Source organism: Erpetoichthys calabaricus, chromosome 9, assembly GCF_900747795.2.
Source record: "Erpetoichthys calabaricus chromosome 9, fErpCal1.3, whole genome shotgun sequence".
Lineage (NCBI taxonomy): Eukaryota > Metazoa > Chordata > Cladistia > Polypteriformes > Polypteridae > Erpetoichthys > Erpetoichthys calabaricus.
Window position 1 is genome coordinate 69,913,277 of NC_041402.2, and position 144,179 is coordinate 70,057,455.

At 39.2% G+C, this 144,179-nt stretch overlaps 3 protein-coding genes across 4 annotated transcripts; 1 reads left to right on the forward strand and 2 right to left on the reverse strand.

Annotated features, from left to right (window-relative positions):
• Positions 1 to 3,694: 3,694 nt before the first annotated feature.
• slc7a6os (solute carrier family 7 member 6 opposite strand) lies at positions 3,695 to 14,967 on the reverse strand. The gene is made up of 5 exons (XM_028809702.2): positions 14,725 to 14,967; positions 11,683 to 12,012; positions 9,948 to 10,160; positions 4,639 to 4,765; positions 3,695 to 4,411 (listed from the first exon to the last, which is right to left on the reverse strand). The coding sequence occupies exons 1-5, from the start codon at positions 14,899 to 14,901 to the stop codon at positions 4,275 to 4,277; spliced, it is 984 nt and encodes a 327-aa protein (XP_028665535.2). The 5' UTR covers positions 14,902 to 14,967; the 3' UTR covers positions 3,695 to 4,274.
• Positions 14,957 to 43,742, forward strand: zpd (zona pellucida glycoprotein d). 2 transcript variants are annotated; one of them, XM_051932133.1, is made up of 9 exons: positions 14,957 to 14,976; positions 23,854 to 23,905; positions 37,867 to 37,965; positions 38,916 to 39,124; positions 40,731 to 40,891; positions 41,139 to 41,372; positions 42,262 to 42,424; positions 43,183 to 43,285; positions 43,572 to 43,742. In XM_051932133.1, exons 3-9 carry the CDS (start codon positions 37,908 to 37,910, stop codon positions 43,715 to 43,717), a joined length of 1,074 nt encoding a protein of 357 aa, XP_051788093.1. In that variant the 5' UTR covers positions 14,957 to 14,976; positions 23,854 to 23,905; positions 37,867 to 37,907; the 3' UTR covers positions 43,718 to 43,742. The 2 variants fall into 2 exon arrangements, with proteins under 2 accessions (XP_051788093.1, XP_028664742.1); XM_028808909.2 differs by lacking the exon at positions 14,957 to 14,976 and adding an exon at positions 23,471 to 23,636.
• A 13,349-nt stretch (positions 43,743 to 57,091) lies between these two features.
• LOC114657800 (adhesion G-protein coupled receptor G2) lies at positions 57,092 to 102,939 on the reverse strand. Its single transcript, XM_051932132.1, has 11 exons — positions 102,795 to 102,939; positions 99,938 to 100,085; positions 85,396 to 85,506; positions 85,084 to 85,203; positions 84,952 to 84,997; positions 77,660 to 77,754; positions 74,705 to 74,820; positions 71,799 to 72,067; positions 70,546 to 70,645; positions 60,627 to 60,910; positions 57,092 to 58,401 (listed from the first exon to the last, which is right to left on the reverse strand). The coding sequence occupies exons 2-11, from the start codon at positions 100,061 to 100,063 to the stop codon at positions 58,265 to 58,267; spliced, it is 1,404 nt and encodes a 467-aa protein (XP_051788092.1). The 5' UTR covers positions 100,064 to 100,085; positions 102,795 to 102,939; the 3' UTR covers positions 57,092 to 58,264.
• Positions 102,940 to 144,179: the final 41,240 nt, after the last annotated feature.

Below are 144,179 nucleotides of genomic sequence, written 5' to 3' on the forward strand. Positions count from 1 at the left end.
ACAGAAATATATATTTTATTTTTACTTGCTTAACTTGTGGAGGGTGTATCCTGTAGCAAAGCCCTAACTTTTTTCGTGAAAGCCCGTTTCAGTAAATAAGTGTTAAAAACAGGTGTAAAGATATTGACAATAAGCTACGCAAACCCAGGAAGATATGGAATCGTTTAAATCAAGTATCATTACATCTTCCTTTCTTAAAGAGAAGTAAGGCAGTACTTATAAGCTTACATATTTATATATAGACATACATATATATATATATATCTATATCCGAAGCCGTGCAAGCACACTCTTGAGAATGCAACGTATAGTTGTACAGAAGAAAAGCAATCTTGCCTCAAATGAATGGCAACCTTTTGTAGGTCTATGAACTTAATTTAAACTTTAGGTTTACACGGTGCTTTCTTTCCGAAGTACCTGCACTCATGAATATGTCTGTATGTGTCAGTCGGTCAAATCCACGCGCTTCGCACCGGCGAAGTACCGCTTTTAAATTTTATTAAGAAGAAAATAAAACGTTTTTAAATTGAGGGAAAATATACTAATAACAGTTTGTTAAGGATCTGTTTTTTTGTGAAGCTGCCTTTACTCGAGTGATCACTTCGACCTGACTTGGTGGCCAAGTATAAGCGTTACCTGGTAGGTAACCACCCATACAATCAGACTACGAATGCCGTGAATGTAATTACACACTCACTGCACTTGCTTACGGTAATCGAACCTGGGACGTCAGCGCTAGAGGGGCTTAGCAGGGGTGAAGTATTGCTTTTAAATTTTAATTAAGAACAAAAGAAAACCTCAGAGGTTCGATTCCCGAAAGGGAGTGAAGAGAGTGTCCGGTTACCTACCAGGTAACGCTTATGGTTGGACAGCAAGTGACGTAACATCAGCCACGGTGCCTTCAGTTGTGAGAAGCAGATCATAGAATGATTGAAAATAGTTTTGCATTTACCTTTTTAGTACAAGGCGAGCTTTTAAGCCTGAGAAATCACCCCGTAAATGCACACGTTTAATTGCACATGTGTTAATATGTATGGTTACACAGTATTAAAAGACAGTGAAGAACGTGATTTACCTTTGTTCCCGCGTTTGATAAAAGGCGAGCTTTTAAGCCTGAGAAATCACCCCGTAAATGCACACGTTTAATTGCACGTGTTAATATGTATGCTTACACAGTATTAAAAGACACTCAAAAATTAACGTCATTTACCATCAGCCACGGTGCCTTCAGTTGTGAGAAGCAGATCATAGAATGATTGAAAATAGTTTTGCATTTACCTTTTTAGTAAAAGACGAGCTTTTAAGCCTGAGAAATCACCCCGTAAATGCACACGTTTAATTGCACGTGTTAATATGTATGGTTACACAGTATTAAAAGACAGTGAACAACGTCAGTTACCTTTGTTCCCGCGTTTGATAAAAGGCGTGCTTTTAAGCCTGAGAAATCACCCCGTAAATGCACACGTTTAATTGCACGTGTTAATATGTATGCTTACACAGTATTAAAAGACAGTCAAAAATTAACGTCATTTACCTTCGTTCCCGCGTTTGACTCGTGCTGTAAATCTCTTCCTTGTTTTTAGTTCACGTGATTACGTAGGAGGCGTGATGACGTGATACGTGACTCTGCCTCCTCCATTAGAGTATATGGACAAAAAATATGTTCCAGTTATGACCATTACGCGTAGAATTTCGAAATGAAACCTGCCTAACTTTTGTAAGTAAGCTGTAAGGAATGAGCCTGCCAAATTTCAGCCTTCTACCTACACGGGAAGTTCGAGAATTAGTGATGAGTGAGTCAGTCAGTCAGTCAGTGAGTGAGTCAGTGAGGGCTTTGCCTTTTATTAATATGTATATATATATATATATATATATATATATATATATATATATATATATTATATATATACAGGTGCTGGTCATAAAATTAGAATATCATGACAAAGTTGATTTATTTCAGTAATTCCATTCAAAAAGTGAAACTTGTATATTAGATTCATTCATTAGACACAGACTGATGTATTTCAAATGTTTATTTCTTTTAATGTTGATGATTATAACTGACAACTAATGAAAGTCCCAAATTCAGTATCTCGGAAAATTGTGAAAAGGTTCAATATTGAAGACACCTGGTGCCACACTCTAATCAGCTAATTAACTCAAAACACCTGCAAAAGCCTTTAAGTGGTCTCTCAGTCTAGTTCTGTAGGCTACACAATCATGAGGAAGACTGCTGACTTGACAGTTGTCCAAAAGACGACCATTGACACCTTGCACAAGGAGTGCAAGACACAAAAGGTCATTGCTAAAGTTTCTGGCTGTTCACAGAGCTCTGTGTCCAAGCACATTAATAGAGAGGCGAAGGGAAGGACAAGATGTGGTAGAAAAAAGTGTACAAGCAATAGGGAGAACCGCACCCTGGAGAGGATTGTGAAACAAAACCCATTCAAAAATGTGGAGGAGATTCACAAAGAGTGGACTGCAGCTGGAGTCAGTGCTTCAAGGACCACCACGCACAGACGTATGCAAGACATGGGTTTCAGCTGTCGCATTCCTTGTGTCAAGCCACTCTTGAACAAGAGACAGCGTCAGAAGCGTCTCGCCTGGGCTAAAGACAAAAAGGACTGGACTGCTGCTGAGTGTTCCAAAGTTATGTTCTCTTATGAAAGTAAATTTTGCATTTCCTTTGGAAATCAAGGTCCCAGAGTCTGGAGGAAGAGGAGAGGCACAGAATCTACGTTGCATGAGGTCCAGTGTAAAGTTTCCACAGTCAGTGATGGTTTGGGGTGCCATGTCATCTACTGGTGTTGGTCCATTGTGTTTTCTGAGGTCCAAGGTCAACACAGCCGTCTACCAGGAAGTTTTAGAGCACTTCATGCTTCCCACTGCTGACGAACTTTATGGAGATGCAGATTTCATTTTCCAACAGGACCTGGCACCTGCACACAGTGCCAAAGCTACCAGTACCTGGTTTATGGACCATGGTATCCCTGTTCTTGATTGGCCAGCAAACTCACCTGACCTTAACCCCATAGAAAATCTATGGGGTATTGTGAAGAGGAAGATGCAATACGCCAAACCCAACAATTCAGAAGAGCTGAAGGCCACTATCAGAGCAACATGGGCTCTCATAACACCTGAGCAGTGCCACAGACTGATCGACTCCATGCCACGCCACATTGCTGCAGTAGTCCAGGCCAAAGGAGCCCCAACTAAATATTGAGTGCTGTACATGCTCATACTTTTCATGTTCATACCGTTTCAGTTGGCCAACATTTCTAAAAATCCTTTTTTTTGCATTGGTCTTAATTGATATTCTAATTTTCCGAGATACTGAATTTGGGACTTTCATTAGTTGTCAGTTATAACCATCAACATTAAAAGAAATAAACATTTGAAATACATCAGTCTGTGTGTAATGAATGAATCTAATATACAAGTTTCACTTTTTGAATGGAATTACTGAAATAAATCAACTTTGTCATGATATTCTAATTTTATGACCAGCACCTGTATATAAACGTTGTCTGTGCTGTTTCAGCTTACATTAGTGATTAACTGCTAAGATTATCTTACAACTTTGAGAATCTACATGTCCTTCCCTTAACATTGTGGGTAACATTCAAGTAGTTTAACTACTACACAGCCAATTGATAGTCAAAGGAGAATGAAGCTGAACTACCTGCATTCCATATCATGTGGGGAATATAGTTTATAAAAAGCTGCCTTTTGTGTAGTCAACTAAACATCAAATTTTTGTGCAGACTTCCAAGCATTTAGCATACTGTAACAGCTGATTTTCATGTCACTGTATTGCTATTACAAAAATAAAGAATAAATTGTTTACATTAATGCTTGGTAAAAAGTGTTAAATGGCATTACAATTCCTACAACTTTATTAAATAGTACATTCAGAATATACATAACTACATACAATACATGTACAGGTATTTACAGTAAAAGTTCTGGCTGAATTCATTTTCAAACATTTTAAGGTAGTGCAATAAAAACTTCAAACTTCCACCATCCAGTGTTTGTGCAATGGGTATATGCCAAGTGCAGAAGTGTTCCCCATGACATCAGAGTTGCCAGCTTTATGCACAGAAGTACTCTGATTAAAAGAGCAATTGTATTAACAAGATCTTTAGCATCAAATTACAAAGGCAATTGTTTACCAAATGCTTAAAACTTGTAGAGACCATCCAAAAAAATAAAAAAAAGGGTGAAATGTTCCAGGTAGGGCAGGGAAATTTGGAGATCCAGTTGAATTATTTTCAGTCTGATTCATATGTGCCTCCTTCATCAAGGTGTTTTAGGTCCTGCATTATGTCATTCTGGTATTTATCCCATGACCTCCAGCCATATCTGTAGTGCCGGTTGCCATCCTCATCAAAACTGCTGTCACTGAAATCTTCACAGAAGGGAAGAAAAAGTCAGTTTGATGATACTTGACCAGTATACACTTAAACTGGAGAATATTTAAAATCACTTATAAGCTTGTCTAATGCTAGTCTGAAACACAAATGTTCTGTAATTACTGATGGCCAGGCCTTAACCACACTAATTTTAAGCTTTGTTACTATTCTGACTTAACTGAAGACATATACAGTACATACATATGTATATATTTTGCAGTACCTGAATACCTTTCTTCACCTTCACTATATTCTTCCTCATCAGGATAGTCATTTCTCCAGTTTCCCTCATCATTTTCATCATCTTCATCTTCGTACACTTCCAAAATTTGTGGATCCTCTTCAGGGACCTGAGTAAACAAACAAAAACACACTCTAGAGAATAACTGTGCATTCAGTGATGACTACAGCCACGCTGACAGGGCTTAAATTCAACCCCCTCTTTTTACTGTCCACAAAACAAAAGCAGATCACCAGAAAAGGTACTAACAAAAAATTAAAGAGCACTGAAGAAGGTTACTGTTCACAGTGGATTAAGTAAACAGCAGGGGGAAATGGAGGTGACTTATGTTTTGGGCTATGCTTTCCCTCCAAGTAACTCTGCACTCCAGTTCCTCTTCAAATTTCAAGATGTTGACACACACTTGAACAATCTGAATGTATGAGAAATGTGTGTTGTGATGAGCATGCATTCCATCCACATATTTGCTTAAACATTCAATGACCTTGTATGGGTAAAAAAAATGAAACACACACAAGTACTGTGATGTCAAAATCATTAACAGTGATATGTTTCAAATAAAAGGTGCATTAAGCAGAATTAAATCACGCCGGACAAAAATTCTCTCATAAAAACAATATTTCACAAATTTGCAGCATCTCTACTTTAAAGACAATTTCTGAGTACACTGTCAAAGCTCCTAGTTAAATCTACAATCAACCTGAAGAACATGCTTACCAGGAAAATATTGCTTTGCTATAAATAGTGTTTCATCTGGGGTTGTGGAATTTGTTTGCCATTTCAGCTACAAGCTAAATAAAAAGTATTTAACCTCAGGCAGGGTGTTTAGATTGATTCATTCTCCTGGGGTCAGGAAAGAAAGCTACCTGACTAATGTTGAGAAGCACATTTCATAATCCTGTTGTGAGACACGTGCACCTTGTACCTCTGTACTGCCCAGGCAGATGCTGTAATAAATCCTTTTACTTCAGAAAAAAGTTCTTACTTGGAAAAAGCAGCTGAGGTTTAACGTACGTCCTCCTCAAGTTTACAGCAAAACAAAAATATAACAAGTAAATAAAGGTTAGAATGTACTTCTCATAATTGTTGGGTGCCTGAACAAACAGCATTACAAGGCACTTGTTACGTTCTGAAGATGATTTGATATCTGACAGGTGAGCCTACAAATAGGCAAAGCAGATCAATATTCTGAGAGAAGCATTTTGAACTTCCTGATAGTCTGTACAGGAAGACCACAAGAACACTACAGAAAAAGTACTGCAGCAGACCAACAATCTACATACTACAACATTAAAGAAGTGTGAGATCAGAGCTGTTTGCCTTCTTACATTTCAGAGTTTATTGATACTACGTTATTTGAAAATGTTATCATCTGAAACCATGCATAAAAGTATCAGAATCTGAATTGTCTTAATATTACTAAATGCAATAAAAATACTATGTAAACATGACTCTTGGCATCCATATATGATCTATGGCTATGAAAAATTACATTTCATGGATAACTCAAATGAATCAGCTGGTCAAACACTAGGCCTTTGAAATGGTACAAAAATTAAGATATGAACACTCCTCTTAATGTGTTTTTTTCCCCTTGCTTAGCATTTTCTTTGTGTAGAAAGTGAAGTGTTCACTGAGAAGTGTGAAACCAGGACACCTTATGCATATATAAAACTCAGACAAAAATGACTCATGATTACATAACACAATTAATCACAATCATTTTATTTCCTCTCCTAGGTGTCTTTTTGATCCTTGAGTTCAGAAGCTATAAGCTCACTGTTAATCTCAGTACTCTAAGTATTTTCTGAAGCACACTACATGATGAAATGCATACACAATATATTGAAACCCAGACACTATATTTTAAGACGCATATGCACTCTGTAGTGAAACGCATACATTATACAGTATATTGAAACTTTGACATTGCACACAAACACTTATAAACTGAAATTAGGGATGCTGTAATCAGGTTCTTTTATGACTGATACTGCCCAGCAATTCCATGTAAACAGAATCAACCGATACCAATTAAAAATGTTCTTACACTAAGTTTCTACATAACCAGCCTTGTATAAGCTTCATGTTCCATGTTAAGTCTTATCCTTGGTATTTTTTTTCAAATAAACTGTAGACCACAAGTGTTTATTTTTTAGCAAAACAAAGAATTGTATGTTTATTGTTCAGTCACCATAAAATAAAATTTTCTAAAATACCTCGAATCCCTGAATCCTATGAAAAAAGTCATAATGACGGGCCACCTTAAATTCCTTCGCACCTCTTCATCAGCATCTTTGATTTGCAAAAGTGTCAATCAGCCTGCTATCCCATCCCACACCAACTCAGCTGAGGTTTTTCCAGCTCAAGTCTCTTTATCATGGTGTGAGGTGGGCCTTGAGTTGTATAGGATAAAAAAATATATTGTTATTTAGAATACATGCATTTCATGTGTGTTCCGTGTCTACAACGATCTGTGTAAGTGTAGGATGACAGGAAATGCGAGGCAAAAAATGCTGAACATATAACTAAAACAAACTTTTTCCATGTTATAGTAATAATGACATGATGTGTATAATGTGTGAAGACTTTAGTCCAAGTATCAAATAAACACTTTCACAAAACGTATACCTTTACCCTATACAATTACTAGACCTCACACCCAGATAAAGAGACTTGAGCTGGGAGAACTTCAGCTGCGTCAGTGGAGGATGGGATAGCAGGCTGCTTGGGCTGATTGACACTTTTGCAAAACAAAGACGCTGATGAAGAGGTGCGAAGGAATTTAAGGTGCCCTGGCATTATAACTTTATTCGTAGGCTTCAGGGATTCTAGTGCTAAAACAAACATTTTTTTAAACTAATGAATCATATAAATAAAAAGTATCTATAATACATATGCATTTGGCATATGTCATTAAAAAACTAAAACAAAATTCAATTATCTTCATAATACAGTATATTTACCAAAAAGATAAATAGCAAATGGCTTAGCAACTTGATAAATAAACTCTTAAACTAACAAGCCTGTCGTCTACTACGTAAATAGGGTACATTCTAATTTATTAATACACTGCTGTATTTTTAAGGCACTATGTTCCTGCACTAATTGAAAAAGTGAGTTGCTGTATTAAACAGAAGCTTGGAGTGTCGTTTTATCATAGGATAAAATAAAAAGTTCTGAACCTATCAAAGTACTTCTCTTAAATTCAGTGGAACATGTACATTTCCGTCAGCAGTCTTCTTCCAGTCAGTTGTGGGTTCCTTTTCCTCCACTTTAAGTTTATTTAGTTAGACAGTTTAGTTAGATTTGTCGGTCCTTTCTATGATTCCTGGTTTTCATCTTATTTTTCCACTTTCCTTAATCTGAAAGATAATACTTTGGTCTTCCCTACTGTAAACACTGAGAGATTACTTTTGCTTACAGCCCACTTCCAACTGCACAAACACACACCTACATTCTGAAATACTGTAATACTTGTCCTAAAGCAGCAGTACAACTTCATTCCCATAATGCTCAGAAAACCAGAGCTACCCATCCTCTCATCTATGATCGACTCATCTAGAAATGAAAATAGGCTAATTTTAATCGGTGGGAGAAAAAAAACTGTTTTCTTGATGGTGCAGGTGATATGCAAAAACAGATTGCAAAATACAGCAATATTATAAAGCATGTATGGAGTGCTACAATTTGGAAATTTGTGATAGGTGAACTAAAAATCAAGTGTCGGCTATTGCCCTTGAGTAAGGATTTCTTTTTTCCCCCAAATACACTTAAATTATATTCTAATAGTGACATTTGCCCAGGCAGATGCCAATATCTAGGATGGAAACATCAAAAACATGTCAATGATGTTCCCCTAAAGCATCACTGCTGGTTTCATACAGCAAAGTTATTTTAAAACTTCTCTCTTTCTGAGGTTTTGTTTCACATGCAAGAAAAAAAAAAAACACCCATATGCATTTCAAAGTAGAGTTTTTTTTCTACTTTGAATTATCCAGCCATCCATCCATCCATTTTCCAACCTGCTGAATCCAAACATAGGGTCACGGGGGTCTGCTGGAGCCAATCCCAGCCAACACAGGGCACAAGGCAGGAACCAATCCCGGGCAGGGTGCCAACCCACCGACTTTGAATTATTTTAAGGTAAATCACTTAAAGTGAATATTTTGTTCAATTAAAAAAAAAAGTAACTTTCAACATTTGCTCACCATCTGTGGGCAACAGTGAAAATGACAGTTGCTTACTCTGGTGCCAAACGAAGATACTTGAAATGGGCAAGAAAAAATAAATTGAAACAATTTGTGTTACTTGCAAAATAAAGATGAAGAGCTGGAAATTTTGTCATTTTTTCTTATAACCTAACCAATGGAATCATATCAAGCACTTACTTATTTGATAAGAATTCAGTCTGTGTAAAGAAATTAATTTAGCACAGCAAGAAATGAACAGTGATCTAAACACATGGATATTATTTTCTTTAATGTGGTGCAATAATCATTTCTTCACAACTGTACTTTTAATTATTGTATATGCTAAATTTTTGTACTGGTACTGTGCTTATAGCATTTTCTCTTGCCATGATATAAGTTGTGTATGTTGCTGGTAATTCACAAGGCAGAGCTTATGACTTCTAATTTCCAATAAGACACTCTGAAATTTTTCTTAATAAAATGTCACTATGGTTAAGTGAGTGTCAAATGTTGAGCATACTGACGTGTGTCTTTCCCTACTCATGTTTCACACAAACAGCCTTACGTGCTCCCTGAGGTTTTATTTAATCAAAAGCGTACATGATTATGCATGGAAATAATTAGCACAAAATTAAAAGAAAACAATTTCAAGTCTGCATTAAACAAAAAACAGTTTATGCATTTAATTTTCAATATTTGTTGCTGTGATACAGAAAAGACTATTGTGGTGAGAAACTCTCACTGGGTTCATGTTAGTAAAAAAAATAATAAAACATACAACGAAGAATTTAAGGGTCAGAGCGTGTAATATTTCAGTCAATGCTGAAAATCGATCATTTGCAAACAACTGTACTTCAAGCTGGTGCCAGAGAGCATTTTTACGACTCAACTTTTTTTCTTTTTTTTTTTTTTTTAATTTAATTATTATTTTCATAGCCAAAGTTCTATCAAATTCTGAACCACACATTATATTGGAATGTCACTTTATGTTGAATATTCTAAATAAGTACATAAATTACTCTAATATTTTTCTTTGAAATGCAGCTGGTTAAAACACCTATTTGCTCAACTAATTAGTGAAACCATAGTAACACTTACCAATTCATTCTCTTCATAGTAGGGCCTAACAGACAAGATATCCTGAATCCATCCTGGGGCGGTAGATTCTTGGTAATAAATATCATACACATATTCGTCTTCTTTCACATTATCCCCCGTCTCTTTTTTTGTGTTTTCATCAGACAGAGTCAGTTTTTCACGAATCATTTTCACTGAATTACAGAGGATAGTCTCAGGGTCAGTTGAGAATGGCTGCAAGAACAATTACAAAAATGGACCAGGTATTTGACAAGTATCATAAGCACATTTTCAAAACCATTAAAATGCATGTAACTTTTTAGTAGCTTGTGATTTACAAAGTAGTAAGAAAAAAGCAGATGTGTAGGTGTAACCAGTTATTTTTACCAGGTTCACAGTAAAGATTACAAATTTAAAAATGCAATTACATTATGTTCCTGAAGCACAGACATGGAAATACCTTTCACAATGTGGAATTTATCATGTACAGATTTACAAAATTTCATCATAATGCAGTTTGATTTTTCCACCACAGTGGATAAACTGACTGTGTTTCACAAATACAACAATATCTGCCACTTGTCCTTTTGTGGATTAAGCACATTTTAAGGTGCTCAAAATCATCAGCAGGAGTGGTTGGATTACTTAATGTTTGAAAAAAAAAATAAGAGGAGCAAAATAAGTAAACCATATTAAAAATATCACAATATTATAGTGCAAGGCCCAGTACCTCACACAATGACACTTGCTCATACTAGGTCAATTTATCTATAGGTTTCCCACTTCTTTGACCCCCAAAAAGGAGGGCACTATGAACAGCAATGAATGAAAAAGAATGAAAACCATAACAATACAACAGCCAAGATTAATCTGAAGTGAAATTTGCTTATAATCTGAGAGACAAAATGAAGCTCTACCTTAACCAAACGCACACCTTGTTATCTTTGAGCCCTTTACTTACTATCTACAAGTGTTTCCTATTGGCCATGAATATGTAGCGGTGACAGAGTAGTTTCTAATATCTACACCACAAAGGTATGTGGTCCTGTGCTCTGTACACTTTGCTTATGCCTGCCTGTAGTAGTATGTTGTTCGACATCACCCCTTCCTTTTCTGCAAATATTCACATCACATCTGCAAAGTGTGCAGAATGCACAGAATTAATCTTTTCCACCCATCCATCCATCCATCCATTCTCTAACCCGCTGAATCCGAACACAGGGTCACGGGGGTCTGCTGGAGCCAATCCTAGCCAACACAGGGCACAAGGCAGGAAACAATCCTGGGCAGGGTGCCACACACTAGGGCCAATTTAGAATCGCCAATCCACCTAACCTTTTTCCACTCTTTGAATTTAGTCTTTGCTCTATGAACCACTCTGAATTATAAGAGATTTTCTGCTTTGACATTTTTGAATGACAATGTGCAGTGCAGCTAAGGCTGAGTTAACCAAGAGCTAAACTGACTTTGCATTCAATTTGCACCAACCAGTTTATCGCCCTTATAAGATGATGGTATAGAAAAATAGTTTTAAGAAATTGAAGATAAATGAAACTTTTAAAATGAAAGCAAAACTGGGGAAAATACAAAGTGATGTCAGCAAAAAAAGAACAAGCTTACGAATATAAACAAAGAGAAAACCTAGGCTGTCAAGGGGAACACAGAAAACAAATATGACTTATGACCAAATAAGATAGGCCTAAAATATAAGACTTGCTCATTAATTTTTCACAGAAGTTCTTCAAATGAGACTCACAACTGATGTGTCCTCTTCATCCCCTTCTTGGACAATATCAAAGATCTGGAAATCTGGTTTGTCTTGAACTGGGTCATCAGCTTTCCTAGAAGACTTCTCTGCCTTTGCGTCTGTTTCTTCAGCTTTATCATCATAATGTTTAAGTTCTTCTGACACGATACCAGTTCGATGATTTGCCAACACAAGATACCTGCTCTCTTGCCGTGCATTTCTTTTTGCAATGCGTGCTTGTTCTAGGATTCTTTGGGAACTCTGCAGGGAGGGACGTAGGGCCTGAGCTGCACGTTCCCTCGACAAAGCTTCTCGAATTTGCTTTTGTACTGAAGCATCCTGGAAGAGAAGCATGCAGTAAAGTTAGATGGAGGGTAAAAAGATAGCACCCACACCAGAACAGCCTTTCGCAATGCCCAAATTTTAGCATCTTAATTATGTCAATTCATTAACAGACTCACTTTGCCACACATTTAGTAGGAGTTAGTAATATTATCTAATGCTTGACTGTCAACTAATGAAACTTTTAGTACAATATAATAACACAACATTCTGAATCTCACTTAATCCAAATCAACATTGCAATTGGACAGAGCCTATTCGTGCAGCAATGGAAAAAATGCAGGAAACTGTCCTGTTGTTCTAGTTTAAATTTTTTTTTTTAACATTTTTCATTGAACTGTTTTAGTTTTTATTTTGTTTAATATTTCTCAGTAATTATGCTTTAGTTTTCATCACGCTTTATTAATTAGTTTTTCTCACTAAAAAATTAAGTTATGGAATGTAATGGATTACAAATATTTTTTTGTATATAAATACTACAATTTTTGCAGAAATTTACACACATGGGGAATGGACTAAATGTAACACACTAGTACTAGTTATTGAAAGTTACCCTTTGACACACAAAAGTCTTGTAATTCTAAGATGGATGTGCTGATGTTTTAATTTAGGCAGTTCAGATTGAATACATTTACCCTGGAAGAAGCACGATGCAAAGTTCATAATTTACTTAACAAGTTTTTGTAAAACGAGAAAAGCACTGTAGAACACCGGTCCATCAGCATGTGCATTTACATGCGCTTTAACAACCCAGTTATTCACAGGAACTTGGTTTCTAAAAACCCATGTAAACCCATTCACTGGTTAGAGAAACTAAGGTACTTGTGTACTAAACGGACGGCACGTCCTACCCATTCTAGTGTTGGGCTCCGCGGGGGAGGCGCCCCAGTTGCTTAATTTTTGAAGTTTACATTATTAGACTGACCTACCCCAACCACAAATACTAACCTTAAAATTAGTGGGGGTGCAGCATAGTTGCCTATAGTCTATAATGTTAATGTAGAAAATCCGATTTGCGTCACGATAATAGAAAAGGGTACTAGCCAACCATTTAGTAGAGAAGTACTGAAACTAGATTAACACATTAGATTTCTCCGCAAGTAACCGGACTTTTTGGCCATACAAACCCATTAACTGGATCAGAATTTAAGTATTTTGTAGTCTATACTGTACATGTCTGTTGTGCTCTGTTCACCTGTACACGTGCTAAATTAGCACCTGCTTTCAGGAGAACCAGAAATGTCCACAAGATAAATGCCATGAAGCAAATGCTGAGGCAATTGCATTATTTCTTCTTTTGGTTGAAATGATCTGTCTCAATATTTCAGAAATCACTGAATTTACATTGATAAGCTGAACATACAGCGCTTAGCTCAGCAACATAATCTCGGGGGCAGTATTGGAAGGAATGCATTAAAAAGTAACAGTCTAAATATTTTATGTATCATTACTATCCCAGCAGCACTGGGTGTTAAGAGCAGAAGCACAGATACCAGTAAGGTAGTCCTTTACAGGGCTCAGCCGCACAGCCAAGCAGAAAAGAGTGTGCAGTGTACTATCCAGTAACAGAAACCTATAAATAAAGTGTTAGTTTAGTTTTAATCCTGCTTTTTGCTATAGATGTGCTGAAAGAGTGGGACACAGTGGCCAGTATTCACACTGCAAATTCATTGGCGATTCAGGTCAAGGATATGAAAAGGGGATATGTGTTATTTACAGCATATGAAGGGCTAAATGTGTTTATAAAACACAAGAAAATTATTACAGGTTTCATGCTTGTTTTCGGATTCACTATGGCAAATGACGGGCAACTCTTTTTTGCACAGTTTAAGGACGTTTTGAGCATTTTACCAAAGGAGAACTCCAAATGCATAAGGACGTGGGTTTTTAAGAAATATGGCTTCTGCCTTAACCAAGTTTTGTGTGTGCATATAAACACACGCTGTGTGAGCACTCCTACACTGACCTATACTCCTACTGAACATGCACAGTTTGTAGATGTGGATGGGAAAACCCACACAGACACAGGCAGAACATGCAAACTCCATACGGACAAATCTGGGCTCAAGATTCAAAACCAGAACACTGATCTGTAAAGCAACAGTATAAAATACAAGAAAGCACATGTCTCTCTAATTTCTTTTTCCATCTTACATTAGGCATGTCCTTAATATTACTCTGATGCCGAAGGCTTCTATGCTGACAGCATGAGAGTCAATCTCTTATAAAAGATTTGAACAATTTTTAACTATTAGTATTGTCTTACAAGGCAATGCACACAACGGAATTAAATTAAGACTTATATTTGGTCATAAGCGGGCAAAAACAAAAGATGAAAATATGGCTGTTGCAATCAGAACATAAAATCAACCTGTGTATATGAATATTTTTGTTTACACTGCATGCTGTTTCTTTGGTTCATATTTTAATGTGTTTAATGGTCCACCTACATTAATAAAGCAATTAATAAAAACACAATCAAACTGAAATGAATTCCTTTATAATAGCATACGTTACTCTAACTTGGAAGTAACACGGGCCCAATTAAATGTATGTACGGGAAACACAGCAGCTTACGCAAACTGTCAACATTTTGTTTTCCTTCACAAGCAACTATTCAAGTCCACCTTCGTAAAGAGAGCTCTGATATCCCCTGCCTGCCTGGGGTTCCCTCATTACTTGAGGCCCTGGCTTCTTTAAGGCCCATACCTTTGAAGCGACGGTGGCGGCGAGTTTAAAAACTGCACTCTGGATATCGGCGCCTACAGCGTCCGCGCCTGCGATCTCTGCGTCAGACTCTGGCCGAACACGCTTACATGCAAGCACCAAGGCGTCAACCGGGTCTGCAGCCCTTTTTCTCTTCACTCTTAGAATAGTCGGAGCCATTGGCGACCGTCACACATGCGTTGCAGTCTGAGAGTTCGACAATCCGAGCAGAATGGAGGCGTGTCTCACTGATAGGTCAGAGGGCGTGAGGGGCGGGGCATTCGCTTTGTTTATTCTAGGCTTATGGAAATTTTCGGAGTTTCCCCTCGTAACAACACCTTTTCCATTTTTTTTGTTTCGCGAATTACCAGTTGGTGTTTTGGGAGAATCATAACGCCAGTTTTACTTTTCTGCTTCATCCACACGATCATTCTGTTTTTGTAATAGTATACAAAGCAAACTAAACGCATTGTCGGCGTATCACATCGCTCCATATACAGTACTACAAAGTGCATTTGAAGTGTCAGCATAACAGCACAACTCAACTAACTTTAGTTAACATTATATTTGAAAATTACGTAAAAAGAATTGTCTCAGCAATTAGATAATGGTCTTTTTAAAATATTCATGTAATACATCAGGTAAGAAACGTGAGAGCACGATTTATGAAAGATGATGGGAAGCATGTGTTCTGTAAAACTGGAGGAATATCTCTCGGGACAGGATTGAGTGAACAACAACATTTATTTATATAGCAAATTTTCATACAAAAAGTAGCTCAAAGTGCTTTACATAATGGAGAGAAGAAAAATAAAAGACAAAATAAGAAATTAAAATAAGACAACATTAATTAACATAGAAAGGAGTAAGGTCCGATGGCCAGGGTGGACAGAAAAAACAAAAAAAAACTCCAGAAGGCTGGAGAAAAAAATAAAATCTGTAGGGGTTCCAGGCCACGAGACCGCCCTGTCCCCTCTGGGCATTCTACCTAACATAAATGAAATAGTCCTCTTTGTAGTTCGGGTTTTTCACGGAGTCACTTGATGCTGATGGTCATACAGATTTCTGGCTTTTAATCCATCCATCATTGTTGGAACATCATGGTGCTTTGGGTAGATGGTGGTGGCGCACGCCACCACCAACAGGGCACCGGAAAAGGAAACAGAAGAGAGAGTAGGGGTTAGTACAGATTTTGAATGAATAGTTATTATAATGAATTAGATATACAGAGTATCAGGATTAAATTACAGTGAAGTTATGAGAAGGTCATTCTAATCACACAGTTTAACTGAGACTTGTCTCACAATTTTAAATAAACTCATTGTTTAATTATGTTCCTCATTAACCTTTTTTAATGTTATTTGCTATAATACTTGTTAGAGGTACTTAATTTCATAAATATTTTCCAGGTTATCGTGGTGTTCAGACAGGGGATGCAAGTCAGTGTCGTCTTCCAGAAAGACAGACAATAAGTATGTGGCTGTGACACTGGCTGTACAGTATTGTAGGGAACAACAGTAGCAAAAAGAATATAGTTGCCCCTTACTGAAAACACTGACAGGACACAGTGTTTTTGCGGAGCCCAGAATTATAAGGATAAAATGTAACCGATTTTAACCCCTCTTTCTTCTGTATTCAGGAACAGGGAGACTTAATTCAGAGATTCAAAGAGCCCATTTTAGGACCACGTTATATTTCTGTCACTCATTCATTTTCCCAAACCACTTACAGTCGTGGCCAAAAGTTTTGAGAATGGCACAAATACTAATTTTCACTAAGTTTGCTGCCAGGACCATCTCCTAAAGTTGATTCAGCTGCTGGATCAAGGCACCACCAGTGCAGAGCTTGCTCAGGAATGGCAGCAGGCAGCTGTGAGTGCATCTGTAAACACAATGATGCGAAGAATTTTGGAGGATGGCCTGGTGTCAAGAAGGGAAGCAAAGAAGCCATTTCTCTCCAAGAAAAACATCAGGGACAGAGTGATATTCTGCAAAAGGTATAGGGATTGGAATGCTGACAATTGGGGTAAAGTCATTTTCACTGATGAATCCCCTTTCCGATTTTTTGGGGCAGCTGGAAAAAAAGATTGTCCGGAGAAGAAAAGGTGAGCGCTACCATCAGTCCTGTGTCATGCCAACAGTAAACCATCCTGAGACCATTCATGTGTGTGGTTGCTTCTCAGCCAAGGGAGTAGACTCACTCGCAATTTTGCCTAAGAGCACAGCCATAAACAAAGAATGGTACCAATACCTCCAAAACTTCTCCCAACCATCCAAGAACAGTTTGGTGACGAACAATGCCTTTTCCAACATGATGGAGCACCGTGCCATAAGGCAAAAGTGATAACTAAGTGGCTCAGGGAACAAAACATCAAAATTTTGGATCCATGGCCAGGAAACTCCCCAGACCTTAATCCCACTGAGAAGTTGTGGTCAATCCTCAAGAGGCGAGTGGACAAACAAAAACCCACAAATTCTGACAAACACAGAGCATTGATTATGCAAGAATGGGCTTCCATCAGTAAGGATTTGACCCAGAAGTTGATTAACAGCATGCCAGGGCGAATTGCAGAGGTCTTGAAAAAGAAGGACCAACACTGCAAATGTTGACTCTTTGCATAAACTTAATGTAATTATCAATAAAAGCCTTTGAAACTTATGAAATGCTTGTAGTTATACTTCAATTTACCCTAGAAACATCTGACAAAAAGATCTAAAAACACCGAAGCAGCAAAAGTTGTGAAAACCAATACTTGTGTCATTCTCAAAACTTCTGGCCACGACTGTACTTGGGGGAGCATCATGGAACAGATGGAGCCTATCCAAACAACCACTGGGAACAATACCTCGGCAGGGCACCAGTTCATGTCAGGGTGAACACACACACACTAAGCCACTTTATAATTATTTTTAAATCAATGCATACCGTACTTGCCAGTTACTTGGATACACTTAAAGCTGGGCAGGTTTCTTGTGATATTTAATCTAAGGAGGTGTATCTCTCTCTTTCTTCATTTTTTATTGTTCCTTTAGTGAGGCAGTGATGCTCCTGGAGAAATATCTGCACTAGTATTTATTTGTGGTGTATTTTCCTGACTACAAATAAGGACATTTATTACATGAGGAAGCGTATTTCAGTATTATCATCTTGTTAAAAAAACAATTTCCCCTCAAATTTCAAAGTGAGCATTACAACAAAGTACGCATGCAAAATGATTTTTAAAAATTTCTGTGCAGTGAAAAGTGTTTGACAGTCCCATTACATACTTGACCTTGATGCATGTGTTGATCTATATACACATTTTTGGACAGCTTTTTTGTGCATTAGTTTTGTGAACCTGCTTTTTCCAATATGTGCCCATATTTATCAAGCATCTTAGTATTACTTCTACAAATTACACTAAAAGTCATGCAAAAATAAGAACTTATCCTATCTCAGACTAGAACATGAGACGTATTTACGAAATGTCCAAGTTTCAGTTCCAGCAAGCAGTAGGAGGCCATGTCTGTTATTTTACTGCACACCTTGCTGTAAATGTGCAATTTTCTTATACTAACATTGGGACTTCACCACAATAATAATCATCAAAGAAGAAGGGAAACATAAGGTAGATTATATTGCCCTAAGCTGCAAATAATTGTCATGCATATTGTGAAAAACATTGTACTGAACAGTGAGATGGAAAGACCAAGACACACACACCAAGTGAGAGTTAAGCCCAATAATAGGAACCTTTATTTAACAAAGAATTATCCACAGCAGTACTCCCAGAAGAATCACCTTCCTGCTGTTACTGCATACTGGAAACTCCTAGTAAAGTATACAGTAACACTGACTCTAGCCACGGCTATTCTTGGGCTGATACTGGTTACATTCATTCTCACTCTTCCTGATTGTCCTCCACTGTGGCGAGCCATGCCTCTTTCCATGACCCACCTTTATCTTCTGTGAGGCTCTATTTATCTAGTACCCAGGGAGTCTCCACCTGTCTTCTTGAACCTTCCAGGCTAGTACTCAGCTCAGCTCAACTTTTATTGTCAGTCATCCACATACTGTACATAGTATATGTTTGAACAAAATTTTATTCCTTGCAACACAACATACATTCATCATACACCAAAACATTACCAAAACCAGTACAACAATACAATGTAACAAAACAAAAGACGCAGGACTATGAAGCTCAAGACATGTTCAATATCCATAGTAAAGTGCAAAATTAGAATGACAGTGCATAATTGAGGGACTGTTATAGAGATATGGTACTGGGTGACATGTAGGAGTTAAAAAGTCTGACAACATGGGGAAGGAAGCTATTATAGGACCTGGGTGTGCTGGTCCTAATGCTGTGGTATCTTCTACCTGACGGCAGGAGGTCAAACATTATGTGTGACAGGTGAGAGACGTCTTTCACAATGGCAGAGGCTCTATACAGACAGTGTGTCTGAAAAATGCCCTGGATCAAGGAGAGGGAGAACCCTTGAGCGGCAGAGTCTTGTTCTCATGGGCTTTGCTTTTCCTAAACCATACATTGATGTCATTTGTCAGGACACTCTCCACAGTTCCTTTGTAAAAGTTGGTAAGAACGGGATGTGCCGTGCTGATTCCCTTCAGTTTCTGCAGAAAATAAAGACATTGTTCTCCCTTCTTGATAGCAAAGGTGGTATTGATTGTCCAGGAGAGGTCATCAGAAAAATACACACCAAGAAGCTTGTTGCTACTGACTCTCTCCACAGCATAGCCATTGATGAGTGGGAAATAGTCAGACGATGTCCTCCTGAAGGTAAGATATAAAGGAAATGTTTCATGGGTTTGTGGACATTTCGCTGTAAATCACTCATCCAGCTCCACTTATATTCTCGGTTATATGCTGACTACTACAATTCAGTTTGTATCCAAAACCAACTGGGGTAATGATCTTTATGAGTGTGGCAATTTTTTTGAAGGCAGCCTGCTTTAACAACAGGGGGATACAATTGATGATCCACAGCATGAGGTTATGGGAAAGAGTAGTGGAAGCTTGTTTAAGAAAGGAGGTGATGATTAGTGAGCAGCAGTATGGTTTCATGCCAAGAAAGAGCACCACAGATGTGATGTTTGCTCTGAGGGTGTCAATGGAGAAGTATAGAGAAGGCCAGAAGGAGTTGCATTGCGTCTTTGTGGACCTGGAGAAAGCATATGACAGGGTGCTTTGAGAGGAGCTGTGGTATTGTATGAAGAAGTCAGGAGTGGCAGAGAAATACTTAAGAGTTGTACAGGATATGTACGAGAGAAGTGTGACCATGGTGAGGTCTGCAGTGGGAGTGACGGATGCATTCAAGGTGGAGGTGGGATTACATCAGGGATCAGCTCTGAGCCCTTTCTTATTTGCGATGGTGATGGACAGGTTGACAGACGAGTTTCGGCAGGTATGCCCGTGGACTGAGATGTTTGCTGATGACATTGTGATCTGTAGCAATAGTAGGGAGCAAGTTGAGGAGACCCTGCAGAGGAGGAGATATGCTCTAGAGAGGATAGGAATGAAGGTCAGTGGGAACAAGACAGAATACATGTGTGTAAATTAAAAGGATGACAGTGGAATGGTGAGGATGCAAGGAGTAGAGCTGGCGAAGGTGGATGAGTTTAAATACTTGGGATCAACAGTGCAGAGTAATGGGGATTGTGGAAGAGAGGTGAAAAAGAGAGTGCAGGCAGGGTGGAATAGGTGGAGAAGAGTGTCAGGAGTAATTTGTGACAGACAGGTATCAGCAAGAGTGAAAGGGAAGGTCTACAGGATGGCAGTGAGACCAGCTATGTTATATGGGTTGGAGACGGTGGCACTGACCAGAAAGCAGGAGACAGAGCTGGAGGTGGCAGAGTTAAAGATGCTAAGATTTGCATTGGGTGTGACGAGGATGGATAGGATTAGAAAAGAGTACATTAGAGGGTCAGCTCAAGTTGGACCGTTGGGAGACAAAGTCAGAGAGGCGAGATTGCGTTGGTTTGGACATGTGCAGAGAAGAGATGCTGAGTGTATTGGGAGAAGGATGCTAAGGATAGAGCTGCCAGTCAAGAGAAAAAGAGGAAGGCCTAAGCGAAGGTTTATGGATGTGGTGAGAGAGGACATGCAGGTGATGGGTGTAACAGAACAAGATGCAAAAGACAGAAAGATATGGAAGAAGATGATCCAGTGTGGCAACCCTTAATGGGAGCAGCCGAAAGAAGAAGAAGAAGAAACGTGCTTTAACATTTCCTTACTTGGAGCTGTGGTAAAATGTATAAATCTTCAATTTACCTAATGCATAGTAAGTAGTTTCCTAACTTAGGAAAATTGCTAAAATGCTTTTATTCCTAGGACCAAATTTGTGTCACTCTGGGATTTTTGAGACAGTTAGGACCGTTTTCCTACTCGGAGGCACTTGATAAATATGGGCTCTGGTGTCATCTGTGCCTAGATGGATCACAGGCACACTCATTCACACACAACCATGTTCTCTCATGTCAGCCCAGTTTTGAATCTCAAACTGACTTGACATCCATCCATCCATCCATCCATTTTCCAACCCGCTGAATCCGAACACAGGGGTCTGCTGGAGCCAATCCCAGCCTACACAGGGCACAAGGCTGGAACCAATCCTGGGCAGGGTGCCAACCCACCTCAGGACACACACAAACACACCCACACACCAAGCACACACTAGGGCCAATTTAGAATCGCCAATCCACCTAACCTGCATGTCTTTGGACCGTGGGAGGAAACCGGAGCGCCCGGAGGAAACCCACGCAGACACGGGGAGAACATGCAAACTCCACGCAGGGAGGACCTGGGAAGCGAACCCAGGTCCCCAGGTCTCCCAACTGCGAGGCAGCAGCGCTACCCACTGCGCCACCGTGCCGCCCCTTGACATCCATTCAGTCTTAAAATTTAGAGGAAACTGACAGTAATGTGCTGAAAGCAAGAAGCCTGAAGTTGTGAGGCATTGATCCCAACTACTGTTCCACTTCAGTAGCAATTATTTTTTTCCTTATGCGCTGACATTCCTAGGGGGAAGATTTAGCATATTTAATAGACTTAAAAATACATTACCATTTAATTTCATAACAATACAACAAAATACCATGTGTTGTGCATATTATTTCTATATGTATAGACATTTTTTATATTCTTCGAATATGGGTAGCTAGTATTAGAGAATTGGGAAGCCAAATTAAAAAAAATAGCAGAGTTGAAGCAAAACATGATTTGTCCTAAATAGAAAATATACTAAAATAATAAGTCCTAAATCAACTGGAAAGTTTAAAAAGATTGTGTTATCTGACAAACCTAATGATTAAGATAAACAGATTAACCTTTTAATACAGCCTCATCAGTGATATAAATAACATAAGAATGGCATGCCAGTTTGTTCTTCACCTTGGAGCTATTGGCGGTTCACACTTAACTGGACGTTGTGTGATCATCACCTACTGTACTGGAATGTGAAACAAAAGCCACTGATTCAGATTTAACTCCAACAAAGTTTTCATTATAAGCTTAGTCAAAGCCAAGCACCTCCTTACTGGCCCTTCTTTGTCTCCAAAATATCCTTTAGTGTAACCACTGCTGAGCTCTTTTGATCTCCTTCATTCTTCTACTTATAAACTCTATTAGCAATCTAAGGAAATACATTTAATTTGTAATAAGTTCTTTTTCAGGCTAATATTCTGCCAGTTGTTCTGTAACTATTCCATCAGTATTTTTAATAAACCCATTCTGCTTTCATGTTTACCAATAATTACCATATTAGACATTCACGCACAAATTTGAGTTTTATCCACCATACTTCCTTGTTATAGTTTCACCAGTAAAAAGCCTAATTTGTTCCAATTTACATCATCCATGAAACCACTTTTCATTTCTATCCATAACTCTTGCCATTTCCTAATCCCAATCATATTAATTGTAGTATTCATTAAGCAGTCAACAGAACTGGATTACTGTGCCCAAACTAAAGCGGTTTCCATTTATCAGTAAAGTGTAATGACTGCATGGCTGATTCTTAGTTATTAGGGCAGACCCTGAACAGATCGTCACTATATACTCCGTCGGTTTTAACTTCTTCCATCCACTGCAGTGCATTTGGCATTGCCGTAATTTCCGCTATGTATACAAACCATCACTCGATTCTATAATACACAAAGGCATTCAACAGTCATTAGTATCATCAAAGATGAAACAACTGAATATTTTCTGCACTTATTTATCAAGCAATGGCTTATTCAGACACTCTTGCGTAAATACATCCTCCCCCCGCTCCACAGTTATATGTACTCCCTGTTAAGCATCACCTGCTGTGATTTAATATACAGGGAAAAGTCAAATTAGAATTGATGCATTTGACTTTTGTTTCCGTATTCAAATATCTTAGGGACTGTTTAAAACGTATTAAAATATCTCAAGGGATTGACTTGATTTTAATTGTAGGAATACTGCCTTGTGCCCTGTGTTGGCTGGGATTGGCTCCAGCAGACCCCCGTGATCCTGTGTTCGGATTCAGCGGGTTGGAAAATGGATGGATGGATGGAATACAAATACATTTTTGATTTTTAAAGACTGCTCTAGCGTTTCGTTTGAAAAAAGTCACGATTATTTGCAGTTTTAAAAGTCAGCATTTTTTGGGGAATCCGACAGACTGGGATATTTTGTGTTTTCCTGACCTTAACCAAACTATATTGGCGCGAGCGCTTAACTTTCCAACCAATCCGATCACGAGAATGTCATTAAGCGTCCGGAAAACAGACTCAGCTTTATCCAATTCATCTATAAATTGCTTAATATCAGCTTCACTTACACCCTGCAAAGCTGTATACATCTAAGTGCATGAAATTAAAACAAAAAACAGCAAAAAAAGTTACAAGGAATTAAAAAAAATAAATTATTAAAAATGAGGAAAACGGTATGTTTGGTTCTCATTATTAGGTTATAGTATTTCTGAATCATTAAGATTTATTTTTAACTTTCCTGATAGTTTTAAAGTATAGGTGCTATGCTTCTGTGTTGTACTAGCCGGCCAATCTCTCCTGGGGTTTGGCTCACACCGCCACCGGTCATTTTAGCGTCTTTTAGTTGTTAACAAATTATTTGTAACTGGCTGATACTTCTTTTATTTGTAGGTGTCCGTCGTTGGAATTCTCCTGCTTGTTGCCGTCCTTCACTACGCATACAGTAAGTAACCGTTTTACTGTGGCATTAGAGCAAGGAAACGAGAGAGCTACACAGCTTTGTATACATTAAGGTAACATTACCAGACAAATGATAAGTACCGAAGGAGAACCCCCTTATCTCAAGATTTCCGATTATGTCTGTTGGGGATAAACGTGATACGTTTGCGGCATAGCAGACCTTCTGTTCGGATATGCGCTCCCCATAAGTGGGTATACACTTTCGGATTTTACAACTGCTGCGTTTTTGAACTCGACTTTTGTACCCGATGCTGCTGCTGCTACTGCTGCTATGGGCCATCAGATAAACGAATTGGCTTTGAGAATGTAATGTGCAGATCCAGGGAAAGCCTTTTTGTAAAACTTTTTATTTTATACTTGGATGTTTTATACTTTTGATGTGCTCCAAGAAAATGACTGTCGGAAGAATCTTTATGGTTAGTTTTATGGAATATAACTTATACACGTTTATGCATTTATGCTACTATAAATGACCAAAGTAATTTCGGTGTTTTTAAGATTTAGTTATAAATTGGCCCAGTACAGTATTACTCTTTTAGCTTAGAGGTTTCCCAGGTCTGCTCTGGAGCCATATTGTGGCTGCTGTTTTTTGCTCCAGCTCAAGGATCCAGGAGCTGATCTTTCCTGAATAAAGTGTTGGTATATCTTTTATGTGAAGTCTGAATTACAATTAACATTTATTGAAAACGAGCTGTATATACCCGGCGTTGCCCGGGGCAGAAGTAACGTAATCGGTCAAACACTTACATATATACCAAAGTAAACCTAATCGGTCAAACAGTTACATATATAAAAAAACCGAACCTAATCGGACAAACAGCTTCATATATACAGAAGCGAACCTAATCGGACAAACAGCTATTCTATATACATAAGCAAACCTAATTGGTCAAACAGTTACATAAATACAAAAGCAAACCTAATCGATCAAACAGCTTCATATATACAGAAGCGAACCTAATTGGTCAAACAGTTATGCATGTGCAGAATGATTTTACAAACATTATGCGTGTTAACAATCATTAAAAAGAAAAGATTGAGGAACTGTTCTTCTATATGTGATGAAGCCACTAATAAGACAGATTTTTTTCAGGACCCAGCTGTTTCATAACTAAACTACTGCCACCCCAAAGTAATGCCTAATAGTGGTTTTTGGGGTAGCTGTGGTATAAAAAGGGTGTTTTTTAGTCAGTAAGAATCTGACACTACCCTTCAGTACGGGCTGAAGGGTGCCTATGTAAGGTTTTACATCCTTCCCGTATGGAAAAAAAAACATAGTAAACTTTTTTTTCATCATTACAGATAATCTCAGTCAAATCGAAGTAGGCATTGTCAATTTATTTTTATCTAATTTTTACTTTTTCACAAAGCCATCCCATGGCAATTTGTATGAATAAACTTTTGCTAGAGAGTTAGCAAAAGTTTATTCATGCACATATTTTAATACGGATAATCTATCTCTAATCAAGGTTCTCATTTTCATTCTAATTTAAAATAATAATAGATACTCATTTTTTTCTTCTGTTTTAGAAAAACCAATCTATGCCACCTACGTCTTCGTCAAGTCAGCTTTATCCAGCTTCATCACATATAGAAGAAAAGTTCCTCAATCTTTTCTTTTTAATGATTGTTAACACGCATAATCTTTGTAAAATTATTCTGCACATGCATAACTGTTTGACCAATTAGGTTCGCTTCTGTATATATGAAGCTGTTTCATCGATTAGGTTTGCTTTTGTATTTATGTAACTGTTTGACCAATTAGGTTTGCTTATGTATATAGATTAGCTGTTTGTCCGATTAGGTTCGCTTCTGTATATATGAAGCTGTTTGTCCGATTAGGTTCGGTTTTTTTTATATATGTAACTGTTTGACCGATTAGGTTTACTTTGGTATATATGTAAGTGTTTGACCGATTACGTTACTTCTGCCCCGGGCAACGCCGGGTATATACAGCTCGTTTCATATAAATATAAATTATTAAACAGTAAAATCTTCTTCTGTAATTTGCTACCGTGGCAATTTGTGTGTCTGTCCAGGATTTTAAATGACCTGTAGCTCGCAAACCGTTGCACCTATACACTTGAAATGTGGTACACATATAGTACGTCACGTCTACTATCCGCTTTATGGGTGATGATTGTTTTAGTCTTTTTATCTTTTTATTTTATTGTACAATCAAGTCCTATCTGCGCACAGCAGGGCAGCCGTGGGCGGATGCGTATGGTGTATTCACTCCGTGTTATCGTGCATTGCGCTGTCAGTGGTATTTTGATAAAAGAATTTGAACAACATATAAGAAGCGTATAAATTATTAAACAGTAAAACATTAACATTTAAGAAGTAAAGTTACATTAAGTACTACTGCTGTGCCTTCGGGTATACCTCATTTTTTGTTTGCCCATTACATGCTTAAATGTATACATTTTTTGGTGCACCTACCCGAGAACACGCGACATATAACCGAGTGTGGGAGAAGCATGGATTTTAAACACGCGTTGAGTTGATGTGCTGGTCTCCCTCGTGAAATAACTGGTAATGTTTGACTAAAATCTACAGCGAGTAAAACGACATTAGCTCCTATTTTTTTTTTTTTTTTTACGATCTCTGAGATGTTGCTTTTTTCGGTTCAAGGCTTCATAAGCTCTTTTATGTTGTATGGTGTACTTATCCCAAACCATCATCTTTGAATGTTGCAAGACTTTTATGAGGGGCCAAACAGGCCAAAAATCATATATTTTTGTACGTAAAGTATTGGTTTACGCATGAACATTATTGGTTTATGGATGATTACCATCGGTTTGCGTGCATACTTAATTGGTTTGCGTGCAAACAATACTGGTTTCCTTCATATGAACCATATTGGTTCGTGTCCGTATATTATCGGTTTGTGCGTGAACTATATCCGTTTGTATATGCATAGCACTGGTTTGCATATGAACTATATTGAATTGAACTTTATTACTGGTTCACGTGCGTTTGCTATCGGTTTGTGAGGGAATTGCATTGGTTTGCGTGCGTATGCAATCGGTTTGCGTATCAGCTATATTGGTTTGTGTTCGTATACTACTGGTTTGCTTACGTATAGCACTGGTTTTTCATATGCACTATACTGGTTTCACGTGGGTAATATATCGGTTTCGCATATGAACGCTATTGGTTTTGTGTATGCACTACATTGAGTCCTTGTCAGTCTTCTACCGGTTTTATGTGTGCGTACTATGCCGGCTTTGTGAAAGTAACATGCTGGATTTATGTGTGCACTATATCGGTTTTGCGTATGAAACATACTGGTTTGCAAACGCACACTATCGGAATGTTGTGTATGAACTATATCGGTTCTGCGTGCGAACTATATTGGTTGTTCACGTGATCTTCAGTGGAAATGGGCGGGGCAAGAAACAGGAACTCAGGGGCAGGTAGTGTCATGGAGCGTGTAGAGAAGCTGACAGGAGACGGATCTGGGCTTGCTTTAAACAGCGCCGTATTTTTTTCCACACGATAGGTTTGGGAAAGGACTTGGTGGTAATTATTACTATTTAATAGAATCGGCCATTAAGTGTGTAATGAACACAAAGCTGAAGTTAAGTACGTATTTGGTCGTCTTTTTATTCACTTCCAGCTACATGCTCGCTTGCAACCCGCGACTGTACTTTTTCACACAGCTTTTGCAAACTAGTTACTTATTCTAAAGGCAAAATATTCTACATTTACGACTGACGCCTTTATCCAGTATAACATTTAGTTACTACTGGTTACATTTCTGATGCTCAGCGATCCCGCACCGTGCCGCCTAGACAGGTGAAGTGACATGCTCATGGTCACACAGTGTCACTATCAGGACTTGAACCGACAAATGTAGGGTTTAGAGGACAAAGCCCTAACCACAATGCCCCACTGCTTGCACATCTGCAACGTGCATATCATTTGACATGATATGATCGTGTCCATTCTTTGAAAAGCTAAATGTTCCATATTTAGGACCAGTATATGTGAGTTACATCATATTGGGCCACCTTACCTTTCACAGTTTTGTGACAAGGCATATGCGTTTTTTAAGATGCAGCCGATTTTTGCCCTGCCAGGTACGAGTACCTGCGTATTTCCACTCCAATATCTGATAAATAGGATTTACTGTGCTATCATGGGCACTGTAAAGTGTTAAATCACGTTCAGCCACCTTAATTTTCACAGTTTTGTGACAAGACAGATTCCTTTGTTAAATTAAAGTTGTGTTTAACATTTTTGACCTGTGCAGAACCAAAATGTGGAATATTTATTTTTTCAAATAATTGATCGGTTTGTAATGATTCTGATTAATGTACATGCTGTAGAATATTTTGCCATGCTGTTAGAATAAGAAGCTGGTGTGCAAAAGCTGTATGAATAAGTAGCTGACTGCAAGCATATACTGGATGTAGCTAGGATTGAATAAAAAGCCAGCAGAATGTGCACCTCACGTCAGCCCCGTGAATATTTGAGAATTACGGGAAAATACTGTTAAAAATAATAACCACCAAGCCCTTTCAGAAACAAACAGTGACATGCAAAAGTATTCAATCACTTTAAAAGTCATCCTAATTTTCTGTATGACAAAAGATTTTTCCACGTTTATTTATTCATTTTTTTTTTAATGTGAACTCTTGTGCTGTACCAATACATTTCTAAATAAACCATTTTCTGTAGATATTTAACTGAAGAAGAAAAACTCCAAAGTTGATGTTTGCATTAAGTATTCAAGCCCAACACATTCATACTTTGTCAAGAAACCTTTTGCTGCCGTAACAGCCTTCGTTCTTTTGTAAGTAGGCCCCAGTTCTGCACACTGCTCAGGAGTGATTCTGCCCCTTTCTTCTTGGCAGGATTTCTAGAGACCCTCTATGTCGGTGAGATGGCACCTCTGAACAGCAGTTTTCAAACAGTTGCACAGATTCTCAACAGGGTTAAGCTTAGGGCATTTTACTTGGCCTCTCCAAAACATTCACCTTTCTGTTTTTGAGCTATCCCAGTGTCACATTGTCCTAATGCTTAAGGTCATTATCATGTTGAAAGATGAATCTTCTCCTGAGCTTTCATAGCAGACTGGAACAAGTTCTCTTGCAAAATTGTGCAGTATGTGTCCATCCATTGTCCCTTCAACTCTGACAAGATTGTCAGACCCAGCACATGAAAAACATCCCCATAGCATGAGACTGCCACCACCATATTCCACTGTAGGAATGTTGTTTCTTGAGGCCTGGGCAATGTTAGTGTTACACTTCACATACCTCTTACGTCTGTCCAAAAACTTCTATTTTGGTCTCATATGACCATAAAACCTTCTCCCACATTTTAACTGGGTCTTTCTCATGCTTTGTGGCAAACGCCATACATTGTTTTATGTGGACCTTCTTAAGGAATGGCTTCTTTCATGCTACCCCCCCATAGAAGCCTGTTTTATGGAGAACTCTTGAAATTGTGGACCCCAGCACCTTTACTCCAGCTAAAGATCGTCGCAGACATCTGAGAGTGACAGTTGGATTTCTAGTCGCCTCTCTCACCAGTTGATGTCTCACTCTGATGTTGAGTTTTGAGGGACAGCCTGTTCTAGTCAGAGTCTGTGTACTTTGATGAACCTTCCACTTTCTGGTGATGAATGCAACAGTGCGCAATGGGACATTCAAACTCTTTTGATATTTTTATAGTCATTCCCAGTCTTGTGCGTTTCAATAACTTTGTTTCTCACATCAGTAGAATGCTCCTTTGTTTTCATTTTTGCAGTGACTGTCCACCAAAGATTACGGCCCTTACAAAGGGGGCTGTTTATATCCAGAGAGACAGAAAGGACTCACAAGTAGCACCTCATCATGTTTAATTATGACTGTTAAACGACTGTCACCTTTGTAATTAATTTGTCATTGGTGTAATGATGGAGCTTCCAAAGCACAAAGGTTTAAATACCTATGCAAACATTAACTTTGGAGTTTTTCTTCTTCAGTTAAACGTCTACAGAAAATGGTTTATTTTGTCTTTGGAAATCTTTTGTCACAGCATAAGAAAAATACTGAATGAATAAATGTGTATAAATCTTTTGTCTTGCAGAAAATTATGACTTTCAAGGGGATTGAATACTTTTGTATGCCACTTAATGTTTGTGAAAGGGCTTGGTGATTAACGTTTAACATCTGAAATGATCACGGGACTTAAGTTAGGTACACATTCAGGTGGCTTTTTATTCACTCCTAGCTACACATATGCTTGTAGTCAACTACTTATTCACAAACCAGCTTCTTCTTCAATGTTAAGTGCATGGTAAAATATTATACAACGTGTACATTAATCTGCAAACTGATACATTATTTGAAAGAATAAATATCCCAGATTTAGCTCTTGAACGGGTTGAAAATGTTACACTCAACTTTAACAAAGGAATCTGTCCTGGACAAGATTATATTATGTCAAATAATATACACATTGCAGATGTGCAAGCATTGGGGCATTGTGGTAAGGGCTTTGCCCTCTAAATCCTACATTTCTCGGTTAAAGTCCTGATAGTGACACTGTGTGACCATGAGCATGTCACTTCACCTGAATAGGCGGCACGGTGCGGGATCGCTGGGCATAAGAAATGTAACCAGTAGTAACTAAATGTTATACTGGATAAAGGCGTCTGTCGTAAATGTAGAATATTTTGCCTTTAGAATAAGTAACTAGCTTGCAAAAGCTGTGTGAAAAAGTACAGTCCGTGGGTTGCAAGCGAGCATGTAGCTGGAAGCGAATAAAAAGACGACCAAATACGTACTTCAGCTTTGTGTTCATTACACACTCAATGGCAGATTCTATTAAATAGTAATAATTACCACCAAGTCCTTTCCCAAACCTATTGTGTGGAAAAAAAATACTGCACTGTTTAAAGTAAACCCAGATCCGTCTCCTGTCGGCTTCTCTACACGCTCCATGACACTACCGGCCCCTGAGTTCCTGTTTCTTGCCCCGCCCATTTTCACTGAAGATCACGTGAACAACCAATATACAGTAATCCCTCCTCCATCGCGGGGGTTGCGTTCCAGAGCCACCCGCGAAATAAGAAAATCCGCGAAGTAGAAACCATATGTTTATATGGTTATTTTTATATTGTCATGCTTGGGTCACAGATTTGCGCAGAAACACAGGAGGTTGTAGAGAGACAGGAACGTTATTCAAACACTGCAAACAAACATTTGTCTCTTTTTCAAAAGTTTAAACTGTGCTCCATGACAAGACAGAGATGACAGTTCCGTCTCACAATTAAAAATGCAAACATATCTTACCTCTTCAAAGGAGTGCTTGTCAGGAGCAGATCAAGTCACAGAGATAGAAAAAAGCAAACAGATCAATAGGGCTGTTTTTCTTTTAAGTATGTGAAGCACCGCGGCACAAAGCTGTTGAAGGCGGCAGCTCACACCCCCTCCGTCAGGAGCAGACAAAGTGAGACAGTTTGTTTTTCAATCAAAAATCAATACGTGCCCTTCGAGCTTTTAAGTATGCGAAGCTCCGTGCAGCATGTCATTTCAGGAAGCAGCTGCACAAAAGATCACAACATGAAGATAATCTTTCAGCATTTTTAGACGAGGGTCCTTATCGTCTAGGTGTGCAAACAGCCCCCCTGCTCAATCCCCCTACGTCAGGATCAGAGAAAGTCAGCGCAAAAGAAAGAGAAAAGTAAAGAGAAAAGTAAGCCGGGTAGCTTCTCAGCCATCTGCCAATAGCGTCCGTTGTATGAAATCAACTGGGCAAACCAACTGAGGAAGCATGTACCAGAAATTAAAAGACCCATTGTCCACAGAAACCCGCGAAGCAGCGAAAAATCCGCGATATATATTTAAATATGCTTACATATAAAATCCGCGATGGAGTGAAGCCGCGAAAGGCGAAGCGCGATATAGCGAGGGATGACTGTAGTTCGTACGCAGAACCGATATAGTTCATACACAGAGTTGCAATAGTGTTCGTTTGCAAACCAGTATGTTTCGTACGAGAAACCGACATGGCACACACATACAACCAATAGAGTTCAAGCGCAAAACCGATATGTTACCCACATGAAACCAGTATAAGACGTGCATGAAACCAATATAGTGCGTACACAAATCCATCGTTAGACCGGCACAGAACGCAAGCCAATATAGTTCATACGCAAACCGATAACATACAACCGAAAACCAATAACAAACGTACTGGAACCACTGATATACACACGCAAATCAATATAGTTCATATGCAAACCAGTGCTATGCATATACAAACGGATATAGTTCACGCACAAACCGATAATATACGGACACGAACCAATATACAGTGGTGTGAAAAACTATTTGCCCCCTTCCTGATTTCTTATTCTTTTGCATGTTTGTCACACAATGTTTCTGATCATCAAACACATTTAACCATTAGTCAAATATAACACAAGTAAACACAAAATGCAGTTTGTAAATGGTGGTTTTTATTATATAGGGAGAAAAAAAAATCCAAACCTACATGGCCCTGTGTTAAAAAGTAATTGCCCCCTGAACCTAATAACTGGTTGGGCCACCCTTAGCAGCAATAACTGCAATCAAGCGTTTGCGATAACTTGCAATGAGTCTTTTACAGTGCTCTGGAGGAATTTTGGCCCACTCATCTTTGCAAAATTGTTGTAATTCAGCTTTATTTGAGGGTTTTCTAGCATGAACCGCCTTTTTAAGGTCATGCCATAGCATCTCAATTGGATTCAGGTCAGGACTTTGACTAGGCCACTCCAAAGTCTTCATTTTGTTTTTCTTCAGCCATTCAGAGGTGTATTTGCTGGTGTGTTTTGGGTCATTGTCCTGTTGCAGCACCCAAGATCGCTTCAGCTTGAGTTGACGAACAGATGGCCGGACATTCTCCTTCAGGATTTTTTGGTAGACAGTAGAATTCATGGTTCCATCTATCACAGCAAGCCTTCCAGGTCCTGAAGCAGCAAAACAACCCCAGACCATCACACTACCACCACCATATTTTACTGTTGGTATGATGTTCTTTTTCTGAAATGCTGTGTTCCTTTTATGCCAGATGTAACGGGACATTTGCCTTCCAAAAAGTTCAACTTTTGACTCCTCAGTCCACAAGGTATTTTCCCAAAAGTCTTGGCAATCATTGAGATGTTTCTTAGCAAAATTGAGACGAGCCCTAATGTTCTTTTTGCTTAACAGTGGTTTGCGTCTTGGAAATCTGCCATGCAGGCCATTTTTGCCCAGTCTCTTTCTTATGGTGGAGTCGTGAACACTGACCTTAATTGAGGCAAGTGAGGCCTGCAGTTCTTTAGACGTTGTCCTGGGGTCTTTTGTGATCTCTCGGATGAGTCGTCTCTGCGCTCTTGGGGTAATTTTGGTCGGCCGGCCACTCCTGGGAAGGTTCACCACTGTTCCATGTTTTTGCCATTTGTGGATAATGGCTCTCACTGTGGTTCGCTGGAGTCCCAAAGCTTTAGAAATGGCTTTATAACCTTTACCAGACTGATAGATCTCAATTACTTCTGTTCTCATTTGTTCCTGAATTTCTTTGGATCTTGGCATGATGTCTAGCTTTTGAGGTGCTTTTGGTCTACTTCTCTGTGTCAGGCAGCTCCTATTTAAGTGATTTCTTGATTGAAACAGGTGTGGCAGTAATCAGGCCTGGGGGTGGCTACGGAAATTGAACTCAGGTGTGATACACCACAGGTTATTTTTTAACAAGGGGGCAATTACTTTTTCACACAGGGCCATGTAGGTTTGGATTTTTTTTCTCCCTAAATAATAAAAACCATCATTTAAAAACTGCATTTTGTGGTTAAATGTGTTTGATGATCAGAAACATTTTGTGTGACAAACATGCAAAAGAATAAGAAATCAGGAAGGGGGCAAATAGTTTTTCACACCACTGTAGTTCATATGAATGAAACCAGTATTATACGCACGCAAACCAATTAAGTATGCACGCAAACCGATAGTAAATATTCATAAACCAATAGTGTTGATATGTAAACCAATAGATTACACACAGAAATATATGATTTATGGCCTGTTTGGCCCCTCATAGACTTTCGCCTTGTATGTAGATCGGGGTAATTACATTCATTGCATTCCTAGTCTGAATCACAATGTGATTGTATGGGTGGTTACCTGGCACTGTAGGGTTGCCACCCGTCCTTTAAAATACGGAATCGTGCTGCGTTTGAGAATGAAATTGCGCGTCCCGTTTTGAATCAATACTGGACGGGATTTATCCCGTATTTTTTTTATCATTTTTTTTTTAAAGCAGCGTCTCATGCAAATCATCCCACACGCATTTTATGAAGATGCCTCCTTTCCTACTTTTGATTGGGTAATACTTGATGTCATCGTTAGTTTGATTGGTGTTTTTAACTGTCCAGTGAGTAGGGCGTGTCTTTCAACCGTAAGCAGATTTTTTGCACTGGTATCACTGACCTCGACTACGGCGACGTTATACGTCAAAAATAAATTATGATAAATGACGATTTTAGCGATACTTTATTACGACGGCGGCTACATAGACACGATCAAATAAAAACAAAAAAATCAAATAATCATTCTACATTTTGAAAACGTCAAAAACGACGGAATGAAAAAAAGGCCCACCCGACGACCCACCCATTCCATTTTTATATATATAGATTAAGACCAGTGATTTGTGGTGTGCCACCTTGCCCAGCCAGACTGATTCAAGTTTGGTAGTGGGCAGTAGTGACTTTGTTCAACACAACAAGGAAAAAAAAAAAAAAAAAAAGTCTGCAGGTCTTCAAAACGTGTGTGTGTGTTTTTTTTTTTTTTAATTGTCCGATAATAAAACAATGCAATGTTTAATTCAAAATTTTTATCCTTTTGTTTCCAAAGTTGGATTGGAGCTGGGTAGATTTAAGGCAGTTACCATTCCTTTTTGTAGACGACTCTTACTCGCACACTCTTCCCATAGCATATATAGTCAATGGAATGTGGAAGTGATGATTGGGACCACCCTTAGGCATGGAGTGAACATGCACTCTCCAGATTTAGCAAGCTCTGTTTAGCTTGAATTTTCTCTTCCAAAGGGAGAATGAACGGGAATCAAAAGTGCAATTGTAAATCTGGCCTGTGTAGCAAGGGAGTGACTCATTTAGTTGAGACAGTCTTGCTCATTTCAAAGCATTTACTTTTAAAACATTTTCACCAATGAATGTTTCTCTATTACATTAGAGCTGGTGTCCCAAACCACTAAAAATAGTGTACCTTTTTGTTCAATATTATACTACATATTAATTGTATATCCGCATTTTAAAAAGTGGTGTAAGCAAGTGTGTGTGTGCTGTTACCTCTCCATAAGGAAAATTGGGTTAAATTCTCTAGTGCTTACTGTGGATGTGGTGTTTCCTCCTGGTATATATAGGTATAGAGAGATTGATCCTTTAATATTTTTGATAGAACACTTTTTTCTTTTTTTTTTTTTTTTTTTTTTAATCGGAGCATAGCATCAAGTCAATGACACATCTGGGATATTGATCTGCTCAGTTAAGTAGCAGAGGGGCTTGTTAATCAGTTTCTGTTGCTTTGGTGTTAATGAAATTTAACAGGTGCACTAGAGGGGCAACAATGAGATGACCTCCAAAACAGGAATGAATGGTTTAACAGGTGCAGGCCACTGAGATTTTTCCCTCCATCTTGTTTTTCCACTAGTTTTTGCATTTGGCTACGGTCAGTGTCACTACTGGTAGCATGAGTTGATGCCTGTACCCTACAGGGGTTGCACAGGCAGTCCAACTTCTCCAGGATTGCACATCAATTCCTGCCATTGCCTGAAGGCTTGCTGTGTCACTTGGCACAGAGACGGGCAGTTACCCTAGGAGAGCTGGACAGGGCCGTAAAAGGTGCTTAACCCATCAGCAGGACCGGTATCTGCTCCTTTGGGCAAGAAGGAACAGGATGAGCACTGCCAGAGCCCTACAAAATGACCTCCAGCAGGCCACTGATGTGAATGTCTGACCAAACAATCAGAAACAGACTTCATGAGAGTGGCCTGTGGGCCCTGTGCTCACTGCCCAGCACTGTGGAGCTCGATTGGCATTTGCCATAGAATACCAGTATTGCCAGGTCCTCCACTGGTGCCCTGTGCTTTTCACAGATTAGAGTAGGTCACCCTGAGCACATGTGACAGACATGAAAAGGTCTGGAGAAGCCGTGAAGAATGTTATGTTGCCTGGAACATCATTCAGCATGACCGGTTTGGTGGTGGATCAGTGATGGTCTGGGGAGGCATATCCATGGGAGGACGCACAGATCTCTACAGGCTAGACAATGGCACCTTGACTGCTATTGGGTGAAATCCTTGGACCCGTTGTCAGACCCTATGCTGGTGCAGTAGGTCCTGGGTTCCTCCTTGTGCACGATAATGCCCGGCTTCATGTGGTGAGAGTATGCAGGCAATTTCTGGAGGATGAAGGAATTGATACCTTTGACTGACCTCCACGCTCCCCTGACCTAAATGCATCCGAACACCTCTGGGACATTGTTTCGGTCCACCAGACACCACCAGGTTTCACCTCAGACTGCCCAGGAGCTCGGCGATTTCCCTGGCCCAGATCTGGGAGGAGATTGTCCGACACTAACCCCAAACACCATCTGTTGTCTGCTTTAGGAGCATGCCCCAACATTGTCAGGCAGGCATACAAGCATGTGGGGGCGATTCAATCTACTGAATAAATCTGGAGTTACTGCAATGAATTTTCAGCAAAATGGACTAGCCTGACACATTTTTTCACTTTGATTTTCGGGGTGTCTTTTAATTCAGCCCTCTGTAGCTTGATTTTATATATACTCCTGTAGATATAGATATAAATTCCCCACCTCCCATAGTCTAAAGACATGCGGGTTAGGTGGATTAGTGATGTTAAATGGACTGAGTGTGTGTTCGTTCATCCTGTGATGGGCTGGCACCTATTCCTGAGAGTTTTTGCCTTGTATTAAATGTTTAATGGTGTAAGATTCAGCTTCCCTGCAGCCCTTCAGATAAGGCTTAGACAGTGAACGGATGGATGGGTGCAGTGGTGTAAGAGCAAAAAAATAGATGGATTAAACACCCTGCAACCTTCCATGACTGGAATTTGGCATGTTTATTGTAAACTCCATTGTGGAGTCTGAATGGGCTGTCTAAATTTTGTTTCCTACATTGCAAGGGTCTATTTTTTCCATAGTTGGTGTTTTTTTTTTTTTAAATTTTTTTTATTTTTAGCTTAAACAAAAAATACTGCTCTTGTACTATAATTTTGCAACACAGTTGATATTGTTTCATACCATCTTTCTTTGCACTGCAATTTTTCATGTCCGGACTTGGATGAGCTACTATGACAAGAGTTGATCAATATGTTGTGCTAGTTTGTGGTTTTGCTTTATGAATTTACTTTTAATATTTTATATATAAAGGGGACATCTAACAGACATCAGGCATTGGTACAAATGATAGCTTCAAACTGGAACTGATAATTCAGTTCATATCATGCCATCTTGTGCTTTTAAGTGATGGACTTAGTCTCCAAAAATATTGTCCTCGGTTCTTTCAAGGTTGATTTAAACTCGGGGAAGCTTCTCTGCATTGTCTAAAACTGATGTTGGTGAAATTCATTAGGGGAGAAAATTTTTAAATGACTTAAGTGGGTGACAGGCTGACACATTAAATGTAAAAGCAAGGCTATGAAGGTTGTCTTGGTTTGAGTAAATTTAGTTTTTGGTAGAATGTGAGGATTAAAAAAAATTTTTGTCCTGCACTGTTTTTTAGTTTAAGGAGCCACAAGGTTAGGGGCTCACATGCAGTGCAACTTGAAACGGTTGCATTAAAGTAGTGTCCAAGTGAGCGTCTTTTAAAAGTGGTTTTTCTGCAGCATAGAACTAAATTGGAGTTTGCTGATAATTTACTGTTTTAAGCTTGGTTTGTCTATAGCCTGTAACCCGGAGTTCTGCAAAGACCCTGGAACGTGTCGGATGGAGGATGATGGCAACTGCACTTGTTTAGGAGGATTCACGGGTGACAAGTGTCATGGTAAGCTATAAATTGCCTGTTGAGGCACTTTAGATTCACGATCTTTAAATTATACACTAAAGGATCTGGGCAATCCAGAGCACATCAGTTATACTCAAAAAGGCCACTTTTTATCTTTGACTCTATTCAACAAACTAAGTTGGCTTAATCTTTCACCTCTACATTTCTTAAAGATGCATTTTTACAAACCAGGAGAACTCTGTCTATTAAGAGCAATAGGTCCCTTTAATGAAGCCCCTTCTGGATCTAGGTCAGGTGGTGGTGATGGCATGTGTGGTGGTGAGGTTTTTGTCATTTCCTCTTTTTGACCCAATTATTTGGTAGTTTGTTTACACCAAAAGGTGTAAGAATCAGGAGCAGTCATTAAATGTGCTTGCCCTTGTTTTCAGCACGTCATAGAGAATGTGATTCTTTGTTTAACCTGAATGCCTTCGGCTACATCAACATTATTGGTATCCTTGTGGAAAATCCCTGGGTGCACGAGTACATAATCCTGTCCTGGAGTAAGGCTTTTCTGTTAAGTGAAAAGCAAGTAGATCTCTGGTCTTTTTTTTTTTTTTTTTTTTTTTAATAGAAACCAGACGAATAAGAGCTTCTCATTGTACTGTTGCAGCTGGGATTTTTGGCTTAATGGCCAACTGTTCTGTTGCTTTATAGAAGTGTAGACAACTAAAAATCTTACTGTGATTCTAACCATGAGTTTTCATTCAGGATGCCTTGATGCAAGTAACTTATAATTAACTTACGTTAATTATCTTCCAGAATCCAAATTGAACTGTTTGTAAATGTTATAGTGCTTTAAGCAACTTGCAATATTGTACTCCAGTCAGATTTATGTAGTGTTTTGTAGGTGGTGTCATTGTGTGGGGTTGGTTTTTTGTTTTTAAATCTGTTCTTCAGCACTCCAAATAGGATGTACAGCATCTTTTACTTGTTTTCTTTATCTCCAGATCTCATAATGAAAGTTATTTGTGACACAAGCTTCATGAAGGTGATGGTGATTAAAGAGTTTTTTCAGCACCACGATGTTTCCCTTCACTCATTGAGTCTAAACAACCCTTCATGTCTCCTTTATGAGGAAAAACAATGGCACGTACGTTACTATGCTGCAATCCTCACAGGCACTAACTATACTTCATGTGGTGGTACAGATCCAGAGGTATGCATTTAGAAGTTTCCTGTACCTAGTGTAATAAATAGGAGATTAATATTAATGAAACATGAACTCTGTGTGGTGAAAGATACCTGGTGTATTTCAAAGGTCTGTGTTGTGATTTAATGCTTGTGCATAGGTACATATTTAGCTTGCTATAGAAACTGGACATTGAAATTTTACTAAATTACAGTTTAGTGGAGACAGTGAAGATTTTTATCGTAATGGATTGGAATAGCACCAATTTTGCTGTTACTGTATAATTGTTTTATTTCAGATTGAAATGGATTACAAGAATGAGTGCATAAATTCAGAGGTTCAAATGAGACCAGTATATTGAATGTCTAATATTGTAAACTTTGTGTAATATAAACCCATTACAATGTTTGTAGGAGGGGCTCCACTAAAGTTTACATACAGTGCCTATAAAGTAGATTGAAAGTTTTTCATTTGTGTTATAGCAGTGGGTTTCGTTTCTACTTTTTTGATACTGATCATTCGAGACTCTTAATGTCTGTGCAAACTGATCTCTGCAAGGTGGTCTAAAATGCAATTATCTGTAAAAATATTCAATCCCATTAATGATGCACCCAGATGTCATTTGATGTATCCAAAAAGTTTCAGAACCAATATAATGGAAACCACATGTTTGTAGTGAAGGGGTTTCAATTGACTGTAATATAAATGCACTTTAGGTGGAAGGTCTAACTTGTGGCGAGTCAATATTATGGCCTAACCTACACAATAACGGAACACTCCAAGAAATTGTTAAAATCGCAAGTCTAGGAGTAGAAGCAAGAAAATCGCAAAACTGTAAATCTGTCTAGAGTAGGCCATCCCCCAAAATCTGAGTGATTTTATATGAGAAGATGACTAGTTCGAGGTCATTTGGTGGTCTCCCTAACTCTGAAGGAGTTAGTTCAAGCTACAGTGACTGAGATTGGAGCAAATGTGCATACATCTTTTGCCTAGGTGCTTCAGCTGTCGCATCTTTCTGGGAGAATGTTGAAGTCACCATGTGGTGTGGGGATTAATAGAAAAACTTTACTCCAAGTCTGTCTCATCCAAGACCACAATTGAGTTTTGTGTGGTTTTTGTTTTCCAGTAACCGTGATCCCAGGCATAAAGCCAAAGAAAGCTACTCAGGAATTGCTTAAAATAACAATGTAAATGTTCTATATTGGCCCAGTCGGAGTCTAGATCTCCATTAAACTGAGAATTTGTGGTGGAACTTGAAAGAGGCTGTGTACTCGTGATCCTCGTGGAACCTGACAGTTTGAGCAACTTTTCAGAGTGGTGGGGAAGGGGGTGTTGATGGCCGATTACAGCCTCAAGGCTTTAACAGCTAGCAAATGTTCATCTAATGAACTGAAGGGTGTAAATGCTTAATTTGTGTGTGGTTTTATATATATATATATATATATATATATATATATATATATATATAATATATATATAATATATAATCTGTCAAATATGGAGCCTATAGGTTCCTGAGCCTACTGTATGTTTGATATTTCCTGTACATTTTTGAGTTTCTAAGATTGTCGGGTCAGTTGAATTAAAATTCTCTTCTCTTCCACCCCCCCACCCCCCTTCATCTTCTTTCAAGAATAATGGGACTCATGTTACATTTTCAAATAAAGTGATTTCCAGGTATGACCAAATGGGTGAAAAAATTATAAGAGATTCCCACTTAGAAGTGATCTTCAAATGCGTTTACCAGCTTCAGCAGCTGGTTAGCCTTAAATTTCCCATCCATCCTTCTGTCAGGTGAGTATGGTGTCTGATTTCTAGAATGGTCAAAGCCCACCCAAATTGTTATTGGAATTTAGAATAGCTATTTGTGTGTGTGTGTGTGTGTGTGTGGTATGTTTCCCCTTCACTCTCCAATTGAACAGCTTGTCATTAGTTGGATTTACAGCAAAGAAATTTTGTACAGTTGTTTTGTTACTGTTCTGCAGACAGTTTGCAGAGGTAATGGCATACTAATTGATTCCCTCCCCCCCTCTCTGTACAGAGAAGCAATTCTGCGAGTAAATCATCAAGAAGTATTAATTGTAATGGAAGCCTTTAAGGACCACACATATAAAGAAATGTACTCAAAATCTCTTTCTTTGAAGCTTCGGGAGAGAGTTAATATACAGATTCGAATGGTGAACGTAGATGCTTTCTTAATGCTCACTGTGCTTGATTGTTGGGCAACACAAACCATGAACTACAAAGGCCTCAATCACACGCTTATTCTTCATGGGTAAGTACTTCTAAATGTAAGCAGTCCATTAGTAAAAACTGCTGTGCTTTTTGCAAGCTGGATGTTGGGGGGTTTTGGCACTTTTTTAAATAATAGAAATTCTCTAACATTAAACAGTGCAATGTGTGGGTGCTGCAGTAGCCTTTGTTTTTTACCTGCAGAAATGAATGATGTCCTTGTGTTAGATATTAACTGACATGTTAAGGGCTATGTTAGCTAAAGAGTACAAACGCAGTCTAAGCAATGTTGCTGGAGAATAATTAATAATAAAAAAAAAAATAAAAAAATTTATATAGACCTTTTGACAAACTGGTGGATACAATATACAGTATATAGTCCAAGCTCTTTTGATAATGCGGCATTACAATAGATTTCAATCCATTAACTTATGGGATAAGGACCCCACATGTTTCAGCTGTGCTGTGTTTCTTAGTTTCTCTTGTGGGGGGGGAATAAAAAGGTGCTAACTGGACCACTTTCTGTACGGTTTCTCAGTTTGTTCAAAACTGATATAAAAATAAGACTCTTCTGTGGTGGGAGGAGGTGAAGGAGCTGAAGCCTTGACGTTTAGAGTGGAAAACCTTGTCTGTCGCATGGAGTGAACATACTAAGTGTAACACCATAAGATGTTGGTGGCAAAACCAGTAGATTTTAAGCATATACTATTTAACTGCGGTCTTTGAATGAAAACTGACATGCACAGTGGGTGTAGCTGTGTAAATGTTTAGTGCTTTAGTTAGTGGTAGAGATGTGCAGTTAACTTTGTTTAATGACTATAACTGTGTCATTTTTCTAATTTTGGTAACTGCAGATCTGATCCTTTTTAACCTTGGTTTTACTGTGCTGTCCTCCCCCTTGCTCATTCTCTTCCTTTTGCTTGAGGACACAGGTGCCCAGAAGACTCCACAACAAAATTTGACAGTAAGAATGGAGCTCATGTTTATTTTCGGTTTAACTTTGCAATGTTCCGGTTTGTTCCACATCCCCATGAGCTTTATTTGCATTGTAAGGTGCAACTGTGTCTGAAGGATGACACCATTGATTGTATACCGGTAAGTGGCTCATGTCGCAACTTGGAGTTTGCTGATTGCATGGTTTTCTTGTGTGTACCTTTTAGTAGAATTGCATGGTTGCAGGGTTTTTTTTTTTTTTTTTTTTTTTTTTTTTTTTTTTTTGGTCGGAGGTGGTTCTCTTCTACCAAGTGTCACTTATGACAGACCCTCTTGTGATCCTTTTTTTATGTGAATATTACATAGTGTTTTTGGGAAGCTGGAAGTCTTGTGTACCAGAACTATTTTGTATACATTTTATTTTTTTTCTATATAGCTTCCTAACCAATAGAGTACCTGTTGAATTTAGTCCTTCAAACATTTTGAAAATGTAATCTATGAGGGCTCTCAAGACATGTTCAGATGTCCATAAACCCAACATACAAAAGCTGGGTACTAAACTGATGCTTGGAATGATAAACTTTGCTCATGACACACATACTGTATGTATTCTAACTTGTATTATACTAGCATTCGGAATTCTCAGGGTTCAACATCTTTCCAGGATTCTAGTATCCAGGCAGGTCTGTCTGAACAAGCCACTGTATGTGATGCGGAAAACCAGGGTGACTGCCGTCTCATTTGTTCATTGGGGCATTTTTTTGGGACTATGCATGTTGTTTATACAATACCACTCTTGCATGCAATTGGAGCTTTGTGCTAACCTGGGTTGGTTATTTTTTTTTATTTATTGATTTTAATCTCTGACCACCCCACCAACCCAAGGCCAATCGGGTACTAACTTACCCCTTACTTTTTAGAACTGCGATAGAAGCAAACGGCAGCCAAGGGATATCAAGGCTGAAGCTGAAGGGATGCTCACTTATGGTCCAATTAGAATTGAAGCTTCTGAAGAAAGATCAAGTATGTATTGGTCCATTTATGAAAAGGAAGGTTGTGGGGTCAATTTGTTTTTATGGTCAAATTGCTTAAATAATCCTCCTCAAGGCAATTTTATGTAACTCTCAACTCGCCACAAAGTGGCCACTTATGCAATGAACGTTTCGGTTTTTGAGCCATTTGGGTGGTCATGGGGGTTTGGGAACACCAATGACTTTAGGCTGCCCCCTTGTCCTTCTTGTTTGCACATAGCATGTGGTATCTAATTTTATAAAATTACTTTTGTTCTCCAACCCCACTCCCCTTCCAGGTTTACTATTATCTGCCGCCCTTCCAGTCATTGCCTCTGTCCTGGTGGCTGGTTTCCTACTTGTGCTGATCGCCATTGCAAAAGCCACCATCAAAAGGGAGTCCCGGCTGGCTGCAAATGCAAAATATTTCAGAAGTGGGTCCTGAAATAAAAAAAAAAAAAACAAAAAAACTGACTTGAACCATTTTGGTGTTCCTTATCTGTGTAATGTAACTGACCACTGAAATCTGATTTACTGTGTTCCTGTGATGTCACATTGCTTAGAGAGAGGATTAAGCAGACTGATCTAAAATTTAACAAAATGGGGCTAACCCTGTTAAGCTGTCCTACTTTGTATAAACTATATGTAGAGAAATTTCTTCTTTTGAGGCACAGATTGCTATGCCTATAGTTGGTGGGTTTTTTTTTCCCTCCCCTTTTGAAGGCATAGGTTTGCCAACCATGTCTCCGAAAAATGATTTATAAATGGCTCCATAATTTTAAAGTGGTGCTTTTCTATTTCCCCTGAACCTGATGTTAAAGCTAACTGCCTTTTGTACTGCTACGGACAGAGTATGTGTATGGCTCCCTTTTTCGATGCTTTAGATATGTATTTTGATTCTAAAAATACATTTTCAATAGAAATGTGTGGTGATATTTATTATTGCTTCTTTGAGGTTAGTCCTACTGGAATTTGTAGGTACTTGGAGAAATTTAATCTGTTAAGTCTGAGTGTAGAAGTGGATGAGAGAGAAAAAAAATCTTGCATTGATGATAAAAATAATGTGGCCAGCCTACCTCCTCCTAGGTGTAACATGTCAAGTGTTGCTCTTCAGGTAGATCGGAGACATTTTAATGCAAGTGTTTCTTAAACTGGTGAGGACACCTTACCTTAACTGCCTTTTTAGACTCTTGCATGAATTAAGTGCTCCTGCCAATGGACTGAGAAACAGATGCACTGGTACAGCCATGCATTTAAAGTGTAAGAACGTTTAAGTGGTCAAGTAATTAGGAAGTTGTAAGGACCATCATGATGTATTTATACTGTTGGAACAGAGAAGACTGCTAGAGGTAATTAAAATATTTGTAACATCTGGGTGTCCTGTAGGATGGAATATATATAATTATAATCATTCTTCGATTGGGAGGAAACTCTAGATAGACTCTATGCATAGGGCTTGCACACACAGGGTTGTTTCCTGCATTCTGGACAGTCCTGGTAGGATGTTGAGCACCACGTCTAACATCAGCAAATTCTGACAATTTCTTGCACAGTAACTTTCTGCTTCCTAATGTAAGTCAGTTTTTCTACTGTCCACACAATGCACGTTGAATTCCCTTTTTTTTTTTTTTTTTTTTTTTTGTTCTAATCACCAAGCTCTTGTAGTGCCTTAGCCAACTTTTATGGGCTGGGAGGAGACCAGAATCCTATGATATTCTCTGCTCCTATACTTTTTTTTTTTTTTTTTTTTTTTTTTTTTTTGTAGTTTTCTTGTAGAATTGCAGCTTCCATGCAGACTATTTGTAAAATTTGCTCTATAGTTCTGGGCCTATTCATCTGTGTCTCAAACTAGGACAAGTTTATATCGCGGAGTAGGACACAAATATTTTTAAGTGTCTTATTTCCAGCCAGTAAGAATGAATGCTGTCACGATTTTGTGGCACCCTTTGCTAGAAATGAACACTCATGCTCATGTCTCTTTATACTAATGCTGAGGCTTCGCCATAAAGAAAACAGGAGGTGGATATTGTGCTAACCTGAACGTAAATGTTGGCACTTTACAAAATCATAAATAGTATTGTAATGATCAATGCTATGGAAGAACTGAAACGCATTGAATTAGAGTTAAGCCTGATGAGGTGGCATGTTTAACAACTAATGATCCACACCCATACTTCTGGAAGAATTGCCCCCTTGCCGTTTTATGGCCCCTTCTCCTAGCGCCTGGAGGCTATATCTATCCACTTGGACTTTTTTTTGGCTTGTATGGTTTTAAGTGAATAGTCCAGGGCTTCATCGACTGCAGAGCTCCTTGCTCTGGTGTTCCCTGTTGCTGTCAATTGTCCAGCCAGCCCTGTCTCTCTCTTCAGTTTGCATCCATGAGCACCTGTGCATGAATACTATAATACTGCTTGCATTTAACATGCATACTCCTCTACCAGGTGGGCAGTGATCTTTGTGTGCCGAATTTGCATGAATGCAGCTTACTTTACCATTTTCATACATGTAATGGTGGGAAAATGTATGATCTGTGTATTACCTTGTAGTGTAAGAGCATTCAAATTTTGGACCTACTCAAATCATTGTTATTGCAAAGCTGACTTTTCCATGTGCCTTACAAAGCATAACATTACCAACACTTTAGTTTCAGCTAAGAGTGCATAGCTTTCACATAACATACAAGAATGTTACAGGTATTCGATCTCTTTGAAATCAATATTTTTATGAACTCTAAGATTTTGTCCAATGATTCTAAAATGTTCATTCTTGCCAGGGAAGTGCATGCTAAGCTCTGCCTGAACACCATTTTCTGGCCTCTCCAACCGAGTTAGGACCGCTCACAAGCTCTTCTGTTTCCTTGTGCAGCTCTGCTGATCTCCTCTGACAGAGGCTCCAGTGCTGAAACAATAACCCTGCCTACAGCTGTGCTCTGAATTGGAGAGCGGCTACAACTGCCTGCGTTTTATGAACCATACTGATGAGGTAGTGAGTGTTGTTTTAAATGTGCCCAAAAACGTAGCCTGTTCCAGACCTGCCAAAGATATACCCAGTTCAGCTGATCAAATGCCTTTTCAGTATTCATTAAAATGAATACTGCAGGATATTGGAGGGAAGAATCTATACAAGTTAATGGAGGTTAAGGGGAGACGGATAAGATTTGAGTTTACAGTTTGAGCTTCAGCAAAATGTTTAGCATCTGACTTCATCTTAAATTTAAACATCTATGCGTGGAAGTGTGTGTGTGTGTGTGTGTGTGTGTGTGTCCGGCCCAGAAGTGAGAGGTGTAGTCGGGGTAAGGGCTCTGCGTCTGAGGAAACGGAAAACTCACTTAGCCGCTAATAACACAAGCCTGGCCAGTATGTCAGCAAAACGATACCTCCAAAGAAAGACCGTCGCTTAGCCGCTAACATCGGCAAAACCGTATCCTTTTTACTTTTTCTCCCGCCGCTAATGCACAAGCGATGCGAGCACATTGGCAAAATAAATCCTCCTAAGAATGAGATGCCCAGAGTAGTTCCTTTCAACTACCTGACATTTCTACATTTCAATTTTTTTTTTTTTTTTTTTTTAAAATAACTGATTTCAATAGTTTCTATGACCCCAGGCTTTTTACAGCACAGGCTTGTACAGCTAGTTAAGGATAATGGTCTAAATCAGGCGTGTCAAATTCCAGTCCTGGTGGGCTGCAGTGGTTACAAGTTTTCATTCTAACCCTTTTCCTAATTGGCGAGCGGTTTTCACTGCTAATTAACTCCCTTTCCCTTCATTTGAATAGCCCTGTTTTTAAGGATTCAGTCCTCTGAATTGATTTGTGTCTTCAATAAATGACAGCCAAACAAAAATGAGATGTGAATCAAGCCAACAGAAAACCAGCTAAATTGGAACACCAAACTCCAGCCAATTTCATTCCAACCAGTTTCTTAATGAGAAGCCAATTCTTGCTGTGAAAGCCGTTATTGAATATCATGACTTGTTGCTGCTCTGATTCTACCACAGCAGACTTGATTTTCTGTTTTTCCTAAGACCACCATCAAGGTGTTTTGGTGACCTGGGCAGACCAACATGACTGAGACCGTCACCTTTCTTTCTTTTCAGGTTAGCTGGTCATGTGGTGGCTTGTTTTGTGTTCATTATTTTTTGGCTGCTCATTAAGGGAAAAAAAGCTAAGGGGTCTGAATCATGTCAGTTGAAACTAAGCCGAAACAAGTTAATCGGCAGAAAAAACTCCTCACTAATTAAGATGGTTAGAATGAAAACCTGCAGCCCACCAGGACTGGAGTTGGTCACCCTTGGTCTAAATCCTGGCATGGGGTGTTCTGTCTATCTTGTAGTGAAAATCACTGTGTTTAAAGGTAGCGTTAACTCTGTCATTTGCAAACCTCAAGTCTGCAATCTAGGTGTTATCTTTGACAGTCTTTTGAGAAACAAGTTAATTCTGTAGTCCAAGAGTTGCTTTTTCCAGCTTTGTCTTTTAGGTAAGATCAAGCCTTTTTTTATCTTCTAGGGATCTTGAGAAATCTACTCATGCTTTTATCTTTTCTTGCCTTGATTACTGCAACTCATTGTATTCTGGGATTAGCAAATCCCTGATCCACAGGTTACAGTTGGTCCAGAATGTTGACACTCGCTTTCTGGTTGGGGCGAGAGAGTACGATTCTGTTTCTCCAAATTATCTTCTTTACACTGGCTGCCTGTCAGTTTTCGAATTGATTTTAAAATCTTGTTGCTAGGTTTTTAAATCTTTACATGGGCTTGCTCCTGCCTATTTATCTGAATTGTGTGTTTGACATCAGCCATCTAGAGTGCTTAGATCTCCTGGTCAGTTGTCTCTTGTTGCCCCTCGTACCAAGTGTAAAACTAAGGGGGACAGGGCTTTTGTAGCTGCTGCTCCTCGCCTGTGGAACTCTTTACCTCCTCACATAAAGGAGTCGCCTACAATTGAACTGTTCAAAACAAGATTAAAGACTCATTTCTATTCACTTGCATTCTGTGACCTTCAGTAATATACTGATGGTTTCCTCATTGTGATTATGTAACATCTATTTATTATTTTATTTATGTTCATTTTATTTTTGTTATGTTAATTTGTATGTTTTTCCTTTTTATTGTAAAGCACTTTGGCCACAGCATTCCTATGTTTTAAATGTGCTATATAAATAAAGTTGACATTGACAACTAGTCAGAGGAAATTGGCTGTATTTGAAAATGAGGAAGAGAATTTTGTTGTTCAAATTTTCATTTGAGTTATGGTGGAATGCAGTCAATCTTCAGGCCTTTGTCTTTTAAGCCCCATCTCCCTTTCTTTCATAAGAGTGGTGCCAAAACAACGCTTCCTTCAATGAGAGGAGGGGTAAATCTATGAAGTCTAAAGATGCATAATCTGTGGGCTAGAATGGGCTACTTCAGAAACTGATTTGGTGTAGCAAATGAAAAGTGTAAATTACAGTTACAATGACCCAAAGTATCAATTTTAATTTAAGAAATAGTAGGAAATAATTCATTATGCCGGAAGAGGGAGGCAAAGAGCTTGATGGGCTTAGCCCTAGATGCGTATTATTGTTCTGCTGTGCTGGATCTGAAATTCTGCTCATTGCGATAAGGTTACATTAACTTTAGTCCTTCAACTTCAAGTTTTAACATCATGGCTGTTAATCTACTAATGAGGCTGTTGTCTTTGTAATACAGAAAGTTGTTACTCTATCCATCCATTTTCCAACCCGCTGAATCCGAACACAGGGTCACGGGGGTCTGCTGGAGCCAATCCCAGCCAACACAGGGCACAAGGCAGGAACCAACCCTGGGCAGGGTGCCAACCCACCGCAGGACACACACAAACACACCCACACACCAAGCACACACTAGGGCCAATTTAGAATTGCCAATCCACCTAACCTGCATGTCTTTGGACTGTGGGAGGAAACTGGAGCGCCTGGAGGAAACCCACGGGGAGAACATGCAAACTCCACGCAGGGAGGACCCGGGAAGCGAACCCAGGGCCCCAGATCTCCCAACTGCGAGGCAGCAGCGCTACCCACTGCGCCACCGTGCCGCCCAAGTTGTTACTCAAGTTGAGTTATTTTTTTCCATGTTCCAGAGGTTAAGATGTGATAGGAGATTGAAAAGTCCTAAATGCAGCACTCTGTAGCTTCCCAACAATTATTTTTATCTCCCAAAAGACATTTGTTATCAGTTACTCATCAAACTAAAAGTTTTTCTTTTTTTAATAATCTGTTGCATCTTCGTTTGATGAGATGGGCTTGCAAGTGAAAATGAGAATATTAAAAAGCACTCTTATGATTAGGTTGGGGTGGATGGAAAAGAAATGTAAATAGGACCCAGTGATCAGGAAATAAATGTTGGTTCACTTCTGGGATTTATGTTGTGGAAGATTGGGTGTTAGCTATCAGACAGACATCGGCTAAACCAAGATCTTAGAAAAAAACATGCATTGAAAGGGTTGATTTAGGATGGAGATGGGAGTATACTTAGCAGGGATCTTCACAGGAGGTTGCAGGCATTTGGATCAGGAACCCTGATGATGACTTGTAAGAACAACCAAACTTGTCAAATGTAGCCAATGACAAGTAAATAGCATTTTTGTTTGCCTCTTAGGTTGAGCAGCATTAGAAGTACAAGCAATAAATTGGGAACAGTGGTGGTTTGGGAGCATGATACTGTAGGAAGTACAGAGTCAAATGTTAAAAAGAGGAAGTGGAATACAATTTTATCAGCTATATATTTACGCAAGACTGTCAAGGAGCGAAATGAGGAGGTGTGTCACTTTATGTGAAATATAATTTTCATGATTATAAAGACGAGAGAAGAAGGAAACGTTTTTTGAATCACTAAGGAAGAAATCCTTAAATATGGAGTTTGATACGGGCCACCAACTTCTGATATTTCAAGTACCAGCATATCATTCAGTCAACTAAGCCATGTGCAATATGGAAGTACAATGGTCATTTCAACGTTCTCATCATAAATTAGGAAGTTATTCTTGGAAATACAATAGAGGACCCCTAAATGGTGGTCATGACAAATGATTGTTTTCTAAAGTTGGTTAATTGGCAGGAACCAAATAGAACCAGTAAGCTGAGAAAGAGCCACATGGAGGTAATGTCACCGGTGGAGTTGCTCCATGGTCTCTCTTTCGACTGTTACTTTTTCTAGTTTATATTAACGACGTTGATTCCAGAATAGTCAGAGATGTTGTGAAGTTTATGGATGAAACTAAAATTGAAGGTACAGCAGATACTGAAAATGCAGAAAAAACCCTTTCAGAAGACTTGATAACCTTCAGAAGTGTATGAACACTTGCAAATATGTAGGCAATAGGATTAAAGTTAAATTCAAGATGGAAAACCCTGGATCACAGGACGCCACCTCTGTAAAGGGTTTATGGACTAATTGGTATGTTTACTGAACATCCTTGTATGTAGAATTGTGCAGAAGCTATTAAAAGGACAAAGTATTGAGTTGCTTTGCAATTCAAACATTTTTACAATGTAAGTGATATTATGCTCAGACTGTTGAATAGATTATTGTGATCACATCTCTAGTACTATGTGCATTTCTGCTCTCCATGCTACAAAAAAAAAAAAAAACACAAAACATAGCAGTACCCGAAGTTTTGTAAGTGCACTAGAAAGCATATCCAACAGCATAAAGCAGTTAAACCTCTTTAGCCTTGAATAGAGTAGGTTGTGTGGGTACCTAATCCAGGTCTACAAAATTTCAAAAGCCAATCTTACAAAATACTTTTGATTAAATAGCAAACTTGAGAATACCAGTGGAAATTTAGGGTAAGCGCTTTTTTACATGAATAGTTACAAATCTAGATGTGATAATTAGCTAAATAAGCAAGCTTGAGGGGCTGAATGGTCTCCTCCTCTCGGTCTAAATTCTTACATTTAAGTGTTCACATCAATATACAGTATAAATATATCCATCAGTCAAAGGCTTCTGAGCAGGTTCTACAGGATAATTGAGATGTTTTCTTTGCATCTGTGAAAGTGAAGCCTAAGAAAGCTCACATACAGTGCATCCAGAAAGTATTCACAGCAAATCACTTTTTACACATTTTGTTATGTTACAGCCTTATTCCAAAATGGATTAAATTCATTTTTTTTCCTCGGAATTCTACACACAACACCCCATAATGACAACGTGAAAAAAGTTTACTTGAGATTTTTGCAAATTTATTAAAAATAAAAAAATTGAGAAAGCACACGTACATAAGTATTCACAGCCTTTGCCATGAAGCTCAAAATTGAGCTCAGGTGCATCCTGTTTCCCCTGATCATCCTTGAGATGTTTCTGCAGCTTAATTGGAGTCCACCTGTGGTAAATTCAGTTGATTGGACATGATTTGGAAAGGCACACACCTGTCTATATAAGGTCCCACAGTTGACCGTTCATGTCAGAGCACAAGCCAAGCATGAAATCAAAGGAATTGTCTGTAGACCTCCAAGACATTGTCTCGAGGCACAAAATCTGGGGAAGGTTACAGAAAAATTTCTGCTGCTGTGAAGGTCCCAATGAGCACAGTGACCTCCATCATCCGTAAGTGGAAGAAGTTTGAAACCACCAGCACTCTTCCTAGAGCTGGCCGGCCATTTAAATTGAGCAATCGGGGGAGAAGGGCCTTAGTCAGGAAGGTGACCAAGAACCCGATGGTCACTCTGTCAGAGCTCCAGAGGTCCTCTGTGGAGAGAGGAGAACCTTCCAGAAGGACAACCATCTCTGCATCAATCCACCAATCAGGCCTGTATGGTAGAGTGCCCAGACGGAAGCCACTCCTTAGTAAAAGGCACATGGCAGCCCGCCTGGAGTTTGCCACAAGGTACCTGAAGGACTCTCAGACCATGAGAAAGAAAATTCTCTGGTCTGATGAGACAAAGATTGAACTCTTTTTGGTGTGAATGCCAGGCGTCACGTTTGGAGGAAACCAGGCACCGCTCATCACCAGGCCAATACCATCCCTACAGTGAAGCATGGTGGTGGCAGCATCATGCTGTGGGAATGTTTTTCAGTGGCAGGAACTGGGTGACTAGTCAGGATAAAGGGAAAGATGACTGCAGCAATGTACAGAGACATCCTGGATGAAAACCTGCTCCAGAGCGCTCTTGACGTCAGCCTGGGGCAACGGTTCATCATTCAGCAGGACAACGACCCTAAGCACACAGCCAAGATATCAAAGGAGTGGCTTCAGGACAACTCTGTGAATGTCCTTGAGTGGCCCAGCCAGAGCCCAGACTTGAATCTGATTGAACATCTCTGGAGAGATCTTAAAATGGCTGTGCACCGACGCTTCCCATCCAACCTGAAAAAGTGAAGCGCTGTGAATACTTTCCGGATGCACTATAGGTTAATGGCTGGTGGAGCCATTGTGCTCAAGCAGTAAGCTACTATTTAGGACAAAGTATCATGATCCCCTCACAAAGTTAGGATGACCAATCTGTCCTATCCTTAGAAATGTCTTTGAACAGCTGGGGAATTCAGAGGTTTACAGGACAACTGAGAGTTATAATAACTCCAGCATGTCTTGTGTTTGCCTCTGCATCTTTTTCCAGTGGATTATACCCTATAGACCTTCCATGGGGCACTCCAAGAGAGAATTCTATCTCCAGTGTCATAAACTCTCAATTGGCTCCCCTTGAACCAGAGAAGCAGTAGCTCTAACCCAGGGTCTTCTGAGGATGATCTTGCTGTGCTCCTAATCCTAGTATGAAGAATGATCCCATCAATCCTGCACAGGATCCTCATTTCTGTTGCTTGTGTTCATAATTTAATTTGTTTCATCACTACCTAAATCTTAGGGCTGTAGGTGAGAATGAGGGGATATGTAGATTTAGTACATTTTAAAGTTTTCACTGTGGACTTCTGTTTAACCACCATAGTCAAGTATAACATCTGAAATATTCCCACAACTGAACCAATTTTTTAGTCAATCTCTCAATCATCTCTTCCATCCCTTATGAACAAGACTCTGAAACTTTTGAATCTCTCCACTTGGGGTAGCTGCTAATCCCCTAAGAGAACAAATGATTCTTTTGTGGAAGTGGACCATAAACTCCTATCTTGACATGCTGTTTTTCATCCCAGTTTCATCAGACTTAGCTGTAAGCTGGTCCAGTGTTTTTGTCAGAGATTACTGTCTGATGAGGTGAAGACGACAACTGTACCTGCTTTCCACACATTGAAGTAACATGCAAGCAAAAACACCCCAACACTATCTAATGTTTGCAGCAGTTCCAGTCCGATCACATCCACCTTAAATACTAAGCTAATAATGATCGGCACCTACAACCTTCTACAGTTTTCTAATCACAGACTCCCACATCTGCCTCCTCTGCTAGGGGCTTAAATATAGTCTTACCCAGACTCCATGACCCTGATTACTTTGGATATCTAGCAGAAGCTGTTCTGGAGATGGTAGCTGAACTCCTCTCAATTTCTGGGTAAACACACAAACCATTTGGGTTTTCCAGAACTGTCCAGTAGTCACCCCATCCCTCTGAACAGGCTCCCCTCCAAATGGGCATCAGTTGACAGCTCTGCACCTCTCTTTAACTTAACCTACAGGGCATAAGACCTCAGAAATTACATACCTGCAGTGCGGTCATTGACCTTTGGCACTCATTAGTCTTATTCCAGGTACACCTTTAAGCACCCCAGTTTTGGAACATGATGTTAGTTATGAACAATTCGGGACTAACACATAAATATTAAAACTATTCAGTACTCAGGTTCAGATCAGACAGGCCATTCCTAACAGTCATGCCCCACCATGTATCCTCATTCCCCATGGAAGCATTACACTCTCCCAATAGGATTACTGATTCAGTAACAGTAAACTGTACACTTTCAAGCACCAAAGCTTACATCTCCATAAAGTTCATATACCCTAAAATAGATGTTTAACATTTGAACACAAGCAACATTCAGTTATCCTGGCTCCAGCTGCAAAGTCATTTTAACACAACCTTCTTGAAGACTGGAACAAACTCCAACTGCATGCTACTCAGAAAGGGGCATGGGGGCATGCTTCTTGGTCTTTTGGCTAATATCAACTCAAGTACATTCTTCACAAATTCCGAACTGCAGTCAGGGCTACAGTGGCTGCAAGTTTCTTTTACTGTATTTTTGTGATCAAATTTTTATTAATAAAAAAAGAAAAACATGGAAAACCGGTGATTTCAAATATACATATTAAAAAAGAACAACCCTCCCATCCAACCTGTTCCACTCTGGGACCAAAAAAAAAAGTGAAAACGGATATGGAGTTGACAGAATAGCCAACTAATGCACCCCACAGAGGTGAGCCTGCTTCAAAGAAAAGAAAGTAATGAGACAAAGCATGAAAAGGGAGAAATCACATTACGGACCAACATCCCACCAACCAGCCCTTGACTAATTGTACAGCATGTAGCCAGTTTTGGATAGTTGAGCTGGAATGCAGAGAGTCAAAGAAGGACAAGATTATAGAAGGAGTTACAAGATCAGGGAATTTCCAACTGTAGGTTAACAGAAACTTAGCTGTGATGGGAGAAGTCATAACATTAAACACTGGAAAAGCAGATATGAGGAACCTTTTCAGAATTAGGTGATAAAGTAAATAAACATAAAATATTAGACTGAGGAAATAAAAATGTTTGAATACACCATAGGAGATTTGAATCAAGAAAGTAGGCCATATGAGGAGGACTTAAGAGTTGTAATGAACTTGTCATCATCCACATCCAGACAGCGCACTGAAACCATTAAGAAGGCTAAAAGCATGCTAGGTTATATACAGTAGTATGATGTGTAAAGTACAAGCAGGGGAGGAGATGTGAATGATGAATTGTGCAATAGTAAAGCCCCAATTTGGAGTAATGTGTGTAGTTTTTGGTCTTCATATATTAAAAAACACCACAGAAGTGCTGAAGAAAGTACAGAGAAGAGTGACTAGGCTGACTCCAGGATTGTAAATTATGAGCCATGAGCAAAGATTAAAGGAATGGAACTCTTTAGTTTAAGCAAACAGACACTAAGAGGTGACATGATTATAATTATAAAGAGAGTTAGTACAGTGGATCTCAGCTGTTACTTTAAAGTAAATTCTTCAACAGGATCACAGCTGGAAACTGGTCAAGGAAAGATTTTGCATAAACCTAAAGCATTTTTCTACACATCGAAACTACAGGTAGATGGAATAAGTTACCAAGTAATATAATAGAGAGTAGGGGTTTGGTGACCTTCAGAACTCGACTTGATATTATTTTGAGAAATTTGGTGAATGGATTATTGTCAAGTTTCTTGGACTAAAAGACCTGCTCTTGTCCATATTGTCCTCATGTTCGAAAAAGAAAGATCCAAGAGGAGGACTTAAAGGAAGATAGGAATGGGAGAGAAAAGGATTGTGGAGATTGATTTGACCACCTAGCACTATAGGACAGTATCAGGAAAACATTCCAAAATATATGGAGCAAGGTGCCAGGGAGTAGAAGAATTGGGACAAGTCAAAGAGGATCTGGATTCTAAACCCATGAGGTAGTGTCTCTAAGTGGTAAAGCAAAATGTGAGATGAAATTAAGTTGTGTGTGCTGATAATTTGATTTTTTGGAACATTGTTTGATGTTCTGAAAAATGTTATTCCAGCACAATGCAGGGATTGAGGAAAGGTCAGCCATCCATTTAGACAGGAAGGGTTAAGAGAAGTTTGAGCGTAGTGGAAAGATTTAAATTAAAAGAGTACCAACGATAAAGTGGGAGAAGAGATAAGAGGGGGACTCCACATGCTCTGAGCACAGATCTCAGCTGCAGATAGAAAAAAAAAAATAGGAGGCGGAAGGGATAGAATTTGTGCAGTAGAGTGAGAAGAACATTTTGAGCCTTGGCTCATTAAAATGTCTCCAAGATTAGAGATGCCTGGCTGAGACCATGCAGAATAGGAAATAGGGAGGTCACAAATATTCAGGGCTGAGCTATGAAACAGAGAAGTGAGGGGTTGGTGGCTACTTGGAAGTGGATCCATCAACTTCTCAATTCCTCATCATGTCTGCAGAGCATAAGAGATGATAAAGCCAACAACATTTATTAGAAAGAAATAGGAATGTGATAGGCAAGGGAGTGAGATATATTTTGTTTCTATCAAAAGCAAGAAAGGAGAATGCTGTGGAAATTTGCTCTAGCTCCTTAACTGAGTTCTTTACTTTAATAAAACAATAAAACTTTGCAGGATTGAGTATCTTTGATACATTGATCTTCACTATAGAATAATACATTGGCAAAAACATTTGAAATTGAAAGTGTTCTGGTTGTTTGCAAAGAGCAGTTTTGAAAATCAATGCTTGTATTAATTTCACTTTAGAGTTGGTGTGATTCATCAGCTTTATGGTTTCTGCTTTAACAAAGGGAAAAAGAAAAATTTACAAACTGCATATAATATAGACTTTATGCTGACTGTCTCTCAAGTGTGATGGTAGGATTGAGATGTCAAATATTAGCTGGTGAGGTGATGGAGTGGATGGAAACGAATTTCATATACTAATATATATATACAGTATGTGTGTGTGTGTACTGTAATAAGCAATGTTTGTAATTTAAGGAACGTTAACTTACTACCTCTGAGTTTATTGCTTGCAAGACCATACAGTTTGACAAATTTGTGAGTTTAAAATCAACACAACATAAAATTTACAGAGCCAGAGAAAGCATTATTTAGTCTCTTTATATGTAGACTCAAATACTTTGACACAAATAATATGTACTAACAAATATACAAGCTTGCATGAAATAAAACAAAACTTAAGAAAAGCTATGTATAATAAATATGTAATATATATATGTGTGTATGTATATACTGTACATATATATTGTAGGAAGCAGAGAAAGCGCTCTCAAGTTTATCTTTTGTGATTGTGTCATTAGGCAATATAGTTAGACTCAAACATTTGTTAAGTTCTTGTTGCTTTCCTTTTTTCTTTAAGGTATGAATAATGTCTAGAGAAACAATTTGCATTCTTTTTTTCCTTTTCTTTGGTTAAGAATTCACATAACCTTTAATTTCCGTCAACTACATAAAATGCCTTTTTTCTCCACTAATTCTAGATGGAATGCTTTCACATCCAAGAACACTTGGACTGCACCATCCTTCAACTTGCACATAATTAAGTTTAAGGCTATGGAAGGGTTGGAAATTTCCCAGCATCACTGGGCACAGGGCAGCAAAAACCCAGGACAGGGTGTTAATCCATCACAGGGCATTCATGCACAAATCCAAACCCATTCAAAAATGATCCACAAGTTCACCTAATATTCACTTTTTTGGGTTGGGGATAATGTGCAGACTCCATAGAGATAATGTCCAGATCAGGATTTGGACCCAGTCTGTTCAAGTAGGTGCTTACCATACCACCTACTTCATAATATTTAGATTTAATTTGAGCAGACAGTGTATCCCAGTGGTTCTCAAACTGTGGGGCGGGCACCCCTAGGGGGACACAAAGTAACAAAGGGGGGGGGGGGGTGCGAAGATGTAAAATAAAGAAAACAAGAATCAAAAATATGAAAAATACATCTATTGAAACCAAAACACATTAGCTTAAACTACATTCTGATACTAGAAAAATAAATATAGAGTTAGATAAATGTTGATAAAAGTTAAGTAGGTATAATAAAATATGCATCTATGATATATCATTAATTAAAAAAGAACAAATTGATATTAGTGGGCTCCTTTAAAAAAAAAACGTTAGGGGGGCGCTATTAAAACTGTTATGAAAACTCGGGTCGCAATTACTAAAAGGTTGAGAAACGCTGGTGTATCCCATCAATAAACTTTAACATATCTTACAAATATTTTAAAGCTAACAAAAGCTCTGTGGAAAAAGCACTAGACAATTTCACAAGTGTAAAGTCTTTAAATATTATACTCATATGCATCAAAAATATTTCTTACTTTTTTTTCAGAATTTACCATAACACATTATTCACACAAAACACTCAGCTAGTTGCCTGGGTTAATTTTAATGCCAGGGAACAAACTCTCCTCCTTTGTATCGGTATTAGTAGCACATTGCTTCTCGTTTGTCTTTGTTCTATATTTCCTCTGTGCAACACAAATCCAGAAAAATATGAAAAGCCCTGCAAAAATAAGTCAAATAAATTAATCAGATTCTTCCTTCACTTTAATCAGACATCACAGAACCCACTTTTAGTAAGCTGAATGCAGAATTAATTTTTTGCAATAAATGTGTAATTTACACTTTATCTTTGCAAATGTAACAACTACTGATTTAAGGCAATTTAAATGTCTAATCAATAAGTTCAGAATATTTTTTGTGCTCATGTGAATTTATTTTCCAGTGAAACCTTTCACTCTGTATAAATAATATTGTGGTTTCATGGTGGGTTTATATCTTTTGCTTTCTGCCCTAATCGTGTTAACCCTGTAAAAATGTTTGGAGCAATCGCCTTGAATAATAAAGCCAGCCAAAGGCTCCTGAAATCTTATAGAGAAAAAAAATCACAACTTTTTTCTCCACTTCCCTACTTTTACTTATTTACAGTTAGGTCCATAAATATTTGGACAGAGACAACTTTTTTCTAATTTTGGTTCTGTACATTACCACATGAATTTTAAATGAAACAACTCCGATGCAGTTGAAGTGCAGACTTTCAGCTTTAATTCAGTGGGGTGAACAAAACGATTGCATAAAAATGTGAGGCAACTAAAGCATTTTTTTAACACAATCCCTTCAATTCAGGGGCTCAAAAGTAATTGGACAAATTAAATAACTGGAAATTAAATGTTCATTTCTAATACTTGGTTGAAAACCCTTTGCTGGCAATGACAGCCTGAAGTCTTGAACTCATGGACATCACCAGATGCTGGGTTTCCTCCTTTTTAATGCTCTGCCAGGCCTTTACTGCAGCGGCTTTCAGTTGCTGTTTGTTTGTGGGCCTTTCTGTCCGAAGTTTAGTCTTCAACAAGTGAAATGCATGCTCAATTGGGTTAAGATCAGGTGACTGACTTGGCCATTCAAGAATTTTCCACTTCTTTGCTTTAATAAACTCCTTGGTTGCTTTGGCTGTATGTTTTGGGTCATTGTCCATCTGTATCATGAAACACCGCCCAATCAATTTGACTGCATTTAGCTGGATTTGAGCAGACAGTATGTTTCTGAATACCTCAGAATTAATTCGGCTGCTTCTGTCCTGTGTCACATCATCAATAAACACTAGTGTCTCAGTGCCACTGGCAGCCATGCACGCCCAAGCCATCACACTGCCTCCACCGTGTTTTACAGATGATGTGGTATGCTTTGGATAATGAGTAGTTCCACGCCTTCTCCATACTTTTTTCTTGCCATCATTCTGGTAGAGGTTGATCTTGGTTTCATCTGTCCAAAGAATGTTTTTCCAGAACTGTGCTGGCTTTTTTAGTCCAATCTAGCCTTTCTATTCTTGAGGCTTATGAGTGGCTTGCACCTTGCAGTGCACCCTCTGTATTTACTTTCATGCAGTCTTCTCTTTATGGTAGACTTGGATATCGATACGCCTACCCCCTGGAAAGTTTTGTTCACTTGGTTGGCTGTTGTGAAGGGGTTTCTCTTCACCACGGAAATGATTCAGCGATCATCCACCACTATTGTCTTCTGTGGACGTCCAGGTCTTTATGCGTTGCTGAGTTCACCACTGCTTGCTTTCTTTCTCAGGATGTACCAAACTGTAGATTTTGCCACTCGTAATATTGAAGCAATTTCTCAGATGGGTTTTTTCTGTTTTCGCATCTTAAGGATGGCTTCTTTCACCTGCATGGAGAGCTCCTTTGACCGCATGTTGTCTGTTCACAGCAAAATCTTCCACATGCAAGCACCACACCTCAAATCAACTCCAGGCCTTTTATCTGCTTAATTGATAATGACATAATTACGGACTTGCCCACACCTGCCCATGAAATAGCCTTTGAGTCAATTGTCCAGTTACTTTTGAGCCCCTGAAATGAAGAGAATTGTGTTAAAAAAAATGCTTTAGTTGCCTCACATTTATATGCAATCGTTTTGTTCACCCCACTGAATTAAAGCTGAAAGTCTGCACTTCAACTGCATCTGAGTTGTTTCATTTAAAATTCATTGTGGTAATGTACAGAACCAAAATTAGAAAAAAGTTGTCTCTGTCCAAATATTTATGGACCTAAGTGTATGTTGTGTTTTGATGTATTGTTACCCTTTGGGGCCAGCACGGTCATTGGATGATTCCTATTTATTTTAAAGCACTGATCTCATGTACCTCATTATTAAACACGTACATTTCCTTGTTGTATGTGTACAGTTTGTTATAGGCTACTAAGACTGAGTGGAACTTACCTTGGAATGAATTAAAAATGGTGAACAGGTAGAGTACAGGCAGAGTGTAGAGTCCATATCCCAAGTATGCTAGGCCCCAAGTGGTCCCGAGCAGGCAGGTCAGAATCAGGACAGTGCTGCAATCTTTGCAGAAGCTTTTAGTTTTTAATGGATCCTTGCCAAATCTTCGGAAATACACAATCTTTGTTGTCACTGCTATCAGTATTCCAGAATTAAAAATGAAAACAATTGTGAAGTAGGAGATATTTAAAGCATAAAAATAGGTTTTATTGCTGATCCAGCAGCTAGAAATTGAAAAGAAGAAAAAAAAAATCAGAACATGATCTGAGCCTTTGTGTAGCTTTACAATATGTCTGACAAATCCACTGGTTTAAAGAAGACCAATGATGATTGAACTACTGGAAAAGAGCTACAACAAGTATCATTGGCTGAGCATTCTGATTTGTTCAGTTTTTATTGACCCGATTTATTCAACTGTGCTTACCTAATAAGAGCTCATCTTGAATGCATTAAACGTGGGTAAGCAATTTTTCTACTCTTTACATTAAATACAAAAAAATAACCTCAAAGAGCTTTATCTGATACTTCGAACTAAAACAAAAGTCAACTCAAAAGATTCAGCTAGTCTAAAAGTGCTTACTTCAAATATAATACAAAACAACATTAAAAGGCATTTCATGTGACAGAACTGTACTAATAGACTCTTAATACTGGGACCATGCTGGTGCTTGTCTCTGGCTCATGTCCGTGTTGGGTGAATCCCACTGATGGGGTTTGCATTAAGCACATACCCTCTGGTAGGAAGTGGTGTTGGGCAGATTTGAGTCTCAGTGGGAGAAATGGCTAGTTGAAAGAGGCTTACTGGATGATCAGTTATTTCCTAACCTGAATGACTGCTAAGTTTTTTTTTTTTAACACCAGAACCAAAGGAGTCACGGCTCCAAAAAGAAACAGCTTTAGTACAAATATATTTATTTAATTAAATGAAAACTTTCCCAGGATGCTCCTTCCCTCCATGATTTTTCATCCCTCCAAAGATCGAAGGCAACAGAAAGTAATTGCCATTCTTGGATTTGCGATTCTTTAGAGAATCGGGGATTTACTGGTCAAACAGATGACAAACACTTGATTCCACATGTTTTTTTTTTTAAGTTTTGTATTTTTGCAGTTACAAATGCACTTTAATTCTCTTATTTTCTGAATAGAGCCTTGTGATGATATATGCTGTTAATGACAGGGTATAACATAAAGATAAATTTAATCAGACAAATAACATGGAATAAGTTCTTTTATACATTTTCGTCTATGGGTCATGCAATCACCAAGTATATACAGTGGCCTCCATAATGTTTGGGACAAAAACACATTTTCCCTTGATTTACCCCTCTGCTCCACAGTTTAAAATGACAAATAAAACAATTCAGATGCGATTAAACTGCAAACTATTTGCATACATTTTGGTCACACCATGTAGAAATGAGAACACTTTTTTTACATGACAACCCAACCAAACTCCCAAACCCCCTCCATTTCAGGGAACCATAATGTTGGGAAAATTGGCGTCACAAGTGTTTAGGATTACACAGGTGTGTTTCTTTGCTTCTTTAGTGTAGGTGTTTAGACACCTAGGCTTGCTTCTACCAAGAGACTACATTTGGGGCCTGTAGATACCATTGTTCAACATGAGGATAACAGCTTTACCAATGAAAGTCAAAGAAGCCATTATGAGACTGAAAAACAAGAATAAAACCATCAGTAAAACCTTAGGATTTCCTAAACCAACTGTCTGGAATATCATTTAGAAGAAAGAATGCATTGGTGAGCTCAGTAATCACAAAATCACACTGGAAAGCCAAGGGAGACCGCCACGGCTGATGACAGAAGAATCCTCACTCTTGTAAAGAAAAAGCATCAAAGCATCTGTTAGACAGATCAGAAACAGTCTTCAGGAGTCAAATGTGGATGTGCCAGAGACTACTATCGGCAGGAGACTTAATGAATAGAAATACAGAGACCACACTGCAAGATGTAAACAACTAGTAAGCCACAAACACTGGATGGCCAGATTACAGTTTATGAAAAAGCACCAGAAGAGCCTGCAGTATTCTGGATAAAGGTCTTGTGGACAGACAAGACAAAGATGAACCTATATCAGAGTGATGGCAGGAGCAAAGTGTGGAGACAAAAAGGAGCTGCCCAAGATCCAAAGTATATCATCTATTAACAATGATGATCAGGGTTATGGCTTGGACATGTTTGGCTGCCACGGGGTATTGGCACACTTACAGTATCTTCATTGATGATATGATTTCTGATAGCAGCTGCACAATGAATTCTCAAGTGTATAGAAGCATCTTAAATGCCATCAAACTCATTGGACGGCACTTCATCCTACAACAAGATAATCACCCCAAACATGGTAAAAAAATGGAAAATTCTTGAATGGCCAAGCCAGTCACCAGATTTAAATCCAATTGAGCATGCCTTCCATTTGCTGAAAACAAGCAGAAGCTGAAAATGGCTGCATTAGAGGCTTGGCAGAGCATTGCCAGAGAAGATACTTGGCACCTGGTGATGTCTATGAATCACAAACTTCAAGCAGTCATTACATGTAAGGGATATGGAACAAAGTGCCTAATATGACTGCTTGGTAGCACTTTATAGTAACTTTCATTAATAAAGCATGAAAAAGCATTATTAAATGTTTAACAGATCATGAGTTCATGTTCATTCAAATAGTTATAAATGTTATTAAATGATAATTCATACATTAGGTAATTTACTTTTAAACATTTAAATATGATTTAACAAATGGTTAGTAAGACATTTTTTACTGTTTGTTAGCACATTACTCGTGTTGACACTGCATTCACTAATGTCGTCTAGCTGATTGGGGACAAATATCTTTAAATATTAGTTACACATGCTTTATTTATCACATGCAAGTGTGTGGTTCACGAGTTGTACAGTCTATAAAACTGGTTATTTAATGTTGTGGTCTGCTTGTAACACTCTAAGAATTTCTGCCAGCTTTCACACTTTGCACATTTTCAAATCAGTTATTCATAAAATGTAGATGTTTTAAACAATTTCTCCATTGTAATAATTTGTGCATTTTTATAAACCACTTATTCAATAGTTGTAAATGTGTTTTCATTACCCAATCTAAAGCTGAAGCTCTGTATGCATTATAAAGGTATGTGAATGGGTAATTAATACATTAATAGGCACTGGGCTGCAACATGACCAAGTCTGCGCCCTGCTGAAGAAAGCAACATGATGTAAGGAGTAGTTTGTTGAACAGTTTAGTTTTATCCTTGTAACAGAAAGTAACAACAGGAACAACTCAGTTTGAATCAACATATTGTGATGTCCTGTTGAATAAAACACACTCAGGAGCCGCTTGTCCAGGTGAGTCTTCCAAATCCAGACTGGCTTTTTATTGGATATGCCACGATATAAATGGTGCCCTACCGCCACCCATTGTCTGGGTCATGGGACACCTCCAAAATAACAAATAATTCACCTTTGTCCAATCTAACCCTTGCATGCTCTTTAACTGTTTGCTCCTTTCTCAACCTGATGCTGTCTTCCTCTCGCTCCAGCAACAACTACCACTTCCGACCATCTTTTCCCCTTTTCTCCAAGCACCATTACTTAATCCTGATCCCTGTCACTCTGCTCTCTCTCTCCCCGAGGCCTATCGAAGTGTGTTCCCCGAAGACTTCACCCCAACACTGCTTCCACTCCCTACAGCCCATGCAGTGGTAAGAAATGTCACATTATCATGTTTATTGCCTCAATAAAAGATTTGTAATACAGTACATTCTAAAACAAATTATATCCCTCTTTCATCATAAAGAAATAGTAATGCTAAGACTTCAATATAAAAAAATCTTTAGATTGTTTATATAAAACCTAACAAAAATATCAGATTTTATATTATTCAAGTTACATCTCAAGGAAATATATAACAGACCTTTCTAACAGTTTCAGTTCCAAAAACAATTAACAATAATATAGGCACGACAAATGGCCAACATATTTCACGCCTGTTCTAAACTAATGGAATTATTTCACTAAATCTCGGGAGACATAAATGTCAAATGCTTCCTACAAAGATTTTGCTGTTGGAGTCGCATTATCTACCTGTTGTTGTAGATAACTGAGAAATAGCCAACTATAACAGCGTTCTGGGTGATGTTTGTCATGTCACTCGTAAGTGACAAGGAAGATTAAACAATCCGGCATTGAAACAGGGTCAAAAAGGAAAACACACTGATGACACGTCTATGCCAAGCACGTGTAAGTAACTTCAATATGAATCAAACTGCTTACTATCGGTTGTACTATATCAGTTATACTTTTTTGTGTTTTTGCAGTAGCTTTGTTATTTGTTAAGTTTATTATTATTATTATTATTATTATTATTATTATTAGTGGCCTTCAGCTCGACCCCGAGCCATGGCGACTTGATGGCTGTACGATCTGTAGGAAGATTGATCATATGCAAGTCTAGATAAGTCCACCAGGGTCTTCTCTGCTGTTATTATGACTGTGTCAAGCCATCGAGTTGCTGGTTTTTCTTTTTGCCTTGTTCCTTCTGTTCTTCTGACCATAATATTCCTTTTCTAGTGATCGCTCTCTTCGTATAATATGTCCAAAGTAGGCAAATCGTAGCTTGGTGATCCTTGATACGAGTGACATAACTGGCTTGATTTGTTCCAAAATTGATTTATTTGTTCTTCTGGCCATCAATGGTACAATGGTATTGATAACATCCTTCTCCAGCTCCACATTTCGAGGCATTGATTCTTCTTCTGTCTTGTTTATTTATCGTCCAGGTTTCGCATCCGTATGTTACCACAGAAAAGACCAAACTATGTCTTTGGCCTCCGTCAATTGTGAAATGTTCCTTGATTTGAAGACCTTGCCCAGTGACTTCATTGTTGATTTGCTTATAGCTATTCTCCATTTGACTTCCAGTGTCATTGCTGCATCTTGAGTGATCATCGATCCGAGTAGGTTGAAGTCATTTTCAACTTCCAATTCATCGGCATCCATCTCAAATGTGTCCCAGTCGTATCTAGAAGTAGTCAATATCTTGATAAGTTTACATTGTGATTATTTGTCTGCTCTCGCTAACATTACTTTGCTAAAATGTCCTCAGTTGCATGTTAACAGACTTCACTTATGAGTCACCTACAGCAGGGGTCCCCAACCACCGGTCCGCGACCCACTACCGGGCCGCAGCCGTCTGACAGCCGGGCCGCGAGAGAACAGCCGGCAACGGAGACTCACTCAGACTTTTCAGAACGCTTGGCGGGCGGGGCTTTGCAGCGGCGCAGAGAGAGGAGAGAGTATTACAACAAAGTATTGTTACGGTCCCGATAGTTTCCCAATATGACACGAGTCTATAGAAATCACGTTACTACGAAGTACATTCAGCAGATGCTTTCATTACAACGAAGTGACCTTGAAATGCCTGAATGAATCATCCACAGAGCAGTTAGATCTGTGGTCGCAGCTCAGATGTGCACGTTTGCACAACGATCCCCAAACAGAAACATTGTAAAAAAAAACTCTTTCTTCGAACTTTCCTCGTACTGTTTTTTTTTTTTTTTTGCTGTTTTTGTTTTCTGTGGTTTTCAGTGATACCTTTTGCTTATTGCTTGTCAACATTTGAAAAACATCCATTGGAATTTAACTTATTGTCACCCTCCTATGGAAACGGCAGACACGAAAAAAACGATAACAGTGTTAATGTTTGTGATGTGCAATCTGTCGGAATGGCAAATCCAAAGCATATGTCTTTGTTATATGCAAAAAAAGAAGAAAAATCTCGGGTTGCAAACGTATGCGAACTGCTTAATAATAATAGAAATGTTATGTAAATTGTGTATAAAACTGCCCCCCTCAAAACCCCCAAACCCCCCACCCCCACCCCGGGGTCCGTGGAAAAATTTGCATCTAATACAGTGGTCCTTGCTGTCAAAAAGGTTGGGGACCACTGACCTACAGCCATGCTGTCATAAAGGAAAATGCAAGAAGCTCTTGTCACTGAGTAAGTAAACCTTTGGTAGTAGTAACTGTATGTAGATAATGTTTACATAATCGTATTATATGCAATCTAGCTATTTCAAAGGCTGGCCATCACAGATCCTCTGAAATATGAAGAATTAGCCAGTGGTTTCAGTAGTAGGGAAAAGCTTCTTGATTTTGTTAAAAGGTGCACACTAGCTTTAAATGATAGAGATATTCAGAGGAAAATTGAAATATACAAAAATGATTTGTTGCTGCTCCCTCTCAAAAAATGGTAGTCGGCAGCATATTGTCCCACTATTGTTTAGTTAAAGACTTTGTTACTACTTTATTAAATATAGCATTAGTTTTGCAAGTTCCCTGAAAATTTAAGAAACTCTTCCATAGCAAAATGTAATAATTGATACTGTATTTTGTATGATATAAACAAATATTTTGTTATTTATTTTAACATAATTTTGAAATATTTCATTTTTTTTAGGTAAAAAATGTACAGCTTTTGGTGTAACATTTCTGATTATGCTATACAATTAAAACTTGATTTTTTAATTGACTTTGTTAAATGTTGTTAGGATGATCGAATTTTTGGTTTGTGGTTCTATGCAATACATCCATCCATCCATCCATTTTCCAACCCGCTGAATCCGAACACAGGGTCACGGGGGTCTGCTGGAGCCAATCCCAGCCAACACAGGGCACAAGGCAGGGAACCAATCCTGGGCAGGGTGCCAACCCACTGCAGGACACACACAAACACACCCACACACACACTAGGGCCAATTTAGAATCGCCAATCCACCTAACCTGCATGTCTTCGGACTGTGGGAGGAAACTGGAGCACCCGGAGGAAACCCACGCAGACACGGGGAGAACATGCAAACTCCACGCAGGGAGGACCCGGGAAGCGAACCCGGGTCCCCAGGTCTCCCAACTGCGAGGCAGTAGCGCTACCCACTGCGCCACCGTGCCGCCCTCTATGCAATACATCTGTTGTGGAATTTTAAAATGTGCGTGCTCCCTTTTCAAAAATTCTACATACTGAATATTATTTCGCAACTGTTTTGTCTGAAAAATTAGTACCTCCTTTAAATTTGCAAGTATTGTCAATTGTACAGTTCTTGCATCAATAGTTTTATTAGAAATATTTTTGAAAATGGAAATAATGATTGCATTGAATCTTCAGATAGAAAAATGTTTCATAACTATTTTTGGAACTGAAACTGTTATATGTTTCCTGGAGATATAACTTGAATGATATAGTAACATAATCTAAAGTTGTTTTTTTTTTTTTTTTTGGATAACAAGATCTTAGCATTACTATTTCTTTATGATGAAAGTGGGATATAAACTGTTTTAGAATGTACTGTATTACAGATCTGTTATTGAGGCAATAAACATGATATGTTTATTCAAACTGAGTTGTTCCTGCCGTTAATTTCTGTTACAAGGATAAAACTAAACTGTTCAACAAACTACTTCTTACATCATGTTGCTTTCTTCAGCAGGGCGTAGACTTGGTCATGTTGCAGCCCAGTGCCTATTAACGTATTAATTACCCATTTACACACCTTTACAATGCATGAATAGTTGCAACTTTAGATTGGGTACTGCAAAAACCTCCACAACTAATGAATAAATGGTTCATAAACATGTGAAAACCTGTATAATGCATAAAGAGTTACTGCGAAAACATTTGCAACTGATGAATAAATGGCTTATAAAAATGCACACATGATTACAATGAGGAAATTGTTTTAAACATCTCCAATTTATGAATAACTGATGTGAAAATGTGCAAAGTGTGAAAGCTGGCAGAAATTCTTACAGTGTTAGAAGCAAGCCAGAACATTAAATAACCAGTTTTACAGACTGTACAACTCGTGAACCACACACTTGCATGTGATAAATAAAGCAAGTGTAACTAATATTTAAAGATATTTGTCCCTAATCAGCTAAACATTAGTGAATGCAGTGTCAACATGAGTAATGTGCTAACAAATGGTAAAAAATGCCTTACTAACCCTTTGTTAAATCATATTTATATGTTTAAGTTACCTAATGTATGAATTATCAATTACTAACATTTATAATTATTTGAATAAACATGAAGTCATGATTTGTTAAACATTACATAATGCTTGTTAATGCATTTTTAATGAAAGTTAGTATAAAGTGCTACAGACTGGTTTAATATAATAGCGATTGCTGTGTCCCCAACATTATGATGCCCTGAAATGGGGGGACCATGTAGAAAAAGTGTTGTCATTTCTACACGGTGTGACCGAAATGTATGCAAATACCCTTTAAATGAAAGTCTGCAATTACCTAAGAATGGTTTGATTTGTAATTTTAAACTGTGGAGCAGTGGGATAAATCAAGGAAACCTGTCTTTGTTCCAAACATTATGGGGGACACTATATGACTTGCAGACAATACAAAATGTGTCATCCTAACTGAAGCCAGCTTTTAAATTCACCTGCAAATGTGAAGAGCTTGTTTCTAAAAAAAGAAAAAGAGAGTGAGAATGGTATTGAACTAATATTTGTGAAAAAAAGTGGAAATAAATGCAATATTAATACAATATAAAATTAAGAACTACAAATCAGTTCATAACTGTTGGGGTCCTAATAAGGACAGTTTTCAATTCCACAAAGAGGATTAATTGCTGCATTTAGCACAGACTTCCCCACTTGAGGGTGGTTCATGAAAGTATCACATCCTTTCTTACTTCCTATTTGGGGTTTGGTGCTAAAGGGATTAACTTTTACATTCTGTCTCATCACTAATTAGAAAAGATAATCGCAAAATATTTATTAACACAGTGCAGGCAATCATTGAACAAATGACTAACCCTTACAAAATATGGCCCACATAACCAAGCAGTGCTGTATTTAGGAGAGAGAAGACTGGGAGAGAGGTCAAGCTGGGGTCAAGCCCACCACTCGCATCTTAGTGGTTGCAACCACCTGCAGGGGCTGGGAAGTTCTCCTGTTTTTCTTCATAATGACAATAGTTTCTTTACATCTTTGTAGTTAAAGGGTCACTGGTCTGAGTGTTTAGTCATTCTGGTGTGTGATCAGACCATACATACTGTACTGTGTGTTTATACATATCTATCTATCTATTTGTTTGTCTCCTTCATTTCTATCTATCTATCTATCTATCTATCTATCTATCTATCTATCTATCTATCTATCTATCTATCTATCTATCTATCTATCTATCTATCTATCTATCTATCTATCTATCTATCTATCTATCTATCTACCTTTGAGAGACACTTGTCAGTGTGAGACAGCCAACAAACAATGTGACCAAGATGCATGCCATTATAGACCCTGATTTTAAGATAATGATATTTGGTGATATCATAAACCTCTACCTAAACTAATGGTAAAATAAAATTAAACATTAAAATAACAATTAAACCATTTAGATATACACCATACTAATGACAAGCTATGATTTTTAAAATATTTTTTCCCCAAATAGTTCAGAATATAAAAGAATAAATGAATGATCAGGTGCTTACAAATAGTCGTGTCATCTGTTTTCACATTTTTTTGCACTACTTCAGTGTTGTCTCATCCTAACAATGTCCTGCTAACGTTGCTGTCTGATGTTCTCCTATGTGGAGTGTATTTTAAGAAATAAACATTCATTTACTGTGCAACACGGCTATTATGGCCAGTTATGTCTTGTGAACTTTACAAAGTTGTTCGCTATAAATTGTCTTAATTCTCTGTCTCTGCTATGTAGTTTCTGTGTTTATAATTCTGTATTTTTAACTCTTCATGTCAAACTAGAAGCCAATGTGTACCCAAGTGGAGTCCTGCTGTTTCTGTACAGATCAGATGATGCTGATCTCAGCACTTACATATTGTTTGTGTCTGATGAATTTCCAATCTTTATCGATGTGGGTCCATAATAATCTTGACGCACAGAAGCAACTATGCCAACAATTACGGCAGGTATACCTGCAATTAGAAAATAATCATTTCAAAGAAAGAAAGAAAGGGAAGATAAACAGAAATATGTAGTGTGCTAGGCTCCTGTCTATTACTGGTTTATATGATAAATCTGATGCTGTCAGAATAGACTTTTCATTGCTTTGATCAGAAGTTCTCTAAAGCAGGGAGTATAACTATTTGTAGTGCCCTCTGGTGGCACCAACAGACCACAGTTGGGTTGCCTTATGGAGCTACAAATCCCATGATGCCTTGCAGCTATGGGAATTGCTCCTGAAGCCCAGCTATGCTGTCATCTAGTGGTTTGGGGAGGTATAGATTTCTGAGACTGAGCCTCCTTCCATTGTTCAGTCATATTGGCCTCCTGGCCGGTTAATGGGATAGTACCAGTCCATAGCTGTGTTCCTTCACACCACCAAAATCATATGTTGTAAACTATTCCAGGCACATCCCTGTCATATACTGTACCTACAGGAAGTGGTTTAATGCAAGTCGATATGATGAAGTGAGATGTTTTACACAAATTTAGAAGGTGAACAGTTAAACTTTACATCTTGCTGCAGACATTTCTGCTGTGTATTTTTGTAAGAATTACTAATGCTACTTTTTTAATGGAAATGGGTTCCTAATGTGAATTTTATTATTATGTGTTCAGCAGAGCACAAAACAAACCATGCTGCTGCTGAGAAAGGACACTCTTGCAGTCAAAAGTTGGATTAGTCACTTAAGCTCCCAGAGTTCTTCTTTGGCTCCACTGGCTGAGATGATACTTTCTGCTATATGCATGGACGTGAAGAGCCTATTTTGCATCCCATATACCCATATGAAGAGAAACCAGTTAGGTAAGCCATGGACTACTAATGTTTCATAATGTTTTTCAAAATTTATAAAGTGATTTCTTGAGTGACAATAATTTTACAGAAGTTTTATTGAGATCATTAGTTCTTAATAGGAGTACAGACCATAAAAGAATAGAGATTATGTGCACTGAAGATAGATTTTTTTACTATTTTAAATGTTGCTCCACTGGAGACATAAGTAAACAAGTAGGCATAGATTTTAAGGTTTATGCAATATTAAGTGCTGACAGGTCACATTTTGACTCATTTCACTACATCATGTGCAGCACTTCCTATCTGCAGCTTCCAAGAAACACACTTACCCCAGGCGAAGGCAGACAGCTTGGCGATGTATTTTTTAATGTAGGTGTTGAAGACCCTCACCATGAGGAGATACAGGTGGATGGCCTCCACAAACATCCAACTGAAGCTGCTAAGAAGGGCATAATGCATGAGGACTGCGATGATGGTGCAGAGGGTGTTAAGGTTCAAGCTGGCCACCCACTCTGTCAGCAGGAAGGTCATATTGAGCAAATAGAGGGCAGCACTGAGGCACACATGGATTGTGTTAGTGTGGTCCTTCCTGGACTTCCTGTGTGTAAGAACAGAGAATGACAAGAGGCAAAAACACCAGCTCAAGCAGTTTGCTTCTTCTCACTTGCTTGCCATTAATTGTACTGTATATATTGTATGCCCACTTTGAAAGGTGCTATAAGAAATAGAAAGGAGCTGCTCAAAATGTTTGCGCATTGATGCCTTCCTAGTAAACAAATTTCACTATTTGTGTGAGTGTGCTTCAAAATTTGTATGGATTCAGAATAAAGCTCTCTAATGTTTTTTGCATTTCTTGAACTTTACAATTCTAAAACTTTAAATAACCTTGCATGATGTTCTCTGAATTTACACAATGGTGATTTTATATTTTAAGGAAATGACTAAAAGAATGCTGTACACTTCATGTAAACATTGATAAAATATAATAACAAAGGTTATGCTTTGTAAATAATTCCTTATTTTTGGAATAAGATAGTTCAGTATTCAGGAACTTGTTGAAGCATAAAGGAGTTGCTTAGCTGGAAAGATGCACTTGGCCCACAGGGAACACGGAGCTCAAGTGTCCGCTGGTTAGAGAACCAGAAATATTCAGATCTGAAGAATTTGTCCCGTGTTAAAGGTATAATTAGCGTCTCTTACATTATTTTAAAAATTAATAATGCCCTGTGCCAAAAAATATAGTAACGCTCTTCATCTGTGGTCCAATTTAGATGAAAACTGGCATACAGTAGGGTAGGGGGAACAGTATGTGAGTAAAGGGATAATTTTTGTTTCTAAATGGGGACTGCACATGGTGGCTATTAGAGGTGAGAACTATTTGAATTAGGACTGAGTGTCTAGGAAATGAAAGACCCTGGCGGTGTTTACCCTAATAGCTGCAGGGATCTGCTAAAAACGACATCCCATATGAACAGCACTGGGCTTTATGACTCCAAACAAAATAATGGCTTGAAAAGTAATATATTTTAGAAAAGTAATATAGCAAATAATTTCATTAAAAGATACTCTTTAACTTATAAATATTTATCAAAATGTTACTCTTGGGCTGGACAGGTCTTCTTGACAGTTGGTGCTTAACATCTGAGTGTGCAAAACCGGGGGAAAATTGAGAATGTGATGTGAGGATAGGGTTCCACATGTCAGGTCACCCTTCCTGTGTGGAGTTTGTATGTTCTCCTCATGGGTTTCCTCGCACAGTCCAAAGACATGCAGTTTAGGTAGATTGGCAATACTAATTTGGCCCTAGTGTGAGGTTGGTGTGTGTGTGTGTGTTCACCCTGTGATGGACTGACACCCCGTCCAGTGTTTGTTCCTGTCTTGCACCCTTTGCTAGCTGGGATAGGCTTCATCCTCACCTCAACCTCCCTTTACTCTGTTCAGGACTAAACAGGTTAGAAAATGACTGACTGACTGATGCGAGGACATTCTTGGCAGTGTGAAGCTTAGAAACATGAGGGGGTGCCTATTATCAAAGAAGAAAAAGACAATAGAAACAACTAAAAGGACATCAGGTGTGGAAATTAGTAATGATTTCTGAGTGGTATTTTTGAAGGATTGATGGGCCAATATGAAGAATTTGTTTTTAGCTATAAATTGGTGGTTTTGACCTTAGCTGTACCTCTAATTATGAATACTGTTTTCTCCATCAATGTATAGTAGTTAATTTAAGCACAGCATTAGTTGTTTTAGACCATGCTTGGGAAATTAGCAGCAGATTTAATTAGCATCAAAGTGTCATAACTTCTGTACCTCAAAGTTCCTGATTTAGTGGCCTCAAAAATTTATTTTTGTGGCTAACTAGATCAGAAGCCTGTAGTGGCAGTTATTGGCATAAGGGACCTAGAAGGGTACTAATTACACAACTAGGCCCGCTGATCTTCAATGCAAATTGGAACACTGCTTATTTTTGTCTTGAATGCTTTAAATACAAATGCTTCAGCCAACCACATCCTTATCATTCCCATCTGCCCTTCCTGGAAGAAGCAACAAAAGCAAATAGATAAAAATGCCAAATGTAGCAAGTTGAACGAAAGCAAAAATAAGCAACAGAGTAAGAGTTTTGTTTTTAAATAGATGACAGATCTCTCAGCTGTCATTTGAAGTCAAAAATAAGATTAATTTAGATAAACTGATCATTTCAAAGATTAAGAAAGTGTGATGGGCGGCAACGGCCATTACCTGACCGGGATGCCAGCTGAATGGAAGGACCGAGGGAGAGGGCATCAGCAAGCACTACCTCCCCTGGGACATAAGATGGCAGTCCTCCTGGGTGGCTGTGATACCATAGATTTCCACAGGACACACTGGGAGTTGGAGTTTGGCACAGCCCTGTTGGGTTCCGTGGGGGCTGCCATGGGGAGCTGCAAAGCCCTACATTGGGCTTTCACCACACATGGGAGTAATTCCTGGTATGATTAATGAGCCACCTGGAACACTCCCAGGGCCAACATAAAGGAGCCACCTCACTCCTTTCAGAGAGCCAGTCAGGAGGAAGAGGACAAAGCTTGAGAGGGAGGAGTGGAGGCGGAAGGACTGTCAATTGGAAGGAAAGAAAGGACAGTGAATTGTGCTGTGGTGCTGTATGTACCATGCTGTGCTTTGGGGAGCGAAGAAGCTTTCAGAATCAACTTCTAAGAAATAAGTTTATGAGAAAATGAAATAATAAAATGATTACCTGGATACAAGGTATGTTAAAACGGTGATTGCAGTGAAAGCAGCTGATAGTCCGCAGCCCACATAAGAAATAACTGAGAGGATCTGCCAGCTCTTCGCATCTACTTGTGGATCCACCTATCAATAAAAATGTACTTCACTTGTAGATTATCTATTGCTCAGCTGGATATTTAAGTAAATGACCAGACTGAACACATACTGGTTAAAGGTACATAAACTTGAGGAGCTGTGAGTATGCTGGCTACTTATACAACTTTTTGATTTTTATGATATAGCTCAGGGATGGGCAATATTGGTCCTGGAGAGCTGCAGTGGCTGCAGGTTTTTGTTCCACCCTGCTTCTTAATGAGAAGACAATTATTGCTAATGACATTTTGATGCTTCCTGGCTGCTTATTAGCAATAAAATGTAAATGCCAAAGCAGCCAGCAGTTCTTCATCTAAGTTGTTTCCAATTACATCTCTGTGTGTTCATCAGGCACTGTTTGATTTAATAAAACACTCAACAGAAAATGTGACAGACTGAAAACACTGCACAACAATTTTTTTGAAAAGTCTTGCTTCCTGAAATGTTTTTGCTGATTGTGACAGGTACCTACTAGGTATGCACAAATATAGTTTTGGTTTTACTGCATCACGTAGGAACTCTGAGACATTTATAGACATTTATATGTTTACTGACAATAACGTATTTAGTCACGATTATGTTTCGCGTAAGCTATTAAATTCAACAGAATGAAAAGTGTTTTGCTCCTGGATTTCTTTTGTATTCAATGTCTGGTGCATCATGTTGCAGTGTCCAACAGTAGTCCGCAAGCATTGACGGATTCCAGTTGCCCTAGTATCGTTTCTCCATCGTAGCCATGTCCTGGTGAAACCTTTCACCGTGTTTGTCACTGACAGCACCGAGATATGCGGGGAAGAAGGCCAAGTGTGAGAACAGAAATGGTCTTTCTGTTCTCGCCATATCATCGGAACAGCAAATGGAGCCAGGCTGTCAAACTGACAGCACATGTCGAACAGAAAATATGAGGCGCCCATTCCTTGTCTTGATCACCAATTTTGCAGACGAAATACAGATGATAAGCTTTCTTCACAAGGACAGTCATCCAATGTCTCTGAGGCGCAAGTGTATATTCACCATAGATATAGCAGAATGTATCGCCGCTGTCACGACATTGATGAGACATATCGCCCAACACAAAAACGTCTATAGAATCAAGCTTACTTACTGTTATATTGTTACAGATACTATACTTTACTATACTGATACTATACATACACACTGACTATCTATATTAACCAAATGAGCAGGATCGGTGTATGCAAGCCACCTTTATAGCATGCTGAGACAGCGTCAAGCTCGTTCAGACCTGCCCAGGATGTCAGCTTCCACAGAACAGCTTCCAACCTGGCCTGATTCCATGCCTGGATATGCCCAGGGCTGCACAAACCGTCGTTGATAAGTCACTTACGCGAGCGAAAATGTTTGGATACAAATATGATGATTTGGATGATATCCTTGGAAAAGAAAAAATCTACGATATAAGAACCTAAAATTGCAGACTAACAAGCCGTAAAATTAAATAAGGTCTGAGATTGGCAAGGATTGGTTTCTAATTAAGCAATTGGGTTAGAATGAATATCTGTAGCCACTGCAGCCCTCCCGGACCAACATTACCCACCCCTGGTATAGCTCATAACATTTGTATGCCTGGGTCAGATAAGTACCATATTAAATACTGGTATTAGTGCAATAACACGATATGGTGTGTGGACAGCAGAGCTTTTTTTAGAAGTGGAAAGCATTTCTGCTTTTATTGTGATTTCTGAACCTTCATTTTCCAGTACAGGGTGCTTCAATTTGAAGCAAAACAAAATCTAAACTAAAATATTTCCTTAAATCAACTGCAAGGTCTTGAACAAACTGATGCTGTTGGCCACCATAGTGTTGTGAGTCACAAGGCGCATGTGACTAGCACCCGTGTAAGATTGTAGTGGTGCCCATGCAAACAAATACACAAAATGACAACAAAATAATGTAATTAGAATAACACTGACAAGTATAAACAAGAGAAATATAAAAGTGAACTGCAAACATAAGTAATTAACAATGTATTCCGGACATATTCCAACCGTCTATGATGGCACGACTTTGTTTATATGGAGAAAAAAAAAATTAAAAATTAAATGATTTTGAGTTACTAGTGCAATGTGTCTGAAATTTTGTGATCCAGTAATGCTCGTAACCATACCAAGGAAGGAGAGTGAGACTGTCTGCCAGTCCCAGGTATTTTCCTTTTTCAAGAACTCTACAGAAAGTGTTCAGTGTACATTGATTGCATCAAAAGCAAAATACTGATGCTGTCTGTGTTCTGAAGAGCATTGCAGGCGTGAAGGAACCAAGTCAGTGCTCATCGCTCTTTCTCAGTGTTTAAAGCTGAGCCAGCTACAGTATATGTTGAGCTTTGACATGGATTGATATTTCAAAGTTTTGCACCTTGTCTTAAGAAAAAAACACATTAGTCTTTTTTGCAAAAAAGCAAGCACTTTGAAAAAAAAAGAAATTCTAAACTGCTAAAGTGAGTGTTTGAAACAAGAATTGAGAATAGTAATGTCTGACAAACAAGCTTCCCTTGCAAGGCATTAGCTGAAACCTGAAACAAATGCCTCTTTGAAGCATTCTGTGTGGGCTTGTTTCTTCATTGACCAATATCTTGACTACCTCCAGGATATTCCACCAAAATGTAGTGGTTTGTGGTGGAGCTAGAGAGTGGAAGTTGTCTGAGATATAATTTTGACATGATTAGATATTAAAAAGCTGTCTAATGTGACCAACAATCTACTATTGTATGTTTGTTATTTTTAGAATTGTCATTTTTTTTTAATTATGTCTTAAAGATATATCCGTTACAGGATGAAGAATGAAAACAGTCAACAAATAATGTGAACCCTACATATAACACAGCAAAAATAGTCAGGTGGTTACATAAACAAGTGACGCCGCTGTTAGATATATTGGAGCTGCTGCAGCCTGCGTGTGACCAGGTACCTGTTAAAAGGACACAAGAGCATATGAATCAGTCACCGTTACTTTCACATCTTCTTGTTTTTTCTTTTAATGTCTTAAAAAGGTGTATCACAATCAAATACCCAGTTATTTAAATTGCTAAAATGCATGGTGAGATGCGGATGCGATGAGCTGAGTCAGCTGAGATGCGGACTGCCTATTTCTTCATACCAGTCACTGGGTAGCGTATATAAATATTAAAACATGCAAGTATTGGATGTATTTATAAAGATCAATTAAACACGTGATAGGTCATGCAATTTCTACCTTGGTAACTATTCACTCTGTTATTTTAGCTGACTAATTATTAACACTTTCTTGATAGGTCCTTCAATGTATTGCATGTATCCTGCTATGTTGCAAAGGTCTCTGCTAAATAAGAACTGGACAAGCAGGTTAACAGGCAGATAACTATTCCTCCTCCTCCTCCTCTTCCTCCTGCTATTACTACTAATAAATAGCTGCATTTTAATGTTACAGTGCCATACGCCATACATACAAATATTATTTATGTAAAATAGCAATAGAAGTGACTAAACACTTAATGGTGGGCAGACATATTTTCTGACAGTTAGAATCAATACAACAATAGAAGTAATGTTTGTATTGACTTGAAGAGGTATCACTGAAATCTCTGTGTAAGCCTAGTTGTAAAGAAAAGGGGTTTAGATGTTTTAAATGTTTTTAAGATTGTTCCACAATCATTGCCCTTTCCCAAGGACTCAGAACAATGATTCTGCTGTACCTGATGTTACTGATGTTCCTTATTTTTTATACCCATCAACCAGTTTTACCTGTTTCAATATGAGGCCACCAAAACACCTCCAAGGATCAAATGTAATGAATATCGTATTACATTAAAAACTCACCTACTGATTAACTTCCACACTTCAGATTACCTGTTTGACTTAAAGAGTAGAAGTCAAATTGCTTCTTGATGTGATGTGTGTAGGAAATTCTCCATATCCTCACCCATGCAGTGATCCAAGTGAAACTATCATTTTAGTTCCATTAGTCACAATCAAGACAAGAGTCTCCAGCAGAAATTTTTGGATTATTACAATTATATCTTAAATCTAAGAATCACCTTTTTATGTATTTCTCTTTTTGAGTACGAAACAAATAGCCTTATTATGTATACCACCATTGCAAGCAATTTTTCAATTTTTCAAATACACACACATAATATACAGTAAATGTTTAATTTTACCAGCTAGAGTACAGGCAAGTGAAGTAAAGTGAAAAGGGACAGAGTGTGTTGCAGGAGTAGAATTTTAGCTTAAAAACAATGCAGACATCGAGAATTTGCAAACTCCACACAGACAACGCCGGGGCTGGGGATTTGAACCCAGAACTTTACAGTTGTGAGGAAGCTACAGTCATTTCATTTTTCAGCAAGGAATTCTGCTTGTGTCTTGAGGCTGATGATCACCTGATCCCTGCATGGAGATAACAGAGAGAACATATCCAGGATCATTGGTGTCATGTTGTGGGATACCACTCCTTAGAACGGTGGCTTCCGATTTTCAGGTACAGTTTAACTGTACAACAACATGTCTAGCAGATTCAGACACTCATCATGAGGTGTTTTTTTTTGCAGGGTTGGTCAACAGGACAATCACATACTGGGAATCATGACAAAATATATGCAACATTCCTTGATTCAGATAAAAAGTATCTTTGTGACATTCTAGGATATGTACCAACTATGGCAGGTTGCATAGTCCCCTTGAAGCATTGCATTCCTGGAGGGTCAGTTTCACGGGACTCATTTAAATTTACTATTGGAGCCTGTTGGGCACCTGTGACTCCATGCCACAACAATGGTGATTTTGCCCAGCACTAAATAATTTCAGGTATACTTCCGTTTTCTCTTAATAACTCATTTTCTTACTCTGCTGTTGGAGTCCTACTCAAATGTCATACTTGCTAAGAGGACATATGTCAACTAGAATTCTTTATACTTGTCACATACAATAAATACAGCTGAATCTGAAACGAAAATTATAAACCCATTGTTTATCCCTGCAATTTAGGAACACAAGACCTGGGTCCTATCTTGACAGCATCAGGGGCAAGGTAGAAACCAACCTATCAATTGAAGGGTACACTAACATCCACAGCAACTGGATTCAAACCGTAATGTCTTATTTATAAGTCACCCGAAAAAGTGCACTGCAACCTTGGAAATTAAAGCAGAACTGCAGCCCATATGAGTTAAAATTCATTAAGCGATGCAAACTAGAGCGATTTAACATTTTCACTTCATTCAGTAGTGGAGATATGTCATAGTCGTATATTTGGCATAATACTAAACCCTCATGAGATGCACTGATTTAGCTGAAGATTTAAGCTTAAGCTTTGGATTAAACTCAAATTTCCCAAGCCTTTGCTTTGGCTGTTGTAAGTACCAGCTTTAAAAACTTTTACCTCTAAATAATTGGGATTCACTCAAAACCTAAGACTAACAAGTGCATGTTGTCCACAAAATTTCATAGGAATCCAGTGTAATGGACAGCTGGATGGGATGCCTTCATAAAGGAAGGACCGAGGGAAAGAGCTTGCACAGGGCTGTACCTCCCCCAGGACAACAGAGGGCAGTCCCCCTGGCTTGTTACGGTTTCACAGGTTTGGAGCATGGAAGCTTGACCCTGTTGGGCCTATGACCACCCACCAGGGGGCGCATGGGGGATGGCAGAGCCCTTCTCTGTAGGACTGCCACCACAGCCAGATGTATGCCTGGAAGGAGATCACAGGGCACCTGGAGCATATCTGGATGCTCTATAAAGGGAGTCACCTCACTCCACATGGGGAGCCAGAGTCGGGATGTGGAAGACAAAGCTTGCTGGAAGAGGAGTGGAGACAGAGAAAAGGCAAAGTGCTGTGTGCTGTGTTTATTAACTGTACTTGTGCTTTGTACTGTGCTGCAGGTGAGAAACAAAACAGAAGCATTTCCCACACTTTAATAAAAGCCTTGTGTTGTGCTGGACTTGTGCCTGTGTCTGTTGTGTTTTTGTGTTGCGGAGTTGGTGAACCCCCTGGTGGTCACACCATCCACTCATTCTTAAGTTACAGTGTCCACAAAATTTTTACCACAGACACACATATTTTCCAAAAATGCTCAAAACATGTTTTAGAGACACCAAAACATTTTTTTTTCTGAAAACCCAAAGCTGATTTTTCTCAATGTATGAAATATAGAAAAAGTAACAGTGGAATCTGTTTGACTGAATTTTAGATCTTTACATACTTTACATACAGTGTTCAGTTGTGGAATTGAATGGTCATATTTTTTACTGAATAAAGATATTACGAGTGCAAGACTTTGCCAGCCAGGACAGCTTGTCAACATCAGTAACAGTGGCCAGTAGGGTTCTAAAGAAGAGAGGAAAATGTACACTAGCAGTAGGGACATATGCAGATATGCCATTATGAAAAAAGGGTCATGTCTAGGCCTATAAAACTACTAAGTGTCCCAGAAGGGCAACAGGCAATAAGGCCATGGAAGGAAAAAGAGAGGCAGCTTAAGTGCAAACATATAATTTTCTACCAGTACTCTATAGGCAAAGTAACATAAAAGATGAAGAACTGCCTGGAATTAGAAAGACAATCAGGCCATGGAGGTTTGGCAGGAGGTCAGAACACCTCGCACTTGATAGAAGACAGCATATGGGCTCAGTGCAAAAGTTGAACCATTCATTCAAGGCAGGGTTGAGGCGGAGTAGCACGAGACTAGTTCTTACCCTCCTTATCTCTTCAAGGTGATATTACATTGTCCCCAAGTGGATGGAATGGAACTGTCTTTCCCTTCTAAGCAGTGTAGAATTGAACTAAGAGACCTGGGGCCTCATGTACTGTATAAACAGTGCGTATGCACAAAAACGTTGCGTAAGAACGTTTCCACGTTCAAATCGCGATGTATATAACCTAAACTTGGTGTAAAGCCATGCACATTTCCACAGTAGCTCATATCCTGGCGTACGCAAGTTCTGCACTCAGTTTTGCAGACTGTTGGCACCCAGCATCAAAGCAGTGCTACTATTCCTGTGTGGTTACCCTTTCTTTTTTAGATCGACATCCCTTACGCGGCTTTATAAATGCTCTGAAATTAACCGCATATTGTTTATTAGTTCAATGCATCTGATTGTATTTAACCTATAACAATATAATGGTCCACAGAATGGTCAAACTATTCTAAATACCATAGCTGCTTTTGCGTTGTTCCTCTCATTGCACCTTCTTCTCCTTCTTCTTTCAGCTGCTCCCGTTAGGGTTTGCCTCAGCGGATCATCTTTTTCCATATTACTCTCACTGCACCACTCAGAGTATTTATATCACTGTATCTGAGTGGGGAATCACAGCTCTACAGCAGCTGACTGGAAAGAGAATCATCGGTATACAGCATCAAGCACATGCTGCCTCAGTCGTGCTGTCTATTGAACTACTCTCACGCGGCAAACGCTCCAAAGCCTTTCCTGTACGGACCTCGTGGTTCAAAATCAGTTTCATCCCAAGAACTATAAACACACTCAATCAGTCCATCAAGTGCTCCTTGTAGAACTGTTGTGTACTTATAAGTACAATTACCTCACTGTAAACTTGCACTACAGTTATAATATTGCACAACCTGCACCACTTTATAAAGTGCATATTTACAGATGATGACAATATCATTTTTAAGATGAAATGCAGCAAAATATGTTTATTATATTATACAGTTAAAACTTTAACTTCATTTAAATAATCTATATTGTTAATAATTAAACACGTGCGGACACGGTGCTGCAGCACTAGCGAGGCACTGGCGCTCCGTTCACGGATTGTTCCTGCCTCGCGCGGTATTCTTGCTGTGGCTGGCACGACACTGGAAGGACAGATGGATAGAATAATTAAACACGTACTACGAAGATATATCAATGTTCCTTAAAAGTTTTGAAGACTCTGCGTTCTAAGCTTACAGATGGCTTAACGTCTATTACAGAGCTGATTGTGTGGCGATTGGGTATTTGGAGAAAGAAAAGTAAGTACAGGAATTGGAGGTTAGTACGTTTAAATGAGACAGTACTGCTGCAATAAAGTATTTCATCGAAGGTCGCGCATGGTGCAGCAAGCATCTTGCATGAGACATGAACAATCACTACACTACCATGTTCCCATGTTTAATAACATGCTTTAACTCCTTTCATCATGAAAATGATATCACATATACAGTACATCTCAGTATTTTAATTACTCAGAGAGCTGTAATATTACGAATGTAATGGATTCTATGTCCTGTCAGAGGAAGAGAAAGCCTGGAAGCACGTAGTGATTCACACACATACAAAACAAAGCATTTAATATGCTACTTTAGTTACGATGGGATTTGAGAAACTAAACATTAAATGATTTTAAGATGAAGTTTATGATGTTCTACTTTAATGACAAAATAAACTACATGATTAAAGTGGAAATTTCGAGATTAAAGTTGACATTTCCTGCTTTTTTCACACTGTGTGCCTTATTTTCTCTGTACCCTAATAAGCTTTCATATGACACTCAGACGGTGGGCTACGACTCGCCTTTTCATGGCAACTTTGATATCTGACAACTTCTTTTTTATTTCGGGCATGTGTGACTTTGTGAACTTGAGCTTTCAAGTTTCTCTGACACTGTGTCACTCGATCAACTTCCTTTTGTTGTTTACATCACTGTTTAAACCAACAAATAGTACATTTTCCTTGCATCCACTTGGTATTCGCTGAAATCTTCTATTTTCCCCCATATTTTTCCCATTGTCTTTTACACAGAAGCCTGAGCTTAGGGGCTATTTATATTGATTTGCATAGTCAAAGAGTAATTTTGGGAGGAGTTGGGGCAGGACAGCAGACGTGTGCACGTGCGTTACTTTTCACGCTGACCCGGATTTATGGAGCAGAAGAACGTGGAAGCTGGCATTCACACAGATTTATGCATCTGGATTTTTTTGTGCGTAAGCACATTTCCAATTTTGTCCGCACGCCATGTTATAGTGTGAATTCTACACATGGCGTTATGCATGAGGCCCCTGGCCTTTAAAAAGATACATAAGGCTAAGGTGGGCAATGTTCTCAGTGGTTACTATGGTGAACTGTGTCGTAGCAGCCAGGAGTGATTTTGGGATTAGCCAGAAGAGGTTTGAAAACATTTCTTACTGCTGGGTCCATTAACCTAAGTCACAGGTTGAGTTGAGACAATGGTTTAGTAATGAGCAAAAATTAGGCCAGCATTTTGAGTTGGAATAAGATAAGAAGGTGACAAATGGGAGTGATTTACAGTACCCGACCTGGTATCCAGGGGTCAACTCCTGTGGAGACAGACCAAGAGATTATTTTACATTTGTTTGTGCTCTCCATATGTTCCTTCCTGACCATGTACTTTTGTTTTTAATCATAATATTTCGCCGTGTGGTGGGTACAGCAACACTCTATCAGCGCATGCTCCCAACCTCACCTCACCTCCTTAAAATTAATTGCTAGGCAGAGGGAGATGCTAAGGGTGGCCCCCTCATATCACAATATTAAAAGCATGAGTTTTAATTTCATGTCAAAAATGAATTCTCAACTTGGGCTGAATGAGCTGCAGAAATTAGCCCTCCAATTATTTTTTGTAACACGGGGCTTCCTACTAATGAGAAGTTAGCAATCCTTTCAATACTTTTTACATTTTTTCTTATTGGCTCTCCAATATAAATATTTACAAGATGTAGATTAAGCGTTATTAGTGTTATGAACTCGTGATAGATGAACAGGTGCTCAATGGTAATAAAGAGCTTTTGGAAATGGCAAGGAGCTTATGCTGAGCTGGTAGTATTATAGTAAAGGGACAGGCAAGGGTCAGAAAGACAGGAAAGAAAATGAAACTGAAAGGCAAATCAAGTCACATGGAGCTGCCATTTAGCTTCAGCCACACTAAAGAGAAATTATTTGTAAAAAGGAGGAAATTGATTTGATCCTTGGATACTTTTTTGTCTCATGACAGATGATGCTGCTAGAAACAACCTGACTGTCATCAGGCATCAAAATGACAGTGATCACTGCTAGAAAGATAAAAAGATAAAAAGTAAAGAAAAAAATGACCAGTAAGATCCAAAACCTGTAAGTACAAGACACACATTCACTACAATGGGAAAGACTTTAAAACACAGATTAAAATTATTACCTTGATTATCTTCATAAAATGAACATTGGAAAACTTTGTTGGATGGCTAAAAAAGAGAGCAATATAAGACAAATTTAATAAACTGAAGAGACATCTTCTATGAATGTATTTTCTACACAGGTATATACTTACAATTTCAGTTTGATTAATTGGAAATACCAATACCAATGGATTTTTTAGTTCAGAAACACTTTGTATTCCAATGATATTCAAGGAGATTACTGTGCTCACTATGTTTGTTTTGTTGTCTGTCTGTTATAAGACAAAAATTCAAAGATTAGGATACATTTGTCTTGACATTTTTTCCAGGGACTTTTCTTTCTTTCATTCATTTTAGGAACAGCATACTGTAAGGATCTATATTTATAAACAACAAAACATGCACAAAAGTGAGTTTAAGAAAAATTCATTTAAAGAATGAAGAAGGCATGAGTGAAGGCTTACTATGAATTGAGTTGGATTAGTGTACACAGTTGCAGCAACCACTGGATTGTTCACTCCAGCTAACGCTTCAACTGGCAAAGAGATGCTTGGAGTCATGAATGAGTTCTCTGCCTTTATTAAACAACAAATAAAATAAGGTTAATTAAGAAGATTATTCCGACTGATACTGCAACATACATTTTATCATATTTCCCTTTGACCTTTTTTTATATAACTAGGGGGCTTTGCCCTCTGCATGCTTTGCTTACACCCCCCCGCCCCCCCCATACACTACGTGCCAACCACTTCGCGTCTCTGCCGCTAGCGTTGTGAAGAGGGGGGCTGAACACACCCCCTAGTAACGCGTTGCTCCACCCAAACCTCCTCTTAAACGGTGATACAATGGGAAACACATACAGTTTTTTTTTTACCTCCTCTTTGCTCGATCAGCTGCTGGATTGCGGCTGCTGACGTGCCACGTGATCTGCATTTCACGCGGCCCACTTCTGTCATATCACCTATGTCCATATAGTCGATCTCTTTTTGCTTTTACCTTTTCATCAATATCGCATTGAATTTTGATTCCTTGTTTGGAATTACATCGTGACGACGCAACGTATAACTGCTCGTGAGTGAACATCGTTTCTTTCTCTCTACAAGAAATGTGTCTGACATAACCACGCAGGACTTTTCCAAATCTCTTTGCATAAGCTCTTGTCTCGCGGGGCTTCCGGCCCCGGGTGTGGTTACATTGCTTGGCACGAAGACTCGTCTCGCGGGACGTGAAAGTGTTTCTGAGACAATCATGTCTCGTCTCCTTCCAAGATTTTTTTTTATAATAGAGAGAAATACATTGAAATATGGATGTGAAATGATTTCAAACATCAGTTCTCATCACTTTGGCTGATCCTCTTCACTCTGCTGTGTCTACAATAAAAAATGACAGGACTAAACTTTAAAATTTGCCAACGTCATGACTAATGTTGCAAGTGGAGAGTGAGGAAAGCATTTTTTCACGTCATGAGTTGCCGTGTACTAACTTGACAAAGACAGTGGCTGAGCTAATGCATCCTGAATGTTATTTAGATCAGTGAGATTTCTGCATTGCAGGCCAGTGGTACCCAGCCAGGACGCCCAGGAAGACCGGAGGAGGGCCTGCGCCTCCTCCAGACCACGAGGGGGCGTCCGCCCTGATTGTGTTGGGGGCCACGGGTACAGGGCTGTGAAGCCCAACCCTGTAGGGGCCCGTGGTCACCGCCAGGGGGCACCCCAGTGCCTGGAAAGCCCTGGACCTCAGCACTTCCACCAAACCAGGAAGTACTGGGGGGAAGAGGAGCAGGGACACCCAGAGTGCTTCCAGGGATGCATCCGGCACTTCCGCCACACTGGGGCGTGTCGGTGGGAGATTGCCGGAACACACCTGGAGCACATCCGGGTGCTCATAAAAGGGGCCGCCTCCCTCCACAGGATGGCTGGAATCGGGTGGAAGACGGATGAGGTCTTGGAGGAGAGACAGGAGGCGGCCTGAAGAAGAGAGGCATTGTGTGGTTTGGCCTGGACTTTGGGGGAGTTTGGGTTGTGTGGCACTTGTGTAAATAGTTGTGGATTGTAAATAAACGTGTGTTGAGTGACAAAATGATGTCTGTCTGTTTGTGTCCGGGCTGTTCCCCACAACTCGTTTGCTATCAGTTTGTGTATGAACTACTGTATATCGGTTTGCATTCATATACCAAAGGTCTGCTTACATAATAATGGTCGTGTGTTTTCACTGTACTGGTTTCAGGCTCGTCTTATACTGGTTTAATGTATGAACTCTAATGGTTTTATATATGCACTAGATTGATTAGATGTGAGTCTTGTACTAACTTTATATGGGGACTATGAGGGTTTTCTGAGTGTTACATGCTGCTTTTATGAGTATACCATATTGGTTTCCTTTGTGAAACATGCCAGCCTTAGATATGCTTCCTTGCACTGTTTTCTGTGTAAACTATGCCGGTTCTGTGTGCAAACCAAATTGGTTGTTCATGTGATTCTGAGTGGCAATGAGAGAAGCAAGAACCCAAGGGCTTATACTGTATGGCCATTTCTGAGCATTAAGATGAACATGCAGGAGGCAGAAGATAAACAGCTGAACATTTTCTTTAACTTTAAATAAGTTTGTGAAAGGGCATTGTGGTAATCATTACTGTGTAATGGTATTAGTCCTTAAGCCTGAAGTGAACACAAACACAGTGGAAGTCAGCTACTTTTACAAACTGGTTAATTATTCTATTATAACAAAAATGGAATAACATATTCTACAATCTCGGTTGAAGTCTAGAGGAGACAGAGCTTTCTCATTTGTTGCTCCTAGACTTTGGAATGACTTGCCTTTTCACTTCAGGTCTTCATCCTTGTTTTGTCTTGGTAGAGTAATCTACTTTACCCTTTTGTATTATTAATATGTAGCTTTTGTCAGAATGCCTCAAATCTCAGAGACTTACCACAGTTTATAAGGTATTGTACCATATAACTTCTCCCCACCTTCCTTTCTACATCTATAACCTCAGGCAATTATGTGCAGTAAAAGACAAGTAGGAGTTAAGTTACAATTTAAACAATGTATTATTGATAATATTCATAAATAATGACAATATGCAAAGTACATTTGAATATTGGCAACCATACAACCTGATAAATGGTGATGTGTAGTTTCAGGCGGCACACAGACTTGTTAGTTACTTAAAATTTATCTAGTTGAGGCATCATTTTGTGGTCAGCTTTCTTCAGAACAGGCTGCATGCCTGTCTCAATATGGCTACCGAGCTGTGCTCTTCATTGTGTTGTCCTTTTCAGTTCATGGTGTCAGATTATCTTTCATCGATTTGGTAAGAGAGAGAGAGCGAGGTAAAGCAAGCAAATTTATAGGTTTTCTGTCCATCCCTCTAGAGCCAATAGGACGTCATGGTACTTAAAGGCTTCTGATACAAGACAGTTCCAAACTTCAGACCAATGGGGGTCACAACACCTTCACACCTGCCCCCAAAACCATATGTTAAGGTAAAGCTTGGCAGTTAGGCAGCCTGGCTTTCCTGTGAGGGTTGAGAGAGAGACTTCAGCAGAGAAACATTGACCAAACTTGTTTGAGGCACATCCCCCCCCAACCCTGTCGTAAAATTACAAAGAGACTCAGTCCTAAAAGGGAGGAAGGGGTTCTTAAACCATCAAACCATTGCTAATATTATCAATAATTTAACACTAATATTACATTGCTTTGCCTAAGTTACAAATAAAGACATATAAAATATTTATCAATTTGTATGCAAAATTTCACATCACAACAATCCTCTATCGTGGTTTTCAAAAGTCGTCTTAAGACCTACTTGCTTTCTTCCGCCTTTCACTATGTGTAATGGGATTGTGGTGGACGTTATAATTGGTTGTGTTATTATTCTGCTTCTGCATGATAGTTTACATTGTGTTTATTTTAATGCTTCTTTGTACGCACTTTGGTGCAACCTTTGTTGTTTTAAATGTGCTTTTATAAATTAATAATCTAAATCTAATCTACAATGTATATTGTGATGGTGTGATATGCTGCATATAAACTGATAAAAAGTTTGCATATTTTAATTTGTAGAATTAGCATTTTACATGTTATAATGTTTAAAGAGCAAGGAAAATGAACAAATCAAGGCTTTAGGTTTTTAAGACTGAATTGCTGCCCACCTGTGACAGAGAGGCCAAGTCTTATTGCTCAATGACTTCCACTTCCTTTTCTTGGCTGTTTGTTTAAGGGCTACATTTGGGCCTGCCTGAGCTATTCTATTGGTGAGTGGCCCAAGGTAGTGTGTTTGTCAGGAGCTACACAGGGGCAATAAGAAGAGAGGCTTGAAAAGGCATGCTCTCTATCTTCTATGTTGCATCCTGACAAAAGCAGACCAGACAATCGCCTGAAGAAAGCTGGCATCCTGGGCCTGCACAGATGATGAGCTAACTTGGAAGAAGCGAAGGCAACTAAAAGTTATTACGCCACCTGAAATGACACATCTAGCATTACCAGGTTGTATGGTCTTGGTTTACAAAGCCACATTCTATTTAATAATAATTTTTTGCATTTATATAGCGCTTTTCTCACTACTCAAAGCGCTCAGCAATTTCAGGTTAAGAGCCTTGCTGAAGGGCCCAACAGAGCAGAGTCCCTTTTGGCATTTACGGGATTCGAACCGGCAACCTTCCGATTGCCAGTGCAGATCCTTAGCCTCAGAGCCATTGCTTGTATGGCTCTAGTTATAATAAAATGTATTACCTATCATACATAGTTAAAAGTGTAGCTTTCTCTCCTGCCTGTTTTTTTGACTTTGTGTAATTGCCTGAAGTTACAGATAAAAAAGTGAAGTGGGGAGGAAGTGCTGAATTGAAATATTGTATCTGAACTCAAAGTGGTAAGTGTATGGGATTTGAGGCATTTTGGTTATGATAACACAATAAAGAATATAAACAGGGTCAGCATAAGACCCTACATGAGAAACATATTGTAATGCATGTGCATCAGAGGGTCACCCACCGGGTTTCTCCCAGGCATGTAGATCCACTCCAGACTAAGAGGAGACACTGCTGCTAACTGTGTCTTCCTTTTCATCCATAGTACTGAGAAACCACCCAGTGAGGGCAAATGACTCCTCCCTATCTGGTTCCTGGGCCATAAAAGCATGACCACCCAGAAGAAGGCATCACTTTACAAACAAGCGACCAGAGGGGCAGATCTTTTCTATAGCCTGAGGAATTAGTCTGCCCCATGTTAACTGAAGGCAGTTGTTGTGTTCTGTTTTGATGCCATCAAGCGCTTGCAAACAGGGACCCCACCATTTATTTTGTCGAGAAGCACATTCTCCCGGACGACCACATTTTCATTGGCATCAATAAAAATTGATCCATTATTTGAAAAAAATACATATTCCTTATTTTGGACCTGCACAGGTACAAATGAGTTACATTACATTGGATCACCTTAAGAGAGATGCCTTTGTTAAATGGCAGCATTTTTTTTACTGAGTGTATATGGATCATATTGACTGACAAAGTATTTGCATGACAATATCTAATGAATGGGCTTTACCGTAATGTTAAATGTGAAACATAAAGAGTTAGCTCACATTGGTCAGTTTTAATTTTCACAGTTTTGTGGCAAGAGAGATTCCTTTGTTAAAATATACAGTAACAGGTTTGCCCAGCCAAATGCACATGTATGGACCAAATGAAACATGTCATCACACATACTACCAGGTAGCATGTACAGTGACATAAAAAATTACTATACCCTTTTTCAATTGTATATTTTTACAAATGAAGACATACCTGACAGTCATTTAGACTTAATCAGGTATTACTAATAGTAAGTTACTTGCCTCAATAATTTCATTAAGATATCATATGTGAAAAAAAATATGCCTAATTAAGATGCTAGTTAAAGCCAAATGCAATCTAATATGTTGAATCTGCCACCGCTGCACATTAGAACCTTTGTCAGCGGAGTATAAATCATTTAGGATTGTAATGATACTTTACTTAGGCATCTACAATGATCTTTGAGAAGTGAATTTAGCTGCATATCCATCCATCCATTATCCAACCCGCTATATTCTATCTACAGGGTCAAGGGGGTCTGCTGGAACCAATCCCAGTCAACACAGGGTGCAAGGCAGGAAACAAACCCCGGGCAGTGCACCAGCCCACAGCAGGGCACACACACATTAGGGACAATTTAGACTCGCCAATGCACCTAACCTGCATGTCTTTGGACTGTGGGAGGAAACCGGAGTACCCGGAGGAAATCCAACCAGGGTCAACCTAACTGTGAGGCAGCAGCGCTACCCACTGCGCCACCGTGCCACCCCTTTGCTGCATATCAGTGCAGAAAATATTTATAAGCACCATTCTCCAATAAGAAGTAAATTTACTGAAGTTTCAGCCAAAACTAAATAGTGCTAAGCCAAGTTCAATTTCTGCCCCATGTTGGGATATGCAAAACTCTACTGCTGTTTAACAAGTGAGTCTATCTTTTTTCAAAATTGTGAAATTTGGTATGCCTAAAAGTGGTCTGACCCTTTACAGCGCCCAATAAAAATCATAGTCTTGCCTGACTAGGCCTCTGTCTTTGTTAACCATCTCCTGATTAACCTTTACTTTCTCATAATAATCCTCTGACACATAACGCGTCACAGTAGACTACTGTATATGTAAAGCCTGAAATTCATTTAATTCATCTAGCACACAGGGCGGAGTGGCATGCTCTAGCATGATATCTCAGAGCCCCAGCTTTTAACATTAACTGTTGAGAGAAAGTTCCATGCAACGTAATCCTTTGTTTTCTGTGTTTAAACTAATGTTACTTTGCTCTGCACAGTAAGTTTTAATTTTAATGAAGTCTTTAAGATTTTTACCAATATTGATTCTTTAACAAAATCAAAGATTTAAGGCTTTATAGGTGTAACTAGCTTTGCTACCTATTTAAGACATGTTGAAATCTAAATTGTCAACATATTCAGAGTTAACGTTTGCAGTGCACCATCTATTGGAATGTATTTTGTACTGCATGTAGTAATAAAATGCACTGCATTTTCCATTCCAACAAGTGGCGCATCACAAACATTTATTGTAATAAAATGCATTGGTTTTTTCATTACAATAGATGGTGCATCACAAACATTAGCACTACTTTTATGAATCCCATACCAAATGGCATATAACACAGACACAGCCCCAGACAGACACACATTCAGACTCTTGTCCTTTTATTAAGGTGGATTACTAGCTTCCAGGATTAAATGCAGTTTGGTTCTGGCAATTATTTCAGTTTAGCCCTTTAATGTTAGCATATCTCTGTACTCTTCAAATCATGTAGTATTTTATTAATATGTCCTGTATCTAATGGTATACTGTTGACTTTCTGACAGCAGGAAGCTCCAAATGTACGTATAAGGAGATGATCACTGATTTTTTCATCCTCTCAGCAGTGTATTTCTCCTGCCTATTATTAATGCACTTCACCTTCATTTTGACTGTTTTCCTAACACTAACACAGTGAAAGATTCTCTGCTGTAGCTAACGTTTTGAAGTTTCTAAATTTCTTTGGTGTTCATAAGCTCAGTGGTAGGTGCTGGTGTTGTTTCATCTGAACACATCATTCTGCTGCTGTCTCCTCTGTACTGTAATATCTTTCTTAATTCTTTTCTCACTCACTGAAAATGTATTTTTAATTTCCTGAGTCTTGTGGATAACCGTGACTTGCATTGTCTAAAGTATACCTTTGAAGCTACTCCTTGGCACCTTCATTGTCTCCATATGTAAAAATGAATTATTTCTTTGCACCTGATTCAATCCATTCTATTGATAATCCCCATTTCATCCTGTGTTTTCCTCCTTTTGGACTTTTTTTGCTTTGTGCCTTCCCCACCATAACCTATTATCTATGGGGAAGGAGTTAAAGCTTTAGATTTGTCAAAAATTTCAATCTCTGGTTTTCGATGGATCTCAACGTTTTAGGGTCCCCTGATACCAAAAACATCAATATCTCGATGATGGGTGTGTGTCTAGCTGGGTGTGTGTGTGTCTGTGTGTCACAGTTCCTTGAGGACTGTCTATAGCTAAAACAGCTTGATGGAAAAATACCAAACTCAAAACTTTAGTCTGTTATGAGGTGATGATGTGCTGATTAGTTTTTGAACCAAATTGTGCAAGTTAAAGAGGCTCTCTAGAGGAACCCTCAAATACTGTAATTCTGCAATTAATTATGAATTCTTCTCATCAATCGCTATCGTTATGACCTGTTTTATGATCAGAAAGAACAGCATCAGATCGGTGAATAATTGCTGAAATGTTATAGAATAGTTTGGGCAACTTGGTTCCTAGGGTACAAAGCCAACTGACACTCATGTCTGAATTTTTTTTTTTGCACTACCCCTTACTTCTATCCAGTGGAAGCTTTTCTCTTTAGGAACCATTCCTGACCAGTTGTTGCATGTATCTTACTGGATATCCTTTGATTCCTTTCCTGACAATTTCTGGAAGTCCTCTTTTTATAGCCCATCCTTCTTAGACATTCTTGTGGTATAGCGGGTCTGTGGCTCAGAAAAACTGGTCATCTTAAATAAATATTTGACATGCTCTCACTGTGCAGTGGAGCAGGTGCGAGCTATCTGCTGAGAAGTTGACTTGTTTCCGGGTTGGTGCGAGGTGGTCAGCCGTCCATGCATTGCCTTGTCGGATTGTCTCATTATCAGCCGATTGCACCTGCAACTGCTCCCTAGCATATAAAAGGGGAGTGCAAGGAATGGGGAAAAAAAAAACAAAATAAAAGGGAAACACACAGGCATCAGAGCGAAGGTTAACGAAAGAGAAGAGGACAGGAAGGTGAGAGAGTGCCAATGCAGGAGTTAGCGAGCTGAAGAGAGTGGGCTCAAGAGAGAGAAGGCAGGCAGCTGGAAGAAGAGCCCCTGGAGAGGAGTATGTGGCCGATGTTCGGGGAAGTTGAAATGGGTCACTACGGCTGAGCATGTATGAGGAGCAGGAGTGACCAGGAGTGTGAATGACTTGCCACAGAAGACAGAGAAGGCAGCAGGGGTCGATGAGACTTGGACTGACAGCCCCAGTGTGAATGCCATGGCCTATGGGGACTCAAGGCTAGGTCCGAAGTGGGAGCCTTGCTGCAGCCATGGAATGGCAGGGACCCAGACATATGGAAGGTTGGCTGTACCTGTCGGCAGGGTGACCCCTCTACTTAGAGCCCCTATGGGATCAGCAGAGGAGATGTCAGTTTAAAGAAAGATGCACCAAGCTAATAGAAAATGACAGTTTCCTGCCTGATGTTTTTTAACCTCATTTTTTAATGGATTTCTTTATTTTAATTTTATCCATCCATCCATCCATCATCCAACCCGCTATATCCTAACTACAGGGTCATGGGGGTCTGACGGAGCCAATTCCAGCCAGCACAGGGCACAAGGCAGGAAACAAGCCCTGGGCAGGGCACCAAGCCCACTGCAGGGCACACACACACACCAAGCACACACTAGGGACAATTTAGGATCGCCAATGCACCTAACCTGCATGTCTTTGGACTGTGGGAAGAAACTGGAGTACCCGAAGGAAACCCACGCAGACACGGCAAGAACATTCAAACTCCATGCAGGGAGGACCCGGGAAGTGAACCGGGGTCTCCTAACTGCAAGGCAGCAGCGCTACCAATGCGCCACTGTGCCACCCTATCTGAATTTTAATCTCTCTCTTATTGTACTAATTATTTATTGACCTTTGCACTGTACTTTGGACACTTTTGATTTGATTACTTTTAATAAAAATACTATGACACCTTTTCACCATCCCCTTGCTTTCTCATTTGCCCAGCTCATCCCTCGGAAACATTACCAGTGGTGACTCTGCATCCTTAACAAATAATTTTGGCTATCTGCATGGTACAACTGTTGGCTGAAGGTCCACAATATGGGGCTCTCCCTGTCTCTTTGGAATTCTTATTTTATTTTATCATTTTAGTCCTTGGATCACTAGATGTTATTTTTTTTTTTGTATTTTAATTTTATTGAATTTTTTTAAGTCAAATAACACTCCATACATATAATGCAAGTTTTACAAAAAGAAAAAAAGAAAAAAGGTTCAAAACAAATCACTAGGTCTTAATGACTCAGTTTTATCCTGATTACTACAGAAAAGTAAGTATAGTAAGAAACAGTAGGCTTCTCATATTGGTATTATGACACATTATGTTGATAATTTCTTTATATTTTACTACCTCTGCCTGTGCTTTGCTAATTGTTGTCGTTTCTCAGTATATATTTCAGAAATTAAAGTCCCCCATTTTTAAAGCATCTCAATTTGATATTTTTATAATTTGAATTGGTACTGGTTTCTGCTTTCGGGTATCCATACCACACTCCCAATATCAGGCTTATATAGATAGATAGATAGATAGATAGATAGATAGATAGATAGATAGATAGATAGATAGATAGATAGATAGATAGATAGATAGATAGATAGATAGATAGATAGATAGATAGATAGATAGATAGATAGATAGATAGATAGATACTTTATTAATCCCAATATCTGTCCTGTCCTGTCCACATATCCTAACTAAGGTGTTGATCATCTCCTATTTAAACCGGTCAAGCTCACTTATGACCACTTCTTTGCATTATTGATGTTGGTTGTCTTTTCAAATCATGTGTATCCATTTACTCTTTCTCTTTCATCTCTTGGATTGGGGCAAGTTTCTACTACTGATATAACATCATATTTATGTAACGAATGGGTTTTATTTGTAATACATCTAGTTTTAAGGAAAATAATTTGTCATTCACTACTGATTCTGTTTCTGCCTGTTCCTGTTTGGCAAGTACCTGAAGGTCTATATTGTGATGTGTCTCGCTACTGCATGGGCTGTGCGGAGTGAAAGCAGGGCTGGAGTAGAGTCTTGAGGGAAAGTGCTTTGTGAGGGCTCTGGGCACCTCCCTGGAGGGGATAGGGGTTAGGGTTAATTAATATTGCATCCTGCCAAAAAGAAGTAGTGTGTGGTTAGTGTGAAGGAAGTAGGACGACAGCATTTGGTCGAGAAGGGAGCAAATGGTTTAAGGACAGGAAAGAGGCAGACAGGACGAAGGCAACATGTTTTTATTTTTTCGGCGGTGTCCCTGTGACCCAGACAATGGGTAGCAGTAGGGCCAGTGGCGTAGCGTAGTGGGGGTGGCACTTTTAGGGGGCGGCAAAATTTCACAATAAATAATAATAATATCTTGTAAATATTTGAACCATACCTAAATAAGGGGGTGGTGGAATTTTCCTCCGCCCAGGCGGCTGACACACACGCTACGCTACTGAGTAGGGCACTGTTTATATCGTGGTATACCGAATAAAAAGTCAGTCGGCATGTGAAAGAATTCTCTATAAATGTGTGTCCTATTCAACTGGTCGTCATAATATTTATATTTTTATTAGAATTTCTGTCAGATACTCTAAATTAAATTTTGTAGTTGGTCTAACTCCCTACCCGTGTTTCCCTAATATAAATTAGTCCCATTAAACAGTCTTCAACCTTGCCCAGTGCCCGTCCTTTTTGAACATAACCCCCTCCCTGCATGACAGGTCCCATTTTCTTCCAAAAGGCATGCCAATGTCTCATAAACCTTTGTTCTTCCATTCAACTCCAAGATGTAAGTTATACGTTAAACTTAAGTGTCCTTAAACTGATGTCACATTACGTGACTTCTAATTGTGGGGATGTCAGAGTTGCCAACCACAGTTGCTGATCAGGTTTTTGAACCATGTCAATTTACGCAATTAAAAATTGCTGGACTTTGCTGACATTTCAGAACAGTCACCCTTGTCTCTTTTTTTCTAAAAGCCAATAGCATGTTGCCTGGCAGAGCTATGCTGTATGAACAATTAATAGGCCTAGCAAGTTCAGTCTCCGCCCTTTATTTTTTTTTTCATTCTGTCTTGGTATGTAAATCATTAGACATTAGACAGACAAGCTCCTCTTCTGTTTGTGAGGTCCAATACACCCATGTTCCTCATTCCTTGTCACTGTAGTAAATGCTTATATTTCCAGATGAGCATTCACTGGATGTCAGCTCTCATGCATACTGAGTCCACACCTACGAGTAAAGATAAAATCAACCTGTTTAAGAATGTGTCATGAACTAGCTGGACTGAGTTGTTGGGTATGCCACATTACGTGATTGGATCTAAGATTATGGAAATGAAGGCTATGAGACATGGCCTTTAGCTTCACCTGGTCTGATGAGTGGCACAGACGGAGCATCTGAGGAGACCACCTTGTTAATTCTGCTACCCAGCTTCTTAGGTTTCTCTTGCAGAAATGGCAGCCTACTTGCATTGATGTATTTGTTTGACATCAATAATGCTAACTGGGTCCACCTCAGCTTCTGAATAAGATCATATCCATAACCCCTGAGAGGTGTTCTACCTGAACACAAGGCAGGCAACACACCATGTGAAGCTCTCTGTGACTGGTACTGATTATCTGCCTGTCTAGTACTTTAGTCCCTCTATATTTTTCATCATCTTTATTCTACTAAAACCTTTTCACATAATCTTATTAATCAGAATATTTGCATAAAATTGAATGAACACTTTTCAGATGAAATGGGCATTTTGTTGAATTTTACTACACAGTAAAACCAACACTTTGGTGTATGTGTGTTTCAGGATAACGTATCCTGCTAGTTATCCTGGCCAATTTAAGAAAAACTGACTTACCTGATGTCCTGCACATATGTCAGAGGTTCAAAATTGTAGTTTTCATTAAGACACTTAGTTAAAACCCTGAGAGAAAGAGTAAGATGCTACTGACCAAAGTCTATGGTAATTCCCTAGAGACCTGATAAATTATAAAAATATTGGAGCATTGCATGTGTAATGATATTGCTAGAAGTTAAAAAATTGTGTAATGATTGGAAGAAAAAACTATGACACGCAGGAAGAAATATCCGAGGCAGCTGGAAAAAAATGTAGTTAGAAAACAGCCAGAAAGGACAATAGGCTAATGTCAGGAAAATGAGTGTTAAAAATCATGGTTTAAAAGCAAAGCCACCAGAAAGAAATGGTAAATTAATGAATCTTCCATCCCAAGTTATACATTTTTGAAGAAAAGTGTGTGTAGCCATATCAGATTAGGTCAGGTCAAGGGAGCATGCACTACTAGAGTGCGTTGCCGCATCGACCACATGACAAAGCAGCCTGGGATCCCAGTTGGCAACCCCCAGGCAGTCACACCGTCTATAGTCCCATCCTCTGTAGATGACCATCTATATGCTGCAGCCTGGTGTTATGTGGGCATCCCCTTGGCCTGGTCTAGTCATTCAGGTTGTCAATAATGAGGATCCTGAGACCCGGATTACCCTCAGGGAATCATGCTACATGGTTGTAGTGCCATAACTGATGCTCTCACACAATACAGGTAATGTGACTCATTCGGGACTCCATGAGCAACCACTCGTTTGACACAAAGTCAAATGAGCAGTACTCAAGGATTCTCCAAAGAGACAGAACTGAAAGAGTCCAGCCGTTGTCTCAGGTCATTGGATAGTGTCCATGTCTCACAACTATATAGCAAAACAGGGAGCACCAGAACTCTAAAGACTTGGTCCTATTGCAAAGATTTCAGGAGCATCACACACCTCTGTCCAGTGACCTCATGACCCCCCCCAATGCTCTCCCAGAGTAGGAGTAAGAAAACATCCCTGATGAACCCCACAATCAACTGGGGAAAAAATGCAGAGGTTCTGCCTCCACTCTGCATATCTCTCACAGTATCAGTGTAAAGGCTGGTCTTGATGTCAAGCAACTTCAGGGAGAAACGCAAAGTCTCATGATGTTCCACAGAGCAGCATGATCAACTGAGTCAAATGCTTTATGAAAATCGACAAAGGCTGCAAAGAACCTCTGCAGATATTTGTGTTTGCGCTCAATGAGAACCCTCAGTGCTAGGATGTGGTTGATGGTAGACTTCTTTGATGTAAAACCAGACTGCTCCAGTTGCTGGGAGGCGAGAAAGTGATCTCCGATCCTATTGAGGATGACCCTAGCAAGGACCTTACCTAGCACCGAGAGCAGTTTTATCCCCCCAATTCAGGCAATCACCCTTCCCATTTCCCAATAGGGATGACAAGTCCCATTTTCCAGTCAGGTGGGATGGCACCCATCTCCCAGATGGACACAGATTGCTTCCAATGCCAGGAAGACAGCCTTACCACCAGCTTGTAGAAGTTCACCCCAGATACCACAGATCCCTGCAGCCTTCCCTACCCTCAGCTGTTTCACCGCCTGTGCAATCTCAGTGAGATTGGATGGTTCACAGCTAATTAGAGGATCAGCCTCAAGGACCATGGACCGGAAAATCAGCCTTGAACAACTGCTCAAAATAGCCACCCCAGCGGATCACAACTGCAGCGTCATCCATAAGGATCGTTCCATCACCCTCCCTGACTGTGACACTCTAAGGAATGGATTTGGATGTGCATAATTCTTCGATTCTTTTGTAAGCAGGACATGTGTCACTAGACCATAGATAGTATGTCACTTGCTCGCAGATTCTTTTAACAAACACCTCCTTATCTGCCCTCAGAGCCCTTGCAGCTGTCCTTCTCAGTTCCAGCTACAGACCGGGGTTGCGACTCCTCTCAGTGATATCCAGGGTGCCCTGCAAGATGAAACACCTCCTTCTGGGAACACTGGTAACACCAACACAGCCCTCAGCAACCTTCAGAGACTTGTGACAGATTCTATAAAGTACACTCCAGCACCATTATGTTGTCATTGAAATAACGACAATATTAATACAAAGTCAGAAATACTAAATAAACATATGTGAAAAAGATTAAAAATGAATTTGATACCAATGAAAGACAAACTCATTACAGCAGTGATAAAGTCAGCAATGCTTTTATAAAATGCTTTTTAGAAATAGAGTAGCATCACTAGTGATAAAAAATCTAGAACACAACATGGCAGAAATGTCAGTCCAGCAAAATGTAACTTTTACCTCTGGTACAGAAACTGTTATTGTTGATGACTTCAAATCCTCCTGACTTATTTTTTTCAGAATACTTTTGTAATTGTCCCCGGTAATATTCTTAGTCGTTCCATTAAAAGGCTGTTGCAGTTGCATATTTTGAAAACATTGTTGCCACCTGTAACACAAAAAATGCAGTTTAGTTAATTTGCATTATCCTTCCAGCCATATTAGCATCTTGGTTTTCCTCTTTAGCCACCTGATTCTATGCACGGTATCACACAAGCTGACATCATTTCAGGATCTTGAGATCAGGAATACCTGATTAAGTTGTACTGAACAAACTTGCCAGTATGAATCGCTAAATGATTCTGCAGTATAAAGGAAACACAATTTGTATGTGAATGCTTAGTTATATGGTCTATAAACATGTTGCAGATTTAATTGTTTAAGCTGGCATTGTCTAAAAGATTTTTTTTAAATATACAGGCTTATACCAATCAGCCACATTAAAATCACTAATAGCTGAAGTAAATAACATTGAGTTTAACAATATGATGGCACCTGTCAAGGGGCGGGATACATTAGACAACAAGTGAACAGTAATTTTCTTGAAGGTGATGTTTTGGAAGCAAGAAAAATGGCATGCGTAAGTGTCTGAGTAACTTTGACAAGAGCCAGATTATAATGGCTAGACAACTGGGTCAGAGCATCTCCAAAATGACAGGTCTTGTAGGGTGTTCCCAATTTGCAGTGGTTAGTACCTACCAAAAATGTTGCAAGAAAGGACAACCAGTGAGCTGGCAACAGGGTCATGGATGGCCATGGCTCATTGATGCATGTGGGGAATGAAGTCTAGCTTGTCTGATCAGATTCTACAGAAGAGCTACTGTAGAACAAATTGGTCAGTGTTGGCCATGAGAGAAAGGTGCCAAAACACAGTGCATTGGAGGATTCTGTGTATGGGGCTGCATATCTACAGACCGGTCAGAATGCCCATACTGACCTCTGTTTACCTCCAAAAGTGCCTACAATGGGCACGTGAGCATCACAACTGGACCATGGAGCAATAGAAGTAGGTGGCCTGGTCTGACAAATCACATTTTCTTGTAGATCATGTCATCGGCCATGTGCGTGTATATCGTTTACCTGGGGAGATGGCAGCAGGATGCACTATGGGAGGGAGGCAAGCCAGTAGAGACAGTGTGATGCTCTGGGCAACATCCATCCATCCATCCATTTTCCAACCCGCTGAATCCGAACACAGGGTCATGGGGGTCTGCTGGAGCCAATCCCAGCCAACATGGGGCACAAGGCAGGAAACAATCCTGGGCAGGGTGCCAACCCACCGCAGGACACACACAAACACACCCACACACCAAGCACACACTAGGGCCAATTTAGAATCGCCAATCCACCTAACCTGCATGTCTTTGGAATGTGGGAGGAAACCGGAGCGCCCGGAGGAAACCCACGCAGACACGGGGAGAACATGCAAACTCCACACAGGGAGGACCCGGGAATCGAACCCAGGTCCAACAGATCTCCCAACTGAGAGGCAGCAGCGCTACCCATTGCGCCATCGTGCCTCCGGGCAACATTCTGCTCGGAAACCTAGGGTCCTGGTTTTCATGTGGACATTACCTTGACACGAGCCACCTGCATAAAGATTGTTGCCTACCTACACCCCTTAATGGCAATGGTATTCCCTGATGGCAGTCATAAACTTTGTTCTTTAAAAGGCGGTAATGATACACAGCTTCTGTCATGCAAAGGTAAGGTTTTTAAGGCAATGGTAAGACCAGCAATGATCTCTGAAGCTGAGACATGGGCAAAAAAGGGAACACAGGAGAGGTTGGATGTAGCAGAAATGAGAATGTTGAGATGGTTGTGTGTGTGTTAGAAAAAATGACAGAATAAGAAATAAGACTAACAAAGGTACAACAAAATAGGGAGCAATGTCTAAGAAAGTACAGGAAAGTAGGATGAAGTGGTGCAGACATATGATGAGGAGAGACAATGAATATGTGAGCAAAAGAGCGATGGGAATAGAAGTACAGGGGAAGAGAAAGGGAGCAATCATCATATGATTCTCTTCTGAAACGATGAATGTGGATATGTACATGTAAAGAGATCTTAACTACAATCAGATGATGTCATAGTAACTGTATTAGTGAATTTCGTGATGTAAAAAGAAGAAGAATGAATAGAGTTTGTGGTGTTTGATTTAAGTTTCCAGAGCATGTGCTGCATGTTCAAATTTTGCCTGACTTAGCAGTGTCACTTTCAGTTTGATAATTGACTCTATTTTCATATTATTGTATTTTACTTGTATATTTATTTCACACAGTTGTGATAATACTGTTTATTTCATCTCAGCCCTGGTCTCCTTGCTGCTGCCATGCAGTAAGGAGACCAGGGTTCTCATCCTGCGTCCTCCCTACTTGGAGTTTGCATGTTCTCCCTGTGTCTGTGTTGGTTTCCTCTGGGTACTCTGGTTTCCTCTCACATTCACTAAATTGGGCCTGGTGAGTTTTTGTGTGTGGTGTGTGTGTGTGTGAGTGTGTTCACCCTGTGATGGACTGGCGCCCTGTCCAGGGGATTGTTCCTGCCTTGCACTCAAAGGTGGCTGGGATGGGCTCCAGGCCCATGTGACCCTGCTCAGTATTAACTGGGCTTAGAAAATGGTATGGTGTGGTTTGTTTATTTCATTAATTATGGTTTCAATATATTTTCTTTTACCTTGAGTCTTTTCTGTACAGCTTTTTTCACTATAAATCCAAGACAGTGCACATATTTCCAGGCAAAATTGTACTCAAGAGTGATTTCTAAATTGCATCACAGTACCATACAATCCACATCTGCTACTTGTAGAACAGATAATTACCTAGTATAATTTTCCCGATTATTCGTAATCAGTGAACATGTGTTGTTGAGGGTTGAGAAATCAGACTCAGAGAAATTACTACAGTTTGAAGTAGACAAAAAATCTTGAATGTTACCACAGTGTAAAATTACACAGTGAGAGCTTGCATTCCCTAAAAAAAAAAAAGAATTTCATTAAATATGATATAAATTGTCTTGTGAGGACAATTGCTTATGACTACTTTATACACCAAAGATGTGGACCCTAATGAACAGATTCAGTATTAGAGAAGAAATCATCTACAAAGTACAAAATATGTCATCAGAGGTTAGCATGGCAAGAGGCAGCATTTACTGTGTTTTACAGAGAATGGCAGGTAAGAACATTGTACCTACTGTTCATTTATGTCATTCTTGTAACTGAGCTCAGTACATTTAATATGAAAATTCACTCAGCTTTTGGCTTTATATTTTTGTTTTAAAGGAATTCTTGAATTTTCTTAAGCAATTCTTTAGGCATTGTATGTTTTTTAAAGACTTCGTTATAAAAGCTGAAGAAATGTGACCTGACTGAGTTTTGAGACCTTTAAAATTATCACCTCAAGAAATATAACACTATCTTTGAGTTGGGGGGGGCAGAGAAGTTAAGATATAAACATAAGCATTTGTATGACCATAAGGATGGCTGTTCAGTCAATGAAGCTTGTTTGGCTAGCAAATCTCTAAGACGTTTTGATATCTCAGTCAGATGTTTCTTAGAGCTATCACAGCCTCTGTTTCAGCTACATGACTTACAAAATCCTTTTTGTGAAGTGCTTTCAGCTTTTCATTTAAAATATTCTTTTGCCTAATTTTTACTAGTATCTTTGTATACTCAATCCAATATATAATTGAACAAATTCTGCTGTAATAAATCTAGTTGTCCCATTGAAATTTCTGAAGACATAGATTAGGTCTTTGCTTACAGTACTTCACCTGTTAAAGACTCAAGAAGTTTAATCGTCTTACCCTACACTCCCAGGACATGCCTTTGGCTGTTCATTTTCACACAGTTTTGTGGTATAGCGGGTCCATGGCTTAGAAAAAGAGGGCCATTTTTAAATAAATAATTGCCTGGCTTGTTCTCTGTGGGTGTGTGTGCTCACGCAGCTGCTGGGAGCCAGAGGGGCTTCCTGCGGTGCACGATTGAGAGGCTGCACCCACACAGGCATACAAAAATGAGCTGGCACATGAAAGAGGGGATTGGAAAGAGAAATGGAAGAATGAAAAAAAAGGAAGAAGGTTAGGAAAAGAATGGAGAGAAAGGGAGGAGGCAGAGTGATCCAGTGCAAGTGTGCGAACAAGAGGCGGAGTCCCTAGAGGAGCGTGCAAAAGGTGCTTGCAGGCTGATGGCCACTCCAGCTCAGTGACCTGAGATCTGGAGTCGCAGAAGCGCTGCTCGGTTGGAGTGACTCACTGAAGAGAGGCAGCGCAGCTACAGGGGTGTGAGAGACTCAGAGAGGCATTTTGCGGGTGGTGCCATGGACTGTGGGAGTGTGAGCCTGGCAGCGGGAGTCAAAGGTTTGAGCCAGAGCCAGAGAGGGCTACCAGTGACTGAACTGCAGATTAGGCGCCTCCTTGGTGGCAGGGACCCGTCAGGGTTAAGCCAAGGAGATGGCAGCTTTTTACGGTGTGCACCCCGGCTCATGGTTTTTAAAGGACATTTTCCTGCCGTGTTTTAACGTCCTTTTGAAGGATTATTTATTTGATTGGTTTTAACCTCCACATGGTCGCTGTTCTGTTTTTATGAGTTATTTATTTAATGACTGTTGGACACTTCAATTTTGGTTTGTTCTTATTGAAAGCATTTGGCACCTTTGTGCACCTACCCCTTGCTTCGTGTCGTGTCTTCATCTGCTGGCTTATCCGGTTACATTATCAACAGTGTCGGGTTCAAGAGGCTCGCAAAATAGGAGTGGGAGCATGGAGCCGACCCAAACCGTCACAAGTTTCTAGAGTTGGCTGGTTGTTTTTGTAGTGCATACAGTAAGTAGTACAGGTGTGGTCCCAGAAACTCAATAGAGAGGCTGAGCTTAAGGTCCTTTAATTCGTTTTCCTATCACCAGGCAGGATTTATCAAACCTGGGTTGCCATTGCTAAAGCCCAGTCATCCAGAAATGGGCTTCCTTTAGGCCTTCTTGATACTGGATATCCCTTTTGGAAGACTTCCATTTTAATTGCCACTGATTTGAAACTGGTTTATTTTAGAACTCCACACTCTCTAACCCATTTTTCACATTCATCATCCACCATTAATGCAACCTACACATTTTGATGTCCTTTGTCCACCTGATTGGCCTCACACACATAGGACATCTGAGTCCGTAAGCAGCTAGAAAAACCTGATCTGCCAAGTGCAAAGCTACATGACGCTGACTGCTTTAATGAAACAGTTTTGTAAGTCTATAATTGTACTTGTGCTGCCCAAAATGACAAATGCTTTAAATTCTTCTCAAATACATACATCTGCCTGAAAATGTAAAAGAATGAAGGAAAATAGAGAACTTCACCTACAAGTTATGCAATTTGAAAACTTCCCTATTTCCATTAACAAAAGTGGTAGATCAGTAAATAAACCTTGTTATGAAGCAGTATAATTTTGTTTCAAGATTCTGCAACATCTAAAAAATGTCACAGCAACTGATGTTATTGATGATGGTTTTAATTGCATTGTGCTTCTGTTGTTCTCTTTGCTTCATATCCCTGTTCTCTTGGTACTTAAGCTAACAAAACCTTACATTGTAACTCCTAGCATGTGGTGACATTTTTGGTGCAGCTGTATTCAAGATATACATTATATCACAGTAATAATATGTGCTACTCCAGTGATAATGTCATTTTGTCCACCATCCAAAATATTTAGCTCATTCTTTCATGCTTCACTTTACATTGTCTAACATTAATTTTATGAGCAGCTTGAAGAAATGACACAGAAAAAAAAATTGTAGATACTTACATGTGTTAAAATATGCAGTAAAATTAAATCTGGTATAAGTATTATCATTCCCAGGAGTAAGGTTTACCGATACATTTTGGGGTGAAACGTTTGAGGCATTAACTGCTTCTTGACATTGTATGCTGCAGTTATCCATTGTTTTGTCTGATTTATTTATTTTACAGGACAGAGTAGTATTAAGATCATCTGTAATATTCACTGTATGTTGATTTAGTTGAAGTGTTGTTATTAATGTCTTATTTTCATCCAGTGTCATTGTCATGCTATTGTCACTTCCTAAATAGAACATGCAGAGGAAGAAAAGGTGTTAATCACTTTACAAATATCTAATCAGAAAAATCAAAAATATGTGTGTATAGATAGATAGATAGATAGATAGAACTTTATTTGTTTCCATAGGGAAATTTGGCTTTTTACAGAAGCTCTTTAAATACTTAAATAGATAGATAAATAAATATATATACACAAACACTATGGTTGCATACTTACAGCTGACCTGATAATGTATGAAAGTGCGATAGATAATAGATGTTTCTTTGGTGAGATTGCAGCAATGCTCTACCTAGAAGGATCAATGTAATGGCAAAAAAATATCATTTAATTTGCATGCACACCTGTGGTTAAACAACTGGAATTCATTGTGTGTGCCAGCATTGCATAAAAAAAGGCTATACCTAAATACAAGGGACAGTCAAAAAGTTCCCGGAATTGTTATATAGTGGGAGAGTGAGAGATCAGATTATGCACACATTGTTGTGGAGGGGAGCGCAACACTTCTATAGACCAGTTACAGCAGGTCTGAATTGGTTTCAGCATGTAGTATTGTTTTAATTACCATTTGAGTTAGATGTGTGCGTAGTCATTTGGCGCAATGTCGCAGTTCGAACAACGTGCTAACATCAAATTCATGTGCAAATTGGGGAAATCAGCTTCAGATATACTAGCAGCAAGTACTGTGTTTTAATTTCTGCTTTTAATCTTCTCTGTTTCTTTGGATTCTCTGATTTTTGACCACTGTCACACGCATGGACATGGGTGGCAGCATAAGGGGTATGGTGATGGCAATTACCCACCAAAGTAGGAGTCAATGCTGTGGACTAATGCCTTCTCTCTTCCTCCTTCTTTAAAATGGAAGACTGACAGTCACTCCATCACTGATGTCACTACCATTTTCCACCCTGGACCCTCCCTTTCCTGCTGAGTCCCCACATAACCCAGAACCAGTCATTTCGCTTCAGTTCTTTACTGAGCTCCCAGCTGAAAAGATGTAATCTGAAATTGTTGCATGCTTTGTTGTTTTTCAACTCTTGGAGTTATATGGGAACACCAAGGTGGTGAAAAAAAGGTAAAAATGTCCACTTTAATCTCATAGTTTATTTTGTCATTAAAGTAAAATGTCATAAACTTAATATTAAAATCAATGTTTGATTTACTATTTTGTCCGATCCTACTGTAACTAAAGTAGCACGTTAAATGCTTCTATTGTATGTGTTCTTCTATGTGCTCTATGTGGTGTGAATCACTACGTGCTTCTTAAATTGGCTTTCTCTTACACTGACAGGACACAGAATACATTATATTCATGATATTACAGCTCTCTGAACAATTTAAATACTAAAATGTATACTTGATATCATTTTCATGATGAAATGCACCAAAGTATGTATTAAACATGGGGGCATGGTGGTGCAGTGGTAGAGATGAGCTGCGCCCTTCCAGAGATTGTTCCTGCCTCCTGCAAGGCGCTTGCTGGGTCGTGTGCGGTCCACGATAAAATAATTTATTGCAGCAGTACTGTCTCTTTCTAAAGTACCAACCCCCAATTCCTGCCTTTTCTTTCTCCACGTAACCAAACGTCACACAATAAACTCTATAATAAATGTCAAGCCATCTTTAAGCTTAGAACGCTGATTCTTCAAAACTTTTAGGGAACACTGAAATATCTTCATAGTACATGTTTAATTATTCCATCCATATATCCATTCAGGGTTGTGCCAGTCCCAGCAAGCATACAGCGTGATGCATGAACAAACCCTGGATGGGGGCCAGCTCATCACTACCGCTGTGGCACCCTGCCCACAAGTTTAATTATTAACAGTATACAATTTCTAAATGAAGTTAAAAATGTATCTGTATAATGTAATATACATACTTTAATGGATTTCATCTTAAAAATTATATAAAGACCTCCAAGAAGATAGCTGTTGGAAATCTAAATCAACTCAGAAGCCAGTCGTCATCATCTGTAAAAACACTCTATTCAATGGAATTGAATTCCTTTATTGTTACTATATGGTAAAATGAGATTCAATATGGAAATCCTCCATAAACTTATTTTCTTATAAAATGATAAAATAATAATAATAATAATAATAATAATAATAATAATAATAATAATACAATGAAAAATATACAATATGAAAGCATAAGTACAATATACATGTACATATAGCATGTACAGTGCAAATGGTTCATAAAGTGGCTCAGGTTGTACAATATTACAACTGTAGTGCAAGTTTACAGTGAGGTAATTGTACTTATAGGTACAAACAGTTCTACCAGGAGTACATTGATGAACTGATTGAGTGTGTTTAGAGCTCTTGGGATGAAACTGTTTCTGAACTGTGATGTCCCTAAGTAAAAGGCTCTAAAGCATTTGCTGAATGGGAGAGGTTCAAATAGACTGTGCGCATAGCTGTGGCAGTATGTGCTTAAATGTTCTCCATGGTAGATGCTGTATCCTGATAATCCTCTCCCCAGTAGAAGCTTTCTGATCAGCTGCTGTACAGCTGTGATTCATCACTCAGATACAGTGGGTTAAAATACTTTGAGTGGTGCACTGAGAGTAACAACACTAAAGCAGCTGTGGTATTTGGAATAGTTTGGCCATTCCGTGGACCATTATATTATTACAGATTGATTACAATCAGATGCCTTACATTTATAAACAATATGCAATTAATTACAGGGTATTTGATAAAGCCTCGTCAGGTATGTGAATCAAAAAAAGAAAGCGAAACTGCACAGGAACAGTAACACCGCTTTGACACTGGGTGCAACTTGAGCAGAAAACATGCGTACACAATGGATTGTACTGCCGTGAGAATATGCGTGGCTTTACAGCAAGTTTAGCAAACATCTCGAAGTGTGCATGGAAACAGGTATATGCAGCATTTTTTGTGCATATACACAGTTTATACATGAGGTCCCTAGTCTTTTTAGTAACAGGAATTCCCAGCATCTGCTCAATACCACTGTTGACAACAGCCTAGTACTTAAATTTGGGCTTTCCTTTTTGTCTCCTAGAAAAAATATTATATCAGGTTGTCCCCTTTTCAGCCTTAATGCACATTTCCTTTCATGTATCTCACCAAAGGTATTTAGTTTTATGCCAGACAGAAATACACACATATTATTACACAAAGAGAAAGCAATACGTTACCTCCAATTTTCAGCATAAAGAAGACAAGGAATAAGATAATGGTGAGCTTCACTAGATTTATCCTAAGCATTCTGAATCAACTGTTAGTTTTAATTCTGTGAAGACAAACAAATAAAACAGTGGCAGTAATGATAATAATAGACAGGGGCCCTTTATAGTATAAAGCATTTTCCTATAGTGAACAACATCACAATGTTCTAGACTAGTAGAAATAGTTGTAATTGTTGTTTTTTCACAAACAGACAAGCCCAGGGTCACATAGTGAATCAGAAATGGAGACATTTTTAAAATCAAATGCATTAGGTGTCAAGCGGCTGCACTGTAAAAATAAATAAATAAATAATAATAAACTCTTAAATGGCCCAGTTTGAGTAGATGTGGATGTGTAAGTGAGTGCCCTGAGTTGGAATATCTCTTGGTCCTGATGCTGCCTGGACAGACTCTGGTTCCTCTTAACACTGAACTGAAATAAGCAGGTTATAAAACTGAATAATAGAAAGCTGTTTTTCTTTTACACTTACATTCAGATTGCAAGTATCAAATAGCTTAATATTACTGGTAAGCTTTTATGATGCTGCTTAATTTGAAGAGGCATAATAGCTTTTGTTGGCTCTTCAAGTAACTGATTTCTTTACATTTTTCAAATGATGAATACAAAAGGATGTCTGTCTATTCTGCTTTGTCTTTCCAGTCATACATTTTCCGAAACCACATTTCCACTACAGGGTTCTTAGAGCCCTTCATCTGCATATTTCAATAGCTTCAGATGCACAGCAGAAACTTTATATAATTAATTAGGTTTTTACTTTTTTTTTTATACATTTTGGTCAGGTAATAACGTCTGGTACTTTGTCAGTGTTTTGGTTTTGTGCTCCTGTTTTTAGTTTCTTTATTTTTATCGATTTTTTGTAAATTACTTTGTTATTTTAAGTAATAAAAATGTTTATGTTTGTTTCTTTCTTCTATTTAATTATTTTTTCACTAAACCTTTTCCTGTTTGTCAATCATTTTGTAATTGTAAATTATAATAATTACTTAGTAAATGTGCAGATGGAAAGCATATCTGAAAAGTCGGACTTTCATTCTAATTGTAAGTAGTACTAGGGTGTTGTACCGTGTTAGCCATTATGAATGTAGAGAAAAGCCAAGCAAAATGACACCTTTTATTGGCTAACTAGAAAGATTACAATATGCAAGCTTTCGAGGCAACTCAGGCCCCTTCTTCAGGCAAGATGTAATCAAGGGGCCTGAGTTGCCTCGAAAGCTTGCATATTGTAATCTTTTTAGTTAGCCAATAAAAGGTGTCATTTTGCTTGGCTTTTATTGTAAGTAGGAAATGGAGCCTTTAGTGGCAAAAGTAGGAGGTCAGGAAATGGGCAGTTGTGAAAACCAGAATAGAAACAGAAAATATGTCATCAAAGTTTAAAATGTAGGGCAAATATCTGGAGTCAAAGCATAATCCTGGTTACCTAGAAAAGTCTGTTGTTTAAATCACTTCCATACACAGAGATTTGTGTATTTTTAAATCTAAAACTTAGACACTGCTGTATCTTAATCAGAAATAGATGTGGCTATGATAACATCACACAAAGCTCTCTTGCAAATCTCATTTATGTATGAGAATAAAGTACCGCCAAAACTTTATAAATCCAAAATGGAGCTGGATGGATGATGTCTCCAAAAGATTTGTTAAAAATAATATTATTCCTAACATAGAATTACAAAATATGCACCAGGATTGTTCTTACAACACGCAAATCTGAAACTGTAATAATTTGTTGTGGCCAGGAAGGGCAAATGTGCACCTTACCAGACTGCTAATCTGAGGCCTATTTAAGAGCACTAAACCAGTAAACTCACATTGTGTTGTTTCAGCTCCCCTTACGGTTTTCCTCTTTCTGGTTGGTGTTTTTTTTTTTAATTTGATGTTTCTTGTTTTTGGATTTTGACTTTAACTTTGTATTTTGGATTGTGTACCTTGGCCTTTCTTTAGTCTAATTTCTTGTTTATTTATTTTTGAACTGTTCAGAATTATTTTGTATTTATATACATTCATCCATCCATCCATTCTCTTCCACTTATCCGAGGTTGGGTCGTATTTATATACAAATATATAAACATATACAGTATTTTTATGAGTATAGCTTTGCCTGTTTTTTTTTTTAATTTTTAGTTCTTTACATTTGAATTTTTGGATATTTTTACAAATTTTCTTTGTATTTAGAAATTCTACAATTAAATATGAATAATAGATTTTTGTTATTTTAGACCAGGAGTTTTGACGGTTCCAAATGAGAATGTTGAGATGGATGTGTGGAATTACCAAAAAAACTAATAAAAGGGACAGAGACCATGAGAAGTTTATCAAAATTGGGAGAGATATCTAAGAAAGTACAGGAAAGAAGGTTGAAATGGTATGGACATGTGATGAGGACAGACAATGAATATGTGGGCAAAAGAAAGATGGGAAATACAGGGGAAGAGAAAAGGAGGCTAAAGTGGAGGTGAATGGATAAAGCAAAAGAAGATTTGAAGGAAGAGGAGCTGCGGGACCGAGCTAAATGTAGAAGGTTGATTATAGCACATCGATCCCACAAAGAAGTGGAAAAAGATGAAGGGAAAGAAGAAGAAGAATCTCTCTGTTCTTCAGATTTGAGGGCTTTTTTAAATGTGTAGAACTTAGTTCTATTTTGAAGTATTTAGCCTTTTTTTTTTTTTTACTTTTTTTAAGTGTGAATTATCACCTTCAGATTGATTATCATCATAACTCTCAATTGACCGTAGGATACACCAAAGTTAAATCTTGATGGCTGTGTATTTCATGCCTTTGTATAGGTGGGAGATATGATTTCTCCCTTCATTTTTATGCATATGAAACACAACTCAGCATCTTTAAAGCAAATGATGACAGATGAGTTAATATTTTAATAAGATGCCCGGCCAACATTAAGTCTTGGAAGGCACACAACTTTCTTGGGCTCTGTGATGATAAGATTCAAATCCCAATGAAGCCAGAGAGGAAGCTGAGGACAAATTGTATTTTGTAGGTTTGCACAGAACCTCTCATGCCAGGAACTTTAGGGTGATTTTGAATTCTGACTTTTCTGGGCTCATGTTCATTTGTGTGTGTGTGTGTGAGAGAGTGTGTGCCTGTCAATTTAGCTTATTGCCATTGTAAATGCAGTTAAGGATGTAGGTCACACAGAAATTAAGGGTAAACAGACAACCAACAAATGCATTTGAGACAATCCGAATTTCCTTCCAGTCTTGCAACATAAACATCATGTTTGTTTGATACTATGACACTAATTTAGTTCTATAAAGCACTAGTGGAGCATCACCTGGAGTGATGTGCACAGGTTTGGACTTCATTCTTACAAAAAAAAGACATAGCAGTGCTAGAGAAAGTCCAGAGAAGAGCAATTAGTCTGATACTGGGACTAAGAGGTATGATCTATGAGAAGAAATTGAAGAATTTGAACTTTTTCAATTTAAGCAAACCAAGATTAAAACTTGACAAAATCAAAATGTTTAAAATTATGAAAGGAAAATAGTATGATTGATTCCAGCTGATACTTTAAAATAAATTATTCAACAAATACACCAAGACGCAGTTGGAAACTTTGTTAATAAGGGCTTTTTCACACAAATGTTAGAAGGTAGACACATGGAATAAATTGCCAAGTAGTGTGGTAAGGAGTAGGTCAATAACAGTGGTGGAAAGTGAACAAAGTACAATTGCATTTTTCACTTATCTGTACTTTACTTTAGTAGATTTAGCTGTGGACACTTTTACACAACTATATTTTATATCAAATATCTCAACTTTCTACTGCTTTACATGGCAATACATTACATTTTACAGTCACGTGAGCAGTTTGTTCTTATGAAAGGACTCTATTCAGTGAATCACTTGAATCAATTCATAAGCACAAACAAGTTGATTCAGTAGAGCTGCTCAGGAGTGCTAAAACAAATCCATGATGCCTCAGCCTCTTTCATTAGAGCAGTGTTTCCTAAGCTATGAGTCACGGACATGTTTGTAATGGGTCGCCACATAACTGTGGTAAAATTATCCAAGTTTGTCCAAGAGCAAATTCTGTATTGAGTGATAAACCACCCACTACTTCCCCGTGACCCTGCTCTGAATAAACAGATTTGGAATATGGATGAACAGAGGATTGTTTTAACAAAACATTCTTCTCCCACTTTTCTATTTTAGTAATATTCATGTGAGAAAATATGCTTGAAGGGAAATAAAATCATTTACATTTTTATTATATGCCGATGTTTTTATGGTTTTATGCAGCTCATTTTTATGGATTTTGTTTTGGATTTATTTAATTGATAGTTTTAACCTCCACAGAAGCACTCTTCACGTTCACCTCTTCAAAAGGTAAGTTCAGTGGTTTAACAACTGCCTTTATACTAAGGCCGGATTTATACTTTGGATTTATACTTCACGCGACACATACTACAGCGGACGCTCCTGCTGCACAAGCGTTGTAGTGTTTATACTTGCGCGCGTACTTTACGTAAAACTGGAGGAATACAGCAGGTGGCAGTGCAAGGTATTATTATGGTGACAACATGTTCAGCTTCTCTGTGTTGTGAATTGCCTAGAACACAGGTGTCAAACTCCAGGCCTGGAGGGCCGCAGTGGCTGCAGGTTTTCATTCTAACCCTTTTCCTAATCAGTGACCAGTTTTCTCTGCTAATTCACCTTTTTCCCCTTTATTTTAACAGCCATGTTAGAAGGATTCAGTCCTCTGAATTGATTTGTGTCCTCATTAAATGACAACCAAGCAGAAATGAGATGTGAAACAAGCCGACAGATGACCAGCTTAAACTGGGGCTTCAAATTCCAACCAGTTTCTTAATGAGAAGCTGATGCATGCTGTTGATTAAACCCGTCATTTAATTCCATGGCTTGTTGCTGCTCTCATTCTGAAACAGCAGACATTTACAAAACTGTTGATTTTCTGTTTTTTATAAGAATATTGTCAAAGTGTTTTGGTGAGTTAAGAGATCAACCTTACTAAGACCATCACCTTTTTTATTTTCAGATATTGTGTGATGTGGCGGCTTGTTTTGTGTCTCATTATTGTTTGGCTGCTAATTAAGGAAAAAGAAACGACTAAAGGGCCTGAGTCAAGTTAATTAAAAGAAGTAATTAGCAGAAAAAATTGATCACTAATTAAGAAGATGGTTAGAATGAAAACCTGCAGCCACTGCGGCCCTCCAGGACTGGAGTTCGACACCCCTGGCCTAGAACACCTATTAAATTCCGATGACACCTTACCGCAATATATCTGAAAAGGATGTTTAATGATTAAATCCATCAATCCAGGGATGTGTCCATTCCAGCAAGCATTGGGCACGAGTGAGAAACAATCCCTGGATGAGGCCTCAGCTCATCGCAAGGTCAATACAAGCACACACATACACTAGCGTCATTTTAGCGGCACCAAATCCCCAAATCTACATATCTTTGGAAGGAAACTGGAGCACACTGAGGAAACCCAGCAGGGAATACCAGCGACATGACTCCCTGCGAGACAGCAGTGCTACCGCTCCGCCACCGTGTCACCCCCATGTGTGTAATTATTAATAGTATTCATTATTTAAATGAAATTAACAATTTATCTGTAAAATGTAACATATACACTTTAATGCATTTCATCATGAAAGTGACATCAAGTATAAATCTAAAGATTCTAAATGTGCAGAGAGTTGGAATATCATACATTTAATGTGTTCTGTGTGGTGATCTTTTGCTGCTTGCCATAGCGATTAAAAACTGGGATGACGTTGATGATGGTCAGCTTTAATGATAAACTACGACGTTAAAGTGAACATTTTGAAAATTTCCACTTTAATCACAAAATACATGTTTTCCCCATGTCCTTAATTTTTTTTCTCAGTGGCTCAAATACAGCGCTGTACATTATGTTGCTGTTGTGAAATTGCAAAAAAAAAAAATAAAAAAAGATGGCACAAAAGATGGTATGTGAGACTTTTAAATGTTTTGTGTCATTACGATCGGGAATATGCATCGCTTGAATATAAAAGCACCATGTTGGCATTTTGCTTCACCACATCGAACCATTCATCAAACATCGAAGCACGCACATCGATCTCGTAGGATCCGTATAGTGGCTTTCTGTCACATGTAGATAGTAAACAGAGACTCTGACATCACATTCCGACTTTTAGCACACTGCGCCACCCGACATTTTGCTGGTACTGCAACTCGCGCACGCGTCGCGTTAATTTCTGAGGACCTGCTCAGAGGATGCGTCAAATGAACACTGGGAATGCGTGGCAGCCATGATGCTGGTGTGTACACGTTCTGAGTGTGAAGTATAAACCGGCCCTAAGACGTATCGCGCATCAGCCTGGTGCATTTTACTTTATTAACAACCTATTATAAGTATTAACAGCTTATTATAGCATCATGCAGTGGTAGGCTGAACTTTTTGTTTTTATTTTTTCTATTTTGTTTTATTTTATGATTTCTTGTTTTACAGTACATTACACTGTATGTGCTGGTGACATGTGAACCTGTAGCGTTAAAATCTGTATAACAAAGGCCTGTATGCACCTGTCTTACACCTTATACCTGTTGCTTATGCACTCTCAGGCATATCTGCTATGAATCAAAGAGACTTTATTTGTACTGTAAGTACGCATCATCCCTGGCCCCCATGAAAGTCCAGTGACCCACTTGCCAAATTTGTTTGGGTGCTGACACTGTAAAGAACAAAAAAGGATTAAATTGGTTCAATGCAAAGTTTTGGAGTTTTCGCAGTGCCTGTACCTGCTTTACTGTAGACATGAGTGATGTTCATAATGGGGGGGGGGAGGTTAGGAGGGGGGCCTTTTGAGCTTGGGGCCCATGGAGGTCTTAATCCAGCTCTGTCTGTAGCACAATCTGCATTTTTCTTAATTACAATGGTACAACAACCTGTGATATCCTTGTATTTAACAACATATTAATTCAGGAGGAACACCTCACTCCATATTATTAGTACTTTTACTTTACTACTTTTAGGATATTTTCAAGCAAATACTTTCTTACTTTTACTTAAGTATATACTAGAGTGCATTTTAGCTTGTTTATTTTTACTTTTCTTAAGTAAATTATTTGAGTATTTCCTTTACCATTTAAGGACATTTGGATCTTGGATTGGTGTTATTTTTGGAGAATCTAGGTGAAAGGGATGGAAGAGTCTGTTGGGCTGAATTGTCTATTCCTGATATAATTGTTCTAATGGTTTAAGGAATGGATGATTCAAAATTTGAGATACATAACCATACACTTTACCCCATGCTTTGAACAGTTGTGCCCTAGGTGCCATATACAACAGGTAATTGGAGAAAGGAAAAATTGACCAAGCATATGTTAACTCTTACTGTGTTGAGTATGTAAGTGTATTGAGTATTTTTTTTTTTGTTCTTTATTTCGCCTTATACAATTTTCTTGTATTAGGAATTTCTTAGTTTTCGCATACCCCATGGGGTCAGAGCGCAGGGTCAGCCATTGTACAGCGCCCCTGGAGCAATTACAGGTTAAGGGTCTTGCTCAAGGGCCCAGCAGAGTAGGATCTCTTTTCGGCAGTGACAGGGATTCGAATCGGCAACCTTCTGGATACCAGCACAGATCCTTAGCCTCAGAGCCACACTCCGTCCCAAATATAGTGTATAAGCATGCAAAAACGTACATTTGTGCTCATAAGTTTACATACCATGGCAGAATTTTTAAGATGTATGCCATACTTTAAATAAAAGATGACTAATCATGCAAAACATTTCAACATTTAAAACATTTCATTTACTTTTAATGGAATCCAAATTAAACTATAAGGCATCACAGAAGATCACAGTCATTAAACAAATAATAGCCATAAGGAAAATAATGAGATGCTCCCTGTTCAAAAGTTTGTATACCCTTAGTTCTTAATACTGCGTATTACCCCCTTTAGCATCAATAATGGCAAGCAGTCTTTTGGGATAGTTGTGGATGACACCCTTGATTTTCTCAGGTGGTAGAGCTGCCCATTCTTCTTGGCAAAAAGTCTCCAGGTCCCATAAATTCTTGGGTTGTCTTGCATGAACTGCACGTTTGAGGTCTCGCCAAAGTGACTCAATAATATTAAGGTCAGGAGACTGTGATGGCCACTCCAGCACCGTCACTTAATTCTGCTGTAGCCGCTGAAGGATTAACTTGGCCTTGTGTTTTGGATCATTGTCGTGTTGGAATATCCAAGTGTGTCCCATGCGCGCCGATGAATGCAAGTTTTCCTCCAATATTTTCCAGTAACATGCTGCATTCATCTTGCCATCAATTTTCACTAAGTTACCTGTGCTGCTGTAGATCACACACCCCCAGAACATCAGAGATCCACTTCTATGCTTCACAGTAGGGTTGGAGAACTTTTCATCATGGGCCTTGTTGCGTCCCCTCCAAACATAGTGTTTATGATTATGACCATAAAGTTCAGTTTTCGTCTCATCACTCCAAAGGACTTTGTTCCAGAACTTTTGAGGCTTGTCTAGATACTGCTTGGTATATTGTAATTGGGCTGCTTTATGGCTCTGGCACAGTAAAGGCTTTTTTCTTGCAACTCAACCATGCAGCCCATTTTGTTCAAGTACCTCCTTATTGTATTTCATCTAAACAGGCTTGTGAGTTTTTCTTGGCATCTCAACAAATAATCCCAGCAGTTGTGGCTGAAATCCTGGTTGGCCTACCTGACTGTGGCTTTGTAACAACAGATGCCCTAACTTTCTTAACACTACTCACAGGCATTTTCAGATCTCTGGATATCTTTTTATATACTTTTCCCGATTTATACAGTTCAACAACCTTTTCTCACAGGCCCATTGACAGTCCTTTTGCTTTCCCCATGGCTCGATATCCAGCAAAGTCAGTGCAGCTCTGCATGAATTTAATTTGACTATTTATACACACTGATTCCAATTACAGAGGTTACAGGCACGGACACTCTCCATTAATTACCCTTAATTTGAACCTGTGTGTGTCAACTTGTGTGTATATTATCAGCCCCAACATTCAAGGGTATGTAAAGTTTTGATCAGGTCCATTTGGGTGATTTCAGTTATCATTATGATTTAAAAATGTGATAATAAACTGCGTCGCCCAAGCACACTCCTTAATTAAAAAGAAAGCTTTCTGCAAGATTACTTGTATTTTTCAAACAATGGGACAATATCTCACAAATTCTGCCAGGGTATGTAAATTTATGAGCATGATTGTATGTTTTTTTTTTTCTTTAACAAATCCGCACTTAGTTCTTGTCTTCATTGTAGAGCTAAATGCTAATGCCTGTATATTCTTAACGTGTAATGCTTTTTTGTCATTTTGCTGCTTAAAAACTGATTAATTATGTGATACGTCCTATCTTTCTCAATGTCTGAAACATGCAGAATGGATTGAGGGAATTGTATTGTACAGCTGATGTACTTCTCTACAAAACACTAGCTTTTCTGCTTCCTTCACTATAGAACATGACAACTGTGTGTGCCATTGCATTTTTATATTATTTTATTATTTTCTTTTGCTAGAATATGTAAACTGCTCTGCACACTTCTGGCCTCTCTCCTCTATCAGAATATGCTGCTAAGGCTGTGACCTGTCCGTGATATTGTGAGAAACGTACCGGCCTGTGAGTTAAACACAATTTTCTGTGTGTGCTTTCATCATTGTGGCTTTTAATGTTTTCCTGTTTATAGAATGAAAATGAGTGAAAAAGTAAAGAGGGCAGAGATAAAATGTGTTAAATTCTACTGTATTTTTACTAAATTGTTCCTGTATTATTTCTAATAACATTTTTAAAATAATTCCTGAAACCACTTATGAACATTGATGTGCGACTCTCATACATATGAGGCATTGGCACAGAGTGGCTGGTTTTGTCTTGTTTTAAGAAAGCTGGGATAAGCTCCAGCTGCCTCGGATAAATGGGTTAAGAAAATGGAATGGAATAGATGGATGTAATATGTTGGAACAAAGGACTGAATCAAGGCCTTGCACCTGTTTGCATTATATTTTGCACCATGAATCTGTTTTCATTGTTTTTCTTTTTTTTTTGTTTACAAAATTCACCCTAACTTGGCCAAATTAGAATAACCAGTTAACTTAAAATACAAATCAACAGAATGTGAAAAGAAATTAAAGTACCAAATAAAAGTGGGGATAGGGCTGAAGTATAAAATGTACACAGACAGCAACTGGCCTGGGCAGTGGAGCCAAAGTCACGTTAATTAAATTCCTTTACTTCACAGTTCTTCAGGGCAGAGAGTAACCACTGCAGACATCACACTACTGATGCTCATGCTCCTTTTTTAAACATCTAGCGTGTTCTACATATTACTTTAAAGCTAGGCGGGTGTTGCAATGGATGTACACTTTTGGAATAACACATAGGTTATGACTCTACATTTTAAAAATGCTGTGAAAGCTGTCAGTGTATGAGGTCCTGGTTGTTATAGCTTATAGGATGTTTCTATGAACAAAGATGTCTGCTAAATAAAAATAATAATAAATACATTCAAATATGCTTAATCCAAATGATCATAAGTGGAGGAAAGTTATAGCAGTAATACTGACAGTAACATTTTTCCCACAGTATAAACATGATTCAAAATGAACCCTCATGAAGCACTCTGGGTGTCTGCTTAGGTGTGCCACAGTCAGAGTTAGTTCCATCACGTGATCAGGCTTCCAATGAACCTGAACTAGAATAACAATGTTCTGGAATGTTATATATTCTTGTTATTCACATGTATGAAGAATTTATATATCATTTATTTTAAAAGAATTATTTAGAAAGCATTTGTTTAACAGATTCATTATATTCCTGTAGCCTTATAATGGAACAATTGGGTTACTTTAATAAATAATTACTTCAGTATCCCTTTGTTCATAGGGAGGAAAATCACTCTGGTATTATAATTAGGCAAGAATCAAGTTAATACCAACAAATGATTATCCATCCATCCATCCATCCATCCATCCACCCATCCATCCATCCATCCATCCATCCATTCATCCATCCATCCATCCATCCATCAATTTACATATCCTGGTTTGTCCCCTAGCTTTCTGCAGGTAGCCCCAGCCGGTCTTGACAACTTTCGACAAATCACAAAAAAGACCAAATCCTGGACTGGGGTTTCAGCCCATCTTCAACAAACTCGCAATTTAGAGATGCATAAAATCTTAAGCTTGTGTTTTTTTGTGAAACTGGAGGAAACTGAAGATTTCTCAAAAGAAGCCATAGCACAACAAGGGCAAAAAAAGATATAAATTAAGCACTCCAGGTTCCTGAAGTTGTGAGGAGCAGCACTAATCACTGCACCACCATATTGCTCATTAACTAATCACCCAGCCATCCACCTATCCATCCATACTGATGAACCTCAAAGATAAAGGTTACTAGAAGACTGAGTCCCCAGAGTCTATCCACGATGACACAGAGAATGCACAGCTCTGTGCAGACAGTTACCAGAACTTGAATTCAGGTCCTTGGATGTGACAGACAGCAATACTACCTACTGTTCCACTATGCAGCCAGGCAATTAATTGCAAAGTTTATTTGATGATTATAATGGTATTCTTCATCTAATATATTAAAAAATAGTTCACAGTGTAACTGTCATTCAAATGAAGTGAAAAACAAATTACAATTAACAGAACCCATTTTTGAACAAGAGAACAACTCAACAATTAACCCATTAAAAGAATATGTGCTTATTATTAATCGATGTTGAACAACAGGAAAAAGCTGAATATTATTTTTAATTTAGATTTTCAACAAATACTTTAATTTAAACCTTTTTAGCTCTATCCCCCATACAACCTACACACAATGATTTGTTGAAATCCAAGAAAAAACACAATGACAAATAAAAGGACAATTCATAGAAAGTAAAGTTGCCAAACCGTGTTCTTAAGGCCTTGGTACCTTGGCAGTTGACGTTCCAATGACCGTCCTTTAATTTCCCCAATTGAACTCTTTCTAAGTCAGTATATGCACAAACAGTGAGCAGCTATTACCTTGAACACTTGTCTTTCTCTGTCCGTGTTTTTCAATTTGCAATTTAAATTTAAGATGAGGAAGTACACTGACATCTTCTTTGTTTCATTGTGCTTATCTTCTCCTTGGAGTCTAGATAATTATTTAGAGATAAATCCTGCAAATACACCTATGCAAAACTAGTATAGGTCATAGTTTGAAAGCCAGCATCATTCTCAAATATATCACAACTGGAAATAACAAACAGCTCTTTCACATAGACTGGCTTGTTGTTTTAATGCAAATGCTGGTAAAATATCAGCCCTCCAAAATGTTGACCCACCATATGTGACTTCCCCAGCTCTTCTCACAATTTTTAATCACATTTATCCTTTTATTCTAACAGATTTGTTGACGTACAGCACCCCTATTGGATGTTCTGTTGCACCTGTAAAAAAAGAAATAGAAAATTAAGGTCCACATGTGATATTCTCTCAAAGACAAATAGGGCAAACTTCTACCAATGCATTGGCTTCTAAACCAAAGCCTTTTCTGTGATGTTTTGCTTCTTTGGGGTTAAATAAAATCATTTATAATAATCCAGACATCAGTACCAGAGGCCTGGAGTTGGGATGTCCCCTGTGTTATGTGGCAATGTGACCAATGTGACTTGCAGATCAGTAGCCACACCACCAGTTTTGATAGTGATGATGGGGTCAAATGCTGGTATAAGACACCACAGCCATTCTCTTTTCCTTAAATGAAGTCGTCAAGCATTGCCAATGATGAAAGTTATTCAAAAGATAACAGCAAAGCTAAGTAATGATAACATTCAAGTATAAAGGAAATTGCGTGGAAGTTCATATGAGGCATGTGCAGAAAACGTGTTGTCATTTCTATATGGTGTCAACAAAATGTATGCAACTACCCTTAAATTAAAGTTTGCCACGTGCACTTTAATCACATCTGAATTGTTTTTGATTTTTTTTTATTTTAAACTGTGGAGCAGAGAGGTAAATTAAGGAAAATGTGTTGTAAGAGAATCAAAGGACAGCAATAAAGAGTTGGGTAGCAACCCGGTAACCCTGTATTGCCAACAATAAAGAGTTGGGTAGCAACCCGGTAACCCTGTATTGCCAACAATAAAGAGTTGGGTACCAACCCGGTAACCCTGTATTGCCAACAATAAAGAGTTGGGTACCAACCCGGTAACCCTGTATTGCCAACAATAAAGAGTTGGGTACCAACCCGGTAACCCTGTATTGCCAACAATAAAGAGTTGGGTACCAACCCGGTAACCCTGTATTGCCAACAATAAAGAGTTGGGTACCAACCCGGTAACCCTGTATTGCCAACAATAAAGAGTTGGGTAGCAACCCGGTAACCCTGTATTGCCAACAATAAAGAGTTGGGTACCAACCCGGTAACCCTGTATTGCCAACAATAAAGAGTTGGGTACCAACCCGGTAACCCTGTATTGCCAACAATAAAGAGTTGGGTACCAACCCGGTAACCCTGTATTGCCAACAATAAAGAGGTGGGTACCAACCCGATAACCCTGTATTGCCAACAATAAAGAGTTGGGTAGCAACCCGGTAACCCTGTATTGCCAACAATAAAGAGTTGGGTACCAATCTGGCAACCCTGTATTGCCAACAATAAAGAGATGGGTACCAACCCGGTAACCCTGTATTGCAAAAAAAGAATAGAAGAAACAGCCAAATAATAGTTAAGAGGTCTTTTCAGACATGAGTTCAGGATAGAACTGGCAAAAATGATGGAGATTCCGGTTTTCAGTTCTCTCAGCAGGAAGAGGCGGGTCCTGGTGATCAGACACAGGATGTGACATCAGAGATGTTCTACCATCAAACATTTGATCTGAAGAGGGAGGAAGAGGTAAATGTGTTAAGATACAGTGGCAACCTCTGGTGTGCTGGTAGAATTACAGTCACAAGAGCCCTTTTGCTTTCCCCTATGCAAACGTGTGTAATAAGGGTGAAACCCCTGTTGTGTACTCTTTGTATTATTTGGCAGATACTGTGTCACATATCTATGATCTGCTTCTTGCAACTGAAAGGATGTAGCGAATGTTTGCCGAATGGCCGACCAACCACAAGCATTACCTGGTAGGTAACCACCTAATAATCAGACTTAAAAAGAACGTAATGCTCCGATCTTTACCCTGCCAAATAAGTGAACCAGTTGCCATGGTGGGGCATCAGAGGCTTCCCCTCAGTACTGACATCTGAGGTTCAATCTCCGTAAGGGGATACAAAAGTGTATACACCTGACGAGCCCCAATAAGGGTGAAACACGTGTTGTGTACTCTTTGTATTATTTGGCAGATACTGTATCACATATCTATGATCTGCTTCTCGCAACTGAGAGGACGTGGCAGATGTTTGACAACTGGCCAACCAACCACAAGTGTTACCTGCCATTTTTAAATGAAAACATAGTAGCATGGATGTAGCCTTAGGATGCTGGTTCTAGAGCAACTGAAAATAATTTAGCAATGAATCAAATAAACGTTCCTGAAAGCTGAATTTGTCCAGGTCATTTTGTTCTCATGTTATACAAGTTACAGCCTCACAGACAAGGATGTTAGTACTTTTTTTTAATACAGTGTTAAAAATGATTTGCACCCTCAATTACAAAAACATTGATCTAATACGTCAGGTGATGTAACCTTTTAGTATGAAAGATAAAAAAGGTCACAAAGGACATAGCAGAGAGAGGTAAGGTAACAGAGGGAGCAGGAAAGCGATAAAGCAAGGGTCAAGAACAGAATTCGTTCTTATGCATTTGGATAGAAAGGTGAGCAAGAAAGGAAACAGTAAGAAAAAAGATTAACTAATTGTAGACCGTCTTACTTCAAGTTACTTCCACTGCTTGCTGTAATGGCCTTCCTCTTCAACACAACTCCACAGGCCAAAAAACTGTCTACAGTAATCCCTCGCTATATCGCGCTTCGCCTTTCGCGGCTTCACTCCATCCCGGATTTTATATGTAAGCATATTTAAATATATATCGCGGATTTTTTGCTGGTTCGCGGATTTCTGAGGACAATGGGTCTTTTAATTTCTGGTACATGCTTCCTCAGTTAGTTTGCCCAGTTGATTTCATACAAAGGACGCTATTGGCAGATGGCTGAGAAGCTACCCGGCTTACTTTTCTGTCTCTCTTGCGCTGACTTTCTCTGATCCTGACGTATGGGGATTGAGCAGGGGGGCTGTTCGCACACCTAGACGATAAGGACGCTCGTCTAAAAATGCTGAAAGATTATCTTCACGTTGCTATCTTTTGTGCAGCTGCTTCCTGAAACGACATGCCGTACGGTGCTTCGCATACTTAAAAGCTTGAAGGGCACGTATTGATTTTTGATTGATAAACAAACTCTGTCTCTCTCTCTCTCTCTTCCTGCTCCTGATGGAGGGGGTGTGAGCTGCCGCCTTCAACAGCTTTGTGCCACGGTGCTTCGCATACTTAAAAGCAAACAGCCCTATTGATTTGTTTGCTTTCTTCTGTCTTTCTGACAGACTCTGCTCCTGACGCGCACTCCTTTGAAGAGGAAGATATGTTTGCATTCTTTTAATTGTGAGACGGAACTGTCATCTCTGTCCTGTCATGGAGCACAGTTTAAACTTTTGAAAAAGAGACAAATGTTTGTTTTCAGTGTTTGAATAACGTTCCTGTCTCTCTACAACCTCCTGTGTTTCTGCGCAAATCTGTGACCCAAGCATGACAATATAAAAATAACCATATAAACATATGGTTTCTACTTCGCGGATTTTCTTATTTCGCGGGTGGCTCTGGAACGCAACCCCCGCGATGGAGGAGGGATTACTGTAACTCTAATTTGAGCAGACACAAGAGATGAAGTGTACCTGAAGGATGCAAAATAAAACTAGAAAACATTTTCACTTCACCAAATCCCCTGTCAAACAAAGGTTTGTCTAAGTTTTATTTTTTCATATAGAACTGTGACATCCTTTCATATTTTTCAGAAATACAAGCAGAAGTTGTCACTAAAACGTCAAACCGATCTGTCACCAAACCAAGAACGTTAATCAATAATCATTGACCGAACTGATAATAAATTTTGTTATCCAGAAAAAGTTTTATCCACACACTAAATGCTGTTTTTATCCAAACTGGAAATGCACACCAGCCTTTACACGGTCACACTGATGATGTTATGCATTTTTGTAATAATCAGGATATAATTGAAGGTGTAGGAGTGATTGAGCCATTATCAAATGATCATAATATAATACAATTCTCAGTGTTTTGTAAAGACTGCGGATGCAAATATTAAAACAGTCAAGTGTAACTTTGGTAGAGCAAATTTTGAGCAGATGCTGCAAAGTCTAAGAAGAATAGACTGGGATAAGCTTTTAAGTGTGGAGACATTACTCAACTCCCTTTGCAATGTGGTTAATGACAAATGGTGTAGCATTTACATTTATGTTTTTTGGCTGGTTTTCATGAAATATAGACGATTTCCATTTAATGCTAAAAACAAACTGAAGCAATTTTTTTTAAATGTTTAATGTGATATGAATGAGTACATACTATACACAAAACTGAATATCCTTCTTCACAATAATCAGGGTGGCATGGTGGGAGAGATACAGGAAAGCAGGTTAAGGTGGTACATGTTGAGGAGCGACAATGGATACGTGGACAAAGAAGTGATGAGAATAGAAGTTCAGGGGAAGCAAGAATGAGGGAGGTGAAAGTGGGGGCAGAAAGATAAAGTTAAAGAAGATCTGAAGGAAAAGAGCTTGATTGGCAAGGAGGTACAGGACCAGGTTGTATGGAGAGGGTTGATGAAGCACATTGGCCACACACAGAAATGGGAAAAGATGAAGATGAAGAAGAATGAGATGGTGGTGCAGTCGTAGCAGTGCTGACTTTTAGCAAGAAGGCCAGGGTTGACATCCTGGATCCTCCCTGCATTTGCATGTTATCCCTGTGTCCATGTGGGTTTCCTCCAGGTGTATCACTGTTATTGTTCCTGCTTTGTGCATTATGTTTGCATATGCTGCAGCTTCCCTGCAACCCTGCTGAGATTATAACAGATTTGGAAAATGGATGGATGGATAATAATCAGTAAGTTAATTCATTTGTTAACGGGCTATCATTCACACTTAAAATCTACAGGTAAACTGAGGATAAAGAAATTTGAGTAAGGGGTCAATAACCTCACAGATGTTCTTGCTTTTCTCAGAAATTAAGTAGACTATAGTGCTGCATTTTTTCTGTTGGTTCTGCTTTTCACACAAATGCCTGTTGTGCATATTCCAGTTAAATCACAATGATTCCTTTGAGACATTGCCACATGAGCGAGTAACATCTGTGTGTCTTGGGATCTGAGGTAAAAAAGACACAAAGGATACAAAGGGCACTTACTCAGCAGTTTAACTGCCCTTTACTTCACCTCTCATCCACGAAGAACACAGCAAGACTGCTAAGGTCCAAGCCCTGCCTCTCTGCCCGCCACGGCCAAATCCCGTTGCCTGATAAATTTGCTGCTTCTAAGAAGAAGTCACCAGTTATAACTAGACCATAATGACAGCCACAGTGCAGTCATCAATTTTGAGATATTCGCTTACCTAGTTAATCCAGCCCTCCTATACCATATAGAGTAGAGGGTTTGCAAAGGGATTTCCAATTGGTTGTGTCTCTAGGCTTAGTTGAAGATTGGGTCCACCGAACGTCATAGTCATGCAGGAACTTTCCAATGCATTCTTTCTAGATGACTCATTACATTCCCCTAGGGCACATCTCGCTGCTACAGTTTCTACACCTTCACTGCGGTAGTGTCCTGCACTCCTCTGTAATACAGTGATACTTATGACAGAAGTGGTTAAAGGAAATGGGTTGTTCTTGGCAGTGTGTGTGTGGAGTGTGCATGTTTTTGGCTGTGTATGTCTGAAGGTCACTTTTCTGCCTCAGAATATAACAGTGAAACGTTAAAATTACAAGCATCAGGAGATAGGTCTGAAATAAAAGCAGGAGTTGTCACCAAAAGGTCAAACCAATCTGTCACCAAACCAAGAACATTAATCAATAATCATTGACCGAATTGACAAAGACGTTTGTAAATCAGAAAAAGTTTTATCTCAAGGAACTATGCACTAAACGCTGTTTTTATCCAAACTGGAAATGAACACCAGCCTTTACACGGTCACACTGATGATGTTATGCATTTTTGTAATAATCAAGAGCGTTTGTAGTAATCAGGATAGGATTGAAGGTGTAGGGGTGACTAAACTATTAAGATCAAATGATCATAATATAATACAGTGTTTTGTAAGAGTGCAGATGCAAATCGTTTTATGTGATATAATCTACTGTTGAGTTCTGCTCTGTACTTGTAATATTTCTATTACACTATTATATTGTATTGAAGATTACTTGTGTTCTGTTTTGTGTATTGTAGTGTGTTTACCCCCTTATTCTGACACCCACTGCACACCCAACCTACCTGGAAAGGGGTCTCTCTTTGAACTGCCTTTCCCAAATTTTCTTCCATTTTTTTTTCCTACAAGGGTTTTTTTGAGAGTTTTTCCTTGTCTTCTTAGAGCCTTAAGGCTGGGGGGGCTGTCAAAAGGCAGGGCCTGTTAAAGCCCATTGCGTCACTTCTTGTGTGAATTTGGGATATATAAAAATTTACTGTATTGTATTGTAAAGACTAAAACTGTTAAGTTTAACTTTGGTGTGGCAAATTTTGAGCAGATGTGGCAAAGTCTAAGGAAGATAGACTGGGATAAGCCTTTAATTGTGGAGAGAGACAGTCGAGGAGCAGTGAAACAGGTTTAAAAATGTTTTACATGTAATGCAGGACATTTACATACTGTCACAGATAGCTGGGGTCTTTGTCCGGCTGGGACGCCTCTTCACTGAGGGGACCGGGAGAGCAAGCATGGACAGAACAGTACCTCCCCCGGGACGCTAGATGGCAGCCCCCATGTATGGCGGTGGTGCCTCAGATTCCCGCAGGGCTCCATTGGAGATGGAGTTCTCTACAACCCTGTTGGGATCTGGGGATGCCACCAGTGTGTGCTGCAGTGGTTCCAGAGCCCATGTGGGCAGTTTCTCCACCACACATGGAAGTGCAGCTGGAAATAGGTCATCAAACACCTTAAGCACTTCCCGGTGGACTATAAAAGGAGCCAGCAGCCACCACTCTGGGAGCCAGAGCCAGGAGGAGGGGGACTAAGCTTACTGGAGAGGAGTGGAGGAGAAAGAAGGAGAAAGTGCTTTGTACTGTGTTGTGGGCTCATGGGGACGGGGAACACGTTCCACAAGAGTGAAGAAAAATAAAAAGCATCTTTGCTTTTATAAGTTTGCCTCCCATGTCTCTCTGTGTTGTGTTAAGTGCCATCATTGTCACAATACCTAAATATGGAATTAATAGGAACTTTGAAAAAAAATCTCCACAGTGGGTTAATAAAGAGTTAAAAAAGAAGCTGCATGGGAAAAATCGCTGTATAAGGCATATAAGACTAATAACTCCAAAGTGAATCTTAAGGTGTATGAGAACATGAGGGTAACCATTAAGAAGGATATTAGTGATGCTAAAAGACAGTTGGACAGGAATATAGCAGATAAGGCAAACGATGACCCTAAGAGATTCTTTCAGTATTTTAGTAGTAAAAGAACAGTCAAGGAGGAGGTGAAGTGCATCAGGAATAGTAAAGGGGAATTAAAAAATACAGACATTGAAACAGCAGATGCTCTAAACTAGCATTTTTCTATAGTCTTCACAAGTGAGGAAGTAGATAACTGCTCAGAAGTAAATGGGACTAGTAAGAAGGTACTGAGGGATTTGGAAATTGGTGAGGGAGAAGTGCTGCTCAGATTAAATAGGCTGAAATCAAACAAATCTCCAGGACATGATCAATTTTTACTCTCAAGTTCTTAAGAAGGCTAGTGAGTCCATATATAAAACCTTGACACATATTTTTTAGGAAGTCACTGCACACTAGGGAAATTCAGAATGACTGGAAAATAGCAAATGCTGTCCCATTATATAAAAGGGTGACCAGGCAGATCCAAGCAACTACAGACCAGTAAGCTTAACATGCATCACAGGAAAATTAATGAAAGGAATTGATTGAGATTGAGCAACACCTGGCAAGGACAGGAGTTATTCTGAACAGTCAGCATGGTTTCAGAGGAGAGAGGTCATGTTTCACTAACATGCTGGAATTCTATGAGGAAGCAACAAAAGAATACGATCAAAGTGGAGCTTATGACATTATTTATCTGAACTTTCAGAAAACTTTTGATAAGGTGCCACACGAGATGTTGGACATCAAACTAAAAGAAGTGGGAGTTCATGGTGATGTTTTTAGATGGGTGCAGAATTGGCTCAGACACAGGAAGCAGAGGGTGATGGTGTGAGGAACCTCATCAGAATTGGCTGATGTTAAGAGTGGTGCTCCACAAGAGTCAATGCTAGGTCTACTGCTATTTTTAAAATATATAAATAATTTAGACTGAAATAAAAGTAACAAGCTGGTTAAGTTTGCAGATGATACCAAGCTAGGTGGATTTGCAAATAATCTGGAATCCATCAAATCATTACAGAGAGATTTGGACACCAGACCACGTGTGGCAGATGAAGTTTAATATCAGTAAATGTAAAGTATTCCATCCATCCATCCATCCTCTTCCGCTTATCCGCGGTCGGGTCGCGGGAGCAGCAGCTTGAGCAGAGATACCCAGACTTCCCTCTCCCCGGCCACTTCTTCTAGCTCTTCCGGGATAATCCCGAGGCGCTCCCAGGCCAGCCGGGAGACATAGTCCCTCCAGCGTTTCCTGGGTCTTCCCCGGGACCTCCTCCCGGTTGGACGTGCCCGGAACACCTCACCAAGGAGGCGTCCAGGAGGCATCCTGATCAGATGCCCGAGCCACCTCATCTGACTTCTCTCGATGCGGAGGAGCAGCGGCTCTACTCTGAGCCCCTCCCGGATGACTGAGCTTCTCACCCTGTCTTTAAGGGAGAGTCCAGACACCCTGAGGAGGAAACTCATTTCAGACGCTTGTATTCGCGATCTCGTTCTTTCAGTCACTACCCATAGCTCATGACCATGGGTGAGGGTAGGAACATAGATCGACCGGTAAATTGAGAGCTTTGCCTTACGGCTCCTTTTTCACCATGACAGACCGATGCAGAGCCCGCATCACTGCGGATGCCGCACCGATCCGCCTGTCGACCTCATGCTCCATTCTTCCCTCACTCATGAACAAGACCCCAAGATACTTGAACTCTTCCACTTGAGGCAGGATCTCGCTCCCAACCCTGAGAGAGCTCTCCACCCTTTTCCGGCTGAGGACCATGCTCTCGGATTTGGAGGTGCTGATTCCCATCCCAGCCGCTTCACACACAGCTGCGAACCGATCCAGAGAGAGCTGAAGATCATGGCATGATGAAGCAAACAGGACAACATCATCTGCAAAAAGCAGTGACCCAATCCTGAGTCCACCAAACCGGACCCCCTCAACGCCCTGGCTGCACCTAGAAATTCTGTCCATAAAAGTTATGAACAGAATCGGTGACAAAGGGCAGCCCTGGCGGAGTCCAACTCTCACTGGAAACAGGTTCGGCTTACTGCCGGCAATGCAGACCAAGCTCTGACACCGGTTGTACAGGGACCGAACAGCCCTTATCAGGGGGTCCGGTACCCCATACTCACGGAGCACCCCCCACAGGATTCCCAGAGGGACACGGTCGAACGTATTACATATAGGAAGTAAAAATATTAGGTTTGAATAAACAATGGAAGGTCTAAAAATCGAGAATACACCTTATGAGAAGGATTTAGGAGTCATAGTGGACACTAAGCTATCGACTTCCCAACAGTGTTCAGAAGCCATTAAGAAGGCAAGCAGAATGTTAGGTTATATAGTATGATGTGTGGAGTACAAGTCCAAGGAGATTTTGCTCAAGCTTTATAACGCACTGGTGAGGTCTCATCTTGAGTACTGTGTGCAGTTTTGGGATGAATTATGAAGAAAGGTTAAAAGAGCTGAGCCTTTTCAGTTTAAGTAAAAGAAGATTAAAGGGAAACATGATCGAAGTGTTTAAAATTATGAAGGGAATTAGTACAGTGGATCGAGACTGTTATTTTAAAATGAGTTCATCAAGAACACGAGGACACAGTTGGAATCTTGTTAAGGATAAATTTTGCACAAACATTAGGAAGTTTTTCTTTATACAGAGCACCATAGACACTTGGAATAAGCTTCCAAGTAGTGTAGTAGACAATAAGATTTTCAAAACTAGACTGGATAGGGCGGCACAGTGGTGCAGTGGTAGCGCTGCTGCCTCGCAGTTAGGAGACCTGGGTTTGCTTCTCGGGTCCTCCCTGTGTGGAGTTTGCATGTTCTCCCCGTGTCTGTGTGGGTTTCCTCCGGTGGTCTGGTTTCCTCCCACAGTCCAAAGAGATGCAGGTTAGGTGGATTGGCAATTCTAAATTGGTCCTAGTGTGTGCTTGGTGTGTGGGTGTGTTTGTGTGTGTCCTGCGGTGGGTTGGCACCCTGCCCGGGATTGGTTCCTGCCTTGTGCCCTGTGTTGACTGGGATTGGCTCCAGCAGACCCCCATGACCCTGTGTTCAGATTCAGCGGGTTGGAAAATGGATGGATTTAAGTGGATAGGACTGGTGAGCCTTGTTGGGCTGAATTGCCTGTTTTTGTGTAGATTATTCTAATGTTCTAATACATCACACAGATCCAAGTGGTTGAAGGATTGTCATTGTAACAACTACAAAATATCAGCAACTATAAACACATTACAACATTATGGGATAACAATCCAAAAAGTCTCTCAGGACAATAGCTCAAAGTCAACCTCAGAGTCCAATTCTTTATGTTAAAAATACCCAATTCAACCATATAGAAGAGTGCAAAACTCTCCAGGAAAGGCACAAACAATGTATAAAAAGACATCAATCAGCAAAGTAGCAGTGTTCAGCAAAAGCTCATGTGAAGCATATTGACCTCTGACTGGACATTCAGCATTATAATTTGACACCATCCACTTCACATCCCCAAACCATCTGATCTGTGCATCCTGTGTTCTCCTACTCCTACGTGGAGTGGTGGCTCTGAGGCTAGGGATCTGCACTGGCAATTGGAAGGTTACCGGTTCGAATCCCGTAAATGCCAATAGGGACTCTGCTCTGTTGGGCCCTTCAGCAAGGTCCTTAACCTGCAATTGCTGAGCGCTTTGAGTTGTGAGAAAAGCGCTATATAAATGCAAAGAATTATTATTACTCAAATTATCAATGTTGAGGTTTGAGGCTTGATTTAATAACAAAGTTCCTCAATTTATTTCTTCTGGTTTTCTCAGTCTACTCCCATATTTAAAATACAAAACATTACAACAGTACACAGCACAATTAAACAAATAAGAATGGTTTCCGTCAATAAGGGCGCGCACATAAAGGCAACCTTCAAAAGGGCGACCTCAATTGGGCGCGCCGAATAAAAGTGCACATAAATAAAAGCGATCTTCAAAAGGGCGACCTCAATTGAGTGCCGAATAAAGGCGCGCGCAAATAAAGGCGAGCTTCAAAAGGATGACCTCAATTGAGCGCCGAATAACTGCGCGCATAAATAAAGGAGTGCTTCAAAAAGGTGACGTCAATTGGGCGCAGCGAATAAAGGCAAACACAACAAAATTACAGAAAATTTATTAGATAAAGGCAATGATTGAACGTATAAAAAGGTGAAAGCAAGAATATTAAAACATCCAATTAATTAATGCATGAACTTCTAACGAACTACTTCTAACGAACTATTTCTAAAGCTCTCTATATTTCGTTGTTTTCAAAATTACAGAAAATTCGATTAAGGCAATGACTGAATGTATAAAAAGGTGAAAGCAAGTTACACTTGAAGCTGTAGATTATGTGCAATGCCACGTAGATATTCGAGATGCGGTCTATTAGCATAATCAAGGACAATTAATTTAATTCGCTCCGAAGGTCATCCTTTTGAAGCGCTCCTTTATTTGCGCGCGCATTTATTCGGTGCTCAATTGAGGTCGCCCTTTTGAAGATCGCTTTTATTTATGTGCGCTTTTATTCTCCGTGCCCAATTGAGGTCGCCCTTTTGAAGGTCGCCTTTTTGTGTGCGCCCTTATTGAATAGAACCCTAAATAAGAATAACATAACACATGCAACAATTGTAGTGTTGCTGCCTTACACCACGGATACTGGGGTTCAAGTCCTAGGGGCCTCCAGAGTGGAGTCTGCATATTCTTCCCTTGTCTGGGTAAATTTCCTCCAGGTGCTCAGGATAGATAGATAGATAGATAGATAGATAGATAGATAGATAGATAGATAGATAGATAGATAGATAGATAGATAGATAGATAGATAGACAGATAGATAGATAGATAGATAGATAGATAGATAGATAGATAGATAGATACTTTATTAATCCCCAAGCGGAAATTCACATGATCTCAGGTTTCCTGCCACAGTCCAAACGAATGCAAATTAGATGGACAGGTGATGCTAAGTTTGTCCCTGTGTTGTTCAGAGATTGTTTCTACCTTGTTCCTGATGCTTTCTGGGATAGGATCGAGCTTCTCCATGACCATGCTCTGGATAAGTTGGTTTGGAAAATGGATGATGAAACAGCTAATAGCATAAAAGCGTTAATCATGGGCCTGGTGTGCTTATTTTAAGAATTAAAATAATTTATTGAATTTTTATGAATTTAAATTTATTGAAGAATTCTTGCCATGTTTTGAAAAATTTTTGAAGAAATCCTCTTAAAAATAATTAGATTTTTTCCAGTGTAAGATAATGTAGAACATGGCTTTTCTACTGAGTTATCGAAGGTGAATTGAGATTTTTCCAGATAGGCAAAATAAGACTCTCACAGTACACTTTAATGCCATCTGGTAGTACACCAAATAACCCTATTAATGTGATTTTAAATTTTAAGGCTATCTGAGGAATATACAGAGTTTTTTGTCCAAAATTATGGGACTGCATGACAATACCTAAAGGATAGTTCTTGCCCTGGGTACATTTTAGACAATAATTGATAGAGATATATGTGCTCAATGTAGGATTTTTTTAGTTGAATTTTGTTGTTCTTGTTATAAATTGAACAAGAGGTCTTCTATGAATAGCTGAATTATATTTCTTCTCTGAGAATTTTAATTGAAAAATCCGTTTTCATCATTCCTTATGATCATTAAAGGAAAAATCACTTGAAATATTTTTTATACTGTAGAGAAGCTGTCTGACTCCTCATCTACACTAGCCAGTTATTGAGATACTAGGGGGCTCTGTCCCCTGCTCGCTTCACTCGCCAACCCCTGGTCTTGGGTAACCCGAAATAGATTTGAAAGAGATTATTGTCAGCGCCTGCGCCTTTCGTACTTTCCCGCGCCTTCCGTACTATCTTTGTGGACCTGTGGGGCCTCCGTAGCCTCTTCCGTTTGACTCTGGGGTGCAGCGCAGAATCCTCTTTTTTGTGTGGCTGTGTCGTTAGTCGTTAGCTATGGACTCGTTGTTGCTTCATTTCCCATTTACGTTAGTTGAGCTCTTTCGTTTTTGGGCCGTGACTCCTTCATTCACGGTGGATAAGACTTCGCTTGTGGCTTATGAGACGCACGCTGTAGGCGCCTGCGCAGTATGTCTCATGGTCCCATCGCCGTGTACCTGTGTCCATATCTGGTTTATTCTCGGTTAGTAATATGGATGGAAAATTAAGTAGGCTGCTTTTAACAATGATTCTAATTTGTATATAGGAAAAAAAGTGTGTAGCTGAAAGTTTACTTTTAGTGTGTAGTTTTTCAAATGTGCAAATACATTATCAATGCAGAGATCTCTAAGTATTTTCCATAGGCAAGTGAAAGTGAAAGTTAGGTAGTGCCTGCCACGTTTTGCTTCGGTTCTCTTTAGGGTCTTGTTTTTGATGCATGGGCATTATGAATTCAAGATAAATGATGTTACAATTGAGTGTAAGTTCTTAAATAAAGATATGTTGAAATATATATATATATATATATATATATATATATATATATATATATATATATATATATATATATATATATATAGTGCTGCTATGGAGTAGACCTAGCAGATTCTTATATCTACTTGTGATAGTTAACCCAAGATATTTAAACTGTTATGATATTATCAACAAATCTTTCTCTGGCTCATTCTTAAGTGTAATAATTTCACTGGAAAAGGACATTTTATTCAAATACATTTTTAATGCAGAGATTTTATGAAATACTTCTATCAAGTTTAAAATGGAGAGATGAATGTGCATCTGAGATGAAAGCACCATATCGTTGGCATACAATGGTGTTTTCTGTTCAGGGCCTTCTCTGATGATACCATTTATGACTGCTTATGTGAATAGATAATGGTTAGATGGCAACTGCGAAAAGCACTGGTGATAGGGCATAACTAGTTCAGTATTCACATTTGAAGTAATCTGACTTCATATTATTAATATGGACTGAGGCTTTTGACTAGCATTTAGTAATTTAATACTTGTGGATATACTAGGGCCAAGCAGTAATTATATAATATTATAATAACTATATTATTTATATAATATAATAATAATATAATATTATATATAATATAATAATTATATAAAATTATAATAACTACTTTATTGAAGTATTTTTTCTTCATCCAACATATTAACACTTCTGGAGAGTCAGATTTTATTGGTGAGTACATGTGGTGTTATGGGTCCACAGCTCTTCAAGCAAAGGCCGTTTTGTTTTAAATAAATAATCGCTGCGCTCGCGGCTTAGAAGTGTGGTGATGATTAGTGAGCAGCAGTATGGTTTCATGCCAAGAAAGAGCACCACAGATGCAATGTTTGCTCTGAGGATGTTGATGGAGAAGTATAGAGAAGGCCAGAAGGAGTTGCATTGTGTCTTTGTGGACCTGGAGAAAGCATATGACAGGGTGCCTCTAGAGGAGCTGTGGTATTGTATGAGGAAGTCGGGAGTGGCAGAGAAGTATGTAAGAGTTGTACAGGATATGTATGAGGGATGTGTGACTGTGGTGAGGTCTGCGGTAGGAGTGATGGATGCATTCAAGGTGGAGGTGGGATTACATCAGGAATCAGCTCTGAGCCCTTTCTTATTTGCAATGGTGATGGACAGGTTGACAAATGAGATTAGACAGAAGTCACCGTGGACTATGATATTTGCTGATGACATTGTGATCTGTAGCAAGAGTAGGGAGCAGGTTAAGGAGACCCTGGAGAGGTGGAGATATGCTCTAGAGAGGAGAGGAATGAAGGTCAGTAGGAACAAGACAGAATACATGTTTATAAATGAGAGGGAGGTCAGTGGAATGGTGAGGATGCAGGGAGTAGAGTTGGCGAAGGTGGATGATTTTAAATACTTGGGATCAACAGTACAGAGGAATGGGGATTGTGGAAGAGAGATGAAACAGAGTGGAGGCAGGGTGGAATGGGTGGAGAAGAGTGTCAGGAGTGATTTGTGACAGATGGATATCAGCAAGAGTGAAAGGGAAGGTCTACAGGACGGTAGTGTGACCAGCTATGTTATATGAGTTGGAGACGGTGGCACTGACCAGAAAGCAGGAGACAGAGCTGGAGATGGCAGAGTTAAAGATTCTAAGATTTGCATTGGGTGTGACGAGGATGGATAGTAATTTATTTTTACTTACTTTTTCGTAGGAGGCTTGATTCTCCTCACGATGTATTTCAAATTCTGTGCAATTTCATAATTCAGAAGATGTGAGTGTTCCCCTCTAAGTTTTGAGCATGCTGTTAGAATTATGTAAAACCCAATCAGGGTGCAAGGGATTTAGTTGTCAGAGCATGAGGTGCCACAACTATTTACATCAGGTACCATTTCAAGGTCTGACTATGTGCCTGTTCAATATTTTGAAGCGCATGTGTGCTTTACCAATCCAGTGACAGCACGAGTATATTTGTAAAAAAAAAAAAAACTTTCATATACTGAAAGAACGTAAGCGATCGTGTGACTTTTCAGTTAATAACAAGTAGTTGTCTAAAGAACTAAGGCAGCAATTCATATTAATATCTTTAATGGCTCTTGGTGGTGACTTTCCAAGGAGAATCCACACCCCTGAGGAGGAAGGGTACTGCACTGTCACGGAGGAAGACGAACTTAGCAAAATGAGATGCACAGCCAGTCTCCTTTTAAAATGGTTGACTCTCATGAGTGCTATGTTGGATGGACTGGCATCCCAACCAGGATGGAGGCAGGTTCCTTGTCAGGGCAGGAGATCATAATAGAAGCTCAATGATGGTCCAGCCTCTCAACTAAGATGGGTGCCAGGACAGTAGGCCTACTTGGAAGGACAGAAAGTGGCTGCTCCCTGGAGTTAGGTCTTTCTGTCATGCATATGATGGCAGCACCCCACTGGTGGTACTCTCATATGAATACCCACAGGGCAGACTAGGAATTGCAGCCCCATGGAACAGTCCTGTCAAGGATCCTGGGTGCCACCAGGGGGAGCTACTGAGAACTGTTACACTCTCATCCATCCTGACCTGAAAGTGTTTCCAGCGTTCCAGCAAAAGGAGCCAAGTTTCCTGCATGAGTGGTCAGAATCGGGAGGAAAGTGGAAAAGACTACATCTAATAAGAGGAAGTAGACAAGAGAACTTATTGTATTATGCTGTTGTGGAAAAGGTTTTGGATGTCTGTGAAAGTATTGTAAAATAGAAATATCTTGTGCTTAAACCCAGGATGGTGCCATGTAGTTGTGTCAGGGGGTTTAGGAGCTCAGTGGTGCCCTCTGCTGGTCACACCATCTTAAAAATGAATGAGTACTCTGTTTTGCAATACTGTATGCGAATAATCTCAAGACACTGATCAAGCCTCAATAACACTTGGCTTGAATAACAAACATATTCAATAAGTTTTAACGACTTTTCATGACAGTGGGACACCGGTATGCTTTCGCTCTATTATAAACCACAAGAGTGGGCAAGTTACTTTTTAAAATTTAAAAAATATGCTTCACTTTAGAGTGCAATTTCATGTGGAAAACTAATACGCAGTATATTATGATTGTGAAGAAATAACTTTGACTTGAAAAGAGCCAGACTTATCGTTTTACTTAGACTTTGTGATTATTTTTTTATCATTGTTTTTATTGTATTTATTTTAACAATGCTATTTTGATTCTTTTTTTTGCTTATGTGGGTGGCCATTTTGTGCATTGCTTATGTTATGAATGATTCCAGTTGCCACCTCATGATAGAGGGAAATCTGGTCAATTGCCCTGTTGCTACTTAAAATGACATTGCATTATCTGTGGTGTCTTTTCAAGATTTTCAGAGTTCTGCTTGATGTACTGGGTTTGTCCCCTGCATGTTTGGATTCATTTCCTCATCCTCACTTTGCCTTTCTGTATTACATCTGTATTCTACCTAGGCAGAATAACCTGTAATGGAAAAGGCAGGTAAAGTAAACAGATGACTTTTCCTCCTTTGAGGAAGGAGGTTTTTGCAATGAAGACATAAAGATTCACTGACTTTGTTAACCTTAACTCATGAGAATTTAGCACTATCATTCTACTCCCTCACATCTGGGTAAAGCACAGTTTGGTTAAGGGCGGCAGCACAAGGGAAACTTGGACATATTATTGTGAAATTTTAAACGTTGTAGACTTAGAAGCCACATAACACTACTGTCCTGGATGCTGTGATGGATGAGGAGTAACACTTGTGGTTATTACAACCCTGTTTGCAAAAAAATTGCATCACTGTGTAAATTGTAAATAAAAACAGAATGCGGTGATTTGCAAATCATGTAAACCCCTCGTTGAAAATAGTACAAGGGCAGCATATCAGATGTAGAAACTGAGTAATGTTATTTATTTATTTTTTTAAGTATAGGTTCATTTTAAATTTGATGCCAGCAACACATTTCAAAAAGTTGGGAGAGGAGCATGCTTACCATTGTGTTGTATCACCTCTTCTTCTAAAGACACTGTAAACGTTTGGGACCCAAGACCAGTTGCTGTAGTTTTGAAAATTAAATGTTGTCCCATTCTTGCCTGATATAGCATTTCAGCTGCTCAGCAGTTTGGGGCCTACTTGTTTCATAATGTGCCAAATGTTTCCAATGGGTGACAGGTCTGGACTGCAGGCAGGTCAGTTTAGCACCCAGACTTTTTTTACTACTGAGACATGCAATTGTAATAAGTGGATAATATGGTTTGGCCTTGTCTTGCTGAAATAAGCAAGGCCTTCCTTAAAAATGGATAGCAATTTACATTGCTCCAAAACCTGTACTTTATATGTCATTCAGCATTAATGCTGTCTTCCTAGATGTGCAAGCTACCCATGCCATGTGCACTAATGCACCACCATACCATCACGGGTGCTTGGCTTTTGAACAATGAGCTGATAACAAGCCAGGTGATCTCTTTTCCCCTACCCTAGAGAATGTGACGTCCATGACATTCAAAAAGAATTTCAAATTATGATTCATCAGACCACAGGGTAGTTTTCCACTTCAGTCCATCTTAAGTGAACCTGAGCCTAGAGAAGGCGGCAGTGTTTCTGGATCATGTTAAAGCGTAGTGTTTTCTTTGTGTGGTAGAGTTTTAACTTGCATTTGTGGATACAGTGATGATCTGTGTTCACAGACAATGGTTTTTTGAAGTGTTCCTGGGCCCATCTAGTAATTTCCACGACAGAATCACAATAATGCAGCACTGCCGGAGGACCTGAAAATCATGATCATCCAGCCTTGACCCTTACATCCAGAGATTTTTCTGGATTCTCTGAATCTTTCAATGAGATTATGTACCAAAGATGATGAAATCCCCAAATTCTTTGTAATCTTATGTTGAGGATTATGGTTCTTAAATTGTTGTGCTATTTGCCCGCGTAGTCTTCCACAGAGTGGTGTACCTTTCCCCACCTTTACTTCTGAGAGACTCAGCCTCTCTGGGATGCTCTTTTTTACCCAATTATGTCACTGATTGTTGCTAATTAACCTAATTAGTTGTGAGATGTACTACTAGGTGTGTTTTTTTTTTTTCTTTTTTGGATTACGCAACATTTCCATTCTGTTTTCGCCCTGTCCCAACTTTTTTGAAACATATCAAATCAAATTCAACATTTGAAACATATCACATCAAATTCAAAATGAGCATACTTTTAATAAAACAGTAATATTTCTCAGTTTCAACATTTAATATGTTGCCTTTGTCCTATATTTACACGGCGATGGACGCAGGAGACATAGTGCGCAGGCGCCGACAATGCGCGTCTCATAAACCGCCAGCGAAGTGTGATCCACTGCGCACAAAGGAGTCACTGCTCAAAAACGAAAGAGCTCTTGACGTGAATGAGAAATGAAGCAACAACGCGCCCATAGCTAACGACTACCGACACGACCACACAAAAAAGAGGATTCTGTGCTGCAGACCAGATTCAAACAGAAGAGGCTACGGAGGCCCCACAGGTCCACAAAGATAGTACGGAAGGCGCGGGAAAGTACGAAAGGCAAAGGCGCCTACACAGCATAGTGAAACCCGACATAGTACGGAAGGCGCAAGCGTCACCGCCATATTGTGAGTGGCACTACTGTGGAGTGAAGGCGCAGGCGTCACCGCCATATTGTGAGTGGCACTACTGCGGAGTGAAGTTAGGAGTAATGATCTGCTTGGGATTGTACAAACTGCTAAACGCTTTACACCAAATTCAAACACAATACAGTTCAACGATACAAACACGAGCCCACCTGGATAAGATCAATGTATGCAGGTGCCTACAACGCGCGTCTGAGACTGCGGAAGCAAAGCAGGCACGGGTTCAAAACGAACGCGGAAGCAAAGCAGGCACGGGTTCAAAACGAACGAGCTCGACTGACGGATATACAAACACGAGCCCGCCTGGATAAAATCAATGAACACAGGCGCCTACAACGTGCGTCTGAAATGCTGTGGGCAAAGCGGGCATGGCTCCAAAACGAACGAGCTTGACTAATGTATTTCGGGATACCCAATGCCGGGGGTAGGCGAGCGAAGCGAGCAGGGGGCGGAGCCCCCTTGTATTCAATAAAATATGGGTTTAAATAATTTGCAAATCATTGCATTCTGTTTTTATTTACGTTTTACACAACCTCACAACTTTTTTGGAAATAGGGTTCTATGTCACCATAACCAATGATCAAGAAGAGGGAGAACATCGAAACTGTGTTGGCACAGACTATGAAAGAAAAAGTCAGAGTTTTAGAGAAATAGGAGAGCTGCTACTCCTACTGTCGTGTCAGACCTAAAATAAGCAAATAGGACTTTTTTGTTTGCACCTTATGTTTTTTTTTCCAATTTGTTTCCTGCTCTGTTTATTTTTACCATTATTTTTCAAGATGAACATCTTTCTCTCTTAAATACTGCATTGTGCCTGAGTCTGTGTCACTGGGGGCATGAGGTGGAGTTCTGTGTCTTTATGCATTATGAGTTGGGCATTTTTGTCCTATTTTGAGCACCTGGTTTCCAAAATTCTTTGCATGTTCCTTTAATAGACGTTAAGTTTAAAAAAGTAAACAAAAATTTCAGACTGTCATCTATAGTATGTTTCCATAACAAAAAAAAATATTATGCTGCTAAGCTTAGCGTCTGACCTGCCAGTGCTGGCCTCTGTGGGTGTAGGACATTGCCATTAGATTTGTTCATGTACGTGTGGCCAGAACATAGCAACTAAACAGGATTTTCTCTGTTTATCCATTTTCTAAATCTGCTTTCTTTTGGTTTGTGTTACCAGGTCTTGAAGTCTGCTTTGGCAAGAATAGGTGAAGAGGTCAATCCAGCTCTAAATGGAATGTCATGCCATTACAGACAGGGATCTAAAATAACCTAAAGACCATAAGAAACTGACAAAAATCTTAAAAAATGTTATAGTCTTGAAACAGTCACAGTGATATCCTACTATATAAAAGCAGTTGGGATTGTCCTTCCGTCCCGTGAGTGCAAAGCGTAGCGGTATTCCGCTTATCACAGACTTACTACTTGCGGCTTGTGGTACGAAGCGACGCGATGTGAGCAGAGTTCTGGTGCTCCCATCGTTCCCTTGCTTTTGTGCGTGATGCGCTGGAAAAATAGACAAAATTATGTCTCTGGAAATAATTAATGTTGATGAAGTACAAATGCCTCACCGCGTAGTAAATATCAGGGGAGATGGTGCTTGCTTATTCTCATCTATAGCTTATTTAGTGCATGAAACTCCGTCTTTAGCGGTACAGATTTGGGCTGACATTGTACGACATGTTTTAAGTAATTGGTCAAGGTTTCAGCCATTTACAATGATGCCATCAAGAATCTCTTATACAAATAAGCTTCAGTATCTCACTGAAATGTCAAAGTCTCAAACTTATGGTACCATTTCTGAGCTAATGGCAGTGGGAGAGTTGTTCCCCTATGAGTTTCAAGTATATTATTATGGAGTCCTACACTCCAAGTTTGGACAGGCACTCGAGGGGATAAAAAAACTTAGGGTTTTCGGGAGATGTTATGAATGGGCACTTTGATTTTCTCATTCCCTACACTTACATGCCTGATGTACACATGGAGTGCACACAAATTGAGGATAAAAGTCGGTTGCCTTAAAAGGTGGGTGAGCCTAGTTTACAATATTTTTTGATTATCAGTCACAAAGGATGGGGAGAGAGAAGACAAACAATGGCTGGATTTTCTGTATTTGTTGGTGTGAAATTAGATTAGTTGGATATGATAATATGATTTCATCGTAAAACCTTCTGGAAACTCACATTCACAAACACAATTTATAGCGACAATCTGTTTTACAGAGTATATTTGGACTGGACAACAAAGAAAGCCAAGCAAACACATAGACAACATGCAAGCTGTAAGCCGAAGTGGACCAAGTGCTGAGACATAGCAGTGGAACTCCCCACACGGCTATGCCACTCTGCCAGGTAATTAATTAAATGTTACAGCATCTTTATATAATGCTTTTATTTCACTGCAAAATTTTTATATTCTTCACTACACATATTTAGGTACGCATTGCTGGGAGTTAAGGTAAAAATAAGTCATTGATGTAATGCCTTTTTTGCATTTTAAAATGTGTTTTTTGTATGCTCTATATGTTCTAACAGTTGGGAATAAAATTCCAGGGTTATGCTAAAGTTTGTTGAAATTTGTGTGCTGGAATTAAATAATTGTCACAGAATTTCGAAGATATCTTTAAGTTCGTTTAGCAAAGGTTTTTATTTTACGTGACATGATGTGAACAGACAACACTACGCATTATCATATAGCAGACAATGTTAAAGAAACATGATAAAAATACAATATTATCCATCCATTTTCCAACCCGCTGAATCCGAACACAGGGTCACGGGGGTCTGCTGGAGCTAATCCCAGCCAACACAGGGCACGAACCAATCCCAGGCAGGGTGCCAACCCACCGCAGGACACACACAAACACACCCACACACTAGGGCCAATTTAGAATCGCCAATCCATCTAACCTGCATGTCTTTGGACTGTGGGAGGAAACCGGAGCACCCGGAGAAAACCCACGCAGACACGGGGAGAACATGCAAACTCCACGCAGGGAGGACCTGGGAAGCGAACCCAGGTCCCCAGGTCTCCCAACTGCGAGGCAGCAGTGCTACCCACTGCTCCACCGTGCTGCCAATACAATATTATTCACTATTTAAAAGATTACAAGGAATGATCTGCAGGATGTGTTAAGAAAAATAATTTTTGTGGCTGAGGTAAATATTGTGGTAAAAAGAAACATATTTGAGTGGTTAAGGAATGCAGAGAGAAAATCAGACTAAAGAGGCATGATGTTAAGACCAAAAGGCAGGCTGGAGAAGATATGGATGGACATTTTGCAAGGGGGCACCTGAAGAGTAGTAGGCCAGTTGTGTTA

Coding starts and splice junctions, on each gene's coding strand:
- slc7a6os (XM_028809702.2), bottom strand. CDS start 14,901: ATGGCTCCGACTATTCTAAGAGTGAAGAGAAAAAGGGCTGCAGACCCG. Junction 12,013..14,724: donor CCGCCACCGTCGCTTCAAAG/GTATGGGCCTTA, acceptor CTTCTCTTCCAG/GATGCTTCAGTACAAAAGCA. Junction 4,766..9,947: donor ACTATGAAGAGAATGAATTG/GTAAGTGTTACT, acceptor TTGTTTACTCAG/GTCCCTGAAGAGGATCCACA.
- zpd (XM_028808909.2), top strand. Junction 39,125..40,730: donor GTGGTGGTACAGATCCAGAG/GTATGCATTTAG, acceptor TCTTCTTTCAAG/AATAATGGGACTCATGTTAC. Junction 41,373..42,261: donor CACACGCTTATTCTTCATGG/GTAAGTACTTCT, acceptor TTGAGGACACAG/GTGCCCAGAAGACTCCACAA.
- LOC114657800 (XM_051932132.1), bottom strand. CDS start 100,063: ATGCAACTGCAACAGCCTTTTAATGGAACGACTAAGAATATTACCGGG. Junction 85,507..99,937: donor TAACAGTTTCTGTACCAGAG/GTAAAAGTTACA, acceptor TGTTTAATAAAG/GCAGAGAACTCATTCATGAC. Junction 77,755..84,951: donor ATTTTATGAAGATAATCAAG/GTAATAATTTTA, acceptor TCCTTTTAACAG/GTACCTGGTCACACGCAGGC.